We start from the raw sequence: 109154 nt of genomic DNA, 5'->3' as shown, positions 1-109154 counted from the left end.
GTGCGCTCCGTCACTGTCTGTTTCTGTCCATCTGGTGACAAGAATAAAAATGAGAAATTAAAACGAAAAACTGAAGCATTTTGTTTGAGATATTCTTATTTACAAATGTAAACCGGTACTCCCCCTAAGCGGATAATCTTTAGTTCTACGGAAGTGCTGCTGGGAACAAGACCAGAACTGAAGTCACCGTATAAGCAGGAAGAGCAATGATCTTCTGTATTAGCGTATGTACTGATATGTCCAACTATCTAATCATCCTGTATGCCTTGAATGTGCTTTAATGTTTGTCCATGGTTCAAGAATATCAAGTTCTTAACCCAAACTGTTTTAATGTTTAGTCATCAATGGTATAAATACTTGTAATTATCTGTGTTAATTTTTGTTTTATTTTGTGACTTATCGTTGCATTGGCAGCACTTACATTCTGTCAGTCGGTTCAGAGATCGGCTCCCTCTGTTTGGACCAATACACGGAAGGTGAGGGGTTTCCTGAAATCTGGGTACAAATATTAAAACGTTGCTCACGCATCGTGACGTCACAACAGCCTCATAAAATTGTTTGATTGATCTTTGTATAAAGATCAAGATGCTGAAACCATCTCCAGGTGGCCATGCTGAAGCCTTCTAAGTAAATTCAACGCTTCCATAAACCTACAACAACAGCCTCATAAGTCGAGACAATTGACATATTTTGGAGTGCAGTTCAGTTGTTTTTATTTCAGACCATCACAGCGAAAACAATGCACGTCAAACATTGCAAAGGTCTAGAAAACAATAGAAGCGACAAAGCGCAAACGTTTAGACTTGAGCTTGAGACCGAAATAAGCCATTAAGTTAAAAGAAAATTGGCACGGTAGTAACACCTTCAATCCGCTACTTCGAGTCTAATTCTGACCGCAATAAAGCAGAACAATAATAAGATAGCACAACTAGTGCATTGATCATGTCAACAATCAGAAACAATCAGACAGCACCTTGCAATGGAAGCACGCGGTGGCTCCCTCAACAATGTCCAAGCTAGAAACGGCGCGAATGAAACGCGGAACTGCTGGTATCCTGTCATAATCCCGTCTTGGTATTGCTTTAGGTACTTCACCTTCGTATGTGATTGAAGTTCTTCTTTTTAACTTTCGTTTGGAAACTTCCAACTTTGATCTCTTCATTACAAAGTTGCTTTCAGCTTGTCACAAAGGAAGCCTACTGGCTCGTTGATTGTTGGGTCACTGTAAGCACTGTCACAGCTTAGTTACAATGTTAAAAAGAAAAGCTGCAAAGAGAGATAATAATAGAACCGGATGACTAGGTTAGCTGTAACTTTAGCTCTCCATTAAACCCAAGTCACCGTTGACATGTATATTTCTATTGGCGAGGGCGGGAGATTGAGGTCATTTGATGAAGTTTGTCACTTTGAGCATGATGATGTTTATGGTTGTTAACATAATTATTCTTTCAAACGTTTGGATCAGAAGATTATGAATCCTCACTCGGAAGAGGTAGGACAAACTTCTATTTGAAGTCGGACTCGATTGAGTTCAACCGAAGAGTGACACAGCCTCAGCATTGGTGACCCTCACAACGGGGGGTCTGCTACTATTCGGTGAGTCCGATTCGGTGAGTCTGATTCGGTGAGTTCCTAACCTCTAACCCCTAACCCTAACCCCAAACCCCTAACCCTAAAACGGCAATGATAATTAGGCCACGGTACCCGATAATTTAAAAAAAAAATTGAAAAAATCCCCTGTTAAGGGATCGGACTCACCGAATCGGACTCACCGAATCAGACTCACCGAATCGGACTCACCGAAACGGGCCATTCCGCACAACGGGATGCGAAGCCACAAACTTGGCTGATACAACCAATACCTGGTCAACGTATTCTACCCATAATGCATCAATGCAAGATCACACGAGGGGAGTGAATTTGCACGTAGCCAATTCTTGACTTCAGTCACAGAAACTCAAAACGCTTTGGTCTCTCGCACTCCATGTCACCAACCAAGCAAATCTCAGAGGCCCCTTAGAGCAGGGGTTCTTAACCTTATTTGTTTCGTTTACCCCTTGCCGAATGAAAAAAGTAAAATTTACCTCCACCGTTTTGGTGGCCCCTTGTGATGCATCGTGTCCAGTCAATAATGCGAAGAAATACAAAACATCCTTTTTTGTCTGGATTTACCTTGGCAAATATCAAAAACAAATTGTTTATTTGCCGAAGACACGATTGTTCTTGACGGGGTCCTGTGAAAAATAATTACTCAAATGTCCTAAATAACTATGATAAAAGCACACAAGAATGTTTAAATTTTTTTCTTTTATTAATAACTGACACGCAATTTCAACAGTCAATCAGTGAGACTTTTGTGCTTGCTTTCCACGAACAATGTTGGAGTTTCTTGAAACAGCCGTTGAAAGAGCTACTCGCATGTCGTCTTTGGGAACTAAGCGAGATCGATGCTTTGTGTTAATAGTCAACAATGAAAAGAACCCTGCTTCACACAGATAAGTAGTTGGAAAAGGTATCATAACTTCAAATGCACGCTTAGTCAGCGTAGGAAACTCTTTGACTAATCACACCAAAACTTGGAAAAGTCGCCATTGCACGATAAGAATTTGGAACAAAGCGTTGTTGAACATTGAAGATCAATCAATTCATCTTTGCAAAGATCATCGTCAGCAATACTTTCTAACTTGGCTTCGAAGGGATGAGTTATCCAAAGAGCAGTAGGTTACTGTTAAAACTTTCACCTTCGAAGTACCGCCAAAGTTGTTTTTTAAGACGGCAAGGTGCTGGCATATTTCGACTTCGAGGTCAGAAATCTCGTTGCGACTTCTACTGACTTTCCAATCATCAAATGTTGGAAAATATGCGTGAATTCCTCATTCAACTCTTCTACTGCACAGATCTAATTTTGTCTGAAAGCCCTGAATTTTATCATGTACATCTATGTTATAGTCGTCATTTTATTTACGTTGAATATATGTAACTCGTGACCAGCGTCACTACATAATCACCGTTCAGCGTTTTCTGGTACAGACGTTGGAATTGATTACCACCGCACTGCGCGTGTAATCAATTGAGCGTTCTGTACCACGTTCCTCAGTTGATTGTTTTGGGTTTCTTTCTTACTATATATTGCGTTGATTTTATACACTGAATCAGTAAGTAACAAGAGGTAAATGGTTTTCTCACTTGGTTGGCTATCGCTACAATTATTATTGTTTATTTTATATTAAACGTCTGGAAATACAACAGACATTTAACTGGCGTCGTCGGCAGGATTTTTACAGAATTTCTACAGGATTTAGAAACATGGAGAAACTGATCGAAGTCCTGCAACAACAAATTGCTAACCAAGAACGCCAGACGAAGGAGCAAATTGCCAGACAAGAACAACGTCACCAGGAACGTCAAGAAGAACAAGAAAGGCGCCACCAAGAACAACTACGAGAAATACGAGCCCAAACTGCGAGATCACAGCCAACAACAATACAACAACAGGTATCTTTACCTAAGTTCGTAGCGTTCGATGCCACCACTGAACTGTGGGCAGACTATTGGAAGAGGTTTAACACCTTTGTAGCAGCACATTCAGTCGCACAAGACAAAATGCCGCAGGTTTTTCTCACCAATCAATCACCTACAATCTACAAAATGTTAACAAATTTGGCTGCGCAGGAAACAAACCCAAAGGAAGTCAACGATCTCACCATGACGGAAATTAGAAATTATATGGCTCAACAATTCGACCCAAAACGCTTCATCGTGAGGGAGCGATTCCGTTTCTGGAGCGAAATGAAGCGCAAGCCCGGTGAAACAGCTCAAGAACTAGCCATCCGCATACGTCAGGCAGCTGCCACCTGTGACTTCTCGTCCATTTCAAATCCATTGGACGAAGCTTTACGTACTCGTTTTATTTGTTCAATAGGTAACGAGGCGGTGCTTAAGGCGTTATTCAAAATCAGAGCTGATGAACTTACTTTCAAACGTGCGGTGGAGGTTGCATCAGAAACCGAAGAGGCAGCCAAGGTGGCCAAAGAAACTGTTTACGGCACTCCACCAGTACCAGTTGCGAAAGTAAGGACCATCAGCAAACCTCTAAAAACTAGGCAACTTACAGGTACTTTCTTTTCTTCTAAAAATAAAGAATGCTATCGCTGTGGTAATTCCAACCACAACGCCAATGACTGTAGGTTTAAGAAAGCCACTTGCCATTTCTGCAATATTACGGGACACTTACAGAGTGTTTGTCGAAAGAAAGCTAGACAGTTCAAACCTTCTAAGGTAAATTGTATCGAGGAAATTAACATGCTTTCTAGTTCTAGCAGAAAACCTCGAAATTCAAAGTTGGAAGTACCGATCTCCATTAATTCGGTAACCACACACTTAGAACTGGACACTGCTACAAATGGAAATTTCCTTTCCAACGACGTCTGGACTCGGGTAGGCGCACCTCAATTGCAAGCACCAGTGTCGCAGTTCCAATCTGCTACCAAGCATCTAGTACCAATCACGGGTTCTTTCACGGCCCAGGTAACTTGTCCTTCCACGGGAAAGTCAGATAATATTCCTTTTGTAGTCACGACAGTCAAAGGACTGAACTTGCTAGGTCGTGATGCAATTTCGTCTTTAGGAATTTCTATCGATAAATTCTTTCTGTCTAACTATTCTACTTCACAGAGTATCCAGTCATACGACAAGCCTGATAAGAGTCTGGAGAAAGCATGCTCCCTCTTATGTGACGAGTTCAAAGATGTTTTTAAGCCTGAACTCGGGTGCTTACGAGATTATGAACTAGACATAGATTTTAAGTCTGATGCTAAACCTGTTTTTCTCAAACCTAGGCCTGTACCTTTCGCGCTAAAGGAGGACTTAGCACAAGCCTATGATTCGGGCATTGCACGTGGTGTATGGACACCAGTTCAGTTTTGCGATTGGGGCACACCGGTTGTTCCAGTCCGTAAGCCTTCAAACTCTTCAGAAGCGAAGGCCAAGTTACGCATATGTGGCGATTATTCAGTCACGGCGAACCCTTCCCTGGAGACCCATCGTCACCCGTTACCCTTACCAGAAGACTTAATGCAAAAGTTGGGTGGTGGGTACGGTTTCAGCAAGATAGACTTGGCTGATGCCTACAATCAGATTCGACTTGGTCCTGACAGTCGAAAACGACTCGCATTAAGCACTCACCGTGGCGTACTTTTACAAAATGTTTTACCTTTTGGCATATCTTCTGCTCCAGGTTATTTTCAGAAGATCATGGACGACCTTACAGCCGACCTTCCAGGGGTTGCAGTCTACCTAGACGACATTCTTGTCAGTGGCACTACTGCTGAGGAGCATCTCCAGAATCTTAGACGGCTCCTCGATCGACTTCACTCAAAAGGCCTGAGGTGTAGGAAAGACAAGTGTAAGTTTGCACAACCTCAGGTAGAGTATCTCGGACACATTTTGTCCAGGCAGGGCATCTCCAAAGGTCCTAAGGTAAACGCCATACTGGAGATGTCTGCCCCCACTGACGTATCTTCTCTTCGTTCATTTTTAGGTTCCTTACAATTTTACTCGAAGTTTCTACCGTTGAACGCTTCTACTGTAGCAGAACCACTATACCATCTCACGAAAAAGGACATTCCTTGGAGATGGGGAAAACAAGAGGAAAACTCTTTTGTTCAGCTGAAGCATTATCTTTCTACTGATGAGGTTCTTACACATTTCAATGCGTCACTTCCGGTAGGTAACACTTTTCCTAGCATTTGCATATTGAGCTGGTTCAAACTTGAAAAAATGTCTGTCAAGTAAGCCAATACACCAAGAAATTTGTTGTCGCCAAAGTGCTTAACGGGGATTTGCGTTATCGAAAAAAAATCTCGATTTCACCATGTAGTTCGAAAACTCGAGACAAAACAAGACCCCGAACTTCGGTGTGATAAAGGAGAACAGCATAAATTTGAATCAAAATCGAGTGCAACACTACCAGTTTTTTGATAACTGAAAAAATGAAGTTTGCTTTAATTTATGATTCAGTAAATTTACCCCCTCGGTAGGTGAAATTTACCCCCAGGGGGTAAATTTACCCCCGGTTAAGAACCCCTGCCTTAGAGGTTGAGTGGGTAGCCACGTTTTAGTTTAATGTTCGTCACAATATGTCACCTGACATTGAAGACGTGTGCAAGTGTTACAACACCGGACAGGTGCATGACGCTTTGCCTGGGCAGACCATGATTGTTCTTGCTGTGGTCAAGGTGTTGTCCAATCATAAAGTGCCCGTATGACGTGATAGTGAGGCAACAATAGATGTGAGGTTTGAATGTGGAAAGTGAAGTAGTTCGTTTAATCTGTTTATTGTCAAATCGCGGTTATATTCGTTCAAACCAAACTGATCTGAGGATTGTTATCGGTGATGACTTCCAATCTACCCGGTTAGATGGAATGCTGCTACAGCAATAGAGGTATCCCAATATGGCCGCTATGTCTTGTAGAAGAATAAGCTTTTCCGTATTAACTTAAGTTTGTTCGATCGTATCAATGAACTGGCGTACATAGGTAGTTAGGGGGTTGGATCAGGAGGGAAGGGTTGTTGCATGTAATAAGTCGTCTTACTAATAGTTATCGTGGTTGCGTGAGTGTTTGCCGTTAAAAACAATCAAATGCTTCGCTGAAGGCTTTGTCGTTAGAATAATTTTGAAGTGCAGACATAGCCCCCAATGCTATTCTTCGCAAAACTTCGTGTTTGCAGCGGCAAAGAAGTTTCCTCCAAATCAAGATGACTAATTGATCCATGGTAGGAAACTCAGCGCCAGACTCAGGCAGACTAGAATCTCTTTTCAAGTTGTTGCAATAAAGTTTCAGCAGCTTTGTTAAGTTTATTGTGTAATTACAACGTAAATCTAAATTACTCTCTAAACTTTCTAAAACAGTGGTTCTCAGCCTTTTTGTCTTGGCGGCTCCTTTTTGGTGCATTCGAAGCGGTCGTGAACTCCTAAAAGTTAGGGTATATCACGTCTCCTAATGGAAACATATGTTTCAGTTTCAAAGAGACACACTTAAAAGAATGTGCTGAACTCGCGACGCACTTATGACGATTGATGACATTAAGTTATGTTATGAGCTATATGTTGGCACACAGGATTAAAAACCAGTAATCTATGCGCTGATAGCTGATTTAATGTTTTTCTATAAATTGAATTTACCCATTTTTCATTTGTAACCAATATTTCGTTGTAATCACAGTCATGGCAAAAGTGTGAGGGCTGATAAACTGCTGACGTTTTCATTTCTAAGTTAAGCATTGACCAACAATCCACTGTCTCAAAAGAATTAATACGAATTAAGTTGAACATACAAAGCTTTATAAAAAAAAGTAACTCTTTTATATGATTTTTTTTTCAGTTAGAGAGGGCGTCGCGACGCACAGATGAAGGATCACTGTGATAAGCAAATAAAGCACCATGTATTTTTAAATGTCGTAGTTTATCAATCGTGCTGCAAACTCGGAAACTTTCACACGGACCCCTTGGCAACCGCTGTTCTAAACCGATGAGAAATTGTAACATTGGGCTAATTAAAAACCGACATATCAACAAAACATGAAAATCAACTTCAACGAATAAAGAGCCGACATTGCCTGGTTCAGACCTTGCGAGGCTGCTTGTAGTTTTAGCTGGAAACAGAGTATCTCATTATAAGCTGAAGAGCCTGACGTCATGCATTTCATCCGGTGATAATGAAACAGCTTTACTGAAACATGAGAATAATAATGCTAACTCCATGTCCTGTGACTGACAAAAATTCTGTACGATAGCCTCCCTCTGTCATGAAGGAAAAGTCTCACAAGTTGCAACTTTAAAGCGTTTCCTTCAAGCTAGATTCACAAGCAATTCTTGCATCGCTCACCTGCAGCTATCTGCCTGATGTTTTGTTTATTGATTCGCTGGAGCTGCCAATTATCGACTTGTTTGCTTCATAGGTGTCGTGTGTCCATTTCCACGTCGCTCAATTATTGCGTCATAAAGGCAATGACTGTGCTGTGATAGCTTCATGAATATGACTTTCAAAGGCGGCGAAGAAAATGACAAAATAGCGAAATGATTGGTCGCTCGGTCCAGGCCGCCCAGTCAAGTGGTCGTCATGAGGTACTTGATTAAACAATTGAATTTGTTTGTGTCCTGAAACGAAGATGAAAGCGAATTATCAGCGGCAGGCTTGACAACACAAACTGTGACGTCAAAAAGCAAACAGCTGGCTTCCTGCGCACGCGAAGGGCCAGAGTTTCTATTCCGTTGAAGGGGTCATCCCCGAGAAGTTCAAAATCAATTCCAATGGCTATTATTCTCTTTGAATAGTAGTAGCAACCTCGATTTGTCTGTCACCATATAAGATTCCATCGATGTAATTGAAATCAAACAACTCCATAGAAAGAGCATGCAAGACAGGGGTGAAAATACTTTTAATTGGTGGGCGACATACAAGGTAACATCAGGGGTGAGGTAACATCAGGGGTGAGGTAACAACAGGGGCGAGGTAACAACAGGGGTGAGGTAACATCAGGGGTGAGGTAACAACAAGGGTGAGGTAACATCAGGAGTGAGGTAACATCAGGGGTGAGGTAACATCAGGGGTGAGGTAACAACAGGGGTGAGGTAACAACAGGGGTGAGGTAACAACAGGGGTGAGGTAACAACAGGGGTGAGGTAACAACAGGGGTGAGGTAACATCAGGGGTGAGGTAACATCAGGGGTGAGGTAACAACAGGGGTGAGGTAATAACAGGGGTGAGGTAACAACAGGGGTGAGGTAACAACAGGGGTGAGGTAACATCAGGGGTGAGGTAACATCAGGGGTGAGGTAACAACAGGGGTGAGGTAACAACAGGGGTGAGGTAACATCAGGGGTGAGGTAACAACACATTAAAAACCAAGGAGACAAATTGGCAACGACAATAGACTGCACTGCCATCGCCACCTCATAACAGCACTACAGCAGCTGACTATATCTGTGAAATAAAAGAATACAGTACACAAATACTCCTTTGCTGCAATGCACGACTCTACAACAACAGTCTCTACAGAACTAAACAAATAAATTGATTCCTCGCAAAACAAAGCAGGGATTGAATACGCAAGAAATGCCTCATGAACAAAGCGTCTTGCTCCCGAGCAAACGACAATCAGGTACGCCGTGACGCATGAATGACACGTCACCGATCAGCAACTTTTGTGTTCTGGGAGGTGTGCAAATTAATTAAAAGAAATCCAGAGTGAACAAACAAACATGATCACTGATGATGATCACTGATGATGATCACTACTGATGACTGGGGTATCTCAGCCATATTTGTTTATAACATACAAGTGGATGACATACTGAAAAGATCTGAGTGTAACAAATTGTTTTAAAATAAGCAAAAATTCCTTCATATATGATGTGGCATTTGCTGATCCCTGATGGTGTTGCTCTGCTGAATCAGAATATCAAAAGTACCCAAAGCGACAATGAAAGACTACAGAAGCTAGCGGAGGCGGTTAGACTTATAATTAATGTGACGAAAACAAAGTATTTGACTATTAATATTCCCACAGGACACTCATTACAAATCAATGGATTAAACAGACAACACATAATCAGTTTAAATATCTTGGAACACAAACTGGAAGACCTGGCTCAGACATTCAAGATCGACGATCGATCAGCAAGCAAATGCAGTGATAGCAAATTAGAAATTACACAATATATAGAACAGTAGCCTACTTTGTCATCACCTTTAAACTCAAACTATATCAAACATTTGCTTTTTTCGTTTTTTAGTTATGCCTGTGATTGTGAAACATTGAAATCAACATTAAAACTTCAAAATACCATTAACACATTCCATACGCAATCGTTAAGAAGAATTTTCAAAACTTCATGGACTGAGCACAATGATTTGAGCTCAAATTTGAGCACAAATAAAAACACGATAATTATTATATATTATTTGTTATATGGTGCTGTAGGAGAACCTCCCCTGCTGCTTCAGCAAGTCAGTTTCCCTGGTTGGTACAACATCCAACAAACTCAGTTTATAATGAAACTCTCGTATTTATCAAAACTGATCAAAAGCAAACGAAATCAAGGAAGACCAGCAGAAACATTCATGCGAAGGGTTCGATCCCTTACAAAGCACAAGCAGGAAGAACCGGCACAGTTGGCTGAAAATCGCCAATTATGGAAACTTTTAATTGACGCTTTGTTGCATCCAACTGATGTGACTCTGTAAATTTAAATCGCTTTGAATTGGAACAACTAGGGATGAATGTATCAACCTCAACAACAAAATCCACTTGACGATGGGAAGATCACTGAACACGTGGAGACTTCACTTCTTCCAAGTAGCTTTTCATTCATGGGCCCATTTTTAGGCCTGAATCTCGTGATAACAACAAATGTTTGCCTTCCACGAAAAGTTCCAGCTAATGATCTATAGTTACCGGAACCGGCTGTCATCATACGGTTACCATCTTCGATAGCTTTTTACTCTTCATTGAAATGAGAAAACAACCATAAGGCGGCGATAAAGATTAAGAAAACGTCCATCATTACTTTGCATGGAAGTCTCAAGTCAGCAACAACACAATATTTAACATTTTTATGATATCGAATGATGTTGCTCAGTTGAAAACGTTACCTCTCACCCAAATAGTCTCCAATGTTGAATTTCATATTACAGGTTAGTTTGTGTGTTGCTGCTTTGTGGTCTGCGAATCACTTCATACATTGATTCAACGTCTGCAAACTATAAATCAATGTAAAAAAGTTTGATTTTCTGACTAGGTGAGTGTGTGTATGCACCACCTCTACTGATGCTTCCTCTGTGTCGCAAAACAACTAATTAGTCGAGGACACTTCTTTCTAGAAGTTCATCCAAAACCAGCCGAAAGATCAACTGGAAAGTTCAACTCTTCCGGGATTTAATTTCCAGCCAATCTCCTGTCAGGTTTCTTTCCTAAGGGGGAATCACCTTCATCAGGTTCATGAAACTTTAATTCCATCAACACAGCGTCATAGGGATTGTGCAACGAAGCGTGACGTGTACGACAGGGATGGCATCTGGAAACACCCTTCAATGGTTGCCAAAGCAACTATGATGAAGGTTGTGTTTGTTTAATAATAATTGTGTTATAGTTATATATATTGTCGCTCTACAACAGCTAAGGTCTTTTAGCGACAGGGCTCATTTTTAATCTTATATTATAGCCTATTCACAGGCGCGGATCTAGGAGTTTTTTTCGGGGGGGGGCCAGAAAATTTGAAAATCAATTAAAAAGAAAGAAAAAGATAAAGCACATATGAACAATAATGATACTACGACATATAGCCTAGATATGATATAAAATAGACATTAAAACAACCATTTTCATCAATTGTGAATGTTTAAAAAATAAATGTTGCTTCAATAAAAATTGCTAAGCATGCAAAGTAAACTTGAAATCTGGTTTAAAACCCTGCATGGAGTATCCATGACCAATTGGATATATTTTATGTTTGCAGGCATATACGTAATTGATGGAAATTATAAAGAAGACTAAAAACTATAAAACAGGCATTCCAGTGGCGTGGCTAGAAATTTTGAAAGTTTTTTTTTTATGACGTCGGGCGGGCAAAGCCCGCCTGCGTGTTCGCCTAAGACGACACCCCGCAGCGGAGGTCTGGGGGGCCTCCCCCTGAAAATTTTGAAAATTTACTTTAAATTTTGTGCATTCTGAGAGCATTTTCAACAAAAATGTAGGTATGAATATTCCTATAAAATGGTGCTGTCCGGTGGCATAACAAAAGGATAAGATCATGTTTTCTTCGGCATTTTTCGGAAATAAAGCTAAGTCTCTATGTTTTCTTGTTGCTAATTCCTGGCTGAGATATTTGAATGTTTGGTATTGGCAAAACTCGCTCATTTAATGCAGTTTCATTTAAAGTTAAGTAAACTTTGTTTTAGAGACATAAAGAGACTGAAAGCATCATTCTCAATATCGTGACGTCACACGCGTGCCAAAGGGGGGGGGGGGTTGAAACCCTCAACCCCCCCCCTGGCTACGCCACTGAGCCATTCAGGGGTTTCAGATTGTTGCAACTGACGCCATTTGGTTCAGCGTTGGTTTCAGCTCCAACAAATGTTACTATTAAAATGTATTTGAAGTTGTATGAAATAAAATAACGGAGTCTGATCGATGGGTAATTTCAACCATAATAAAAAAAAACCTGTCCCCCCCGTGGTAAGTTAAGTCCGCCGTGGGACTAACATCAGCTGTTTAGAAGCATATCAAACCATTTGATGCGGAAACATACAATTTCAACAATTCCTCACAAAATTTCGGGGGGGGCCCCCCCCATAAATCCGCGCCTGCTTATTCAGAATGTCATCACATTATTACCCAACTTATTTTCACTGGATTACGCAAGAAAGAACACAATTGGTGTCGTTGTTAAAGTCTTCGATTTGACCCGATCTGGAATCGATCTAAGATCTACCAGCACCAGAGCCGAAGGCTATATCACTACTAGGCCATTGAGTTGGTTTGTGTTCGTTTTGTGAGCTGAGTTTTCTAATTGTTGCGAGGACAGCGAATTGTGCTGCCAGCCGGTGCGCTGTCAATCGAACACAAACGTTCGATGGCAATCAAATCTTCTGCTCGATGACCTTCCCAGATTGTGACGTTGAAGTGACGTGTATGCAATATGAGGTATTGATCCAGCGGTGGCGTGTACCTGCGAGCCATATTCACTCTTTGCCTGCGAGTGGATTGTTGACACACAAGCAGCCTTGCCGCGATAAGGAGCGAGCTGCCACGATCAGTCGACTCAGTTTGTGGTGACCAACAGGACGACGACGGCAGGATGGGGTTTCTGGCTGACGTCATAATGCTGATCGGACGACTGGCGAGGATTCTGTGCGAGACGATTGTGAGGTAAGCGTTTATGTTTTGTTTGGTTAACGTTAAACAAACGTCGCCATGATTGCACTTGTCAACAGCAGGCGCAGATGCAGCGATGACGTCAAAACAGCGCGACTTACAGCGGCAGCCGCCTTGCCTGCTACAACCTGTGGCTGTGGTTAGTTCAAGATCGTAAAGTGTGGTTCGCGAGGTTGAGTCGATGTTGGTCGAGCTGCGTCATTGAGCCAGCAACGAAAAGTTTCATTCTGTCGAGAAACTAAACATAAACAATAGTGAAGAGGATTATAGAATCGACGTCTGTTGTGAGTATATGAACAACTGCCACATTCGTTTGTTGTAGCTTTGTGGTCTTCTGCGATTGTACATTTGAATTAAATTTCTTGGGCGTTACCATTTTATTACAATATTTCACAAGTTCAGATCAGAATTAACCCAGGAAGTCAAAAACGTGTTTGAAGTAGCAGCTAAATGTATTCTTTCTGACAAGTGAGATTCGTTAACAACGAATCGCGTTAGCTTCAGTGTTATTTCGCGTTAGCTTCAGTGTTATTTCATCCGACGTTATATTTTTGTAAACACTGATAGAACCTTTGACTTTGTTTCTTAATGATTTTGGTGACGTGTTCCTCACAATCAACAGACGTTACCTCACAACTTTTGCTAAAGAGTTATCATGTCCAGATGACCAGGCCTCCTCTACTTAGCAGGCTAGTTGTGGCAGCAGCAAGATAACTGATATTCAGATGTCAGAAAAGCAATGCAAGACAAGTTTAAACAACCACTTTCATTCCAATATAATCTTGAATACAAGTAACTAATTTCTTACAGGGTTAGTAATTTCGTTATCATTTTTGCCATGGTCAAAGTGCAAGTTTTTTTGCTTTCTACTCAACATCTCGAAACAGTTGTCGCCCCTGATCATTTATAAGCAAATTATTCCCAAAAGAAAGTATGAACATTTTTCTGAAATTCTTCAAGACCTAACCTAATCTAACAAGCAACAGTAAAATTGCCAGAAGATCTTGAGTTTTTACAGCTTTTGTAAATATTTCGAGGCGATTTCAAAGACCAAACGCGAAGTCATCGGGCAGGGTCGGAGAAGATAGACAGGTGGTGAAGGTTACTCCACAGGTGGAGGACAGTTTGGTAGAATAAACTCTTTCACGCTTCATGGGAGCCTGGAGACTTAAGATTTTAACCTCGTAGACTTTTCGAGACCGAGCATCAGTTGCTTGTTTCTCGAGATTGCTTCTTGATTTCAAAGCATTCCAGTGTATCTGATCACGGATACCGGGATTTCAAAATGGTTTAATCAGGACGTTCTATCTGTCAATCTGTTCATGCCAACCTCCTGTTAGGTGGACGATCTTTTGTAGCAAAAACTTCAATTAAACTTGTCTCATAAAATCTCCATAGAAACTAAATGGAGCAGAAAGCTCTGTCACTCATGGTTTGCCTGCCAAGTGAAGCATAAATCAAGCGATGGTAATTTGTGGTTTGGAACAAATATCCCGCTTATGTTTTATACTTATTTAACGTCTTCAGACTTTGAATCAACGTAAAAATAGACAAATTTGCTGGTTAGGTAAAAATTGTTCACAGCATTATTTTGCAATGTGCTCCTCGTAGTTGGCCCTGGATCGAACCCACGTTTGTGCTCTTCGTATTCATCGTCAGCATGTCGAGTTGTCTTTCCGACATAGCAGATTATTCATCCACCTGGATTAGATGAACAGATTTCCATCAAAGTGAAGAGGCTGTTGGAGAAACCATGTTGTGTGACTTGAGAAGTATTATACAGAAGCTTGAACCTGGCAGCACTATCACAGCTTTTGCTTTGACCCAGGCAGCAAATTTATTGTTTTTTACATTGATTCAACGTTTGCTGTTGATTCAATATAAAAAACGGCTGATTTGCTGTATTGGGATAGAGCAATCGAGCCACAGTAAGTCTTGGTGAGTTAGCAAGCTGACGAACGTATTGTTCACTGAGGGTATCAGAGAATCAAGCAATGAGGCGAATAATTGACTAGTTAAACAAGTTCAGCGCTGTTAGAGCGTCGTCGCGCGATAAACAAGCAAACTACGGCAAAAGTTGGAATTCCTCAGGTATGCGTCGTGTTATTTACATTGGTTTTGTTGTATACCGCTCTCCTCGCTTTATGTCCGTTTGTTGCTTTTATCTTTCCTTGGCAGTTCATTTGTATCTCTCCGAGCAAAGTCATCAGTCAAACGCCTGGACAAAAAGCTTCTGCATCGATTGTGTCTGTAGGCGAGATCGCCTCGGTGTGACAGTGAATGGCGCCATGGTTGCCAGTTTGGATTTTTTAAAGCCAAATTTGAAAATTTAGGCTTTTTTTAAACCTCTTTGGATTTTTTTTGTGTAAAAAAAAATCCACATAAAATTTGGCTTTTTTAGGCTTTTTTTTTGTTTCATTCAAAAAATTCGTGAGTGTTATGTTAAGAAGAGATCCAACTATCACAAAAAGAGAAAAATTGCCTCGAAAACCTTAAAGTGTTAACTCAATAAACAGTGTAACATGTTGTGATGCAATGACGATGATTTTTCAAGGCTTAAATGCTTTGCACCCATCTAAAGTCCTTTCCCAAACTGCTCGAGTTTTTGATCAGTTGCCAATGAGATTTCTCCAAGGTATTTGCTGGAAAAATCCCAAAAGATACAGCTGATTTTTAGATTGGTGTCAAAACATATATATACAAATTCTGCAGAAACACATGGGTTTGCAAAATTGGCCACATATGCTTTGTCTTGTTTAACACTTCAGTTTGTTTTTATTTCTAACCATTAGAACGAAAAAAACAATTATAGGCCTATGCTAAACATAGCAGAGGTCTAGAAAAAGGTTAACCATGCCAATTTTCAATGCAGTTGTAGAACAGATTATTTCCACCGTCACTTTGACCAAAACAAAGAGGAGAAATAGAAAGCGGTTGCAAATGTTGGATTCATTGCTGAGAATAAAAACGCATTTGCATTCCTCAAAGCAATGCTGTAAACACTTCAAAGTAACACCAAGGATGCTATTTTTGTTTACATCAAAGAACATGTATCAAACTGACAAAGTTTCAGTAAAACGTAAACGAAGGTCTTTTGTGGCTGCTGCAAAAAGACGATGATCCCATTTAAATTCTTTGACTCGATGACTGCTATGTCTGTCTATTCGCTACAGACCCAGTCGCTTTTGGATATTGTTAAACTGTTATTTTTGTCTAAGTTTAGTTTCTTGTCGCGACTGAGTTTGTTTCATTTAAACTAGTTTATAGATAACTTTGTGATGTATTTTAGGAAATGATTACGCCTCAATGTACCACTACCAGCATAACACTTTTATTGCATTGTTTGCTCTTTTAAGGAAAAACATAGGCTTGTTAGAGTTTGTAGTATATTTGGCTTTTTTTGGCTTTTTTTTTAGGTAAGTTTGGCTTTTTCTATTTTGGCTATCTGGCAACCCTGAATGGCGCCGGTACTTCATTCATGCCACAAGTATTTGGAATGACAACGTCATATCAATGTAGAGTAGCTCAATATGAAGAGTTCGATAGGCTGCTTATGTTTTGTGAATTGAAAGTTCCTTTTTGTCTGATACTTTAAACTTTTTTTTCTGCAGTAGTAACGAAAACGTTATTATGGCACCAGAGGGAATTTGTTTTTTATACAACATTGTAACATTTTAGAACCTAACCACTTAATAAGGCGGTTTACAACGTTTAACATTTTATTGCCCTCTTAATCTTGAGCTCTTAAAGGGATTATTGAAGTGCTTGCTAGGCATTGTTACCAAACAAGGCAAGCTACTAGGTGCACTTTTCATTGAACCTCCTCGTGTGTGTCCCAGTTTAGTTCTGTGCTTTTCAATTACAAACTTTTAAACTGTTTTCTGTTGCCATTATTTGAAACTATTGTAAGCAAAATGGTACACGATTTTTGGATTTTAACAATATACTCTCCATATTCGTTCTGTTAGACCAGAGGTGACGAACCTGCGGCCCGTCAAAGAATTTTGTGCGGCCCGCAAAACAATTTGGCAATCGCTCATGCATTAAAGACAAAAGACATGTCAAAGCAGTTTTATGCCTTCACTGGTACACCTTTCCTTTGCATGATTCGCATGGGCTTTTGTTTGTTGTTTGAAAAAGAAATTTCATTAACTGATTTGTTGATTCGGAGCATAATGGTCGAAACATTTAGTCAACTTGAGCAAAAAGGACAGAGCCAAAAAAAGAAGAAATCATACTCGTATGAAAGCAAACGCTTCGAAAATTAAACTGTCTTCATTATCAATGAGTTAAACACGAGAAACACAGTGCAAGTACTGTTGCTCTATCTTTTTTGCTCAAGTTGATTTGATTTGATTTTTTACTGTTGTATGTTTCGATTCTGCGTAAGATAATTTCAACTGTGTGGGTTTTATTACTTTCATCTGCCGTTTGTTACTTTTTAGGAATAATATCTTGAGTCGCTTCTAAAAGATTTCATAGTAGGTTACAATTAAAAAGTTGTGTAGCCCGATAACTCATGTGCAATAGACAGAGTGGCCCGTGACCGCAAAAAGGTTCGTCACCCCTGTGTTAGACCAATATTTGGAACGCACTGCCACGTTGACAGGGAAGCAGATGAAACCTTTATGTTGTGACTTTCACTTACGTAGCTTTTCACGTAGATTAAGTGTTGACAAGACAAAACCCATTGATGCATTTGAAGAAACACTCCCTGCAATGAAAAGAAGTTTATTGCCAATTGCTTCATTTCAGTTGCAGGAACTGAATGGACCTTCTCAAACTTCAATACACGTCAAGCGACTTGCTTTTGGTTTGTGATGCAAGGTGGATGTTATTTGACTCTTCACATACAGCAGCAGCTCTTGCATTTTTGTTTAAGTCGTGTGCGTTGCGCACCTTGTCACTGCGCATCACCAGAGCGATAAATTGTTACAGACAAGGAAAAGTGACAAAAGAAATTGCATCAAATCTTCGACGCATGATTTTGTATTTAATCATCGTCGTCAATAAATCAATAACCAACCGACCGCGTTAATTAAAGCGACTTGACTGTTAAAGCTTCGAACAAATTGTCCAATCTTATTGTCATATGGATTTTATTGGTTGCGTGTCTTGGCCACGTCCCTACCCTACCGCGTCTCCTTAACGCGTCTGATAACGACGTCAGACAATGATGACGTCACAAATCCTTTCGCTGACGAAAGGCACCACTACCACTCTATTATCCTTCGCTATACGTTCTCGATGCCGAACGAAGGGTCTGGTTTCAGTTGATGCGGCGTGCCACAATCGCTGATCATTCAATCGCGCACAGTCGTCCCTGGAATGCGCCTCAGGCTGGAGTGCGCACAATGATGACGGCTTGATACATGACGTCAGCATCGAAGAACAAAGCTGTTACTTTCGACTTGGGGTGCCTGAGTTATGAAAGCTTCGATGATTGATCGCTTTCCGACGCTTCATCGCCTCGAGGGCAGCAACCCGATCCAAATGAAGGTTTCAATGAAATCCTTTGCGAACAATTTAAGTCTCATCAAGGTCTCAAAAATTTGAATTTTGTGAATCTTCGAGTTTATCTTGAAAGTTGTTCTGACTATTGAAAGAAATAATTTTGCTGAATTGTAATCACGTGATCTACAAAGCAGTTGAAGAAAATTGTTCAAACCTCTCAGAATGACGACAGAAGTGTCAGCACAACTCTGTGCATGCGTTGGAAAGCAACTTCATGCGAATCACGAACAACGTTGAATGCAAAAGTGTTCGCGATGTTGCATTCCAAGTTGCATTCCAAACCCGCCAAGTCGAGCAAGGAAACTATTGGAAGGATTTTGGGTTGTTGGCAATAATGTAGCAACCATGGAAAGATATGGGCGATGATATGAAAATGGCAGAAACAAAGTTGTACGACAACAAACGTAACCTGCTAGCTTGGAAAGATGCCACTTCCACAGCAATTGTCTCTGCTCATTGAAACAAAGTTGCTTCTTGTACGCGATGAAATGTAATCGAGTTCGTGTTATTGATAACTAATGGAATGGTTCAGCTTAAGCCGTAATGGAGCAGTTTGTACTTCGTTTGTATTAATGTTTTGATGATGTGACTGGTGATGTCACTGTTTCGTGTTGCGCCATAAAGTCTGAAGTCAACACTGATATATAATTTCTTGTCAGTAATTTAATGAACTTCTGATGTAGTTTGATGGATCATGTCTGAATACAGCAGAAGCGTGTGGGTAAAATTATCCTTAACACTTCAAGTCGGTTATTTCCCCTATGCAACACTGTGTCTTGTTTGACTTGTGTTTAGGACGCCTTGCACAGTCGCAAACACAAGCTCTGATGTCACAATCAGGGCCTCCAAGAGCCCTGCCGGGCCCCGGTGCAGATGTTGCTGCCGGGCCCCCCAGCGCGACATGTCGCGTGATATCTCACCAATTACAAGCAAAATTTGCGGTGCACGTTCAATGCCGTTCATACAAAGGATAAATTAGGTTAAAGTATTAGCACTCCATTATTTCACAAACAATGCACTATTGTAAATATAACTTTAAATTCACAGATACACACTAGTTATACACAAAGATAAAATACTGTAAAATGCTAAAACACCACATAGTGTAAATATAGCCTCAATAGTATTGTCAGATATGGAATTCTGCCCTAATTTAAGGAAAAGTTTATAGCTGTTGAAAACAAAAACTTGTATTTTGGAAATTTTTTTTAGTCTTGGGCAAAGATCAAAACCCTAACCTTTCCTAACTCTAACCCTTCCTAACTCTGGCAACACGTGATTGTAACCATGGCAACAAGTGGGTAAAATCAGCCATTTTGAAGATAAAAATTGCAATACTATCCGACATAGCATTGCATATGTGTGCATACAGCTTTACATTAACATACAATACCATTTCTGACCTTGAAATCTGCAGACTAGGGCAGCAAACTTAGGATGAATGCATTGCTATTGTTCATAACATTAAGAAATACCAACTTCATATAAGAAATACCAACTACATATATAAGAAATACCAACTTCAAAATATAAAAACATTTTATGCAAAATTGACCTTAACACGCAAATTTAAACATTTTATTGGCCCCTGAACGCAAAAAAAAAAGAAAATTTTGTTGTTTTAAAAAAGGGCATACCCATAAAGGGGCCCAATCAAAATACAAAACTAATATTCATATAAAAAACAATATTTTATGCAAAATCGACCTGAGCACGCAAATTTAAACATTTTGTCGAGCCCCCTAAACTCAAAAAATTGAAAATTCTGTAATTTTAAAAAAGGTCATAGCTTTGGGCTACCCATAAGGGGGCCCCATTCAACATACGGAACTAATATAAAAACAATATTTTATGCAAAATCGTTAAAATCAATCTTTTTATCGTGTGAATTTAGACATTTTGTCGGGCCCCCTCGAACTCACCGGGCCCCGGTGCAATGCACCGGTTGTCCCCCCCTCTTGTGGGCCCTGGTCACAATGCTAATGTAGTCTGTTGCAGACTACCCACCGGTATGTTTAGCTGTTGCTTAAGCGACAGCGCTTGCACCAGTTGTAAATCTAATTGAATTTGTTTTTTTGGTTTTCAGAAGAAGTTCGTATATTAATTTATTGTGACGTCAACAGATGGATCGTGCCCCCCAGTTACAAGTCTGTGGAGGGGGAGGTTTGTCTCATCACAGGATCCGGGAGCGGGTTGGGTCGACTGATGGCTCTCCAGTTTGCCAGGAGAGGAGCGAAACTTGTCTTATGGGATGTGGATGAAGAAGGTAGGATGCTCTTGCAGGCAGCAGTTACGCGCATTAAAACGTTATATATCACGTGACAATCTGTGCAGCCAATCAGCGCACTGGAGAACTCATTCGCGACATCGGGGGTTCTGCTTTTGTTGACCTTTGTGACGTCACAAGCAGCAAGGCAGTAAAAGAAGCAGCCACGAGAGCACGCCAACAAGTCGGTGACATCACAATCCTCATCAATAACGCAGGTGACGTAACACTTCATTGACATCACTATACACTGACGTTATTAAATTTGTCATGTGATGTCATAGAACGTCACTGACAAATTGAGAATCTTCTCAGCAGTGACAGTTTGCGACATTCGCTCAGGGATCGCATATTGCAAAGGAATCCTGGATCTGACCGAGCAACAGATCGAACGAACCTTCCAGGTCAACACGATGGCGCACTTCTGGACCGTTCGAGAGTTTCTCCCCAAAATGATGGAATGTGACCACGGACACTTGGTGACAATAGCGAGCGTGGCAGGTGGGCGACACCACGTGCAACTCTGAACACGAACTTGAATGAAGCTCGAAATATTTAATTTTATGAGCAAGTTAATTCTCAAATATTTAGATTAGATCATATTTTTCTTACTGTATGATTCTTCAGTATTTCTGTTACAATATTTTTTTATAGGCTTGGAAAAAGTTATAATGGCCGAAATCATTCGCTTATTGTTTTTTGCTTTTATAATGTTAAATGTAGTGGTGTTGCTTAGTTATGTCTGTTTATGGTTTAAAAAAGTTACCTCTCTACCTCAATTGTATTTCTAATAAGTTATCGAAAGGTGTTTCGTATGATTTTCATCATTTGTGTGGTTGGTCTTTGTAAGCAGTGTCCATGTACCCTACATCTACTTCAACTCTGTCAGGATTTACGAAAGTAATGGGAGGTGTGTAACTCATGGAAAGATGTTCAGTGGATTGCAGCCATGAATGCAATGAGTTGTTTGTGTGTCGCTTTCATTGTTAGCCAACAATGCTCTAAACTAAACTAAGCTGTCCTCTTTTCTTGCAGGACTTTTTGTGACTCCAGGCATCCCGAACTACAACTCGTCCAAGCATGCGGCCGTGGGCCTCCATCAATCTCTCTACTTCGACCTGCAAAACGCTGGAAAGCTCGGAGTGAAATCCACCCTGGTTTGTCCCTACATTGTCAACACCGGAATGTTCGAGTGGGTGTGATGACGTTTATTGTTATGACGTTTTCAAACGTTGATTTCCATAGTAACCAATCGTTCTTTTTCAACAGAGGGGTGGCTATCAAGTATCCCACCTTGCTCCCCTCCCTCAGGCCGGATGAGTGTGTGGATGGAATCATGCACGCGGTCCTCACCGATCGACCCTTTGTCGCCATCCCGCGGTCAATGTACTTCAGCTACAACATGATCACGTGGTTCCCCATGAGGGCGCAACAGGCCATCCACACCTTTACTGGGGCGGACAAGGCCATGACTAAATTCTGCCCCAATCGGCCTTATCAACGCAACGATGCGTGACATGCCGATGACATCACTTTCGATGACGAAATGTCGCGTCATCATGAAAGACACAGACAACTGGAATTTCTGGCAATTCCTCAAAGAGTATTATGACGTATGGTTGACGCGACTGTGATATCATAGAGCCTCAAAAGAAGCTCTCTTGCACCTTTAGTTGATGCTTGTTGGTATCCACAGATGACGCATCCACGTGCGCTTTTAGTCCAATCTTCGTGTTGTATCAGTTTCTTTTGCCTTGCCAACTTAGAGCGAATATTGCTTTCCATGTTTTGAAGTTGGAATGCGTGACCATGCTTGTTATATTTGACCCATCAAACATTCCGTGAATTTGTAGACGCGATTTTTAAATTAAATTAAAATTGTCGCAAGTGAATTCGATTTTTATAGAATGCTTTGAAACAACCGTGCACACTCCGCTGTGCACACACGCGAACTCATATTATGACGTAGGTTTGTGTAACTTCAGCGCTGGCGTCTTCATCGCTGGGGGATGGTATTCGTTCGCGACTCAACGAACATGGCAGAAGGACAAGGACATCACCCGCCACCTGTGGTCGAGTCTTGGAAGACGAAGTCGGATCTTCAGTGGTTTATAGCTTGCACAGTTCCACCTAGCGGCTTCTAGAGGACAAGATCAACCTATGAATTGTCTTTCATCCCCGATCGAAACATGTCGACCATTGATGTGTGCTTATTCTGCAACAGTTTGGTCTCGGTGTGATTGCGGTTGTCGGATGTGTCGTTATTAAGGTTTTAAAGAAACATTTTCAACCTCCAGTTAAAAGAAAACGAGCAGGTGGCCAACCAGCGAATCGCCCTTTTTACTTTGAGCTTAATATTTTTAGACCCTGGTTTATTTTAATAAAGTCTAATTTGAGGTAGTTTAGTAATCACTAATCAAAGTGCTTCTGCTCGAGTTCGAGTTTGTTTATAAGGGCTCGGGTTCCAAATAGCGACTGTCAGAACAGCGACTGTCAATAGAGCGACCACACGACAGCGATTCATTTAAAACAGCGACTGTCAATAGAGCGACTACACGACAGCGATTCATCAAAAACAGCGACTGCCACAACAGCGACCTCACTTCTTTTATTAAATCCAAGGCTTACGCGCACACGCACTCTTTCACCCCCTCCACACATACCTTCCATCCCCCACACCTCTCTACACACGTATGCACGCACAAATAGGCAAACACTGCGTAGTGAAAGATTGAAACCAAAAGGGAGTTTAAAACAACATTTTATTTGGACTATCCATAGAAGTCACATGATTTAAAAAGAAATAGGCTAGTCAAGCCAAACAACAGAAAGTCGTCAAGCCTTGCAATAAAATTCAGGGTCTAGAAAAAGATTGAAACCAAAAGGGACTTTAAAACAACCAAAAGTCTTGCAATAAAAATCAAGCCACGTTTATTTCTAAATTGTGAGCAAGGGCTCGAAGGAACTGCCGCAGATCATACTGGCCTCGATTTTGCTGTACAACAGTGATTCGTGTGTTCATTGTCACGTATCTTTTCATTCGCTGAGTCAGGTCTCTGCCTTGTAGTAGCTTTGTCGCTGAGTCAGGTCTTTGCCTTGTATTGTCAAGCTGGCGCCTTACAGAACCACCCAATTTGGCCTCCAAGTCAAAACCTGCTGACTGGCATGATATAAATCCAAAAACTTCTCGCTATAGCTAAATTGAAAACTAGTTGTGTTCAAATTTGGCGCCTACAATAAATAAAATTCAAAAATATGCCACATAGGTGCCAGATGGGGCATTTTTATGGCACTTAAAGTGTTAAGTCGCTATCATAACAGTCGCTGTTTTAATGCAGTCGGCATTTATACAATCGCTGTTTGGAACGTCGCTCACTTCATTACGTCGCTATTATGAAGTCGCCATTATGACAGTCGCTGTTTTGACAGTCGCTATCCGGCCTGGATGCCGTTTATAAGGTATCACCGCACTATCTCACGGTGTAAAGACCATGTACACGCCCCATTATTGGCGCATCTACTGCACTTGCTTGAAGTATTTTGAGATGATCTCGTTTCTTGACTTGAAGTCTTAGCCTTTAGATTGAAGAGATGCCACACACAATGGCGCGGGCAGGATTATTGTGAGGCTCACACGAGATTGCTTGTTTTGGTTAGTTTACAGACATTCTAAGAATTAGTTTACAAACATTTTGTTATCATGGGGTAATAATTTGAGCTTTGATGCTTATGACTTGCTTCTGAGGATGCCTTTTGTCATTGTGCACGAAACGTTTCTTAGCGACAAGAAGCATCACATTCGACTGACAAAGCCTTGATAGGTTATTCCTGGTAGTTTCGCCTACTTGTAGAGGCTCTTGACGCAGGGCCGGTTACCGAAATTGGCAAAATGAAGTTTTCCGATTGTTGAAGTGTTGTTGCCGAGGAGTTATTCCATTCATTAGTTCCCGCTGAATAAAAAGCAGTCCTTAGAATGCGTTGCTCAAGCGCACACCCCGAGAGTCGAACCAGCGCAGCTTGATGTTAAAACTTTTTCGTTTACGAAGTCGCGGGCTAACCAACTGAGTTATCGAAGCGGATAAATTGTGTTGTGTTTTAAATGAATTTGATGGCCTTGCCAAATCCGTGCTGTTTAGTATAAATGAAGAGATTTTATTTGTTCGGTTGATTATAATTTTTTATGGACTTCTCTTCCATGGACTTCTTCTTCTTCTATGGACAATATAGACTTCTATGGACTTCTCTTCTTGGACGACAATGGACTTCTCTTCTATTTTTGAGTGCGATTAGTTACGATGAGTGGACCTTTGCTCTTATTGAGTTTGCTGCAAACGATTCACAAACGTACCAGTACACTACACTGTACACAATTCCACAAACGTACCAGTACACTACACTGTACACAATTCCACAAACGTACCAGTACACTACACTGTACACAATTCCACAAACGTACCAGTACACTACACTGTACACAATTCTACAAACGTACTAGTACACTACACTGTGCACAATTCCACAAACGTACCAGTAGGCCTACACCACACTGTACACAATTCCACAAACGTACCAGTACACCACACTGTACACAATTCCACAAACGTACCAGTACACTACACTGTACACAATTCCACAAACGTACCAGTACACTACACTGTACACAATTTCACAAACGTACCAGTACACCACACTGTACACAATTCCACAAACGTACCAGTACACCACACTGTACACAATTTCACAAACGTACCAGTACACTACACTGTACACAATTCCACAAACGTACCAGTACACTACACTGTACACAATTTCACAAACGTACCAGTACACTACACTGTACACAATTCCACAGACGTACCAGTACACTACACTGTACACAATTTCACAAACGTACCAGTACACTACACTGTACACAATTCCACAAACGTACCAGTACACTACACTGTACACAATTTCACAAACGTACCAGTACACTACACTGTACACAATTTCACAAACGTACCAGTACACTACACTGTACACAATTCCACAAACGTACCAGTACACTACACTGTACACAATTCCACAAACGTACCAGTACACTACACTGTACATAATTTTACAAACGTACCAGTACACTACACTGTACACAATTCCACAAACGTACCAGTACACTACACTGTACACAATTCCACAAACGTACCAGTACACTACACTGTACACAATTCCACAAACGTACCAGTACACTACACTGTACACAATTTCACAAACGTACTAGTAGCCTACACTACACTGTACACAATTTCACAAACGTACCAGTACACCACACTGTACACAATTCCACAAACGTACCAGTACACTACACTGTACACAATTCTACAAACGTACCAGTACACTATACTGTACACAATTCCACAAACGTACCAGTACACTACACTGTACACAATTTCACAAACGTACCAGTACACTACACTGTACACAATTCCACAAACGTACCAGTACACTACACTGTACACAATTTTACAAACGTACCAGTACACTACACTGTACACAATTTCACAAACGTACCAGTACACTACACTGTACACTATCCCACAATTCATACACTTGACCATAATTCCAGCTACACTCGACTGTCGAGAAAAAAAAATATCTATCTATCTATATATATCTATATCTATATCAATCTAAATATATCTATATCCGCTCTGCCTACTGGCAGACCGGATATAAGAGTCAAAGTACCTGCGCCGAGGACGCGTGAAGGAGACGTGGGCGCCGCCCGGCGGCCAATTACTGCCGTGCCGGCTCTAGCGTCCACACGCGACGGGTCGCCGGCCCGTCGCAGGTCATCTTTCTGGGCTATGCAGAAAGAGCCTGTCTCCCTGGCCCGATCCGCCATTCTAAATTTGTGGACGGGTCATGTAACGTTTTCGATCCACACTCTCCCTCCACAAGTACCTCGACTCCCCAGCCTGGCCCCCGCGACCTAAGCTGGTGGACTTACCCCTCCGAGTGCATCGTCACCCTTAAATCACGCCGCTCCCCGCCGCCGCGGGGTGTGGCAGGCCGGTTTCTTAAAGTCTTCGACCTGGCTATGTTTGTTTGTGCTCTCTCGCCGTGTCAATCCTTTGTACCCGTGCGCTGTTGATGCGAATAAAACAGTTGAACACTTAGTGGTGCGATACTAATAAGCCCAGTTTCATGGGAGAAACACGTGTCTATCGCTGAATTATTCTTGCTACACTAGACTGCTGTGAAACAAACGTACCAGTAAGTGACGCTATAGAGTCGCTTGTACTCTGGTCACGCTTGAATGCGGACGACTTGTTGACAATAGAGCGACGACGCGACACTCACGGCGAGGTTTAGCCAGCCTGGTCGGCTATGCTACAGCGAAGTGTTTGCTGTTTTAGCCTTGAAAGCTAGTAGGTGGGGCCGAAAACAAATTGTCACCGATAAGGGTTCCTGGTCATCCGGCAGCGTTCAATCGCGCGCGTTTGTTGAAGGCGTTCCACTCGCCATCGGTAGATCATCAACTTATTTTAGATTGAAAGGTTTTGTCAAGTTCAAGTTAGTAGGAGTTGTAAAATTAGCTAGAAAGTCTGTCAGTTGGATCAGAAGCACAATGTTTTGACATGGACTCTTTCACATCGGAATGTGGAAATTCATCGATATCAACTCAAATGCGTCAAAAGTTCCTCGGCAATGAGAGATGAACTGATGGCCCAATATCGACAAGATCAATAACAAAATGTGAACATTGCCACATAAGTTTGAATTTTGAATGCCAGCGTTTCATGTTTGGTGGATTACTTGTTGTCTCGACTTGGCCCTTCCAATGAAGGGACTTTGCTAGTTTAATGAACTTATCGTATTGAAAGTATTCGGTTTGTTTGGAAATCCAACTTGGGAGAGCAAATGACAATTGTGACGGAGCTGACAGTGTTGCCAAATCAAAACTGGTGTTTTTGACAAAAGGCGTTGTTGAAAGATATATAGAAATGAGTGCAATTTATTGTTAAGGTTAGGTCCTTTAAGTTAGGTTCGATGTTTGGTGGTGTAATTTTTTTCATTTCTAATGCTTTAACAGCAACAGAAAACAAAGAATTACAAGCTCTTGGTTGTAAAATAAGTAAAAGAAAAGCATCAAACATGCTAAAATCTGTCATTGCTTTTCATCCAATTCAGCTTCAGGTTGAATAATGAAGAAGGTGAAGCTGGAATCATGCGGCAGTGAAAGGTGCTTTGTGCATCAAAATGGAATGATTGTTGAGACTGTGATGTCACATAGGGAGTTTTGTGGCTATGTTATGAACTTTTGTACAAAAGTAGTTTGTAACAATTGCAGACTTATTTAACGCGAAGTTGGTTTGCACACGGGAGTGAATAAGAGAGGAGTTTACAGGTAGACTATAGATACCTCAAATTGGCCTGTTTGAAAAAGACTTGGTTTGGTAAAATGAAATTTCTTGCAACTAAATATTTTCGTGCTTGGTTTGTGTCAAAACAAAATATTTTCGAATCTACCGTGGGCAAAACATTTTCAATACTGAATAATTCTTAAATTGTTTGGTATCTGATTGACAACGAAACAAAGATGTGTTTATTTCGAAACTAGAGCAAGACATAGATTTTTGCGTCGAAACGACACGAAATGTTTCGCTACTTCAAAAAACTAGTTTAGTTTAGAAGTTTCAAAATACTATGTTTCATGAGAATGTTTTGAGCTTCACCTTTCTCAGCTTGTGCTTCTACATAAGTAACATCAAACATTATCTGTTGGAGGTTTGTTTGAGCTGGCAACTCTGCAAAGATGGCAAACATTTGTGCGTTATGCTCATCAGCTCATGCCATGACAAACAACAAATCTTGTTCGTCATAAAAGAGGTTTTGTGGGTTGCTGGCACTGGTGTTTTCATGCAAGAAGTTGTCGAGGAAGCGGTGTCTCTGTTCATCGCCTGGCAGAAGTTCCTTACCGATTGCGAGAGTAGCGATAACATTTTCAAGTCTTGCTTTTCATCCAGTTTAGCGGAGCAGTGACAATGTGACGCCACAAAGGTTACGTTTTGTTGTGCATTACGTCATAATGGTTGTATAATCGCATTATCCGATGGCATTTTTGGGTCCATTATGATTATATTACTTGCAGATGCGCATGGCTACAGCGCCGCGGAGTGCTAATGTAGGTGGGTTCGAACCGAAATTCTTTTCTGAGAAGCTTAACTCGGAACAAAACAAAGATCAAGCGACTTTTCGTCGAAACTTTCATTCACACATTTTTGTTTGGAACCGCGCGAGGCGGACTCTGCTGCTGTTGTCCGAACCTTCAAAGGAAATCGGTTGTAACTTTAGTTGTGTGGGTGGACCCTGTGCTCTGTGGTGATTGTTGGCGCGTTTTGAAAAGGTTATTTTAAGGTTACGTAGCCGAAACGTTTTTTTTGCATTGGATTTTTATTGAAAAGAATGCTTCTAAAAGATGAAATGTTTACCAACATTTCGCGATTTCAATTTAGTAAAAAAATTTAAACTAATTTTCTTGAAAATTTTGTTTACAGTGGGGTTTCCCCTGTTGATTGTTTGTCATTTGAATATGACGTCACAGAAGTGGTTTGGGAACAGCGACCGTAGGTTGCAAAACCGGGAAGATGATGAAAAGAGAGGTCTGCTCATCTATGAGTGGATCCCATTTGTTTCGCTGTTCCTTCTGAGTTGCCATTATGCCGTATGTTGGTTTTGCACGTTAAAGAGATGTTGCGCTACGGAATCATTTCTTCAGTTGGCTTGAGTGGTTTCCTTCGTCCCTCTGCGGCATTGGCATGGTCACGTGATGGCTCGGTTATATTTAGACCTCACGGCATCAGCTCATCATAGACGCAGCGCCCTTTGCTTTGAGTCGGTCACCATATCATCTCGTTCTATCGTCGCACTGGCGTGGACCTCGCTATGCATAATGAGGATAGAGCGTTCGCTTACGCTTATGGCAAAACAATAACCACAATTATATCTTAACATATGACATTGTGACCGAATAAAGCCTTCATCAGCTGCTTTCCATGACGGGAATGTTTGTAATCTAGTTTCGATCTTCTGATGAATTCATTAAAAGAATTCTATTAGATGAAATCAGCTAATTGCTATGACATCATAATATGGCCCGACAGCCCAGGAGGCGTGTGCTGCCTCAGCATCCACCTTGTCAATGGGGCGTGAACATTTTGCTAATAGCGCCATCAAGTGTATCTGACTGTGAGCTTGGCTGTGACCGAAAGTGACGTTAAACAAAAACCGGCGACGTAAAGCTTCCGAAATTTGCTGCGACGATTGTTTCGCCGCGGAAAACTGAAAATTGTTGATTTTTAAATAATGCGTTTTTTTTTCTCGAAATCTTGATAAAACTTTGTTCCCAAGTTAGATCTCCTCATATTGTCATCATGACGTCATAGATGTCCGATGGTGTTTCAAATTTGGATGAAAGTTTGGATGTAAAGCCAACGAACATTTTATTTCTGTATTTCATTTCATTGGTTATTGCTTCTCTTATCACTTGCTATGTGATTGCAAGCCACAAAATCAAAGATGTGCACAGAATTATTTTTACTTTTAATTTGAACGCGAAATGACAATGCGGGACCTCCATTGTGATGTAATAAGAAGAGCCGGACTGCTGTCACCATCCACCAGATGTGGGAAGTTACCTCTTCCCCCCGCATGCCTGGATTGTTCATGGCAGAAGGTGATGCTTTGATATATCGCCGCTCATTCGCGAGAAGGAAAACCCAAAACTATAAGCTCCTGTTTTGTTGATGGACGAACTTCCAACTTGAATGAAGTGCGGGTCGATTGCTGGTTCTCGTTGTAAAGGGCTGTCATTACGTGGCAATGTCGATGCTAACTTTATTGTCACGTCATAAAACATCCCAGGAAGTTGTTGTGATGATGGTTAATGTGACGTACAATGACGTTGACACTTTTGCGATTTGTGGAGGTACTTTCACTTAAAGCAAGCACTTGAAGCGTGTCTCGTTCTATCTGAGTCTCTTCTGATCCGGTGTCTTGTTGAAGCTTTGGCGGTTGTCCTAGAATCACTTCTATAACTATCAGCTCGTGCTTTCCTATGGTTTCTGCAGAGGTTTGTGCTGAGTACGCTAATCACCAAACATGAATGAACTGGGAGCGCTCATCCCTCCTTAAATGCGAGTGCAATAATTACGTCGCCAAACATATTGACTGGTGGTAGGTTGATGTATCGCTCTCCCAGTTGGTGGATGGTGGGTGTATAGCTCCCTCGTTAAGCTGCATCATGTGTGCTTACGTCATAATCACACATATCCTGAGCATCGAACTGCCATGTTGAAGTTGAGGGTTGTCTGTTGTGTTGTTGGTAGTGCAATTGTTTAGGTAAAGTTTTTCGTCTGGGCTGGGCAAACCTTGTTCTTTATGGAAGCTGACACAGTGATCGAATCTGATGTCTTTTGAGCACCAACACTTAACTATCATTGAGTTGTTTCATGTTCCATTGACATTCGATTGCCACCTCGCCATTTGTCGTGTACTTGGGACGTCATAGTGGCGTAAACAATCGTTCATACGTTCGCACCACAAAAAGCTGCCGCGAAGCGACTTTATAACCCGGCGCTTAGTTTCCGTGCTGGCATTTCCATCGAGTTACTGAAGACCACGATTTATCCTGTGGCCGCTGTCTCATTGTCCGGGTCGTCGGTAGTAGTTCAATAGCAATCGAGTTTGGAACGACGTCGACTGTGAAGCAACAATGATGATCGGGTTCACTGAGCTTGATCCGTTATTGTGACGCTTGAAGGCATTAGATTGGACAATTGTGTTCATCAATATGTGTTCAACCAATAGAATTGCCACGTCCGTTTGATGCAATCAGACGTCGTTCCGATGTTTCACCACTTTGCAACTCTCAAGTGGAGTTCGTTCAATTTCTCAAATCTTTTAAATGGCGTCCTAAGGTGACGTCAGTAGAACCAGAATATTGACGGAACTCGTGACGTTTTGATGACGTATGTTGCAGGTTGTACAATTTGTAAATTTTTAAAGTAGTTACATTTTTATATATTTTTACGCCAGAAAGAGAGCACGATTAGCGAAAGAGATCGAGAGAAGTCATCCCAGGAAGGTAATGCGAAATTGTTTCAAGACAGGGGGAATCAAAGAGGTGGGTTTGAAGCAATTATGGCTCAATAAAACTTTCTATCGTAGATTAACAACTCACAAGGATGTTTCATCGCGTTGTGATCCGAATGTCAAGCCCAGTGTCAATAGATTCGAATCAAACCTTAGGGTGACATTTCGTGTTGAAATCCATTCCATCGAGCCAGTGTCGCGACTTGTTATTATCTATGTTCGCATATTCCGCGAACTTATTGTTTAAATGTCAGAGTGGATTACAACAGATGTCGGCCGATCAATCATGTTCTTCATGATGATCCATTACAATGCTATGCCATTCATAAACAATATATATATCTGCAGATATACCACAGACAAGGAAGCGATGCCGAGGCTGAAGCGATGCACTCCGCTTTTGTTTCTTTTGGTTGTGACGTCATCAGTAGCAGGACAGAGCAGCACGGCAGAAGGTAAGACCACGTAATCATGTCGGCCATACTTAGAGATGACTTTGGAATGGTTGGTCATTTACATGTGTGGGGAGGGGAGCCTTCAGGGACAGTTACAAATCATCTACATGTGTGGGGGAGGGGAGCCTTCAGAGACGGTTACAAATCATCTACATGTGTAGGGGAGGGGAGCCTTCAGGGACGGTTACAAATCATCTACATGTGTAGGGGAGGGGGCCTTCAGGGACGGTTACAAATCATCTGCATGTGAGGGAGAGGGATCTTTCAGGGGCGGTTACAACATCGAGTCTCGAAAACTTTGATCTCATTATCAGGAGCGTTGATGTATATGATGAAATAATTGATGGAAACAATGACGCCATTGATGTTGGTGTGGATTTGTGGGCCGATCCGTTTGGCGTTGATCCCGCTAAGATGACTGGGTACACAGCATTGGATGCCTTGCATGATTTGGTACAGCGTTGACCATGAACTACTTCCGTAACCATGGTAGTCAACGTTGGACTTCTGTAGTCAGTGATGAACACAATTCAGAAGTTTTGATGATTCGCAGGTTATGGCTTGCCAACTTAACGCATCTTCAGGTTTTTCAGACCGTGATTGTTTCACTTTGCGTTTCGTGATTAAGGATTTATTTTGAATGCAGCAATTTTCCATTCCTGGCTCAAATGTAAAGTCTAAATGACATCTGTTTCATCTAAACCAGTAGTTATGATTTATCGCGAAAGCGTTGGCGAAAGTTTATTGAAATCTCTTGCTGATACATTCGCGTGGGAGATTGATGACCTGAAACAAATGTATTTGTTTGTTCATAATGCAAAGTAATTACTTGAGCGGGAAGTGTTTGAATGATTGTGACGTCACAAATGCATGCGGAGTTATTTGCTCGTCATCATTGTCGCTGACGCGCGACAGCTGCTCTCTCCTCTGCCTCTCACTTTTTCAATTCCTCTCTCTTTCGCCTCCGAATCTTGAATATCAATTAATGTCCATGACGTAATAATCTATTATAAAGTTCTTCCTTTTTGGGAAATTTAGTCTATCTTTGCACAAAAGGTAGATTGTTCGCCTCGATAGCTCAGCAGTTGGTTAGCGCGTGACTTCGTGAACAAAGAAGCTTCAAGATCAAGCGGTACTGGTTCGATTCTCGCTCGGGGTGTGCGCTTGAACAACGCATTTTAAGGACTGCTCTCTATTCAGCGGAACCTAACGAATGGAATAATTCCCCTGGCAACAACAATCGGAAACTTCTCTCTGTCAATCTCGGTAACCGGCCCTGCGTCAAGAGCCTCTACAAGTATGCGAAACTACCAGGAATAACTAATCAAGGCTTTGTCAGTCCGAGGATACGCACTGCGTCCAAACCTTGCGACGCCTGGATGACCCAGGGGTCTTTGATCACCCACTTTAGGGATTGCCAAGGAGCTATAGTGAAGCGGTAGATTCCAAATGCATCTCACGAATCAATCGATCGGTGACGCCAGCCACCTCTTTGTTATCGTCGCGTTATCGCCGCGCCACCCAGTCATGTTCACGATATTGACTTTCATGATTGACAGTTGATGTTGGTGGAACGTTTGTGGATTTCCATGGGAAGTTGTGGATTCCTATTATTTGCCATCCCTTACAATATTCCCAACATTGCTTCTTTAAACGACTTCATATTTCTTGTTCTTGCATTTTTCTGTTCCTGATGGTTTAGATTAAACTGGCGGGAATGTAAGAAACGAAACTTCCATGACGTCATTGAGTGTCTCACTGGTTGCATGGCCAAGTGGGGAGGGTGCTGGTCCCACACATGCCGCTGTGTCTTTGCCAGGACACTTAAGGCATGCTTGAAAAATTGAAGATGGATACGAAGATTGGCTTCCTTGCCTTTCCGTTCACTTAATCTTAATCTTCAACTGCCGGGTGTAAGCCTGAATAGGACGAAAAATCACACATTGGCTTCCCCTCGAGATAGCGCCGAACACAGCAGCTGCAGCGATAAATTGCTTCACCAAATCTTCTTGTGCAAGGTCTCAATTTGACGAACTTCCAACAAACAATGAATGAAGTCGTTTTTCAACCAACATAATCTGCTCGACTTATTTTATTTATGATAGAGCTTCGGTAGAGAGTTTGTCTTGTTGAACCATAGGCATACGAAGCCGAGCAACGTGATCAAGTTTAACATCTTCAAGTTTATTACATTTACAAAAACACAAAACTACGCAACAAATTAAATGTCGAACGTTTTCGACATCACAAGATGTCCTCTTCAGGAATAACATACTTACAATTTAACTACATCTGAATAGAATACAATGGTTTACTAAATCTATGTAGAGGAAAAAACAAAAACTGCGCAGTACTTCAAACTAGCTCAAACTCAACGTATTTATGACATCATCATTCACTGGGAACACAATTTTATAACTATTTAAAGAAGTGACGTCACAAAAGTTTTGTCCTGTTTCGCTGCTGTGATTTCAGTAACCACTAAACAACATGCAATTCGTCAAGCTTGTCGATGATTATGACGTCACAATGCGTTTGTGATTGGAATGTAACAAATCGCGCTCGGATGTAGCAAAATATTCGCGTCGGAGTGCTTTACGATGCTTCATAGGGCCTCCTCAAGTTTGCCTTGTTGCATAGATTTGACGTTGCGGGGCGTTGAATAAATATGGCATTAAATTTACCATGAACGACAAATACAACTGGAGCCGTTACTGCTAAACTGCCCAGAACTGGGCGCGCGGAAGTATCTTAGATTAGTTTTATGAAAATGACGTTTGTGACGTCACAAGGTACAGAGACTCGCTCCCCGTCGCTGCATCATTCGTGATGATACCTTTCCATCGTTCCTGTCGTGTGCAAACAACTGAATATGGCGCCGTTGTAGGGACAGTAGCCCAGTGAGACTTCCACACCTTCTCCGGGTTCAAACATTTCCAATTAATTTTAAGATTTTTGCTTCCACAGAAAGTGAACAGACCTGTGCAGCTGTGTCCGGATGGTCGTATTCATCAAGCTCTTCATCATCCAGAGGATCATCAAGCTCTTCATCATCTGGAGGATCATCATCTTCGTCATCATCCGGAGGATCTTTCAGTTATTCGTCTTCTTCCATCAGCGGGATGTGCACCCAAGCCGAAGTTCCAGGAGAATGCATAAAAGCAAACGAGCTCTGTCAATGGTGCGCTCAAAAGGTAGGGAAGAAGATGGGGTGTGGTAGGGGACAATGGGGGAAGGAATTTATTGAACTAGCAACGTATTGAACAGAATTCCATGACGGGCTGTGCGATCATGCGACCACATCGTCGCGACTCGGTGCTCGTGGTGTTTCTGATAAACCAACGTCTTACATGGGCGAAAGTTGGAATTAGCTTTTCGTTATGTTCTTTCACTAAAAGAGCTTTATTTTTGTTTTCGAGTAACGAGCATTTCTGGAGCATAAATTGTCTACGCTACCGAGGTATATTTACATTGAAACGACGTTAAATTGCATTGCTGGACAAGAACTTGTTTGCAAGCCACAGTGTTGCTTCTCCGATGCAACCGGCTACAAATGTCGGATGTTCTGTTTGTTTTCGTAGCAGCGCCTACACTAGCCTGAGGCGGGCGCGGCGACGCAGCATCGGTCGTTGCTGCCGCATTAGTTGATACTTTATATATTTACCCTTTTTAAAATCAACTTTTACGCCACGAACCCTCAACAATAGCACGGTAGACAAACACTAGGTTTGCGATTTGTGCTTTTATGCTTTCGACGGCAACCGGAATGTTGTTGCGTCACTGCTAAGTTATTTGCAGATATTTTACATTTTTTCACCTGGAGACGCCCTTGTCACAGTTCAGTGGTTTTGCTGGTTGGTTTATTTTTACTCTTTTCATGACTGACATTATACAAGTTCAACGTTAGACGAGTTGCATGTTGCTTGTAACGTTCCTACTAGTGTGACGTAATAATGACATCAGGACAGAACAAGTAAACCATGTCCACCAACCATTGTTGCAGCATTTCAATTTGTCCAAAGGCAATGTTTGATTGATTGATTGAATCTTTATCCTCGGACTGGAACGCTTTTTGCAGAGTTTAATCCTGGCAGTTTCGCATACTTGTAGAGGCTTCAATCACTAACGCAGGGCCGGTCACCGAGATTGACAGAGTGAAGTTTCCGATCGTTGAAGTCTTGTTGCCGGTTAATTATTCCATCTATATTAGATGCCGCTGAATGGAGAACAGACCTGAACGTGCGTTGCTCAAGCGCACTCCCCGAGAGTCGAACCAGTGACTTTTGATCTTGAAGCTTCTTCGTTTCAGAAGTCACGGGCTAACCAACTGAGCTATCCGGGCGAATAAATCACGGACATGTTCTTTTGTTTTGAAAAATTAAACACCAACTTTGAACTTAACAGTTTGAAGTTTATTAAATTTTCTGTCTATTGAGTTGAATATTCCAGTTTCTTTTCACTCAGAAGAGCGTCCACATTCCGTAGACCCCCCTCGACCTGGGGCCACTCTTACTCTGATTGGTCGACCATGCTTAGGAACACCAATGACAGTGGTTGCATTCGCCCAAAGATGGAAGTAGATCTGATCACAACTTCGAGCCAACAGTAACACATCTGTGATTTTGGAAAAAGAAAATAATGCTCTTCGTTTGTGACAGTGTTCCAGTTGCATGTTGCGCGAGGCATGCATTGCATGATGCATTTGTAACAGCAGCAGCTATTCCAGTCTTTAAACTTACATCATGAAGAAGACACTTCTTTTAACCAACATACTTTCATCCACCAACTCTTCTTGAACACAGTTCCGCATTGTTACTGAACAACTGGGCAAGAGCTTGAAGTATTGTTGGAAACACAGAGGACACTTTGTAATTTGAATCACAATCGAAGGACGAGTACTGGAGAAAGTGGAAGAAGATACTGAGGAGCAATCGAGACGTGTTTTTTTAGGTGGAAGACAAAGTTGATAAAGCGGCCGTGAATACTGCACTGTTGTACGGTGCAGGTCTCAAAACTCGAAGCATCCAGAATGAAACATCACCTTCCAGCCATAATGAACACCTTATGGGAAGTTGGGACACCACTGGACACCTGATGGGAAGTTGGGACACCACTGGACAGTGGACACCTGATGGGAAGTTAGGACACCACTGAACACCTGATGGGAAGCTGGGACACCACTGTACGTCAAACTCTGGTAACGCACACAACGTCAAACTCTGGTCAAACGTCAAACAATGTCAAACGCACACAACGTCAAACGCACACAACGTCAAACTCTGGTAAGAAGATGCTATGTTTTAATGGAGTGAAACTATGGAATCAAGTACCAAAAGAAATAAAAGAAAAGTCTTACAATGTTTTTAAATTTAAATATAAATGTTTATTAAAGAATTTGTACAATGATCACTCCTGAAACGTATCATTCGCTTATTTCTCTACATAATGTTTTTTTTATGTTGCCCTGTGTTATTCCATTGTTAATGTATTGTTAATTCCATTGTTAATTTTTACAAATTAAAGTGCTGGTATTGTGCTATATATTATATACCGTATGTGTTAATGTTCTTAATTTTGGGTCTTTTGTTTAAATGTTTGGGTGGCAGCTGACTTTGGTGACCTTTTGGTCTTTCGCTGCCATCCTTGTTGTGCGAATTATTTGTGTTTATTGTGTTTTTGCTTTTTGTGTCTTTCTTTTTCGCCAACAAAACAAAAAATAAACTGAACTGAACTGTACACCTGATGGGAAGTTGGGACACCACTGGACACCTGATGGGAAGTTAGGACACCACTGGACACTTGATGGGAAGTTGGAACACAACTGGACACCTGATGGGTAGTTAGGACACCACTGAACACCATGTTCAAGTCTAACAATCATCTAGGTCGGATGCATGGTCGAGTGGTGAGAATCCAATTGCGCCGCTCGAAAGAGCACACGACAGGGCGTTTCAAGCGATATAGCGACCTGTGCCTGGTATTATTGTCTGCAATGACGTCATCGTTTTCACGTGGTTGGCTCCAAGGTCGACTTCCTACGTCATCGTTGCTTGCTGTTGTAGCGCAACCTATCGGTGGAATGAAACAAAATAGATCAGGCCGAGTTGTCCCCGCAAGTAGCTTGGGGGGCCTGGAAAGCCTTTCTCTAATTCCATTATCTTCAATCGGGCGATTAGCGGCGTCACAATCAGTTTGCCGTGAATGACAAGCGACTGACAAACACGTCATTGCTGTAAAGATGTGATTCGTGTTCATGTTCTTCAAAGCCGAACAAAACAATGGAGTGTGAAGTTAGGAGCAAAGTAGTTTCCCCATCCTCTAATCTTTGACCCGCTATCATATTTTTACAAACATAGCAATCTTGGAAATCTTCATGAAGTTCTAGTTGATTCACTGCTCAACCTGCTTCGGTTTGATTTGAATGTAACTTCTCTGATAGTTACTGTATTTCTAATCGTCGTTATAAAATATTTTAGTTGATGCAATCAGATACTTTCCTGACAAAGACAAAGTCCTGCACAGCTGTTGTAGTTTGAATGGTTTCACTCAAATGCAAAGCTCCGGTTACTTTGCAGTTACCTGCACAGCTCCGGTCGCGTTTGAGCGAAGCTTGTGCGCCATAAAATATGCCTTGTAGAAGCAAAACATGTTGAAACTGCTTGATTTGTTATTTTGTGCCGCACATTTGCAATAAACCAATGTTATATGTAGTTGGATAATTTTACAATCGACCCATTAAGTAAATTTTGAAAAAGCGGTTACATGATTCAAGTTATCTCATCAGCCGGTTAGCAAAAATACAAATATTCGGATAGTAGACTTATTGATATCCGAACTGTATAGTTGTGACGCGATAAAAGGTTATTAATGAGAAGCGGTGACTGATCAATGGTCGGGAAGAAACTTGGTTCTCGATGCAACATTTTGTGGTGGCGGGGTCAGCTGTCAGAGCCTTGTCTGGAGTTGCTCAGGTTCTATAAAAAAAATTGTGTTTCCTCAGGATTTCAGTGGGCAGCGTTGCAACATGGAATCCCTCCTGTTGGAGCAGGGATGTAACGACATCGAGGTCATCGAGTCCACCTTTTCCTCCGACGTCGCCAATGAAAAGAACAGGTTCAACCATCAAGTGGCCAGCGTGAGTTAACCTATGCATACGCTGTTTCAACGTTATCTAACGTCGCTTTTATGTGATAATTTGATGTCAATGTCACCGGGCATTGTTTTGTAACATGCCACCTTCCCCTGATTGCAAGATGGACGAACGCTCTGCCTCCTCATGACGTGATCAAAGATGACGATGAGATCACGTGACTTCATTACAAAACTTCATTCGCCGTCACCGCCCGAAACGTTTTTGCTCCTAATTTTTGCCAAAATAACCAGAGCATCTTTCATTCGGTTGCGTTGGCATTTGTTCAAATAGACGGCGCCTTGGTTGAGGTTTACGACCTCATAAAGCATGGGCCTCTGCGCTTTCCATTCAAATCGCGGAATTGTAAAATTTAAATTTCTATTAAAGTGAAAAATCCATCAGGCGGCGTTCATTGTGACGTCACAATATGTGTGCAATGCATAAGCTGCTGAATTTTCCAGAAAGATTTTTATCTGAATGTTTAGAATTTCATTTCAAATTTTTGATTTAAAATATTACTCGATTCTTATCACTTGAAATATAACTCTAAGGAATTCTGAAGGGACTTTCAAGTGTTCATAGGTCTGCGGGTCGGCCGGGAGTAGTTTGCAATAATCATTCTCCTCGCGAATGCACCCGTTCCTCTTCATGCTTTCATGCTTTCATGCTTGACTGACCATGCGTATCGATTGCAGGCGCGCATCCGGATTGGTGGATCCGTCAACATTCCCTTCCGTGTGAAGGAGCCAAAGATCTACCCAGTCGACCTCTATTACCTGATGGACGCCTCCAGCAGTATGAGGGATGACCTGCAGTCGGTACAAAAACTGGCCACAAGTCTTGGTAAGTAGGAACCAGACTCGTTAGTTCCGCCTTTGTAAAGTTTTCTTACTTTCTTGAAGTAGTTGTTCACCAACGTGATTGGTGTCTTGTTTCAAGTTTCCCCATCCCCTGCAAAGTAAGTTTGCCCCCACGCAACCTGCTTGCCCCCACGCAACCTACTTGCCCCCCACGCAACCTACTTTCCCCCACGCAACCTACTTGCCCCCCACGCAACCTACTTTTCCCCACGCAACCTACTTTCCCCCTCGCAACCTACTTTCCCCCACGCAACCTACTTGCCCCCACGCAACCTACTTGCCCCCACGCAACCTACTTGCCCCCCACGCAACCTACTTTCCCCTATGCAACCTACTTTCCCCCTCGCAACCTACTTTCCCCCACGCAACCTACTTGCCCCCTATACAACTTACTTGCCCCCACGCAACCTACTTGCCCCCTATACAACTTACTTGCCCCCACGCAACCTACTTGCCCCTACACAACCTACTTTCCCCCTCGCAACCTACTTGCCCCCCACGCAACCTACTTTCCCCTCCGTGAAATGACTTTGAACACCGAGTGCGGTCCGCGTTGGCCGCGATAACGCACCAGGATGCAAGCCGGGGGATTTCCGTTGTTCAAGTGACGGAAACTTATCGCCGTTTGTGACGTGTCGTTGCGGTGGTTGGTATCAATATATTTTGTTTTAACAGTGGAAACCTTGGAAGAGCTGACCAGTGGAGAGGAAGGGAGCGTTCAACTCGGGTTTGGGAAGTTTGTGGACAAAGTGCAGACCCCTATGACACAACTTACCCCATACCGGTGAGGTTACTATAGGTCAGCACAGGTCAAAGGTTAATGCATGAACCGTTTCACAGGCTAGAACTTGTAGTAAATCTGTAACTTTCTTGATGACGAAGGCGTGACGCAATAGCGCTCAAGGTTTGTGTTCTAGCACTTACATTTACGACCAGGGGCGCCGGAACGATTTTTGACTGGGGGGGCAAGATTATAAAAAAAGGGCACTTTTGTTTACTAAAAGGCCAATTTTTTTTTTCAAGTTTTAAGATAAGATATAGCGATAATGCTAATCTATCAGCTCACTACAGTATTGAGTAATGATCTACAAGCGTCCGGTATACAAAGAAGGGCATCATGCTATGTTATACTGATGTAACCTACTGTCAAGCTTTAAAGCAGCCGGCGGCCATGGCCGCTAAGTAGTGCTTGAATGACCGCCGGTGCTACCTCCTCAATCGGCCAAGTTTGGCCGCCGGTCTCTTCTAGCCAATTATTTGATTTCGCAATAGAATGATCGTGGATTAACTGTCGCAAATATGTAGTATCAAAGAGTGACGCAGCATTAGGTCAGCACGTCATAATCACCACTGTTGTATTGTGCGGGAGCATTTGCTGTTGTATGGAATATATCCATCTGCGATCACCAGCGCTGTAAGTCTTGTTTGAAATTCCCGGCGTTTATTTTAACAAAGTCTTAATCCGAAAAGTGTAAAATTACATTGGCTGGCAATATTGTCGTTTTTATGTCGATTCGATGTTGTCGGACATTGAATCGTTGTTAAAAAGGAGAACTAGGTTAGTTGACATCCGAGGGGAAAACATTTTTCGATCATATTTTGCAAAAATTATGCTACTTTTAGTAATGTCCTTCACATTATTAAAATACTTATTTTATTACCTTGCCGTCATCGTCAACACACGTCGAAAGTTGTTTTTCGTTCCAAAAAAGAATTCTAGGGAATGGCGAACTTCTTTAAAATCAGCCACATTGGAGACACTTGTGCGAGTGTCGTTGGATGGTCCCGCAGTAGCCTACTGGATGACAATCCCGATAAAGCAGTTATTGCGTGGTGCAACGATTCTATTGTCGGACCGTCGGACGTCGCCCAGGCCCAGACTTCAACAACGCTAAGTGATCATTTTAGCATTGTTGCAAGTTTAATTATATTTACTTGTGTTATCGTGATTTTTTTTTCTATTTTGGCCTCCAAGCACGCAAATTTGGCCGCCGAGAAAGAGTTCCCGGTAGGCCACGATGGCTGCCAAAAAAAAAAACGAGTAGGCCTATTAAGGCCTGTAGGCTGCTGTGTTGCAAAATTTTGTGCCGTAAATATTATTTTGAGGCAAAAATGAAAGATTATAATTAGGCTAAAAGCGAATAGCAGAAAATTGTTATATTGCAAAATGTGCAGTAGCTTACATGACTTCAAAAGGGCACCATTGCCCCCCCTGCCCCTCCATCTGCAGAAAAATTGAGGGCAGGGGGGGCATCCGCCCCCCCTGCCCCCCCGCTTCCGGCGCCCCTGTTTACGACCTGTTGAAACAGTTATTTGGAGATGTTCTTGGTGGGAATTGGGTTTGCACTTGTAACTTGTTTTATTCACAAATAAATGTCAAGAACTGGGCGCTACGGTAGTCATGACCATGGTAGGAAAGGTCCTTGAAGGTCATACGTTATTGTGATCGAATAATGGCAGGCGCCCAGGATTATGAGGTTGGTTCCGGTCTCTGCTTGTGATATGGTTGCAACCAGTTAAAATCGTTGTCTGGTGGGGCGCTGGTTCAATTCCAGGTGAAGTCACTTTGCTTTGGAAGCCGCGTCATTATGGGAACATACCTACACCTTATTCATCACAGGTTGCTACACCCCTACGAAGAGGACACAGAGTCACCTTACTTATTCAAGAACGTTGTTGGGTTGACAAGAGACAAAGAGAAGTTCAAGAGGCTGTTGCAGAATCAAACAGTGTCCGGTAACCTCGATCCGCCAGAGGGAGCGCTAGACGCCATGTTGCAAGTGGTTCAATGCAAGCAGCTGATTGGATGGCGCGATAACGCTCTGCGCTTGTTGCTAGTGGCAACGGAATCGGCCTACCATTACGCTGGAGACGGGTCAGGATACCTGGGCGGGATATCGAAGGCGAACGATGGAAAGTGCCATACCACCAAGAAGGGAATGTGAGTTTGTTGACTCTGCAATGTGGTGAAGTGCGCGCAAACCTGTGACGTCAGTTTTGGTTGATTGAAACTCAGTCCTCGGATCGAACAAGCTTCTTTGAGAGCTTATTCCAGGTAGTTTCGTATACTTGTAGAGGCTTTGAATAACTGACGCAGGCCCGGTCACCGAGATTGACAGAGTAAAGTTTCCGTTTGTTGAAATGTTGTTGTCTATGAAGTATTCCACCCATTAGGTGTCGCTGAATGGAAAGCATTCCTTGAAATGCGTTGCTCAAGCGCACACCCCGAGAGTCGAACCAGCGCTGTTTGATCTTGCAGTGTCTTGGTTGTTATTAAGTCAGTGGCTTAACCAATTGAGCCATCGGGACAGAAAAAGTTAAGGAGTGTTGCCAGTGAGCATAGTTTGTGTTTTTCATACGTTTATCAGCTTCTTGATGCGTGTAGGTGATTACAGACCACGCAGACTTATTTGATTATTTTTATGTTACGCCATCCGTTGCTATAGCTACACAGCCGCCGAGTCCCAAGATTACCCAAGCGTGAACCAAGTTGTGCGGGCAGTGGAGCGGAAGTCCATCACTCCCATCTTCGCCATCGGAAGCTCGTACAAAGAGCTGTACAAGGTGAGACCTAAACAATAAATGCTTAACACCCCAAAAAAGTGCTGAACAAGGTGTAAAAAGTGCTTAACAAGGTGTAAAAAGTGCTGAACAAGGTGTAAAAAGTGCTGAACAAGGTGTAAAAAGTGCTGAACAAGATGTAAAAAGTGCTGAACAAGGTGTAAAAAGTGATTATCAAGGTGTAAAAAGTGCTGAACAAGGTGTAAAAAGTGATTAACAAGGTGTCAAAAGTGCTTAACAAGAGCTGTACAAGATGAGACTTCTTAATGCCAACCATCTGGATATTTATGTTGTTTCAAAGTGGATGTGTTTTGCAACTGTTGCAGAGGAAAGGTGTAAATCGTCAAAGATAAAATTTTTGTAAATGTTGTCTTTGAAGTTGAAGTCAGATACGGAGTTTCCATGGGCAACAAATTGTGAGGTTTGAGCTGTTGCATTTACCTCGGCAGCTGAAAGTACGCACTGGTTTCAACTCTTTTTCTTTCCACAGCACATGTCGGAAAATGTGTTCCGGGGATCGACATGGGGGGTCTTGAAAAGCGACTCCAGCAACGTGGTCGACCTTGTCAAGCAGGCATACAAAGACATTAGTGGTGAGTACGAGTGGTTTCTATCAGAGAACTCGCTGCAAGTAGGCGGTGCTGAGTTGGGTTGATGGCTCGGTGCAACTTTGTTGGTTCAAATGATTTTCCTTTGTTTGCGTTGAACTTGATCTCATCGCAACAGATTGTGTCTTGCTGGCACCGACGACAGTTGTGGCACCGATGACAGTTGTGTCTTGCTGGCACCGATGACAGATTGTGTCTTGCTGGCACCGATGACAGTTGTGTCTTTCTGGCACCGATGACAGTTGTGTCTTGCTGGCACCGACGACAGTTGTGTCTTGCTGGCACCGACTATAGTTGTGTCTTGCTGGCACCGACGACAGTTGTGTCTTGGTGGCACCGACGACAGTTGTGTCTTGCTGGCACCGATGACAGTTGTGTCTTGGTGGCACCAATGACAGATTGTGTCTTGCTGGCACCAATGACAGATTGTGTCTTGGTGGCACCGATGACAGTTGTGTCTTGCTGGCACCGATGACAGTTGTGTCTTGGTGGCACCGATGGCAGATTTTGTCTTGCTGGCACCAACGACAGTTGTGTCTTGCTGGCACCGACGACAGTTGTGTCTTGGTGGCACCGACGACAGTTGTGTCTTGGTGGCACCGATGACAGTTGTGTCTTGGTGGCACCGATGACAGATTGTGTCTTGCTGGCACCGACGACAGTTGTGTCTTGCTGGCACCGATGACAGTTGTGTCTTGCTGGCACCATGGCAGTTGTGTCTTGCTGGCACCGATGACAGTTGTGTGTTACAGGGAAGCAAGAGTTGGTGACAACGAATCCCGACGAGGAAATCCTCTGTCCATGGTACACCGCGCTCAAGCCCGATGGCGAGGTCGCTAGAATGTCGTCACAGAGTGCGATTGTGGAAGGTTTAGAGTCTGGAAGCAAGGTGGGTTCGAACCCCAGTGAAGGCGGCAATCGTCTTGTCGGTCTACATCGGTGACAGGCCACCTCATACCAAGCGGTCACCACGTGCCGCGGTACCGAGTTGTGACAAGACAGTTGTTGACTTTGCGACAGGTCACTATGCTGTGGTTGCGATGGACAACGTCAGCATTTGCACGTTTCAATGAAGCTGCACGACCTCATCTCTCTATCATGACGTCATTGTGATGTTGCAGGTATTTTACAACGTGTCGCTTTCAGCCAATAGGAACGCGTGCAGTGGGAAGGACCTCTGCCACGTCGGTGACGTTATCATCAAGACACGTCAGTATGACGACAGACTGACGGTTAATACATCAGTAATAACACAATTTGGTTGTGAGAAAAATAGTGAGGTTAGTAGTCGTTGGGATGTGTTTGTTAGTGATGGAAAGAAAATAAACCTGTTGCGATGTTCTGTGTTGGAACCGCTTCACTGGCGCCAACAGTCAACACGTTCATACGCTCGTATAGTTTTCATCTGCATCAATACTATCGTCAGCACTGACCATCTCCTTGTACGTTCCCAGCCCAACAGCCCTTACTGCAGCGGCCACGGAACCTCTTCATGCGGGATATGCACCTGCGGTCCTAACTGGAGTGGCCCCATTTGTGACGTCCCCAATGCTGACGGCCCATTGGGTTGCTTTGGTGTTGGGTCCACCATCGCGTGCAGCGGTGAGCAAAGTTTTAATATACTTTTTGGCGATTTAACTTTTCAATAAGTTTCTGGGAAAGCTCCTCAGGTTATTTCGAAGCTTGGTTTTTTACAAAATCCAGGTTCAATATTTTCCCAACATTTATGACTTTGAAAAATTTGCATATTTCTATGTCCAGCTTTTTACTTCCTTAAGATTTTCACCCTAACAACCATCAAACTCCTTTTGATCCTACAGGAAGAGGGGTGTGCATCGATGGCTCGTGCCAGTGCGACCCTGGCTACCGGCACAACAAGGCGAAGATATATGGAGCCCAGTGCGAATGTGATGATTGCTACAAAGTGGCCGGCCTCATCTGCTCCGGAAACGGGATGTAGGTTGCAAGATGAAGAGTTTTAAAAAACAAAATCTTCTCAAAAGATCACTTCTAGGGGGGAACAAACTTATTGATTACTCCACAGTGTAGATTCTAACGATCTGTTTTAGCCTAATGCTGCGAGTTCGTTGTGGCAATATCGAATTACACGAGCTTTCGGAACACAGTTTCCTAGTCATGTGCTATGACGAATGGTGAAACTTATTGATGGTTGACGAAATCTTTTGGTTCGGACATCACGCGATGAGTTTGTGTCACGTTTTTGTGCTTCTTTCAAATCCGTTCAATTTGCAACATTGCACAAACTCAAGCTGTTTGAGTCGCTTGAAGCAGATGAACTGCCAGAAAAATATTTCACAAACCAGCAGAGCTTTTCTTCTGCCGATCATAAACCTCATCGATTGTATTTTCCCAACTGCAAAGAAGCAGCTACCGACGTCCACTCGCTAGTGGCGCCGCCTTTTTAATGCGTTTAGTTTCTCCACAGGCGGAAAATTGGAGGTCCCAACAACTGCTCCTGCGAGTGTAAGTGCGAGGAGGGGTGGTCTGGGGACGATTGTGGGTGTGCCAGCTCGACAATGGGGTGCCTGGGGCTCGGGGGCGCCGTGTGTTCGGGATATGGACAGTGCGTATGTGGAGCCTGTGTTTGTGACCTCACAAAGAAGTTCGGAGGACCAACCTGCAGCGATTGCACGCAGGTAAGATGACGTCTTACTTTGAGTTCAGTCATTCTTCTTCATCGTGTATCACACGGCTGTAGCCCAGAGCATCATGCAAGCTCTTGCTCTATCGTTCAACTCGACTAAATCCTGTGCAGAGTACCTTGCTTTTAGGTTAGGGCATTCGAGTAGACGTTGCATCGTTTGCTCCTGTCCACATTTACAACTAGTGCTTGCCAAGGAATACCCCTAGTGTCGCATCAACGTCTTACATCTGCCGTACCAGTTCTTAAGTGGTTGAGGCATCGCCAATACTTTCAGAGTTCACGCTTTCCGGTATTGAAATTCATTGCTGCTTGCTGTGATGCAATGGAACAGACACAATCACACTCCATAGCGTCCGCGGTGGCGCCATTAAAGCGATGTGCATAACCGTGATGAAGTTCGACAAATCGGATTCATATTTGTTTATCATCAAATGCTAACGAATAATTAGAATGTTCAAATACAAATGGATAGAAAATAGCATAGGGGAGAGTGTCCAACAGTGCCCCGCTTTTTGGAAAATTGAGGTTTAGACATCAAAAAAAAATTTTTTTTCAAATTTTTTTTTTCTATTATGAAAATTCTTCCTTTTCTTTAGTATTTCCACATAAAAAAAAGTTTAAAAGTTTTACACACTCTTCATAAGCAGGCGTTAAAAATCACCTGTCAAAGTGGGGCACTGTTGGATATGGTATCCAACAGTGCCCCGGGTAGGATCCAACAGTGCCCCTATCAAAGTAATTGGTGTCTTTAGTTGCAATGTTGAGCCACTCTTTTTGCAATGATTACCCTAGGTATGAAACTCATGTTTGTACCGGTATTGTTTTACATGATGGATGTCACTGAGCTGGTCAGGTCAAGACAAAACCTTTTAAAAGTGGTACATATGCTACACAATTATCACAGACACAAAATATAACAGCAACAATAATTATTATCATAACATGTAGGACACGCTATCTGCCCGTCGTGGTGACTGTGCTTGAACGAAAGAATGCGAATAGGTTCCAAGGAACCATGCGAACACACTGAGCTGTAGTTTATAGAACAGCCCAAGTTGATTTAATTAGAGCTGTAATTACCTTTTTAAAAGCTTTGGTGTTATGACCTAACTACCAATTGCAATGACAAGGAAGGTGTTTATTCAACAGTCAATCAGTGAAAGAACATGCAATGCAGGAGATTAAAGACATCATTGATTCGGCCACATGGAAGGTATGATTAACACAAGATACAGACACAACACACTTTAGTAGGCCTATAATGACATGTGGTTCACAAGAAATCGCTTGGTTTATGGAGCAAAATAACCAAATTTGACAGACAAAATTACTAAACAATAGGCCCACATATAGTTCAGGCACGAAGCTTCTTCCACAGCCGAAACGTAGGCTACCAAAAACTCAACAACACCTATAATATTGTTGATATAACATAAAATGTTGATAATCATTTTGGCACTGCATATTGATTAATAAAATCTCATGGCTTCCAACAGTGCTCCACCGGGGCACTGTAGGAGACCTCAGGGTGGGGCACTGTTGGAACCACGGGCCTACAAGATAAAATGGCGTCAGTTTTTTTACCGAGGCCTACGATCTGAAACGTTATTACTGAAACCTAGTCTAGTGACTGACAAAGCATGAAAAACTTGTGAAGCATCCCTGAAGCCACCGTAAAAACTGCAACAAAAAAAGTTATAAAGTTCTGAAAATTTACTTTTTACCCCCTAAAACAAACTTTCATTTCTGCCAACAACAAGCAATGACTTATTTCTGCCTAACTTAGTTTCAGCAGCTTCTACGGACCATGTGACCATGGTAATGTACGGTTGAGTGAATAATTTGTCACGGATTGCGAAAAACGATGGGAGGGGCACTGTAGGCACCCAGGGCACTGTTGGGCACTCTCCCCTACGTAACAAACGGATGAGCAAAACACATGCAAACATTTACTAAAAAACGAGTAGCAGATATGTGCAGAGATGTACGTATACGCCGCAAATTCTACGCCGCATACTTGCGGAGTAGACCTTTTGTTTGCGCTAACGCTTGCGGCCACATTTTTTTGGATAGTTTGCGCTTGAGGCTACGCCGTAAAGTTTTCGCGGTTTTTTAACGCATAGCGTCAACGCATACCTTTTAATGTATTTTTTTTCTCTACAACACGCCAATACCTTCCAGCGCTGCAGTTGAAAGAATGTTTTCAATGGGCAAAGACAAATTGGAACTAAAACACAGCAAAATGTCAGATGAGCACTTTCAGATGCTTGTGTTTCTTCGTGGAAATTCAAAATAAAACTTGTTTGTTTCGAGTGGTTTATACCGTGTGAATGTTTGGCACCAAGCAAACAAAATTAGTTTACGCAAGTGTATGCGCTGACGTAGACGCCGCCAACTTTTTTTACAAGTTGCCTTGACGCATACGGCGTATGTTTTTTCGAACGTTTGTGTTTACGCTGACGGCGTCAATATTTTTTGTATGCGCGTACATCACTGGATATGTGTCTCCCCCGGCATACAACTGCCTGTTTACTGGACTACCAGTACCAGGTCTTGGTAAATTCTTGTGTTTATTATTTGTTTTGGAACGTATTATCTTTTCCACCATTTTATATTTTTGTGCAATGTAAGTCTTTCAAATTTTATGTTAGATGAAGGCTTGGGGAAGTGTGGCCGGAACCGCTCACGCAAATTTGTTAAATGATGATAACTGACGCGGTTGCTGCTTTGTTTTGTTCGGTTGTGGGTCAAAAAAGTCATCTACCTACCCAAGTTGTGTATTGCTTTGTTCAAACCGCTTCCACCGCCTTTTTGTGGAAAAGCAAACAAAATTGTTCTCCAGTGCACTCTTTGTGATGAAAACATCTTTGCGGCTGTGACATGAAAGTGTGGTTGATCCAATAAGCTTGCTGCAGACTGGACATAGTTTGTTCACCCACCATATGATTTCCCTCCAGGACTGCCCGTCGTGCCTCATGTTTCAAGACTGCGTCCAGTGCATCATGCACAAGACTGGCCCTTACAACCAGACATGCGAGAAACACTGCCAACAGGATATTGAAGTCGTCGAAACTAACTCAATGAATCAAGGTCAGTTGTTACGTCACCATTGTGTAACGTCATTCTGTACAATGATGTCACTGCGATGCTGTCATGAGGACTTGTCATGAAACTCAGCTGGTAAATGACTTTGCTGGGTTGACTATAACTAGACTTGAAAATTCTACTGAATGATCAAGGATCAAACCAATGTACGGATTGTGCTCTCCGGGTAGTGATGCACCTGAGTCCGCTTCTAAACCGATTCCACTTTGGTTTCCAGACGACATCGACCCTGCGAGCGGGACTGTCCTCTGCGCGGCCATCGACACCAGCGACAATTGCAAGTTCTACTATACCTACCAGGCCCTGCCCACCGGGGTAGTTTACAAGGCCGAACTGGAGAAGAGTAAGGACACCTTGTTGTACATTTCCCATTCCTCCCAATCTTTTTTTGTACACCCCCATCCCTCCCAATATCTTGTTGTAGAAATTGATAAAGCAGAAACCGTCCTTGATGTGTTCAAGAGAATAGAAAAATCAACTTCTTCTTATTTTGAATCTTCGCAGTTTCGCCAACTTTATCAGGTTTTGAACCTTCAACAAAGAAATTTCTTCCAACTTCGCACAACCAAAATATCCACTGCATCTAAAACCATCCGATCTAGTTCGCACACAATGCACGCTCTCATGGTTTGTTAGCAATGACAACTACACATCTCGACTGCATCTTGGAAGTTGCGAGAGGCCTGACGCGATGATGAAGATCTATAATGAATTATCATTGAAAATCAAGAAATGATAATAATTAACTTTGATGTTCAGGATGCAAGCCAGCTTACTCCCTCCTCATCATATTGTGGTGCATCCTCCTTTTCCTCTTAATTGGACTCATTCTTCTGTGTTGCTGGAGATGTTGCGTCTACGTGATTGACAAAGAAGAAGAACGAAACTATAGACTTGGAGGCGCTCAGGGACTGGTTCCCCTCCTCCCTGCCATGGGAGCAAGTAAGTCCACTTTACCTGGAGGAGATGATTTTTGACTTGTTTCAAAACAATCACACACGGTGATAAAATTACTTAATGAGGATAGTTTTCAATGCGTCGTTTCCTTTCTTGCGTTATCTTTAGGCAGCGTGATCGAGTTCATCAAGGCGAAATATTTGGTGCGGAGAAGTGCCAAGGTGGCTGTCATCCCCGTTCGGAGATCTTTCTTCAATGGGAAGACATCGGTGTTGTGGAGGACATATGCGGGTAAGTGGATGAAATATCGTCTGCTGTTTTCAATAATGTCTAGTTGTTGGCCTATTAATTCTGTTCCTCCGTCGTTATGTTATTCTTCCGATGGGAATGATAATGATGGTGATCTTGCTCTCATGTCTTCCATATTCTCCAGGTTCGGCTGCTGATGATGAATATGAAGTGCTTAGTGTGGGAGAGGCTGGCACCACCATGCGGAAAAAACAACAGCAATCTGAAAAGTAAGTTATCACCCTTTCATCTGCATTGCGTCACTGTGACGTATGCATTGCGTCATAACTTCATACGGATGACAATAAACATTACCGTTGCCTGTTCACCAAAGTGCTCATCATCTTCAGACTCGTCGTCCACGGGAAGAACGGAGATTCAACAATTGAAGTTGTGGAGTACAATTCAGCAGCAGGAGGAGCCGCATCCGGAGGACAAGCACAGAGGGTAGGTGCAGGAGAGGATGGAAGGGGACGTGGAGGAGCAAACGGTTCAGGATACCAAGGAAGTTATTCCGGAAACGGGCAGAATACAGCATCTACTATGATGTTTGAGACAATAAACGAAACAAGTCCCTTGCTGGGAGGATACTACTGGGGGGATGGCCAAGTCACGTGAGTTGTTGTGAAGACATCAACGAAGCGTTTCAGTTGATCATCAGATGCTGCAGATACGACTGAATGCAGCGCTAGTTGTGTTGGTGCTCTCGCGATTCGCTTACGGTGTTTAACTTCAAACGCCGTTGAACCGTTGGGGCTTTGTTAAAGTTTTAAAATTGCAAATTTTGAGCAGACAATATGTTTTAAACACATTGATACCTCAAAGTATAAACCATAACTTTCGTGCATCCAGGTTTAAAGACGGGGAAGAGTTTGGCAACATAGAGATCCCTCTGAGTCACGACTTCGACGAGAAGGAGGCCACCTTCTGGGTGGAGCTGCACGGTCAAGAGAAGGGAGTCGCTCTTGGTTTGAAGAGGACCAAGGTGATCGTCATCAAAGATGAAGGTGATAATGGAACAAACATAACAAAATTTAGGATGAACTTACAACAAGGTTGCGGTCGATGACGTATGAGGAGGGAATTCCCTCGTCCATGAAATGTGAAGTCTCCAGCACTGCTACGTCATTAAGCCGATTGTTCATGTTGTAAGATTGCAATATTATCATTTTGCAATGTGATAAAAATGAAGATTTGTGAACAGAAGATCCGTTCTGTCCCTCACAATTTTTTGGCCTCAGTTTCCTTGAACAATGAATGACTCATTAGCTGCTTAAAGCAGGAACTATCTCTTCGGCTTTGAAAACTCAAAAGCAACATACCAGACAGAAAAATCTGTCATTTTTATATTAATTCTACGCTTGCAGGCATTGGATTAATGTAAAGATGACGGCTTTTTTTTTTGGTGGTTCGATTTTTAATTTTTATTAAGTGGCAAAAATAAATTAGAATCAAAACTAGTTTCATGGCGGTATTCTGTAAACTATGTCTTTGCAGTAACTTTGAAGCAAGGAACGATCTCAAAATCATTTGTTTCACTTTTGTGTTTTCTCTTGCTTATTTAAAAACAACATTCTTCTTCGATTAAAATGTATTTCATGTGATTGTGTAGAGCTCAAACTAAGTTTTAATTGAAAGTTTTATGTAATGGTTAATTTTGGTTATCCGCACAACATAGCAACCTCAGTAACTTTTACTCGATGGTTTGATTTTGCGACTTCCATGTCTTCTTGTGTGATCATCATTTCATGAATTTCGTGTTTGTTCTACAGATGCAGGAATCATAGGATTTCCTAAACCCAACTACGTCTTCAAGGAGAATGACGGTCTGGCTCTGGTACCGGTCCACCGGACAGTTGGCATGGACGGACCAGTCCAGGTGAGCTGGTTCACCCGGGACATCACCGCCATGAGTGGCCAGCACTACCGCGGAGGAAGAGGAGTACTGGAGTTTGCCGATGGAGAGGTTGGTCAACTTTGACTACTCACAATCTCTTCATGTCTTATTCCGCAGCAATGCAGGGCAGTTTGTTGCATCTCGTGACCGCAAACAACTCTGTGAACATTGGTCATTGCTTCAGCTCAACATGGTCGCCACATTCTAGATAGGAGGGTTACTTTCCCTTAGAGAGTGCGTGTGGTTCTTAAACGCTCTAGCGAGTAGCTGTTTGACTTGTTGGGTAAAAAGAAAGCTTGTACAATTTACAGCTTTTTTAACAAACAATCCAGTGATTATTATAACTCTTCCTCAGGTAACTCAACACATTGAAGTCTCCCTCATCCCCGACATCATTTATGATGAGAACGAAAAGGCGTTCAACATCATGCTGGAGGAGCCTAAAGGAGGAGCCACCCTCGATCTAAGTCACTGCATGGTCACCATGTTGAGTGATGAGGAGTGCTCTCTGGTGCAGTTTCCAAAGGATGGCTATCCCTTCATGGGTGAGTGAAGCTCGCATCAATACATGTCCCGATGCACAACCAGCTTTTGTTGTGAAGACAAAAATATGTTTCTGGCGACTTAATCGAAATCGCGTCTGATTCTTCTCTCAGAGAACTGTGGAGTCGCGGAAGTGGCGGTCCTGCGCACGCGGAACACAAAGGGAATGTCCACCGTGCGGTGGTACACAGAGGACGACACCGCCATCGCTGGGAAGGATTACGAAGCCGCGGAGGTATGTCGTCATACTTGTGGCGTCATGAAAGTTATGTCGTCACAAGTTGGTGATGACGCGCATGATACGATTCGATTATTCAATACGATATGTGGCGCGCTATGCTTCAGTGGTATTCTCCATCATACAGGGCGTGCTGACCTTCGCCGACGCTGGCACCGAGTGCTACATCCGGGTTACTATCATCGACAACGACGTCTATGACGCGTCTGGAAGGGCCTTCCGCATCATACTGGCCGATCCAAGTGAGGGAACGAAGCTCGCCCAGAACATCGCGACTATCTCCATCATCGAGGATGACGGTGAGACCGCCGAGGAACTGGCATGACGTCATAATAGGCCACCTTCACTTCTGCGTGGTGTTGGTGAAATAATCAGAATCTTTTGCAAGAAATTGAAATGTTTTATTTCACACTCTTCAACTTTTCTTGTTCACAGAACCTGGGCTCTTCGAGTTCTCAAAGACGAGCCTAGTCATGAGGTCAAAGGTTACTTTGGGTCGTCTTTCGGTTATTAGGTCGCTGGGGTCGGATGGGCACATCATTGTCCCATGGGTGATCAGAGCACAGAGCGGAAAAACTTTACCTCCAGGTACCATGCTATGACGTATGTTAACAATGACGTGGCTTCTAGACCAAGCTTGCCAACGCTGGGGACGTTCATCTTCATAATCAGTCTTGTTATTATTCGGCAGAGCTCTTCACCATGACTGGATCACTCGACTTCAGAAACGGCGAGATCAGCAAATATCTTGAGCTTGATCTCTCCGGGGTCAAATCGTCGGAAGCAATGAACTTTGTGGTGGTCCTGCAGGAGCCGAGCGGGGGAGCGAAGGTTGGCACCAAGCATCAGGCCAACGTGACTGTGTTCGCAGAAGAAGGTACTTACCAACGGAGTGGTGGGGTTTGTGGTTCATGATTAGGGTGCTTGGTACATCGGACTGTGTTAGCCTACTTACGAGTTCTTAGGATAACACCCTCATCCTTAGTAACATCATTCCCAGCCGATTTAATTCAACCCCTTCATTAACCCCCCGTTTCTTGGCCGCAGTACGCAATAGGGGATTCCCGGCTGGGACCAAGTTAGCGGCACTGAAGTCATTTCTTCCAACGCGATGTTTTTTCATGCTCAGATTGTATGCGTCATTGTCATTGATAGAATCTGATGACGTCAGAAAGGATTTGTATATCTATGTGCCTGATGTGATTCTTGACGACATTGTGACGTGTTAACTACTTGGATGTTGTTGGTTTCTTGTTACATCATCACTGGTGAAAACTAACGAAAGTTTCTTTGACAGATTTCGGTTCCGTCAGCTTCGCCCAGTCCCGATTTGACGTCACCGCAACCACTGGGATTGTGACGTTGCTTGTATCACGTAAAGGTGACGCAAGCAGCGCGGCATTTGTCGTATGTGAGACAAGTGACCAATCAGCGATCAGTGGGACTCACTACAGAGGTCACGTGACTTACTTACCTATCGTATTCATATTCGGTCCCGCAACTTCAACAAACAGGCTGCAATCATAATTTGCTTCATACAGCACAGCATGCTAGGTTCCTTTGACAGTATGATGCCTGTGCACAGCGCCCCAGACTTACAATTACACTGAAAAGTACCAACACATCATCTGTCATTCTATCATAGCAGTGAAGAAAAAGTTGCTTTTCGCGACATTCGCTGAGCTATAAGTATTTTTTGTTCTATTTAATGTGATCCGAAACGAAAATTCATTGTTGTGAAACTATACCCCGTCTCTGGGAAGACTATGTCGTTATACAACCGACATTGTTACGTCATTCCTGCAGGCGGGACCATCAGTGTGGTGTTTGATGCCGAAGACACAGTCAAAGAAGTTGGTATCCCTGTATACAACGACCCGAACTACAAAGGCCAGCTATATTTCGGCGTGACCCTAAAATCTCCTCCCGGAGGTCCCAAGGTGTCCTCCCCATCTGAGGCAGTGGTGGCAATCACCTGCGTCCCAACAGGTGAATTTAATCACGTGATCAAAGGGTTTTGCAAATTTGTGGTGGACTTGATGATAATGCAGAGGAAATAACCACATATTGTTCTCACAGCTCCGGTGATTCACGCAGGATTGGCTCCTCCTGGACACTGCACCGTAGAATTTATTAAACCCAAATACCTCTTAAGGAGGAGTGCCAAGGTGAGTGCAGTGCAGTTAGTGCTGATGGTTTTCGAGGTTCCGAAGTCGTTCTGTTCTTGTATTTATATTTTTTCTTTTGGATGCTTTCAACTTCATCACACTGAAGGGTAACGTGAACACTGAAGGGTAATGTGAACACTGAAGGGTAATGTGAACACTGAAGGGTAATGTAAACACTGAAGGGTAATGTAAACACTGAAGGGTAATGTAAATACTGAAGGGTAATGTGAACACTGAAGGGTAATGTGAACACTGAAGGGTAATGTAAACACTGAAGGGTAATGTAAACACTGAAGGGTAATGTAAACACTGAAGGGTAATGTAAATACTGAAGGGTAATGTGAACACTGAAGGGTAATGTAAACACTGAAGGGTAATGTAAACACTGAAGGGTAATGTAAACACTGAAGGGTAATGTGAACACTGAAGGGTAATGTGAACACTGAAGGGTAATGTAAACACTGAAGGGTGATGTAAACACTGAAGGGTAATGTGAACACTGAAGGGTAATGTAAACACTGAAGGGTGATGTAAACACTGAAGGGTAATGTAAACACTGAAGGGTAATGTAAACACTGAAGGGTAATGTGAACACTGAAGGGTAATGTGAACACTGAAGGGTAATGTAAACACTGAAGGGTAATGTGAACACTGAAGGGTAATGTAAACACTGAAGGGTAATGTAAACACTGAAGGGTAATGTAAACACTGAAGGGTGATGTTAACACATTATTTTTGAAACAACTTGTTTATTATTTTTGTTCTTCCAGATGACTTGCATCCCACTCCACCGCTCCTCCACTGACGGAACGCTCTTGGTGGAATGGAGAGCCATTGGACCCCCCATCACTAGCCACAAGGCGCAATCCTCCAACATGTGGAGCTCCTCGTCATCATCTTCATCAGATGAAGAAGAAGGATGGGGATCCGGAGTGGTGAGTGGGAAAATGATTCGTTCAGTTTTTCATCCATTCCTTCGAAGATCCTCATTAACAAAGGATTGTTCTCCAGGTGAGATTCGAGGATGGAGAGGAATCATCTTCCATCGAACTCTCCTTGAAGTCTCGGAATATTCTAGCCTCTCAAGTCAACCTCCAGGTGGAGCTCGTAAGAGCGGCCAAACAAGATGGAAGCGATGATGACGTCATGTTTGGCCTGAAAGAAACTGACGTAGTTATTCTCAATGACGTCGGTGAGATTTCAATGACATTTTCAATTCCACGACAAACATGTGCTTTCCATCTCACAAGCTGTGGTCGGTAGAATGGCCACTAGCATTGTGTGTGGAGTGGAGTAAGCTGACAACCATTGCTCACGTCACTGGTTCCTCAGCAGCAAGTGGTCGTAGTGGTCGATACACCGTCCAAAAGTTGTGTTTTTCGATTAAGTACTTTCACTAATCTATAATATCTATATTCTATAATAATAATAAGGAAGTATTTTCACTAATCACAAACCTTTGAGATACTTCGCAAGTTTACATCGTTCTTTACCATTCTCATCTTCAAAGCTGACAAATTATCCTCGTCCTGGTTCACAGTTGCTAGATGGTGGGATCACAACCTGCCTCTCCTCTTAATGTTGGATCAGCACCAGAGACATTGGGTCTTAGTGACAACCTCTTCTTTTAGATGCGGGGACGGTTGGCTTCTCTAAAGCGACCTTCTCGTTCAAGGAGGGGGAGGGAATGGTCGCCGTCCCAGTGCACAGACTGGGCGGGATGGACGGCAGCGTGTCCGCTAGGTGGCGTACTGTGGACGGTAGCGCTCTCCACGGGAAGGATTACGATGGAGGTCAAGGGGTCGTGACCTTTGCCCACAACCAGGTGAGTGGTGCTTTGAACAAATGGTCAACTTCAATGTTGTTGAAAACGTGCAAAATACTGACAGGATTTCCAATGGGCGTGCAACAGCACAAGTTGAATTCCGATCGATTGTTTATCTACATTCTACACCGAAGTGTACGAGAACGCACGTCTTTGGCAGCATAAAGGGCAGCAGCTAGGATCATTTATCTTTTACTTAGATCACTGAAAACATCCACATCAGGCTGAAGGATGGAGACTACACTGATGAGGAGGACAAGAAGTTTGTCGTAGAACTGGATAAGTTCAAAGGAGGAGCAAAATCGGGACTCCGTCGCGCCACCATCTTTATCATCGGCGATGAAGGTTTGAGACCATGAGATGTGGTGACGTTATAACACACGCTTCGATGACATCAACGATTTATTTTCTAAATTAATTGTTTGATGACGTTTGCTGGCTTCCTGTTCAGATCGAATATTCCTTCACAATTTCGTCTTTTTAAAGATGTCACGAGGCTGTTGTGTTTAATTTTTCGCTTCCACGTCTCTGATACGTGTCAACTCATCATTGGTGTTGGGAAATGTTTGCCAATGATGACCTCAACTGTGGTGCGGGAGTAACATCGATCTTCGCTGGGAAAGGTCTTTTGGATATCGCCCTTGCGCCTTTATCGGGGCTGGTCTGGCATTAACTTGATCTCACTTTGGTGATAATGACATCATCAGTGGAAGTGGTAAATATACGTCACAATGACACTTCCGTCTTGTACAGACCGAAGCGTGGTGCAGTTCAGCAAAGCCACCTACCCAATCATTGGCACGTCGTCCAATGCGAGGTTGGTTGTCCTCAGGACCGGTAGCTTCCAACGGAGGGTGGCGCTCTTGTGGCGGACTGAAGATGGGACTGCTAAGGCCGGCATCGATTTCCGCGCCTCGCAGGTACTGTGACGTAATTAGGCCGACGTCATTTGCTGTCATTATTCTATCATGACTTCATGCGTCGTGTGATGATGAAGTGTTGTACTTGCTATCCGATTCCGTGTCTTGTCATTGAAACCGCCAGTTGAAGGTTGAGGTGACGGTTACATCTGGGTGATTGTGCATCGCTCGATTCCTTGTTCTGCGTTCTGACGCTTCTTTGATGTTCAGAACTTGCTCGTGTTTGAGCCAGGAGAAACTAAGTCGTTCATCGATGTCCCGCTGAGCGGGAAGGCTACCGAGGCGAAAGTCTTTACTGTCCTCCTCCAGGCATCAAACGATCCCTCAGAGATTGTCTCCTCCGATGGAGGCACCGGCAAGGTCTCCCTCGGAAGCAACAGCTCAGCGACTGTCTCAATAATCGCCAGTCTAGGTGGGTATGTGAAGTAAGATAGATCCTGAATCAACTCCAGACATTGGGATGCTGCGGTTGGTCGGATGGAGAATGATATTTTCTTTTGCGATAAAGTTTCACAATAAAGTTTAAACATGTTGCATGCAGATGTGTCCTCATGGAGCGGGATGCAGGGAGATTTGCATCCGTTTTTTGTGAAATAACATTTTCCTTCCATCATTATCTTCATTTGCAGAGCCTGGCATCTTCGAGTTCAGCAAACCATCGTTCGTTTTCAAAGCATCCTCGGATGTTGGAACAATTCCTGTCATAAGATCAGGAGGAACCGATGGAGAAATCTCTATACCATGGAAGATCGAATCTCTGGACAAACCTTCACCGTTTGCAGGTGAGAGATATTCATGGTAGAGTACGAGACTTGGTTGTAGATGAAACGTTTGAAACTGCAACATTGTTGAACATGCCTGTGATCGGTGAATTGCCGTCACTTTAAATTCATCTTTAGGAGCGAAAGGATACCTTGTGTTCCGAGATGGTCAGATCACTTCTAATATTGAGATAGAGCTTGAAGGAGTCCCCACTGATGCTTTCGTGGTCGTGCTACTGCCCTCCAGCGATGGGGAGTTTGTCTTGGGAAAAGCCACTAGGACTTCCATAACCATCATTGGGGAAGTTGGTGAGTCATCACTGACGTCAGAACTAGTTTGAGCATCGCATCGGACGCGGGTTTAAACGGTTGCCAAGACCTTGACTTCGATTTCAGAAACCATCACCTAAAATCCAGAGCGAGTTCGTGAAACAAGCGAATGAATCGAGCGCATTAATTTGACAAAATGAAGTCTGTGATGAGTAGTGGTTTCGTTTGGCGTTTCACACTTGAAGCTCGTTGTCATAAGCTTTGGTGTGATGCCGGAGATGGATCAATCTTGGTCTGGCAGCTCATCTGTAGTCATGTCAAGCATGGGAGGTCTATGACCTTGCCTGCCTGACAGATTCCTCGGCGCTCCCAAACCCCACACACCGACATCGTGTCGACCCAGGCCGTTCATCGTTACTGGTCACTCGTGGGACGAGTAATGATAAACGAACGAAAGATAAATGACGACAGTACTTCTCGTTCGGATCATTATCTTGGAATTGTTGATGATTTAGCTTCGACGCTAACTTCTACTTTTATTGTGACGTCACAGAGGAAACGGTTGTAGAAATGGAATGCACAAGAACGACTTTGAAAGATGTTGAGATCGTGGAAGTTCGCGTGATTCGCGGAGGAAACTTAGAGGAGGCGACCTACGTTGGATGGAGGACAAGCGATGGGAGCGCTGTTAACGGGAAGAACTTCATCGGAGGAGCAGGTATCTTCCTGAAGAATGGTTATCAACTGAGGTGGAGAGCCACGTTATTAGCAATATATAGCTCCTCGGTTTCCGGTTGCATAACCGAGTGACGGGAGCCATGACACGTCGCTCGAAAGGGCGGCGGTTCGACAATGCTCAAAAGCATGCGGTTGCGTTTTTAGCAAGATACAATGGCAGGTGGACACTTGTCTGCTTGTCCACACCTAATTGTTCAACCATCGACTACATCCACTTAATCTGGCTTTAACCAGTGCGTAAGCCTGGATACGACAAATCAGCAATATGTCATTGCAATACATAATGGTGTTGTTGTGTTGCATCCTCCTCATGTGGTCATCTTCATCCAGGAAACCTCGTGTTTGATCCTCAACAAACGGAGCGAAAGATCCTCATTCCCGTGTTGGCGCCACCTACTGACTCTCCTGCCACTTTCTCCGTGCAATTGACTGACGTCAGAGGCGCGGGAAAGATCGGCGATGTTGCGAGAACGGAAGTGACGTTAGAGCCGGTCCCAAGTGAGTTGATGTTGATTTTCACGTGTTGGTTGCCATGAGAGCAATGACACATCATCCTCATGCGAGGATGTAATTTTCCTTGATTGAATGATTGTTTGGAATTGACGCTGTGCAATGTAGATGCCATTGTGGAGGCGTTTGTTGAAGCGATGTTTGCTTCCCGTCCGTTAGCCCCACTCTTTCTCCGTTGTTTTAATAATCACTTGTGTGACGTCATGCAGGAGATGTAGTGCCGGTCCATCACGGCGGTCTCCAGCAATCCGCGCCAGCAGGTAACCAAGATCATGAATCACGAGAATGCTATGACGCTTGTGATTACATGTGATCATTAATTGCTTGTCATATGATGATTCGCATCATGAATTATTTGCAAACACTCAGCGCCACTGCGTCGTGATGACGAAAGCATTGACGTAATAAAGACAACATGCATGAGCTATGACATCACACCAATATTGCGAACTTATTACGTTCATGCGACGTTGAATAACGTTAATAATGAGGTAGCACGGTAGCTAACCAGGACCATCCCATACGAGATATGGAGATCCTTAGGCGACCATCATGACATGGTGGTCGCTGCATCTTGGTACTGACGAGGTTGATACCCTCCTCGCTATATGGCGAGCTACTGATCACCTAAAATGCATGCGCGATGATGTAGACATCCAGCCAGCATGACGCTCCTCATCGGTGCATTCATCAGTGCATGGTGCTTAGCATAGCGGTGATTGTCAGATAATAATCAAGTAAACTGCGTAATAACGTGCAACAACATTAACTCTTCATTCGTTGATTTTAAATCGTTTTGTAATCATCAGTTATGACGTCATACCCTGAGCCGGCCTCATTTTGCGACGACATCTAGTGGGCTGCTGTAAAGTTTCAGACCTTGCTGACATTTTGTACCAATTTCTTCATTGTTCTGCACTTGTATTGTTTTTGTGAGAATGTATTCTTCATCGTAGATTCCAAATCCATCGAGCATTCCTGGTGTGATGTGATGTTAATTGCTTTCCTACTTTGTGTGTTGGACTATAGTGGCGCCGTGGTTCCATAAGGAACTAACTGCGTATTCTCAAACAAATCTCTCGCTTCTCCAGAGATTGTGGTGGAGTTCCTCAGGAAGCGCTACCTCTTCCGGCAATCTCAAGGATCTTCCCTCATTCCTGTGCGCCGCTCCCATGACAACGGGATGCTGGTTCTTCACTGGAGAACGCAACCTCTCTCCCAATCCGAAGGTCTAGATGACAATAACGTCATTCGCACGCAGCGTCGCAAGCGTTCCTCATCATCTTCATCGTCATCAAGTGGCTCAACAAACATGAGTGCCATTGCGTCAGAGGGCGCCATAGAGTGGGGATCAGGTAAACATTGAGATGATTGAAAGCAGCGTGATGTTGCGCCAGTGTTGGGGTGTCAGGTACTTCCAGATTTCGACCTCAAACGTTGGCTTCGTCATTTGAAAAAGTATTCTGTTATGTCGATGGCAAACGTGACTTCGAAGTCTGCAATGAAATCGTCATTTGTTAAAGTTTCATGATAAGGAGGGTGAAGGTTTGGTTTGGAAATGTTTTGTTACTCGCACAAACTCACTTCCACCTGTATCTCTCTTCAGGAACACTCGCCTTCGAGGATGGAGAACTTGAAGCAAATATCGAGATTGTTCTCTGTCGTCAGATGGCGCACCGTGAAACGAACTTTCGCATTGAGTTGGTGGATTCCTATGATCGCGTACACTTCGCCGTCCCAACTACCATGGTCACTGTCATCCGCGATAAAGGTATCGTGGACTTTGGTAGAACAGAACAACATAGATAACTGACAAGTCCGGTGGGCGGATGTTGATTTCTACCATCTTGACCGCCGGAAGCGTAATGAGAGCCTTTACTCTAACTGGGTGCTCCACTGTCTACCCCGACGTTTAAACAATGCACGTTTGTATGGTCACTGTGATGTCACTATGCGCATGTGTGAACAAATTGTTTAATTCTCTATTTGTTATTCTTTCTATAAAGATCCAGGCTTGCTTGGATTTGCGAGTCCTCAGTTCGATTTCATGTGCAGCGACTCCCATCTAGTGATCCCAGTCCACAGGAGTTCAGGAAGCGATGGAACGGTGGCAGTTCCTTGGTTTACCAGAGATTCATCCGCGGTCGGTAAGGATACGTCACTTCCTGTTCAAATACAATCTTCGTTTTTATTATTAGAAATTCATTTCGCTTCTTTGAGGTCGGAACGCTGAGATTTGCATTTCATTTTTCACCATCTTTCCCTCCCTTTGTTAATCATTGATCTTAAATTCGTTTTTTATGCTTTTTAGGAGGAGTCCACTATCTTCCAGGAGAAGGAAACTTAGTTTTCGGGGATGGTGAGACTTCTAAGAAGATCAGTCTTCCTATGCCGAAGCGGGTCCAGTACTTTGACGAAGATGAAGTCTCCTTCTTCCTTACTCTCGGCGATCCAACGGGAGGAGCATCTTTGAGCGTTTACGAGGCGATTGTTGTCCTCCGGAACGACATAGGTGAGGAAAAGACTTTAATTCTCTTCTGTACCTCTACAAGCGGCATCCTGCGCAAAGGATGATCCTTCCATGTGAACATTGCTGGGGTTGCTGACTGAACGATCTTTACTTTCAGTTCCCGCTCAAATCTCATTCAGTGAACCACGTGTCCAGTGTGCGCAGTCACGCGGAACGGTCGACATTCCCGTTCGTCGCTTGCAGGACACCAACGGTCACGTGACGTTGACGTGGCAGGTGCGCGGCGTGCCAGGGAAGGCGAAGTCGCGATACGAGGGAAAGAACGGAACGATCGTGTTCGGGGATGACGAAAGCGAGAAGGGTGAGCTATCTGGAATATGTTGATTGTGGAAACATTTTCCAGATTGAAAATCCCAGCCTGCAAATGTCCTTTTTCATTAATTCAACATCTACAGACTTTGAATCAATGCAAAAAGAATTGATTTTCTTGCTTAAAAACTTTGTTTAACGTTTGATCCTGGTAGTTTTGCACACTTGCGAGGTTTTGAACCGCTGACCCAGGCACAGTCACCAAGGTTGACAGCCTGAAGTGTTCAATGAATTGAGAGTCGTTGCCAGTATCCGCTGCAGTCAGCATTCACGTGTTTAAAAAGTTACAGTTCAGTTTCATGCAGTGGCGTATCCTGGTTGGTTGAGCAAGGGAAGCAATAAAACTCGTAGGGAATCAGAGCGCGCCGAAGGCACGTGTTTTCTAGGGGGTCCGGAGGCATGCCCCCCGGAAAATTTTTTGCAAAATTACACTCAAATAATGGATTATAGTGCTTTCTGGAAACACTTTTAGGGTAATATTTGTATAAAATTTATAAGCAGATAAACAGCTATTAATTTATTAAAGGTCTCTCTTACACACGAACGGGCAAAAAATGCGGCTAAAATTGGAAAACACCAAAAATTCAGCTACATCTACCTACTGCTGTAGTAGCTTAAGCCAGAATTCGTTTCAGTCAAGTATAGCCTAGACCTCACTTATCCTGTCTTATGCCAAAGTCTATTTAGCCAGGATAGCAGTGTAAAGCCAACATTTGGCTCAAACTTTTGCTTACTTTTGCTTTACCTGATATTATAATTTATAACCATAACAGCCCTTTGAATTTTTTCATTTTTAGCCCACCGGCGCAAGATCTAACAGAGCAGAGTTGCCAGACTATGATAAGGTCTAAAAACTAAAATAATACAAAAAAAGGCCAAAAACAAGGAAAATATTAGACAAAAAGGCCAAATAGATATATTTACCTGTTTCTATTAAAAATAATAAAATGTACATACTTTTAATGACTTGTAGCGGATTTCAATAAATTGTTGCAAAAATATTTCTGCAAGTATAGCCCGAAAAATAGCAAGTATAAAAGGACTGTAGTGGATGAGTTTTAATCCGCCACATTACGAGTATTAAACAAGTATAGAACATATATTGAACAATGGTGAACATGGTTTCATGTGGCAAGGTTACAATATTTGAAAAATATTGATTATTATGCATTTTGAAGAATTAATTTAAAAAAGCCTAATTTGTGGAATTTGGCCAATCTGGTAACCCTGCGACAGGGAAGCGATTGAAAAGTTGCTTCCGTGGATTAGTTAAAAAAAACGTAACTCGCGCAAACTTTGCTCTGCTTTTTTTCCTTAGTCTCTCACTTGTTTCTTAGTCTAGTAAAAACGAGAGCAAGGGAACCGATACGAATTTAGCTTCCGTAAGCTTCCAACTTTTTTTAAAATTAAAACCGAGCTGAAGTTATACGGGGACATGAGTTAGAAACCATTCTAATTTGTATTCAGGTAAAGAAATTACGAAATCGTTTTACTGAAAAACATAATTTTCTCTTTTTTCAATTTTGACAGGGGAAGCAATGCTTCCCTTGCTTCCATTGAGGATACGCCCCTGGTTTCATGTTCCGACTATCAAAGAATATTACTTGCCATAACATAGCAAAGGTGTCGTGCGAGGGGAAGCAACAGAACGTGAACATTTGAATGCAAGACGCAACTTGGCACTTGGCTGCGACTGTCCACTGACTACGGCATCTGTTTTTAGCAATTCAAATAAAACTTCCTCCACAAGTTCAACCAAGCGCAACCGATGCTTTTATCGTCACACTTGAACAACCATCATCCGGTCGTGCCACGTTAGGGGAACACCCGTCGTGCAACGTTTCCATCGACAACGACATCAGTGAGTAGCCCATCACAGCCTCGGTCGCCCTGATGTTTGCCTTATACCAACTATTCCTAAAGCTTTCAACCTTCATGGTTTCTCTCCGTTCCCGCTGCTGTAGCTGGTACTTTGGTGGTTGTAGCTTGTACTGGTACTTCATCGTGTGCTGTAGCTGGTACTTTGGTGGTTGTAGCTTGTACTGGTACTTCATCGTGTGCTGTAGCTGGTACTTTGGTGGTTGTAGCTTGTACTGGTACTTCATCGTGTGCTGTAGCTGGTACTTTGGTGGTTGTAGCTTGTACTGGTACTTCATCGTGTGCTGTAGCTGGTACATTGGTGGTTGTAGTTTGTACTGGTACTTCATCGTGTGCTGTAGCTGGTACTTTGGTGGTTGTAGCTTGTACTGGTACTTCATCGTGTGTTGTAGCTGGTACTTTGGTTTTAGTTCTAGATGCGGTTATGACAAAAACTCAGTTAAACGACAAGTCTTGATAAACAATCAAAAGAATGTCACTTGGTTGTGACATCACTTAATTATTTGCTCTTGGAAGACGACGCAATGCGTGGTAATGATGATAATGGTTGTTCCTGGAGAATAACTCAGCATGCATGATGATGCTGATGGGCGTGGATGCCATTGCAGCTCTGGATCGGATGACGACTTCTTTTGTTCTTCAGCTCCAGGAGTCTTTTCATTGGAAAAATCTTCGTACTCCTTCAAACAGAGTCAAGGAAGAGACAAAGTGAGAGTGATGAGGAACGAAGGATGCAGAGGCCAGGTGGCTCTTCCCTGGAGAGTGAGTTTATTTTTTTTACAAATTGTGAAATTATCGTTTTAGGCTTGTCACCATTTGTTGACTTTCATTAAAATTTAATTTCCTCCAAAGATCCTCCCGTCATCTGATGACACACTACCTTCACCCATGCATGATCTTTACGGTTCAGTGGAGTTCGAAGACGGACAAACGCATTCTGATGTCACAGTTCTATTCCCTCCCGACACAGAGGAAGATGTTGAAAAGTAATTTGTTGACTTCTTCGTTATTATCGTTTATTTGCATCAGACTTGTTTGTCTTTGAAATGACGCAGCAACTTGGCCTGTTCTAACTCTGCAGATGTTTCTCATTCTGGAACAAATCCTTTGTTCGATCCAATGAATTAATTTGCTTATGATGACGTAGATGTAACGTAATAGTTGATTCCACCAAGTTAGTGCCTTGTGCTGATGGGCGGACTCTTGCAAGCAGCGATGACTATGCCATCTATTTGCAGCTTACTCTTCATGTTGATGCCGCCAGATGGCAGAGCAGAGTTGGACGAGCCCTACAGGGCGTCGATATTGCTAAGCAACGACCTCAAATGCGAGATCAGCTTTACCAAGCCAATCTATGACGTCAGAGGCGACATCGACACGCTGCTGGTACCAGTGGTGCGTGACGGGCCGAAGGGGAGACCAGCTGCGGTGGATTACAAGACCATAGGTGACGTGTGGGATTCATAGAGGGAAGGCTGGATTTGTTGTTTCTCTGTTGAAATGCACTGTTGTTTTCACCACTGTTCAGACGACACAGCGGTGGATTGTTCGCACTACATTGGAGGGGAAGGAACGTTGGTGTTCGAAGCGGGTGAAAACAAGAAGGACATACTTGTGCCCATCATGAATGACGTCAGCGGGGGCCGCGTGGCCTTCACCATCGAGCTGAGTGGTGTGGCTGGCTCGGCCGAGATGGGGGCGAACGACAGAGCGACCGTCACCATCAACAACGTGGCAGGTAGAAGCCGAGTCGTCTGTTGTTGTTCATGTCATAATCACATTATTAGATATAATGTTTACGGCGTCCCCGCGACTGCTCTATTTCTTTGATCTCTGTTTCCATGCAAACTTTGTTCGCATGGTGATAATCACGAATGTTTATTGATTTATAAAGACCGTGGTTGCCTAGCAATGCTTTGTTCTGTTGGTAGCCACTTTAACAAGTCGAAATTCTGCCACTGAAATTGATTAGAAGGAAGCCCATTCGCCACATCGCCATTGTGACGTATGTCTGTTGTGGGCAGGAAAGCTTAAAGTCGTGCTTACCTGACGATTATGAAAGTAGAAAAATCGATTACAAACCATCCGGGAAGCAAGTTTTGAAAAGGTACCATTAAAAAATCCCCTTCGAACTTTGTTTGGTAATCACGAAAGAAGAAAGAGCAATGGCAGTGGTGGGAATCAAACCCACGTCAGTGCAACGACTGCCACCGCCCTAAGCCTCCGCGCCAAGCCAGCCAGTGACAAACCGATCAGTTAATTCAGCTATTATTAGCCTTTTCCTTTGTTGCTCAAAGGGGATTTTTTAATGGTACCTTTTAGAAAGTTGCATTCGGGAAGGTAGATGCAGATGTTGATGATTTGATCCTCCTCAGGTCATGGCCTCATTGAGATGGCCTCCAAGGAAATCACAGCACAACAAACATCCGGCCTAGCCACAATCATCGTCGTCAGGAAGATGGGTAGGAAGGGCGCTGTAGATGTCCCCTGGTTTGTGGAGAGAGTGTCCACTACCCCCTCCTCGACGACTGGCCCTGGTGCAATCCAAGGAGACAACTACGATAAATTGGAAGGCATGGTGAGTGGCGTTGCTAAGCGGGAGTGCTTTCGTACTAAACTAGATGTGACGTCAAAACTTTAGGTTGGCGAGAAATCCGAAAAAGTTACTTTTTTGTGAAACGCGTTGGCGAGAATTGTGACACGTGGTGGCGCTCTCAATCCCTAAGTCCTACGGTAGGCACTTTAACAAGCAGATTTCTAATAAACCACGAACCAATCAGAAGCTACGCTGTTCATGACGTGCCTACCAAGTCCTACTGTATTTTTTCCGAACCTGACACTTGGTGGCTTGTCCATGAGATCATATCAACGATCCCATTGTTGATCTCTCACCTCTGCATCCTCTGATCCACTGAAGATCCACATCTTTCCTCAGCTCACCTTCCAAGATGGAGAGGACGAGCAGGAACTGACAATCCCGCTGTCCGCAAAGCCGCAGGACGCTGACGTCACAATGATTGACGTCACACTGCTGACACCTACATCGGGAGGAGGCGCTCTGCTTGGTGACGTTACGACGACCAGGGTTGCTATTAACAACGATCTGGGTGAGTGGCTTCTGATTGACAGCATGCGGTCGGGTTACCATGGAGATCCATTTAACATAAAAGACAGGGTACTCATTGAATGACGTAGGTATGACCAGACTTGGACAACTACATAATTCTAGTTGTCTAATTCGATAAATTAGAGCGAAATGTTGGTAATTCTAATTCTAATCTAATTCGGTAAAAACTTGTTTGCTTTAATTGTAGTTCTTATCCAATCTCCAGTTTTGCTAAACATTTTAGTTTGTCCAACAGTAGTTTTGGCAAATGGAAGGATACTGAGCTCTTATCAACGTTGTACAAAGAAAATACAATAAAACGATCAAGATCAAAGTGTCATTCCATCCCTTGAGCACTAAAGTCATGAAAAATTCGCTTAATTCACAATTTACTGACCTTACAATGTATATTATGACGTAAGTGGTTTTGGCGCTGTGATGATGGAATGACACTTTGATCCCGAGTTGCCACATTGGCGTTTTTATCCAACAAAAAAAGATATGTGACAACTGCGTCCAACTAATTCTAATCTAGTTTAAATTCTACTCTAATTTGTGAAATCTTGGGTAACTCTAACTCTAATCCTAGTCTAATTTGTAAAAGCTTAAATTACTCTAATTATAATTATAATCTAATTTTGAAAGATTACAAAAATTCTACTTGTCCAAGTCTGGGTATGACATCGCCAGCTCTGACAAATTTGAAGTTCAGTTTGTGCCAAATTTGTGGATTAGATAAATCATTGTGTCTTGTACGCCACCAGGTGGTGGAGTGATCAACTTTGCGGACGACCGGTTGTCATGCTTCGGTACCGCCGGCGAGGTGCGCATACCGGTTGTGCGCAGTGGCGAGTGCTCTCATCCATGTCAAGTCACGTGGGAAGCTCATGACGACAGCGCCGTGCGCGGAAAGCACTATAGATCCGGGAAGGGCTCGCTCGCTTTCGTTCCCGACGAACAAAGGTGAGAGCGGCTGCAGCTTCATTGTTTTCTTTCTCGCGTTATTGTTTGATAGTCCCGCGTGTCGTAGTAAAGCAACATGCCCATCAACGAAACGTCTTCATCTAATGAAGTGATGATCTGAGATCTGTCGTCAGTTGAACCACAAAACTGATCAGATCGCCTGGTGGCGCGAAGAAGCAGATCTCCTCCAGGTTGAATAATGGAGGTCCAGAGCGTCATCCCTGCTTATTGTTCTCAAGCAATGATGTAGCCAAGTCGTATCCACATCTTCCTTGTAACGGCCGTTATAGGATGCCACTTAGGCTAGCAATATCATCACACAATCTCCTCATTTATTGATTGAATAAGATTAGGAACAGTTTTCTAAATGCTTGAATCCTCTATGCAGTGATGGTTATCCCTCGTTTTTGAGGATGATGGTCTTCGCAATAAAGTCTTGCGCAGACGCCTGTTCGTAGGTTTTTTTTGTTTGTCGTATCCAGGCTTACACCCGGTGGTTGAAGATTTAGATTAAGTGGACGGGAAGGCAAGGAAGCCAATCTTCGTGTCCACCTTAAGCGGTGTCGAACCGGCGCCCTTTCGATTGCCGTTTCAGTGTTCTCACCACTCCGCTATGCAGCCGACTTGTTGATTAGGTTGTTCGTAGGTTGATTAACGTGGACTTGATGGCGCACACTCAACAAGCACAAATAAACTTGACAAGACCATCGGCTTTATACAATGGCAAGGCAAGCCACGACGATTGGAGCTGGTGACATGCTGCAGCCTTCATCCGCCATCACAGCCGTTGAGCTTGATTGACTTTATCGGCCTGTTCCGCCGTTGGGGACTTGGGTACTTTGGAATATGTTTTGTCTGGCCTCTACCTTTCGACCAACCTGGCATGGGCGACGCTTCTTAACAGACTGAAGGCCGCCAGTCCTTTCAGGAGATTGAAGTTGATGTTGCTTTCTACTCTGGCTCCTGCTGCAGCGCCACTAGCAGCTCATTATTAGCTGGTTTTTAATTAACTTCCACCATCTTGTTGATGATGTCCTAGGTATTAGGTAAGACTTGTTGTGCAAGAAATATAGACGACAATCCACTAACGAACACAATCGTTGCTACCTGCGGTGACGGTTGTTCTCTTGCTGACGTCATGATCTTCTTGTGTTCCAGGAAGGATATTGTCATTCCGATTGTCAACGACCCCTCCGGTGACGTCATGTACTTCAGCGTCTCCCTGGGGAATCCCCGGGGTGGGGTCAAACTGGGTCCGACCAGCACAGCCCAGATAATGATTGACCACGTCCAAGGTGAGTGAAGACAATATAAGTTCCAGAATTTGTGGTGATGTCATTTTTTGGATTCGGAATGATGCAATCCAGCGTGATGACGTAATGCATGTTTATAGAGTTGATAATTTGATTCAGCATTCGTGGTCGTTAGGTTATTGTTTCTATTTGCCACCCGTCATTGCGTAACCATGGCAACGTTTGCAATGGGCGCGGGTGCCTGCCTCTGTGCTTGTTTGATTTTCATCTTTTCAACATTTGCTTGCATTGTTTCCGCGCATGGCTTGTCGTGACGTCAGAGATGCGAAGAGAGTTTCAGATCCAGCTGGATTCGTCCGCGCCAGTGCACGGTGAGAGATGGTTATAATTTTTAAACATTGTTTCCACGTTAACAATCAATCATTTTACATTTTTGGGTTTTCTGTTGATAATTAAAAGAACGTTATTTTACGTAGTTTGCTGTGGAGATTTAAACAAGCATGACGTTTGGATGGCATGTTTCACTGTATGACGTAGATTAGTCGTAGGAGGTGGCTGGTGAGATGCTACGGATCATGCTGAAGATGAATTGTGGAAATGATGTTGGAAGAACATTCGAGGAAAGGAGTTCCGTGTCCCTACCACCTGCTTGACAATGATTGTTCCTCATTCTCACCAGAAGTGTTCTCTCCTGCTGCGCCAAATTGTCTGACTTGGGGCGTTCTCGCAATTGCTTGTGCGACCAAGTTACTTTGCTTCTTATTCACGCAGTGCACGGTCGTGTTGGTTTCGCTGATCCTGCCACAAAAGTTGAACAAAGCGAGGGGAAGGTTGTACTTCTGGTGGAACGGAAGAATGGAAATAAAGGCCGCGTGGTGGTGCCGTGGAGTATTGAATCCACTTCGTTGAAATCTCCTTATCACGTGAGTTGAGCGGCCGTCAATTTCAAATCACTAGCAGTGTTGCCAGATGTTTTCTGAATATTAAATCGATTATTAAGAAATATTAATGGCATTAAGAAATATTAATGGCAATCCTGAGAAGAACGGAAAGGTCAATGGTGAGAGCAATGTGTGGGGTGAAAACGAGAAGGGAAAAAAGGACTGAAGAATTGTTGGATATGCTAGAGATGAGAGAGACCATAGACCAACTGGCAAGGGCAAATGGAGTAAGATGGTATGGACATGTGATAAGGAGGGAGGAAGGAAGTTTTCTTAGAAAGGCACTAGATCTAAAGGTGGATGGGAAGAGGAAACGCGGTCGTCCAAGAAGAACGTGGAAACAACAAGTGAAGGATGAATTTAAAAAAGTCGGACTGAAGGAGGAAGATGCAAGGGACAGGGTGAAATGGAGAAAAGGGATTAAAACAATTGCTGCGCGGAAACAATCGGCCACCCCCACTAGTGGGGAACAAACCGACGATGGATTATGATGATGATGATTAATAAGAAATATTAAATAAGAATATTAAGAAACCTAGCCCAACAGCAGCCGATCCTTTCATGTTAAAACTAGCCGAAAATGTGAAGGATTGAACGAGTAAGGCCAAAGACACTGCTTAACAATTCCACAAAGCGGGATATTTTTAATTATCGGATGATAGTAGATCATGTAACACCCAACAAAACCAAAAACGGACAACTTCCAAATGCTTAACTTTTGATGTTTTGTGTGTTTTCTCACTATCAAGCATCAGTTTAGCTCGGGAGCCATTGATCTCAAAGTTCGTAAGTCTTCGTTTGATTTTCTACAGGATTTGCATGGAGTGGAGGAGTTTAAAGATGGAGAGAACGAAAGCCACATTGAAATTGAAACCCCTCAACTTCCTCAAAATGAAGACCAGGAGGAGTTCAGGTTTGCGTATGAACTTCTTCACAAATGAATACTCGAGTCCTTCTTTGGTTTGTGCTCTTGTCCATCAACTCGCCGTAGCTTCCCCAACGAGGACTTGCGACAGTCAGCTGATGATTATGAACCATGTCTGTTGCGTCACACTTGATTGCACCTGTCAATAGGCAGTTGTCTGTGACGCTGATACGCTGGTTAATAATTATAGTGAGGTATGGAATCTGGTTGATGTTTTCATTAAATAGTTTCACGTGTTGTCCAATGTGCTGCTTCATGTTGTTTCAGGGTGGTTCTGGGAGACCCAACAGGCGGGGCTGTTCTTTCTGATGACGTCAACTGCTTGGTGTCGGTGGTCAATGACGTCATCCCAGGGCGAGTGTCCTTCCTGGAGAAAGAGATAAATGTGAAGCAATCTGAGGAAGAAGTAAACATCCCCGTGGAAAGAAAGATCAGGACTGCAGGCAGGAGGAGTTTATAGTTTTCTCAGCGACATCACTATTTGCGTGATAAGCATGTGCTCAATCAGACGCAAGGACTTTTAATTGTGGAAGCTGTCATTGTCAAAGTCATAATTTATGTGAAGTTACAAAGTTATTGCTCAGTCACCATAACTTGTCGTCAATCAATCAATTTCACTTTTTCAGGAAAAGTTCGTGTTCCTTGGAGGACAACAAGCAGCAACCCTCACTCCCCATTCAACAATATGTCCGGCATTGAAACGTTCGAAGTTGGGGAGGAGGTCTCTAACATCCGGATCAGGATTCCACAAGAGCCCCAGGAGAGTAAAATAGACCAATTCCAGTTCACCCTATCCAATCCTAAAACTCCAGAGGCCACCTTGGGAGACATTACTTCATGTGACGTCACAGTGAACAACGACAAGGGTTCGTGTGGCTATCTTGGATTGTTTCTACAAAACTACTTTCTTTGTGGGTTTCCAACCGTTTGTTAGCTGGTGTAAATAATATTCCAATCGAAGAAATGACATTTCCATTGGTTAACGTAATAACAGAATCGTCGGCAGCAGTGGCCGAGTGGTTAGCTCGTTGGACTCGCAGTCGAGAGCCTGCATGTTCGACTCCAGCCGCTTGCACTTGCTGTTGTTTCTCTGGGCAAGAAACTTTACGATAATTGTCTCTACCCAGTGATCGATTTCGAGTAATGGGTAGTACCAAATTTAAGTCATAAGTAGAGTAGACAACCGGAAACAGACATTGCAGTCGGCTGCAGCGTGGGTCAGGTGTACGTCGGAAGGCGTACACCGATGCATAGCGCTCAAGTCCGCTTTCCCGCAATGCAGGATAAAGATAATAAAACAAAACAAACAAAGAGTGACGTAAGTGTGGCTTTTTTAACGGGAATCAGCGGATGAATATCTGATACACTAACGACGCAATCGTATCATCTTCATCATCAGCTCCTGGTCTGATTACATTTGAGCAAAACAACGTGAGGACGCTACAGAGCAAAGAGCGCATCAGGTTGAAGGTGGTGCGCCGCCAGCGACGCGATGGACGAGTCATTGTTCCTTGGAAGGTGGTGCCAGAGAGCCCAGACTCTGTTTACATCGGAGTTGTAGGTTTGTCGCTCACCATAGATATATGTGGAGTTGTATGCGCTTGGTCCATGCTAATCATTGCCTATCAAACGGTTGACATTCGTCCGGTGATTGAGGACCATATTCGGATTCTAATAATACTGTAATCTGTTGTGAAATGCTGATTCCTCCAAGGATCGCTTTGGTTTGTTTAGTTCGTGCAATGCGATGCATCTGGCGGTGTTCGGTCGTCGGTTGTTGTGAGGCGCAGAAAGTTCCGAACTCTGCAGAGTTTGGAAAGCAGTTTGACGATTCTATCACTTGTTGTGTTCAACGTTGAATCAACGTCAGGTATTTGTTTATACTTCGACTTGTTTGAAGGTGAGACGGTCCTGGAGGATGGTGAAGATCAAGGCAGTGTGGACATTCCTCTCCCCCAAATCCCCCTCAGCAATGTTGGGGAGAACTTTACTGTCATTTTGGAACCGCCAGTGGGCGCTCCTGCTGTGCTGGCTGATGATGCAATGTGCAACGTAGCAGTGACGCATGACATTGGTAAGCAATGACGCAAGCAGGTCAACAATAAGAGGCCTGGTCAGCATCCCGGTGTTCATCCTACTTGTTGGTCGTCTTCCTCGCCTGCATCTGAAATGTCTTTATTGTGTTCCTGGGCAATCTACAAACATCTGACGATCTATCCTCCCGTCAGTGGTTCTGTTGTATATTGCAGGGGAAGGATTGGTCGAGCTTCGATCACGTGATCAGACATGCAATAGTGAGGATGGTCACGCATCAGTGACAGTTGTGCGGAAGTTAGGTCACGACTTTCCAGCAGATGTGCTTTGGTCCACTGAGGATGGTGATGCGATGTCCGGCCAGCATTACGAAGCTGGGGAAGGTAGGTTGATGCAGAGGACTTTGTTGATCATCTCGTTCGTTATATTGATGATCCTCTATCCCAGTTCCTTGCTCTGAAGAGATAATTCCGAGGATTCCAGTAATCGTTTACACATCTTATCGCTTATCAGTTGTTGACGTCTGCATGTTGTAACAAATATTTGAATCGAACCGAGATTATGACCAAGCGTTATGACGTCACGACAGGAAAGCTGAAGTTCAAACAAGGCGAGATGGAAAGAAATATTCGAATTCCATTGGTCAACGACCCAACTGGAGAAACTCGTCACTTTTACGTCAAACTTCATGACGTCAAAGGAAGAGACAAGCTTGGTGACGTCACAACGTGTAAAGTGAAAATATCCAGCGAAGCAAGTAAGTTGGCATTGACATGACGTCATGTATTGTTCATTCAAAACCTGTTCTTACAAAATAATCACTTGACGTCATATCACTCCTCGCTTTCCCAGTGCCCCCCAATGTTGTCTGCGACTTCGACGCCGACCTAGCCTCTCCGCAATCTATCAAAGCTACCTGGTTACCTCCGGTAGACGGCGCACCTGTGGACGGGTACCGAGTGACATACTGGAGCGGACCAGGGACCGTGAAAACCATGGCGGTCGATGGAAAGGTTGGTTTGTTGTTAGTTGATGATGGTTTGTTGTCTGGTCTGGGGTGGTGGCTCAACAATCAACATGCAACCTTCCACTTTCCAGGAGACGACTGCCGAGCTGGCCGACCTACTCCCGGGAACCCCCTACCAGGTCAACGTGCGGCCGTTCAACCAGGTCGGGGACGGCCCCTCTTCCGACACCATGGTAGTGGACACTCAACCAGGTACGTGACGTCACATGGTCTTCTGCAAACCTGGAACTCTTTCTTGTTCCGCCGAGTACGAGGTTGCTCGACTGAACGTCGGTCCGGCACCGCTCTAGAGCACGCGGCTATATCTTGCTACGATACTTAATGACTTGCCAACTAGTCAGATGGTCAGATGACTCGGTCAGATGACTCGATGACTCGGTCAGATGACTCGATGACTGCTCCTTCTTCCAGCTCCCTGTTGTGTCCGATTGCAAGTTTGTCGTGCTATATGTTATCACAAGATGATCAATTGAAATGATTATTGTCTTCAACAGAGTTGCGATTGTCCTACCACACCCCCATCCAAGCGCGCACCAGCGAGGGCGTGGCCTCATTCGCACTCAAGCGAAACATCAAGGACTTCACTGACGTCATAACCTGGCAGCTTGTCAAGGAAACGCGAAAGAAAACAACACGTGGTTCTACGTCATCAACAAGCAGCAGGTAAGTTACTACGTCATTGGAAGTAAGTTTGCGTTGAATGACGCCATCATCTGCGTCACCATAGTCATTGATCGCAATCCAGGTGGGACTACTGAGCAGATCAAATGTTTCTCTTGTTGAAAGCTCCTTTGGTTTGTTTTGTCAACTTAATCTGATCTTTGATAACTTGACTCTTCACAGCTCCTCGGCATCAAGCAGCGACCAATCTAGTGAGCAATCGCCGTTGGTGGTCAGCAGTGGGGTGCTGGAATTCTTCCCAGGGACTGACCAGATGACTGTACAGTACCCACTCAAGCAGAACATGCGGCATTCGTCGCAAGTTTACCGCTTTGTTGCCAAGCAACAGCCACCCAGTGAGGAAAAGGAGGAAAAGTCAGCACGTGAGCGCCACCTGGCGAACATCGAATTGAAGGTGATCAACGACACAGGCTACCCAAGCCGCGTACGGCGTCCACTAGCGACATCGTCGAGTCCATTTGAAGCGATTGTGTCATGGGAAACACCACCACCAGGTGGCCCCATAGACGGGTACCGGGTCATCGCTCGGGGAGGAGGTGAGCTGCTGACAAATTGACAAATTCACCTAAAATTTTCATGCTTTTGTTTATCGAAATGCAAAAGAAACGTTGTTTTGGAAATGATACAGCAACAACAGCGACAAACGAAAAGGTGTCTAAACCGCAACGGTTGAAGACTTCCTAGCAAAGATTTAATTCCAAGGTTTAAATGTCAATGAATATAATTAGGCTTGGCCACCAAACCTGATAGTTGAAACAAGTGGATGGATTTGTTGGAAGAATCAGTCGTCTCCTCGTTCCTAAAACAACTGGAGTGCCAATTGTTGAAGCAATGAGGGATGAATGAATCTTGCAACCATCACACACAAATATATTGAAGCAATCTCAAGTTGATGTGGTCACAGTATTCCTGAATGGCGCATGAACATTTTGTAAATAAACAAAACTGGCCATGGATCACCCCGCTATGACTTGTTCGGCTCATTTCACTTTAATCAAATTGTTCCGCCACGACTCCCCCTCCTATGACCGAACAATCACACAGTGACGACCTTTGTCATTGCAGACGAACCTGACGTAGTTGCTGACGTTGGTCCACACGATAGAAAAACTACACTAAAAGGATTACGTCCATCCACCAGCTATGACATCACAGTACAACCTTATAACGACGTCGGTGAGTCGCGATCGTCCCCGCCCGCCCACGTGACCACGCAGGAAGGTGAGTGGTTGACAACGGTTCATGCTGGAGTGTCGCGTGGCCAGCGTGGAATCGTATTTGTGATAACGCGGGATTCGAACCCACTTGCTTCAGCTTGACTCGTTCTTATGGTTACGTTTTCAATGCAGAGCTCAAGATCGAGTTCACGGAGAGATTCTACACATTCAAGTCCTCCGACAAAGTGGCTGTCATTCCCATCCGACGTCACTTCACGCGCGGTTACGCAACTCTCAATTGGAATGCGCGCTGGTCCAAGCATGGCAATGACGTCACTGAAGCGTATTCGTCGTCGTCTGATTCCGAACAAGAAGAAGCGGTAACTATGACGTGTGCTGCTACACGATGTCGTCATGCTTCATTGTTACATCAGATGTGCTTGCATCAACTCTAGTCATGTGATAATATGCAGACGCAAAGAAGAAGTTGGGCGTCCGGATCGGTGGCCTTCCCTGACGGAGTTGACACAGCGGAGGTCCGTATTCCTCTTCAGCAGGCCACTCCTCCAACTCCAAAGAAGAAATCCTTCTTTTGGCTCCAAGTGGTCGATCCGAGCAAGCATAAGAATCTCGCTGCGATGAGGATCAAGTTGGTCGACGACAGAGGTATCGTGGGTTCATCTTCTTTGACTTTGTGCCCGTATTGTGACGTTCAATGATTCGATCTCTTCAACAGAGCGGGGCGTGATTGGGTTTGTACGCCCTCTGGTGGCGCTGGCAGGCGGCAACGATGCTGCTGACGTCGCCCTCTTGCCTCTGATGCGTCACAATGGGGCTGACGACCACGTGACCATCGATTGGAGGTTGAAGTGCCTGGAAGAGGTCAATAACCTTGTGCTGTCGGACTCCCGCGCCGGATCTGTGACGTTTTGCGATGGTGAAGACGAATCCTCGGTCGCCATCTTCTTTGAGTCCAACTGGGTCGATTTGTTCCATTCTAATAAACCGCTAGATGTCAGTGTTGAACTGACCGAGGCCCACAGGGGAGCGGAAATATCAAGCGAGCGAAATTGCGTCATCAGATTGATTCCTGGTGAGAAGATGCGCCAGCTAACTGCAGTCGAATGCCGTAATTACAACCAGTGGATGTCGCATTGGCATGTCTCGAAAGAATGCTGCCCAAACTAATTTGCAACGAATCGAACCAACATAACATGCACGTCACTAAGCAACCACAGCAACCACCGAACTACAAATAACCAACACAACTGACACCTTGCTCACTGCACAACTCCTCAATAAAATTAATCCATTATTGAAATTAACAATTCTATTTCAGGTTACTATTTTCTAAACTAATTTAATGTGACTAACTGTGTATTCAGGCAGTGTCAAATTAACCTTTGACCTGTCTCTCTTTCTTGTGGTCACCCTTGACCGCTAACCTTCTTTTTTCTCTCCGTGCACGACAATGACGTCATGTGATGAATCTGTGAACGACCGCATGAAGCGTTTTCATTGGCTGTTGTCAGGAACACAATATGACGATTACAAGGTAAAGCTGCATGGTTGATATCATAACTGGCTGCTTGTTAATTGTTGAACATTTCTGTGTGTGACCGGATAATGTCACCGATGGTTGTTTTGTATTATCGTGATCATCGCACGACTACAACCTGGTTTGATTTGTTTGCTTATGATGTTACAACTTATCGCGACGTCACCGATATTTCTCTTCTTGCAGCGGATCGAGGGGTGGTCACTGTGTCAAGGAGTAGCCCAAGTGTTAGCTGGCCCCTACAACGCAACCGACTTGAGTTCAAGGTGGACAGGAGTGGGGAATGTTATGGACCTGTGTACTTACAATGGGATCTAATGGCGGAATCTGGACGAAGGGACGACCTGGCGAGGTACTTTCCCAACCTCGCCGGGGATTTGCATTTGGCAAACCGAGAAAAAGAAACTGTCCTAATTGTTCCAACTTTCGATAATGAACAAATTCCTTATTTGGAGGATGATGTACCACTCAGCCTTCAAGTTGTCATGGTTACCGATGGTGTGGGATTGAGTGAGAACTCGGAATTGTTGCCAATAAAACTGGCGGCCAACCGTGGCGTGGTGTCGGCCCAGCCCTGCATCCGGGATCTTGCTTGGCCTGTTCAGGACAGAAGAATCGAGTTTGTTGCCACGAGGGAAGATGGCGCAAACGGTCCTGCTTATCTTCAATGGGAGATTGTTAAGTCTCTTGAAGAAATCCCTGGAATTGGGAAACTACCTCCATCCTATAACGATACAATGACCAGATGCTTCCGAGGAGGACATGGCGACATCCGGTTTGCTCATGGAGAGACGACATCAAAGTTCTACATCCCAACATCTGATGAAAGTGAGCCTGGGCCGGCAGAAGACACAACATTTCCTGTTCGGATACTTCCGGTATCCTCCGGAGTGAGGATTAAAGATGGAAACGAGTTGTCTTTGTTTACTTTGAAGAAAAGTGATCCAGGAATTTTCGGGTTTCCTCGCCAATTTTTTGAGAAAGCATCTGTTGACACGGAAGCGGTGTCCATCCCCATCCTCCGCGAAGAAGGATCAGATGGAAGCGTTTCAGTGGAGTATTCCATTCAAGAGGATTCTGCTCGCTCTGGAGTTCACTACGCAGGAGAATCCGGGACTGTTCACTTCAAGCACAGAGAAGTTGAAAAGGAGATTGTGGTTCCTCTCATACCCGATGCTCAGTATCATCATCCAGTGACGTTTGTCATTGAACTTGTGCACACCACTGAAGGCGCTACAATACGGATGGAAGGCCATCATGTGGAAGTTAGTTTGCTTGGCAACTACGTTGAACCTCAAGGAACAATCACTTTCAACAATGATGAGGAAGAGGTCGAGGAGTGTTACAACGCAAACGAAACCTCGTTTGTTTCCATTCCTGTTAAACGGGTTGCCGGAACAGCAGGAGAAAAGAAAGTTCTTTGTTCTACGGTACGTGGCACTGCTCAAGATGGGATCCATTACAAATCTATCCATGAAGTTCTGACGTTCCATGATGGTGAAACAATGAAGGAAGTTCGCATCGAAATTCTACCGGAGAAATATCAAAGTCCTCTTCAGTTTCTCGTCAAACTCAGCAATCTGGACTCGACTGGGGAGGATTGTACTAAAACTATAAATTTAGCTCCAACGCATCAGGAACCTACTGGGAAGCTTATTACTCCAGCAGATGAAGCTCAACCAGACATTGAAGTTGATGCAATGCATCAGTCGTCAGTAGTTATTCCAGTGCAGAGACGTGGAGGAAGTCGAGGTGACATTTCAATAAAGTTTAAAACGAAGGATGGATCTGCTAAGGCTGGAAAGCACTACATGTCAACTTCTACTGCTCTCACTATGAAAGATGGTGAGATTGCTGGCGATGTGGAAATTCCCATTCTTTCTTCTTCTTATACGGAAACGTTATACTTCTTTGTCGAGTTTGGTGATTCAGAGGAAGAACTGGCAAAGTCAGATAAGAACGAAATAAAAATTTGTCTTCTTCCGACTGTAAAAGAACTGCCAGGATTAATTACGATTGATGAAAGAAGTGACCAGGAAGTTAAATCATCCTCTTGCGATGTTGTCAACATCCGATTGCGACGTCATTGCGGCACCGGCGGTGCAGTCGCGGTGTTTCTCAGAACTATCGATGGGTCCGCACAGCACGGTTTGAATTATCAGGAAGTGAATGAGATTGTGTCTTTCGAAGACGGAGAGGATAACACCAGCATACCTATTTCCATATTTCCTCATTTCCATCGGAGTTCTCTTCATTTTCATGTCAAGATCAGTGATCCCTCTGGAGGATCCCAACTCGGGGAGGTTACTTCAACAGAGATCACTTTGCTCCCAACTGATTCTGAACCATCCGGATATGCTTCGTTTCAGTTATCGGATGAACAAAGTCCCATAAAAGTAAATGCAGCTTTGGAAAAGATGGTTTGCATTCCTGTGACACGTTTAGAAGGTGTCGGTGGAGAAATTGAAGTCAACTATGAAACAAAGGAAGGAACAGCCCAAGATGGGAAGCATTTTGTTCCAACTGAAGGAACACTGAAGATGCGAGATCGCGAAGATAAAGCTGAAATTTGTGTTCCTCTTCTTCAAGGATTGTATCGGAAAGATTTAGACTTCGTTTTGAAATTGAGGGGTGGAGATCCGAACCCGAGTGCTGTCGACACAGTAAAAGTTATCCTCCTCTCAACAGACAACGAACCTCCTGGCATAATCTCGCTTCCAGAAAGTGAATTGGAAGTCAGTGCTAAAACATGCGACTGCTTGTATGTTCCAATCAGAAGACACGACGGAGCAGGAGGGAATGTTTCTGTGAAAATGAAATCCATGGATGGCAGTGCCATTGAAGGAGTTCACTATAAAAAGATTGACGGGAAAGTCACATTGAAAGATGGACAGGATAATGTTGAGGTTCCTATTGCAATTCTTCCTGAAAAGTACGAAGGTGACGTCAACTTTACTGTGGAGATCAGCGAACCTCAAGGAGGAGCAACAATCGGACACCAACATCTTCATGTAAAGTTGCTATCAACAGAAGATGAACCGCGGGGACGTTTGCTGGTTCCTGGAGGAAACAATTTGTTCTTCAATAGTGGAAAAGGTAAATCTGCTTCAATTTCTCTTCGAAGAGTGGATGGAAGTCGTGGGATTTTATCTGCAGATTATTACACTGTTGAATGCGCTGATCCACCCACAAATTACTATGTAGAAACAAGGGGAAAGATTGTTTTTAAAGATGGACAAGAGGAATCTGTGGTGGAAATCCCTCTCATCCAGAGTGACTACGTTAAGGATGTTGAATTCAAATTAGTCATAAAGCCATTGGAAGATCCTAGCGCAGATGAAATCGAGGTTAACGTTACATTGAACGCCACAAGATCTCCCATTGAGAAACGTATAACTCTTCCCAGCAACAACATCACCGTAACGACAACAGATGAAAGCTTTGTCATCATTCCATTGCATCGTTCACCTGATGACCTCTCTACTAAAGCTGTGGTTCCTTTTAGGACAAAACGAGGCACTGCTCAGCCCAAACGTCATTACATTCCTGTCGAAAACGAAATTGAGATTCCTGAAGGTGTAAAGCAAACCCAAGTTCGAATCCCACTCGTAAAAGCTTCTCATAAGGTTCCTTTGACTTTCTCGGTGGAATTCGATGATGATTGCAAATCTTCAGTATGTATTACTCTTCTTCCGACGTTGAACAATCCTCCCGGAAGAGTAGAGTTCAGCAATTCCACTTACACTTTTACACTTCCAAAAGAATCAACACAAAATGGCATTATTTCCATACCAGTGAGAAGAAGAAAAGGAACAGGTGGAAAAGTGGAAGTTGACTATTTTACCAGAGACAACTCTGCTATTTCAGGAAAACATTATCAAGAAGCAAGTGGCCAGTTGGTGTTTGAAGGTGGTGAGAATCGTAAGATGATTGACATCCTGCTGCTCCCAGGATCAAGTTTTGCGCAAGATGTTAGCTTTGTCTTGGAGTTGGGTGCCATCACCGGTGGTGCAGAAGTTGCGGATATTTACGAGACAGAGATAACTTTGGAGCCCCCTTTGGATGATAGTGATCCTGGAGTGCTTGGATTCGCATCAACAAAGACATACTTTACTTCATCAAAATTAAAGAGAACAAAAGCAAAGAATGTGAAAGTTGAGATCCCTATTCGGAGAACTCTGGGATGTGGCGGGGATGTTGCTGCAGACTTTTTCTTGAGAGACAACATGGCTGTGGCTGGGAAGCATTACGTAGACACGGACGGAGAGGTGAAATTTTTGGATAAAGAAGCGTTGAAAACAATAGAAATAGATCTTCTTCCTGGCAATCACTTTACTGATCCAGTGTCTTTCACTGCGGAACTCGGAGAAACAATTGGAGGAGCAGAGTTAGGAATCTATGAGACTGAAGTCATTCTCACTCCAAAAGAGCGTAATGTAAAAGGAAGAATTGATCACTCATTATCAAACGACTCCTCAGAAAGTTCTTCATCAGAAGATTTATCATTATCGTCATCGTCAGCATCGTCATCATCATCATCATCATTGTCTTCTTCAGCGGAAAGTGATTCTGATATTTCAATTGGAATAAAGGAAGATGTCAGAATGAAGGGTGAGTGCGTTTTGATTGTACATTTATTTAGTTTCCATAACAACATCTAATGTTTCTCCAGATGATAAACGCTATCCCGTAACGCTAACTTATGTCTCCATCCAGTGGTTGGCGATGGCTCTGCTGGACAAATCGGTTTTATGCGCGACCGCTATGACGTCACAAGAGGCGTGGATGAGGAAGCTGTGATTCCAATCAGTAGAACGGAAGGATTTTCGGGATCGGTGGATGTAGCATGGAGCACCAGGGAAAATACAGCGGAAGTTGACAAGGACTTTGTGGAAAGTTATGGGATTGCTTGTTTTGAAGATGGGAAGGAGGAAGTGTGTCTGAACATTTCCCTCCTGGATGCACGACCATGCGATGAAGAACAGAAAGAGAGGAGCTTCATTGTGGAACTTGGACAACCTGAAGGAGGAGCCACCATGGGAAGATACGAATCAAGTGTCTTTATCCTGCCCACTCATCAAGAATCGCTGCAACCAGGTAAGCAAGATTTCATCTTTAACTAACAGTTGTAAATTAAAATCTCATTGTTAATTGCTCTCATGGTCACTTTCCTGAGGTCACTTCTATGCACGTTCGAGGGATCACGTTCAATGTTTGCTGTGCCAATGTTTTTCAAACATTGTCTCGATGTGACCCAAGATATACTTTGTGTTCCTTTTCGGTGTTTGTGGCAAATGATCGGGAAGCATGTATATCCCTTAGCAACCGATGGTATGCTGCCGACTATGACGACAAAATCCTGATGGAAGGACTCTGACATCGCCAATTCAAGAAGGCATCCAGGGTTACCAGGTGGTGGGTCATTTTCGTATGTAGCATTTTGAAGTGGGTCGTCTTTGCTGGCGACAACTGGTTCGGCCTCCTAAGTTTATTGACATGCACCTAATGATGATGTCACTATGATGGGGAGGCCCATGATCGTCTTAGTGATGACGTAAACCGCTTGAACTTGCACCCATGAAGCGGCCACTTTGCACAAACTGCGCAGGGCTTGAACGCCTATTAAGGTATTTTACACAGTTTGTACTGCATCGATCAAATAGCCTGTGGGAAGTGATTCTTAATAGATTTTTGAGAAACCTCGCATTAGTTTCAAGCTAAGCAAAACATGGCCACAAGACCTTGTCATGGACCATGGTTTGAGAATCTTCATTAGCCACGACCATGACGAGTTTCTTTGGTGTTTCCGTTTTGCTCCATTGCTGCATAAGTTGTGCTGATGAATAACTTATCTTCTTATATTTTCAACAGAACGAAGATCATCGAGTCGCCGCATCTTCATCCTTTTCTTCTTTGGATAACTTTTATCTTCAACACTTATTTTCACTTTATTTCTTTAATCTTTTCTGATTTTTTTTGCAGATTATTTTAAATATTTCTATTTGATTGTCTCAGAAATTGCTTCTGTATTTTACATATGATCTGCAATGACGATATCGGTGTTGGTTGTGTGTATGATTGAAGTCACCACGGTCACTTGTTACACAACAAGCACAAACTAACAAACACACGAGCACATTGACAAGTGTGGACACGAACACGAAACAGAACGATCTCTTTGTTGCTTTTGTGTTTATCCCCACGTGTATCCCCATCCAAGAAAACACAGCAGCTGTTCAATTAATGTTGAGACTGGATGAGGCGATCTCTACCACGCGAGATTTCTGCCTCCCACATGGCTCCCTCATAGGAGAAATGTCTACGTCAGCTACGTCCAAGACAAATAGCGTGACGCAGAACTGACGTCGTCTTACGATATAGACGAAGCGCTGTCATCCATGTCAGATAATGACCGTCTGGCAAGATCCAATCAGAGGCTGCACAATTAGCAGAAGTGATGTTGTTCAGCGCCTACGTTAGAATGTACTTTGGTAACTTCACACTTATTGATATTTCAGCTCGTCTTGTGCCACCAAGAAATGTACGAACCGTTGTTAACGATGCGACATGCTTCTCAGTGGCCTGGGATCCGCAGGAGGCGCCAGTGCATGAGTACCTGGTGAGGCGACTACGTCCGTTAGGCAGAGATGATAACTTTCTAATAAGTGAATGCGAAATGGAAATGCCAACAAATCCTGCAACTTTGTGAAGGTTTAGGGGGTTAGCTTATTGAATGCCAGGGAAAATGTTGGAATGTTCAGGAGTTTTTGTCATAAAATGTATAGGTTCTTTCTCTGACGCCCCCAATTCAAGAAAGTAGCCAGTGTTGCCAGGTGGTGTTTTTTCCTATGTAACATTTTAAAGTGAGCTTAGTACGATCATGGCAGCCCTGCTTGACTTTATTACGCGATGATCACTGAGAACGTGAATAGCGATTCGATATTGTTCATTGGCTCTAGGCCTTGACGTCATGTATAAACAGGATTTACTTGTTGACCCGAATTGTTGTTATAACCCAGCGCTCTACAAACGGCTTGCTGCGTCACAATGGTGTGCCGCGAGACGACTTGAGGTGTGTTGCATGATAAATAATCTGTACATACTTTTTTAAAACGGAGCTGCAATTGGAAAGCAAAGCAGTCTTATCAATTGCTGATTGATCTGTTTTGAGATATCAGCAACGAATTGTGTCAAATGTGATATAAAGTTGCTCATGTTCTTTGTTGTTAAATTGAAACACGGAGTTGCGTTGCTTGAGCGCACACCCGAAGAGTCGATCCATCGTTGCTTGATCTTCTGGTTTCCTCTTTCGCAAAGTCAGGCGTGAGGCAGACGATGAAAAGTTTGATGCTAATCTTAATCACGTGACGCGGTTGCAGGTTTCTTACAAACGTGCCGGTTCCCATGGCGACCCGAAACGACATACAGTGCCCTCTAGCGAGCATTCTCTCACCATAGAGGGGCTGGTACCGGAGTCAGCCTACGCTGTGGTGGTGTCCGCTCTGGGGGAGAGTGGCCAGCAACTGTCCAGTGACGTCATCCCATGCAAGCTGCCAGGACAAAGTGAGTGTAGGGATGTTTCAATTGATCGCTGGGACAATTTGCGTTGTTTCAGTGACGCACTACGTGACGTCATTTAGTGTGGATCGTGTAGAGTTGCAACTGGCAACCGATTTGCTTCCAAAACGTCGCTAAAGCTGTTGGTTCACTTATTTATTCATTGACATCGCTATTTCTTGTTTGGTTTGTGTACGTTTCATTTGCGATTCATCTACGTTTGGTGATGTCACAATCACAAAACCAGTTTGTGGCAAATATTTCTTTTTTTTAACATAATCTTATATTTTCTTCAGTTCCTGGCCCTCCTAACAGGCTCGCCTTCCAAGTGCTCTCCCCCACGTCTCTGAACTGCTCCTGGGGTGAGCCTGCCATCACAAACGGCCTCATCACCGGGTATGAAGTTCTTTACAAGCCCACAGGTTAGTGGTTGCGGGTTTCATAAAATTATTAAAAACGCGGCTTAGATCGAGACTACCGTCCGAACATTTCCGCAGATGAACAGGTTGCTATGATGCAACCTCCCGTGGTGGTCCGCATCCCGAATGGACAGTTCCGATCTCTTCTTGTGGAGAACCTCCGGGAAAACACCGCATACGCCTACACAGTGCGTGCGCAGAATAAATCTGGGCTTGGTGCTCCAAGAGAGGCGACAATGAAGATCGAACACGTTGGCTCTCGGCCGCCATCAGGTGATGATTATTTGCTTCTATCTTCGTTGGTGAATTTGTGGTATTCCTCTTGGTGAAAAAACAAATCCTCTCCAGTCTCGATGAACTTCTTCGTATTGATACGTGTAGTGTTTTATTTTCGAAACTCTGAGAATGTGTCCCTTTTTAATGGCCGCATCCCGCTCCCATTTCAGCAATTTTTCTGGACGAAGAGAACATGAAGATTGTGCAAAAACAGATAGAACTAGAAGAAGCGCAACGTCAGGAGAGGATGAAGAGCCGATCCACATCTTCAACCTCAATGGAAAGTGATCCTGGCTCCTCCTCAACTAGGGTCAGTCCGATTTTTGTTTGAAACTTCACCATGGGGATTCGTTGTTTTGTTCCAATTCACGATGTTGCTTTTTCAAATTGAATTCTTTTGTACTTTGCGTGTAATCTTTCAACTTTGACCTCAGATTACAAACCGAACCCAACTAACCCCAAGCCAAGACACATCAGCAGCAGCAACAAAGACTCGCGTCACAAGGTTGGAATGTTATGTCAATGTGACGTCATAATGTGCGATTGTGACTTTAATAGAGTGGTGCATGTTGAACCGCCTCGTTGATCGTTTCTATGTTTGACCTTCTGTGATGTCATTGGCAGATACATCCACAGAGAGGGTAGGACCGAACCGGAAGTAGAGACCGTGGAGTACGATGGGAGGCTGACACAGGAGGAACTCAACAAGAAAAACGTGAGTAGTAAAAAGTCTTCATCGTCGCCTGTTCTGGATGGTGGGCACCGGCTAGTTGCCTTACAATGACGCGATGGGCGACGTGGCTATGAAAGTATCTGGGGATCTATGGCTGAGGAGGATTTCATGTCTCGTGTCAGTTCGCTGTTCGATTATAATTTTCCGCATTTCTATTGTCAGTGAATTGTGACTTTAATGTTGCAGAGCGGCCCCAAGCTTCAGGTATTATGACGATTGCAGACGATTAACAACTTTTGTTTGGTCTAACGCGCATGCGCTGTTGTTGCTATGCGACGGTTTTCGTCATGATGTTGATTTGTTGACGTAACGTTCGCGTCATCATCGCCTGTGGGTCAGGAGATGTTTGCATGTTTGGAACCGCGAATTGATCTGACGTGACATCAACTCAAACCAACCTGATGTCAAAAAAAATTAACGTTGTTTCAACACAAACCCATCGACGTGTCAATAAATCAGTGACGTGAATTTTGAACTATGTTGACGTCAGGGTCTCGTAAGCGCATGGCGTGAGGGGTGGCCATGGGGACTGGGGAGTCTTTGAAAGTATCGTTTTCATTACGTGTGTAATGTGCTCTGCTGTGAAAGATCCTCTGCTGTGCGATTTGAGGAAGACAATTAGTTGGCACAGCTGGAACGTGATGATACCCTGCTTTCCTTGCACAACATTGGTCTGCAACTTGTACGTTTTACTTTAACTTAAGATTTTGCCTTTCACGTTGCCAACCCATCGGTAGTTGCCTGGGTCGCCACCTCTATGCTGCTTGCTCATGAACTGACATTGCGGTGTTGCCAGATTCAAGTCATCTCGTACGACACGACTCAGTCGTCAGTTGAGGGTTCTCCTTCGACCGTGATGGTCGGATATGGACAAGCACCCGACGAATATAGCAACACAGACGTGCAGACGAACGTGTCCCAGGATACACAAGTGTTCACCGACGTCCAAGAATCACAAGATGGCGACACTGAGGTAGGTCGTGGTTACTTGTTGTCCTGTCCAGGTTGAAGGTTTGGGCTGGGAAGCCAAACTCGTTCATCTCCAGGCATGATATCTTGTTTTGTCAGCAACACAGCCGCATGCTTCTGAGCGGCGTCCTACCAATACTCTCACCACTCGGCCATGCATCCAACAATGACGTCATTTTAGGTCATCATGACGCATTGCCGTTATGAGCGCAGACATTAGTTTAGTGTTTGTCGTTTGCTCCCATCTGATGTTGGATGCATCTTCCAGATTACCACCATTACGAAGACCTACCGAACGACAACCACGGAGCGGAGGATGGAGACAAGCTCTGGCGCATCATCCGTGATGGTTCCTCCGAGCAATTCAAACCAGAACACCAAACGTTAGAACCAGATGGCAACCACTCACAGCTTGCCACGTCATCTCATGGCGCGACTATACATCTGACTTCCTGCGTTACATTGCCAATCCTGACGTCATCGTATTCGCAGGAGAGATTAGAATTGTTTCTAAGCGACCGCTGGGTGGCGATATGACGTCATAGAGTGAATGTTGAAGTATGGATTGTGACGTCAGAAGTGCGGGCGGCTCCAAAGCACAAAACTTTTTATTTCAGTTCCTAGATTTTGTTGCAATGCGAACAACGCGCGTGTTTCAATAAGTTTGTTTGTTTTATATCCTTCGTAACGATGAGATCATGTTTTATTCGTGACGTCATAGTAACTTTAACTAACTTCCCACTAATGCGCACGAATGCACTGAACGATGCTATAAATCGAAAATAATCTCAGAATATAATTACTATCCGGTTGATCGACTATCCGGATTAAGCAGCTATCCGGTTTGCTTCATGAATTCCGCTTTGTACATCGCTGCATGTGACGTCGCTCGATATATTAAACCAAACACGGATTGTTAGTCTTCGTTTCAAACAGGTCGGAATATCGATGGCTCTTTTGTGATTGGCAGAATTCTTTTTAATTGTCAACAAAAACCCTTCAATCAAGCCACGCAAACAGTTCAGATGCAATCTTTCCTTCAGCGACACTTAACGGATGGATATCTAGGTAGCAAGCCCTCAACGACAAAAGAAAAAAATTATGGTTATTTAGTCTCGGTGGCCTGCGATAGTCGCTCAAGTCTACAGCAGCGAATCGCAATTGTTCGACTGCCACTGTGCGGTTTGTTATCAACGTAAAGTTTCTTCTTCTGATGTTGTTTCATGAAACGAGAAATAAATTGCTAGACAGGTGACAGGCTACTTCCCAGCTTGGTGCTGTACAACCTCAAGTAATCGCAACTTAGTTGTTTTGATTTGTAATGATGCCTCAAAGCTACCAAACCCACTTCACTTGTCTTTCTGTTAAAGAAATATTTTCTGTTTAAATATAGATGATGATGAGCAGTTTAAACTTCTGCGAATGAAACAATGAAATTTTCAGCTGTGGCCTCGTTAGGAAAACTTTCAACGCAACAGCAGAAGGGATTTAAATTCCAAACAAAAAGTTTTCCATCTTTCAACCCAACTTCCTTCTGTGAATTCTTTATTTAGACGTAACTCGGTGTTGTTACGTCACGAGTTTGTTTTAGGCGAGTGCTTCATTATGACGATGTCAATTCCACTCCCGTGCCAGAGCGGTGTCCAACGTTTTTTCGTAAACAGTTGTTCGTAAAACAATTGTTTGTAAAATTAATTTTTTGTAACACAATTCTTCGTAAAGCATTTCTTCGTGGATGCTATTGACCGTAACACTAATTGTTCGTAAAACGGTTACAATAATTAGTTACAATAAACAGTTACAATAATTAAATAGGGTAGCGTATAGCCTATGCTAGAGATGTGACGTACTGTAGACGAGCAGACATAGTGTAGACTCCATGATTCAGAATGGCATTGCACTTCGTGCGTAGCGAAAAAGGAAAGCCAAAACTTTTGTATGGTGGCCAGCTTCATTACAAAGATTATAGTGCACTCAACGCACAAGGGCAAGAAACTACTTAGGCTATTGGAAATTTGAGGATTTTCAAAAGAAATGTCCTGGACGAGTAAGAACAGGGGCGCCGAAACGATTTTGGCTGGGGGGCAGGATTATGAAAAAGGGCACTTTTGTTGCTGAAAGGTCAATCTTTAAAAAGTTTTAAGATAAGATATAGCGATAATGCTCATCTATCAGCTCACTATTGAGTAATGATACAAGTGTCCGGTATACAATGAAGGACATCATGCTATGTTATAATGATGTAACCTACTGGGTTGCAGAATTTCGTGCCGTGAATATTATTTTGAGGCAAAAATAAAATTATAACTAGGTTAAAAGCGAATAGCAGAAATTGTTATATTGCAAAATGTGCAGTAGCTTACATGACCTTAAAAGGGCACCATTTCCCCCTTCCCCTCCATGATGCCCCCCTGTCCCCCCCCATCGCTTCCGGCGCCTCTGAGTAACAACTGAAAAATTGACCTATCACCTGTTTACGAACAATTCAGCTATACGAAGAAATGATGTACGAAGAATTGTTTTACGAAGAATTAATTTTTCGAACAACTGTTTACGAACAATTCACCTATAACCGCCAGAGCATGGTACGGCAGAGAAGCGAGCTCTTGATTCGAGCGAGGTGAGGGCGGTGAGTAAAGAGTTTGTTTTGCTCAGAAACCTGAAAGAAAACTTTATGAATATTTGTGGGGATGTCGACGCTTATTGTAGGATGTTTGTGCATTTCGTTTCGAACGAGCTCCAAAATAAAATTGCTGGAAGTTTGAAACAAGATAAGCCAGAACGTTTAATAAAAAATACTTCTAAGAAAAAAAACAAGATAATGAATCTTTCCTCAAGCGAAACGTTATTTTTGTTTAAAGCAGAGACAGGGTCTGATTTAGATTAAACGGGGTTCTTGGTTATTCCAATTTTGCGACCCCCAACCTCCATCCCAACAGCCACAGAGACGTGTAGGCTGCTCCGTGCAACCACTGGTGCTATGGTGATGGAGAAATGAGCAAACAAGTTTTGAAACTAACCACCTGAAGATAACCAAACTTTGTAATTTAATTGTCAACACTTTGTAAGATAGAACTGAAAGATAAGAAGTGTTAGTCAAACAAAATTATTATACTTTATTGTCGATGTTGTGTTGTTTAAAGAAATACTGAACTTACACATTTTACCAAGCATGGCCGGATTTAGCTGATGGGGGGCCCGGGGCACTTTTAAATCGGGGGGCCCACGTGCAAAAAAATTTTTGCGCCTACGGCGCAAAAACCCACTACGTCTACACTATAGCATTAATCCAGTACTACACAGCATTTTTCAGAAACTTCAAAGACTGAAAGAAAGAAAAAATAACACAAAATCACATTTTTCCACGTAAGGGGCCCTTCAAAAGTCGGAGGGCCCGAAGCACCTGCACCCTCTGCCCCCCTTAAATCCGGGCCTGTTACCAAGTGGTGTGCGTGATCTGCGCTAGCTGGATGACGATTCAATTGAGTGGCTAGTGGATACCTTCCCAAATGCCCTGACCGAGTCAATGCCTCTGCTCAATGATGATTTAAAGGCAGAGCCCCTTGGATTGGCAAAAGAAACAAACGTTCAAAAGAAGAAGAAGTGGATCTGAATTCATTTCTAAATATTTAAGTTTTGAAAAAGACCTCAGTCTTTTCTGAGCTGCTGGTAACCATTAAGCAAAGAAAAAGTGGTATGATTGATTCTATATTGGGAAGACCATATGAATTTTTTTTCTTGAATATAATTTGATAAAGATCCGAAGCCTTTTAGACAAAACGTTCTCTTCTCTAGCAGACTTAGACAACTAGAATGTTTTTAACTTCTTGAAATTAGATTAGATTAGAATTACAGCTTTTCTAGTTTTTACAAATTAGACTAGACTTAAAATTAGAGCTAGCTAAGATTTCGCAAACTACTGTAAGTTAGAATTAGTTTGACGCAGTGGTCGCATACCTTTTTCTATTTGGATAAAAACGCTAATATGGCAACTATAGATCAAAGCGTCATTCTCCCATCACTCCACCAAAACCATTTACGTCATAATACAGTAGACATTGTGAATTGTGATGTCAGTGAATTGATGAGTTAATCGAGTTTTTAATGACTTCGCTACTTAAGCGAAGGAATGACAGTAGGCTATGACACTTTGATCTTGATCGTTTTATTGCATTTTTTTTGCATGAGGTTTCCTTGCATTTGCTGAAAAACACTGTTGGAAAAACTAGAATTTTTAGCAATATTAGAGATTAGATTAAAACTAGAATTAGAGCATGCAAATTTTTACCAAGTTAGATTAGAATTAGAATTACTAACATTTTGCTCTATTTCATCGAATTAGACAACTAGAATTATCTAGTTGTCCAAGTCTGTTCTCTAGGCATATAGTTTTGTCTCATGTTGGCTACAACGCGAGAATTTGTCCAAAACTAAACTAGTAGAGAACAAGAAGTGTGTAAAAATAAAAGTTCGTTCAAAATTAGCAGAAAACGTTTTGAATGTTTTGCGTAAAGGCTATTACAGGTCAGTGATCGACGAAACACCACGACAAAATTACACAATAAAATAGTTCATCTATTCTAGAATAATAATGTAGCCTGCAGAGGAACTATGCATATTGGTTGTAGCAAGGATAATAAATGATTCCAATCGTTCAAATGCTACTGTTAAGGAGATACCAACCAATTGAGAAGATTCAATCCTTGTTATTTCAATCTATAATTTCCATCTTTAACAACAATAATGAGACATTCTGTATTCTCGGGATGATATTTCAGCTTGTGTTGACCCACTGCAGACTTGACGCATGTCACGTCGCTTTGCATCTATCCACCGTAATTTCGCAAATCGTTTGAGAAGCTTATCGTTTCATCTGCCATTCCCCGCTGGCCCGAGCGGCTACAACAATAAACTGATATTTAGTAAACTCTTCTGTTAGACGCGATATCATCGGGGAACTTTCCAGAATGCAGAAAACAAAACCTCATGGAACTTTAAGCCAGCAGCTGCGTTTGTGACGTCACCGACAAGTTTTGTACATATTTCGACATAATGCTTGCAACTGGTGGTGGCGAAACAAACAGGGTCAAAGGTTGGGGCGTGTCAGGAATGTTTGTTTCTAGCGCTTCCATTGTTTCAATGCCCTGATACAACTCACCAACAACAGAGGAGCCATCCACTGGCGGATGCTACCGGCCGCTATGTAGCGCTGTGGCGCGCATCCTTCTTATAAAAGCGACGCGAACGAGAATTGGCGACAGTCTGTTCGACTGAGCGAGAAATTGACGAAGTTCTTGTTCATAGCAGAATTGTCGATTGCATTACTTCATTGTTTTGGTTGATTATAATGCTGAATTGACTTCGATGAAACCAACTGTTAACTTTATTCGGGAACAATCGACGGACCTCGAGCCGCGTTGTGGACGACCTGTCGTGACGATAACCCTAGCTCCACGTTCAGTTCATCTGCAAATACAAGTTACCATGGCAACGAGCTGTAGGTGGTTCAAAACCAGTGAGATCACCATGACAACCGCATGCTGATCCAAGCAGGAATTGTTCAAAAGTCATTATTTAGTAACCACGGAAATGCTTGTGATGACACAAACCAGCAAGTCCGCCCCCATGCGACCGCAATGTTGAGTGTAGATGGTTTCCTGGTACGATTGTGACGTCACAAAAAGGTCAGAGCAATTAGTCAAAGGTTTGTGACGCGTTTAAAGGTGTTTGTGAAGTTTTAGAAATTTCCTGGAATGTTGCTGACGACCTGCGATTGAAGCGCTCGACAGATCGCTGCAGCGACCACAAGGACCGCACTCGACATGTCATGAGGAAAGCAGCGGCTGTGAAACGAAACCAGTCACTTGTTATGTTATAAGTTTAATTATTGTTCTAAACAGCTAAGGTGTTTCAGCGACAGGGCTCATTTCTAATTTTTATATCAGATTTACAATGTCACAAGATTATTACCGGACATATTCTCACTGCGTTATGCAGGAAATAATACAATCGGTACAAGTTTTCAAAGTGTTCGGTTTGGCCCGACCTGGAATCGATCTCAGATCTACCCGCACCAGAGCCGAAGGTGAAACCACTCAACCATTGTGCTGGTAAAATCAATCACTTGAAGAGTTGATTGGTGGTACAACACTTCAAAGTTGCGAGTAGAACGTTGCACATAGATCAAAGCTGCAAAAAAATTTTCTTCGTTAATTAAATTCTTCTGATCAGCCAAATTTACATTTTGTTTTTCTTCTGCTGTAAATAGTTCACCACGTTTAGGTTTATTTTATTCTGACAATAGCTCCTGAAGAGAGTTAGACGAAAACCTGCAGCTTCGAGCTATGTGCAACATTCTATTCGCAATTATAGTCACTGAAGTCGAGACGAATTAAAGTGATTTTGCTGCAGGCAGATATGACATATCACAGATATCCTGATAGGCATTTAAGCCGCTTATCAAGTCATCAGGTTGGATAACTTTATTCAAACTATGCAGCCACCTAAACAAAACAGGTCCAATATGTTTGGTGTAGCTCTCGGCAAGAAAATATATGACTACATCTGAAGAGAATAAAGATCAGTAACAATAAGTTTGAGTAAAATATAAAAGATATTACAATAATATCATATCTTGACTAGTTCAGTAGTTTTTTGTTCTGTGGAGTATTTTAACTGACAGATGTTATAGTTTGTCGCCGTAATTGTTTTCAATTGTTATTTTTGTAAATAGTAAATAATGTGATTCAAAAAACATTAAGATTATTTGATGATTGATTTATTGTTTGAACAACTTGTTTTGAAATATCACTGAATATCTAACAAAAAATAACACATTGCAGAAAATAGCAGAGTAATTATGAGTATTTATGTGAGAGATCGAGTCCTTTCGCCAACGTTTGGAATCGCATGCTCTTCCAGAAATCGTCACATGACATTTTGTGGCCAATCAGAAAGCGGTTATTCCACCAACACGTCTGGCGACGAAAGTTGGGAGACAGTTGCGGCGTCACAAACGGACCAGTGTTACGTCAGCAGCCAAGTGGAGCAAGCAACTTCCAAACTGAAGTTTGACTTGTACCAAGACTTCCCCAAGCACTCCACCCCCAACGAACCCCAGCAGGTGACCCTTGATTGTTTAACTTACTGCGACTTCAACAAAGATGTGGATACTGACGTCATTCAGACGTCATCACCTCCGTTATATTACGATCCACTCAACCTTCGGAGAGTCACAATAGAACCTCACAAGATTTTAGAAAACACTAAGAGAAGCCATGATACTATGGATCACGTGGAGGATGAGAACCCAGCAAATCTTCTTGGGCTTCATGCTATCCCGCTCGACATTGGAGTCTCCTTGGAATTGAGTGATTCTCATCATAAATCCGCTTTCACTCCTGTGGCTCCAAGCAAGAAACTCACTTCCAACGCAAACGGACTTCCAAAGACTTCAAGAGTTTTTACTCCTTTAAAAGGTCCTTCAGTGGCTGATTACGTCGCATCCTGTGAGCGGATGGAAAAAGTGAAAGTGGCAGGGGAATCCCCACTACTTGTACAAAGCAAATCTTGTTCCAGGGATCACAAACCTGGCAGCAGAAGAACCTTCACTACAACGAAAACCCAGCAAGATCCTTCTGTCGGTCATGACTCGTCAAGACACGCGATCGGTATTATGACGAAGGACATGGACTTGGCGCGGATTAAAATTGCGCACGATGCTGAGAATTATGAAAGAAACAGAATCGGTGCGAGTGCGTCTTCTCGCGCGGAGGAACTTGTTAACAGTGCAGTGCGATTACGTCATTTCTTGGATATCTCAAGCGCAAACGATCTCAAGAGGCTTCTTCAGGAACAATTGGATCCAAAGGATCCGGCAATGATCGCGGCGATGTCGATCGTCATCCCGGAAAGCGCCTCGGCACGGACGGAGTCGCACTGCGTCAGATGCCACAAGGTCAGTTGCTTGTTGTCAGTCAATAGCGTTCCCAGCCTCGTTGTTTGTGTACAGTCGTCAACATTTGTTTGAACACCGCAACTCAACGTTGATCAAACATCTGATAATGTGGCAATTTGGTAAAATATAGTTGTTGCAATGTAAGGTGCAAGTTATGAAACTAATCGCCTCAGGCTTCCGACACTCAGATTTGAGATATTTCTGTTTTGATTAAAGTTTTCCAAAAAGAATTGAAGCGCTTCCTTCGAAAACCATCGAGTGACAAATTGTCATTCCGCGGATTTATCACGTGACTGGTCTCAACCACAATGAAGCAAAATGCGAAATATTTTCCTCTTGTTCAGAATGGAAAGTTTTCAGATTATTTATTTGTTTATCAGAACTTCAATCCAAGCAAGAGGAGCCGATGCTTGATGCCACATCCGGAGTTCATGGTCTGCAAGATCCATCAGGATAAAGAGGGAGCGGATTTTGTTTGTCAGTGTTGCAAGACGGCGTTCCGACTTCATGAGATGACTTTCCACGAAAAATCCACCAATGCCACTTTCACTGGTAAGCAAACCTTTCCCATCCGCAAGATGGCACATGTAAGCTACTCCAATTGATCGTGCACACATGCGAGATACCTGATTGTCTGCTTCTGAGTTCAATTGCATGGAAGCCATTCCCGACCAAAAAGGAATCGTCAAAAGCCAACTTGCCCGAACAAATTGATCTCGTCGCATTAATCTTCTTTACCCGCGCAAAGCGAAAAGTTTTCAAGCAATAAAAGCATTGAAGTTTACATGTACAAAACAGACAAACATAATTATGTTATGCAATTGATTGAGTTTTGCTTTTAGCAGCATGATCGTTGCTTACTTCACTGTGTAGATTCTAACGATCTTTTTAAGCCTGATGCTGCGAGTTAGTTGTGGCAATATCGAATTACACGAGCTTTCGGAACACAGTTTCCTAGTCATGTGCTATGACGAATGGTGTTGAATTCAGTGAGTGGTTCTTTCATGTGGCTCTTTGGTTTAGCTTGAGGCTGCCGGCTGTTGAATTTCTGTGCTGTTAGGCGCTATTGTTGTGTTTCTGTGCTGTTAGGCCGAACCTTGCCGGCTGCAAAACTGCCAACTACGGAACGACGACATGTGTACCACCAAGAACTGTGTCTGCAAGATCACATGCAAAAAATGCAGAGAAAGCTATATAGGCAGCACGATCCGCCCACTCCACTCCCGCATCAAAGAACACCTTAGTTCAGATAAAAGTTCGGTCTTTGATCATCAACAACAGTGCCACGCCGACTTTGAATTTAAAATTATTGCCAGAGAAAATGACGCGGTACAATTACGTTTCAAAGAGGCCATATTCATCAGCAGGCAAAATCCAAAAATTAACAACCGTGCCGAAAGAGAAGAACTACGTCACCTAATCTACTAACAACTGATTCAACAAAATTTTACAACAATAGCGCCTAACAGCACAGAAACTCAACAGCCGGCAGCCTCAAGCTAAAACAAAGAGCCACCATGAAAGAACCACTCACTGAATTCAACACCATTCGTCATAGCACATGACTAGGGAACTGTGTTCCGAAAGCTCGTGTAATTCGATATTGCCACAACTAACTCGCAGCATCAGGCTTAAAAAGATCGTTAGAATCTACACAGTGAAATAATTATGTTATGTAAGCATTAACAATGAATCGACAATGTGGTTTTTGTTTAAGTCATAAAACTATCGTTATTTGGTCATTGAAGATCATTTGTGAGATAACAATCCATGCGTCATTTACAGGGCGTTGTTGCAGCGGCCAACACACCACTGACCCCTTCACCGTTGACCACAAGATAAGGGGAACCACCAAATCCTGCCACGAGGGCAAATGCCGCTTCCAGATCTACGTTTGAGTGACATTGTCTTCAAGAGTGCGAGGTACCGCTATCGCGCGGTGAAGACTCACAAAACTTCAAGGTCGGGATTTCTATATCAACGTCACTGTGATGACGTCATTGCCAAAGGTTCACTGTTAATCACGTGATTATAGCTATTTCTTCTGCGGTTATTCCCGGGTTCGTTCGTACAAGAGACTTGATGAGCATTTTAGATCAGACAAGTTGGTTTCTTTGAATAAAAAGCGAAAACTTCGAGAATTGAATCGAGATTCCGAAGTAAACAAACATCGATCGCTGTGGGCACATATCAACAATCTTCGAATGTTACTGACGGAAAACTTCCGCTGTCTTCCGCTCTATCCTTCCCAAGATCGACTGCCAGAATAGATGTTGATTCCCACATTGTCTTCATGGCGAGCGTTGTGACCCTTTGTCACACTGGGAGTCGAATGCTCGCTGTGCAACAGACACTGCTGACAGCTGCAGATGTCACGTCACATCGTATACTACACTGAAAACAAATTAAATACTCTACAAATCATGACATCACAAAGATTGTAAATCAAGTTTGGTTGATTTTTAATGACGTCTTGTTGCCTATTTGTGTTATTTTCTTCAGATGCTTCTATACCATCAGTCACATTCAATAAAAGCTCCAAGAGTGTTAGAGAAAACTCTAATTGACTTCTTTCGTGTTGTCGTTATATACAGGAGACCTATCAAATAACGAAGTGGGGATTAATTAAGTGTTTCGACCGCAAGCCTTGGCAACCTAAACTAATATAATTGTAAGACTTTGATCGTTTGTTGGAATCATAAACCTTCGACTGGGAAAGCTTCTTTGAGAGCTTAACCCTGGCGGTTTCGCATACTTGTAGAGGCTTTGAACCACTGACGCATGTTCGGTCACCGAGGTTAGCAGAGGGAGGTTTACATATACTGAAGTGTTGTTGTATGAAAATCCTTTTCTGTACTGTCCATGCGTAGATCTACTCCGTAACATATACCCCGATAAATTAAGGGGATAAAGAGGGTTTGTAGTCATTGAGGCGCTGATCGAACGAAAATGGGAGAGGCCGATCAGCGATACATGTCCAAGTCCTGAGCGGAAATTAAACTTCCAACTTGATGGGAATTTGAACGTCCTTGGCGAGTGGAAATCCCACTTCTGTTGAGATTCTACTGCGGTGTCCAGTTTGTCGCTCTCAACCACTCGGCTACGTATCAAGACAATGAAGCTGTTGTAAAATGTCTTATTCCGTTCAATGCAAATTGCAAAGGAGGGTAACTATCTGGATTTTTCCGAGTATCGGAGACGCATCCACAATGCTAATAACCTCCATGCGAGGAACCCACAACCAGGGTTTTGCCTTGCAAGTCATAAGCATCGCACTAATATTCCTTAAAGGCGAATATAGAAACATACATTTGAACGACCAATGCTTGAACTTGTTGCTTCTTTGTTAAAATTTAGGCACTTATCCAAATGAGCTATCCGGAGAAAAAACAACAAGAGCAGTTGAAACTAGAAGTGAGGAACAACTTTGAAAATCATTCAGCTTTTCAGAAAGGAATGGATCGTTTTCCTTCCAAACATGATTCACGAAGATTTGTTAGGGGCTCCATCAGGAACTGACACTTTGCGTACAGTAGCTTCAGCCAACGTCTATTCCTTATCAGAGCACTGTGCACCTGTTTGGTGTCTCAGTTCTCACTCCCACGACATCAACAGCGCCCTGTGCGATGTGACGGCCAAATCTCTTATTCTTGCAGACATGACTGACAGTTTTGATACAACTAACTCTCTGACACACAATAGTAGTAAGTAAATGTAAGATAGAAGCCTTGAATGTATTAACCCTCGGTATTAACCTGCCACAAGCACATTTGATTTTATACCACATTTGATTTTATATAGTTATGAATATGAATGGTCTTGTAAATGTATTAACCCAAAGTGGTGACGCAACAACCACATTTGATTTTATGTGAGAAAGGTAAATCGCAAAGTGCAAAGTCCGAATTACGTAAAGCGATATAATTGTGTAACCGGGTTCGCTTTTCTCAGGATAGGATACTGATAAAAAGGCATTATGAAATAATGAATTGAAAAATGAATCTTCCCTGGCAAAAACATAAGATGCAATCAACAGACATACGTCACTGCATCCAAGCATCAAAAAGTGGTAACGCTAAGTGGTGACGCTATATCAAATGTAGTGACGCTAAATGGTGACGGTTAACTCCGCACTAATTTTCTAAATTATAAAACAAAAATGTCTTATCACGAGCCTAAAAGAATGCATAGGCTACATAAGATTCACTTACATACCATACACAGAATTACATTGCTAAACCTGATTGTAACCATTTTTTTTGCAAACCTTCATTACATCATTTTTTTTTAAACGCTTTACCAGGGAAACAACCTACATTATGTTTGCGGTTATTTAACGTTACAGGATACCTTTGTGTCATCGCTTTTGTTTCATGATGCTTCGCATTGAATGTATTAATTGCGAAATCGTTTTAATTTCGTAGGCTTTTATAATTACCTTGCTTTAATTTCTTTCATTACAATTACACTACATACATTACATAAAGAGCTTGTAAATGATGTGATTTTAACTATTTTTTATCTTCGCTTCGAAGTACTGCCATAATTGTTATTACAATACAATGCCTAAACAGTACACCTAAAGCATACTTGAAGATCATAAAGGTTTATTAACGTTATTTGTATAATGTTTCTTGCTCAACCAACATAAAAATATCAATCTCACAAAATAACTAAAGTAGTGTTGTTGATTTAAATTATAGATCTTTTGGTTCTAGGCATATAGAACATCACGATTTGAAATACCAACGCAAAATATATCAAAATCATGAACACAGTTATATTGCCAACATTAACAGACGGAGCAGAAACATAGTCATTCACAAAACAACAAACAAGAAATCTGGCCGCGGCGCAAAGGAAAATGGAAAGAATAATATTAAACATAAATAGAAAAGACAAGATTAGAAATGAAGTCATCAGAAACAAAACTTGTATTAAAGATGTTATAGAACAACAACAAACCTAAAGTGGCAACCACAGAATGGACACGAAGATATGCAAGAAGAACTAGAGCGAGACCAAAAAGAAGATGGCGAGATGCCATAGAAGAAAAGATTGGTATCACCTGGATGAGAACAGCAAAAGACAGAATGGTGTGGAAGCATATGTGGAGGCCATCTGCCAGCAGTGGCATGACCGGTTGATGTTGATGATATATCAACGCATGTTTGTTCTTCTTCCCGTACAACACGTAGTGCGGGCCGATCGCGTTGAAGTTAGCAAACTGTCTGTATGCGTATGGACCTAAAAATTATAGATCGGTTAATATGTAGGATTTAATTAAGATGATTTCATAAAAGTTTTGTTAACTTTTTATCGGTTTGGTTGTAGCCATGTTTTTTCGTAAAGCTGTTTGCTTGCAGGAATAGAGTTTTCACTGTTGATTCTGATGGATAGGTCTATTGGTTCGATTCCAGAGCTTTCCAAATGCTGGGTTTTGTTCATGCTGAATGTGTTATTTTGGTAAATCAATGAGGTTTCACTATTTTTTGGCTTGTATGGGTTAGTTAATTTCGTTATACTTTAATTCTTTTATTCATTGGTTTGCTTTTAGTTTAACCTTTTGCGGTCCAAGAACTTCCCTGGGATGCAAAATAAAATTATGTAATATGGTCCAACACCATTCCTGGGATGATGTCTACATATCACTGCTCAACAAGGTCCAAATACGTCAGTGGGGTGCTTGTTTTGCGAAAAAAGATTTTTTATCGATTTTAGATTAGAGCAATTACATTCTAGAATGTTACGAGAAATGAGGTCACCATTTTTTTACCTCTCTTATTGCAACTACTTGAAGGGTTGTTTAGCAAAGCAAGGATAGCCGGTATCTCTTGACCGTGGTGGAACGAATAGTAATGGATGGAGAGCATGGCTTCCTAATGATGGAGATCTGCCTCACTGTCCTTTCAAGCCTCAAAGTGTTGGAGCAACTTTGCCATCAGCACCAGAGACAGAGTTAGAATTCTTCCAGAGCTTTATGACAGATGAATTGCTCATGCAAATGGTCACAGCAACTAATGCATATGCAACAATTCGTTTGAGAGGAAAAGTTTTCAGTATCTGTTCAGTTTGGTATAACTCGAAAGATGTGTCCTTGACAGAGCTGAAAGCTTATCTTGGAGTGGTATTGAAAATGGCCTTGACAGAAAAAAGTAATGTAAAAGACTACTTTAGTAGAGAGTGGACAGAATACTGCCCTTTTTTTCTTGATGTTTTCTCGCGAAAAAGATTTCTGCAGATTCATTGGATGTTGCATGTACGATCACTTCAGCCAACTGTGGGACCTGTTACTCGTGGCAGCAAAATCAGTAATGTTGTCGATTATGTACAGAAAAAATGCTTGGAAATTTATACACCAGGCCAAAATGTTGCCGTTGAGAGCACTGTTGGCTTCGTAGGAAGAATTTCTTTCAAAACATATAACCCAAAAAAGCCCACAAAATAGGGATTGCGCATTTACGTTCTATCGGATAGTGCAAATGGGTACATTTCCTCTTTTGAACCTTACCTTGGCACGCCAACCACTGATAGCTTGCCATTTCCTTGGATGCCTTTCACGACACGAATAGTGCTACATTTGGTAGACCAAATTCTCAACAAAGCTCAAGGAGCAGGGTATCATGTTTACAACGATCGACTCTACACAAGCTGCATTCTGGCTGCACAGCTACAAGAGCGACAGGTTCATCTCACAGGGACAATTTAAAAAAACAGAGTTGGATTGCCTGAAGAAATAAAGAGATTACGTCTGAGGAACGGTGACATAAAAATCTACAGGCATCAAGATGATATGATGAGTCTGGCTTGGCAGGACAGACGACTGATTCTCATGCTAAGTAGGCTACATCTCTGCATCACAGATGGGTAAAAGGTAGAGAAGAAGATGTGAAAAAGCCTGTAGTCATCAGTGATTACATCTCCAACATCGGTGCTGTTGATCGTTCAAATCATTATTGTTCTTCATATTCTTTCACCCGAAAAACTCTAAGCTGGTGGAGGAAGCTTTTCTTTTGGCTTGTAGAGGTGTGTGTTGTGAATTCGTATTTGCTCTTCAAAGAGGTGAATGGTCTTCCCAGAGCAAGACATCTGCAATTCAGGAAAAAACTGATTGTGCAGCTTGTTGGAGATATCCGACGCAATCCACACCGAGGAAGACCAAGTACCAGCGATGCAAGTGAACGACTGAACAAATGGCCACATTTCGTATCCAAACGGCCACGTGGACATAACAGAATCTGCATGGTTTGCTCAACCAAAGAAAGCAGAAAAACAACGCTATTTTTCTGTAAAACTTGCACAAGAAAACCTGGTCTCCACCCAGGAGAATGCTTCGAAAAGTATCACACGCTTGAAAATTACAAACCCTAAACATTTTGTTGAAAATTACTGTTTTGTGGTGTTTTTGTGTGCCCTTTATTGCACCGTTTGTTATTGGTACATTATAAAAAAACATTGCTACATGCATCTACTATATGTTTTTATGTAAATATGAGCGAGGCAATGTCAAGAGGATTCACATTTATCTTGTAAAGAGTGTATCAAGCATGCTTTATAACGAGAAAAAAACCTGTTTTTCTGCTAAACTGGGGCAAATTTGATGGACAAAAAGGAGTTTTTTTTATTTTTTTCTTAGAAAAGAGTTTAAATCTGCAATAGGCATACTGAAATCTATGGGAAAAAAGCAAAAAAAAAAATTGGACCTGTACGGACCAAAACCGGAAAAAAAAATTGGACCGCAAAAGGTTAATGTAAAGTAATTAGTCAAAGGGGTGCTTAGTCGCTTATTAGTTAGTTATATGTATTATAATCTATGACTGGTCCAAAAGCTTAATAAATAATGTATTTTTGCATCTCCATTTCGGTTAATCTTCGTTTCGGTTTATGTTGGTTTCGTTAAACCTTTATTTCTTTAGGTCTATGTTTCGCTAAAACAGTGGTTTCAGCTAAACCTTCATATAGTAACGTTTGAAAAATCTAACTAACCTGGAAATTAAAGTTGTTGGTATGATGTCACTTAAAGCTTATAAGAATAATAGCTTTTTCAAAACAACGTTACTCTAACATTGTTATTGTTTTTTTGTACGAATAAATTTTTATTTTAGATGATGCTAATTCCAGCTAAACAATCAACATTCTTTTTATGCATTAAGAACACCCAAATGAACAGCTATAGAACAAATTGTTGCAACATATACTTCTGCAATCTGACAACTAGAAAAAAAATCAACATCACAAATTGTTACCTTAACTTAAGACAAGCATGAAAAAATACAAAGCTCTAACAGAATGCGAGCACAAATTTTGCAACACGTAATGACACCTGATGATAAAAACACACAAACAAATCTTCGAACACAAATTTTAACGTTACAAATTATGCAAAAGAAACTTGTGATATTTTATTGTATTTTCTTAAGCTTGTAAAAATAAAATTCCAATTTGTTGAAAATATTTTTTAAGTTTGTAAAAGAAAATTTAAGTTTGTGGCTTAAAATAATTTTTCATGTGTATGTTTTCAGAGATAAACTTTCAGATTACAATTTGTTGAAACTACTTTTTTTATTTTCAGTTTGTAAGTTATGGAACTTAAAAGTTTGCAGCTGGTCAGTTAATTTTTGTTTTGATTTGTCAATCATACAACTTAAAAGTTTATAGTTTGTTAAAAAAAAATATTTTTAGTTGTTGGTTTTTACAAGGAAAGCTTTGTGATTTATTAAAATTATTTATTTTCATTTTTGCAAGTAACAGAACTAACATTTTCAATTTCTTAAAATAATTTTAGAGTAAAAACTTTCAGTTTACAGTTTGTTGAAATAATTCTTTTATTTCTTTCAAGGATAATACATCTGCTTATTTATTTATTTGTTTAATTTTTATATGTTACACAATTCAGTTTGTAATGTTTTAGCATAGAAAATCAAGATGAGGTATTTCCAGCAACTTAAAGCACGCTTATGATTTTATATATTTATGAATATGAATGGACTTGTAAATGTATTAATCCTAAGTGATGAAGCACATTTGATTTTATGTGAGAAAGGTAAATCGCAAAGTACAAAGTCCGAAGTAAGTGAAGCGACATAATTGTGTAACCGGGTTCGCTTCATAATTCTCACGATAGGATATTGATGAAAAGGCACCTTATTATGAAATAATTAAAAAATGCTCATAACATATATAAAGTATAAAAAGGGTGGAATGAATGTTTTTTTTTTATGTGATAGTTTGGAAAACATGGAGAAACAAATCTCACCAATCTATGCGCCACAACCGTATGAATATAAACCATTGTATGAGGCTGAACAAGGCTTAGCTAACGAATCAAAACTTAAACGTGCTTCAGCAAAAGTTGTTGACATCGCCAGTACTTTCAATGTGAAGCATGAAATTGAATTTAATCCTCACTTAAGACGAGCTTCATTATCTGTTTGCGTCGGAAGAAAAGCGTTTCATCCTGAACAACTTTGCAAAGTCGCGAAAAAGCTAATTGTGAAACAATCGTTTTTTGCTTTTCCCTCCACGAAAAATATCTTACCAATTTTATACTGGAGCAAAGAAGAAGATTTAAATTATTGTTCTCATAGTCAGCATATCCAGCGTGTGAAAGAGGAGCTCCTACCTCAACAAATTGATTTGAATTTTACCAATGGGAAAGTTTACGCGCCAGCTGCCTATCTCTCGTATATTATCGATGGGAAAGTGAATGTGAAGGTTTATCATGAAGCGTATCCCTTGCCAACTCCAGAAGATCAACACCAATTACAAGAAATCCTCAAATATTTAAAAGTCCTAAAGGATCAAACACCCAGCGCTTTTCGACCTCAAAAACGTATTAAATTAGATTCGATTCTGTGATTGTTTTGAACCATTTGTCAATAAAATATGATTGAAACTGTGCTGTCTTGTTTCTTTTGTCAGTCAGCACATAAGTTTTATTAAACAACAAGATTTCCAATAAAAATCACAGCAAAAATAAGTCGTAAAGCACATAGACACATACACAAATTATATTGATAATGGCAAAGTAGTGACAGCATCAGAACAGACGATACGTTTCACATAAAAATATGCCAATCCTTTTTTAGTTTGATGGTATGTGTAAATTTTGTTTCTACATTCTGACAATTAGAAAAAAAAATCAAAAAACCTAACGCAAACTACATCACTAATTGTTGCCTAAACTTAAGACAAGCATGAAAAAATACAAATTCTAGCAGAATGCGAGCACAAATTTTGCAACACGTAATGACACCTGATGATGAAAACACACAAACAAATCTCCAAACACAGATTTTAACGTTAGAAATTATGCAACAGAAACTTGTGATATTTTGTTGTAGTTTCTTAAGCTTGTAAAAATAAAATTGTAATTTGCTGAAAATATTTTTAGTTCGTAAAAGAAAATTTAAGTTTGTGACTTGAAATAATTTTTCATGTGCATGTTTTCAGAGCTAAACTTTCAGATTAAAATTTGTTGAAAACTATTTTTTTTTTTTTTTTTCAGTTTTTAAGTTATGGAACTTATCAGTTTGTTAAATATTTTAGTTGTTGGTTTTTGCAATGAAAACTTTGTGATTTGTTAAAATTATTGTTCAGTATGTAAACAAAAATTTAAGTTGTGATTTAAAATAATTTTTCGTGTGTATGCTATTAGAATATTTTTTTTTAGTTTACAATTTGTCAAAACTACTTTATTAGTTTGTACTGTAAAACAAAACTTAACTATTCTTTTTATTTAAAATAATTTTTCGTGTGTATTTTCTTTGAGCAAAACTTTCATCATGTTTCCTTATTTCACATTTATTAACTTTACAAAATTAAATGTGAATAATTATATATAATGTAAACTTGATATTTGATTTAACTTATAAATTAATTAAGATAATAATAACTCAAATTGATAGTTTTCTTGTACATAGTTTTGTTTGAAGCAAAAAATATTATGATAATGTTTAGTTTACAATAACTTATTACTACTTATTGCGAATTAATGTGAGTTACTCTTAGATTGATATTTTGTTTTCTTATTTCTAAAAAAATAATACATCGGCTTATCTATTTTTTATATGTTACACAATTCAGTTTGTAAAGTTTTTAGAGTAAAAAAAATCAAGATAAAGTATTCCAGCAACCATATCGGGGTGCTTGAACGCATAAGATGTGGCTACTCAAAGTGCACTTATAATTTGCAAACTCTTCAAACACTTTCGATGTGTCACATTAAACTTTTAAATGGCAACACCATGTACTTAAGGTTTCACCTCCATTCTGTTCTGAAGTTTTTATAATTGAGCTGTTGGTTCTCTGATCGATCCCATGCTTCCATTTGTAAGAAGTATTAGTTGTCTTGTTAATACTGGGGTCACAAGTGTTTTTTTTTCACATTTTCAACCCTCCTGTTAGTTTTGTTAAAAACAAGCATGGTTTACTTTGTAAATGCTAAAACTTTTATGCTGGTAGTTTTATCAAGCATATTAGGATATATTACAATTCATCTGGAAAGATAATGATTACCTAAAACTTGCTGTTTTAAAGTAACAACAAAATATTCTATCTGACTCTTCCTTGTTTCTTCTCCATCTAAATT

General features: G+C 42.5%; 2 protein-coding genes across 2 annotated transcripts; both read left to right on the top strand.

The window, feature by feature from the left end:
- The first annotated feature begins 8094 nt into the window (after positions 1–8094).
- Positions 8095–22638, top strand: LOC145774445 (retinol dehydrogenase 10-B-like). Its single transcript, XM_082585694.1, has 8 exons — positions 8095–8126; positions 10885–11121; positions 12846–12931; positions 20575–20717; positions 20786–20935; positions 21060–21218; positions 21753–21909; positions 21987–22638. The coding sequence occupies exons 2-8, from the start codon at positions 11095–11097 to the stop codon at positions 22231–22233; spliced, it is 969 nt and encodes a 322-aa protein (XP_082441820.1). The 5' UTR covers positions 8095–8126; positions 10885–11094; the 3' UTR covers positions 22234–22638.
- A 9576-nt stretch (positions 22639–32214) lies between these two features.
- LOC145774794 (uncharacterized) lies at positions 32215–90526 on the top strand. Its single transcript, XM_082586105.1, is given in 82 exon segments — positions 32215–32305; positions 35273–35499; positions 39306–39440; positions 40133–40280; positions 40973–41081; positions 42918–43238; positions 43744–43861; positions 44349–44451; positions 45219–45355; positions 45588–45746; positions 45921–46068; positions 46287–46435; positions 46935–47123; positions 50089–50221; positions 50454–50579; positions 50996–51178; positions 51302–51424; positions 51567–51651; positions 51772–52035; positions 52274–52428; positions 53194–53387; positions 53674–53863; positions 53975–54096; positions 54227–54398; positions 54535–54687; positions 54791–54976; positions 55397–55555; positions 55906–56088; positions 56179–56267; positions 57038–57202; positions 57279–57459; positions 57899–58092; positions 58293–58437; positions 58846–59012; positions 59223–59424; positions 59642–59794; positions 59912–60082; positions 60597–60761; positions 61112–61279; positions 61501–61551; positions 62383–62646; positions 62898–63062; positions 63298–63438; positions 63603–63803; positions 63919–64122; positions 65854–65991; positions 66652–66770; positions 66861–66994; positions 67247–67455; positions 67537–67746; positions 68384–68586; positions 68944–69115; positions 69879–70077; positions 71236–71372; positions 71651–71701; positions 72102–72253; positions 73084–73184; positions 73464–73639; positions 73823–74062; positions 74596–74757; positions 75097–75270; positions 75446–75613; positions 75820–75987; positions 76083–76243; positions 76329–76449; positions 76752–76920; positions 77101–77474; positions 78004–78159; positions 78288–78472; positions 78569–78761; positions 78832–79188; positions 79840–84264; positions 84370–84750; positions 86172–86272; positions 87033–87216; positions 87507–87632; positions 87708–87902; positions 88076–88215; positions 88340–88410; positions 88530–88620; positions 89435–89611; positions 89876–90526. Coding segments are annotated over 82 exon segments (17922 nt in total). The 5' UTR covers positions 32215–32220; the 3' UTR covers positions 89996–90526.
- The last annotated feature ends 18628 nt before the right edge of the window (positions 90527–109154 follow it).

Source organism: Aplidium turbinatum, chromosome 7 (genome assembly GCF_918807975.1).
Source record: "Aplidium turbinatum chromosome 7, kaAplTurb1.1, whole genome shotgun sequence".
Classification (NCBI taxonomy): Eukaryota; Metazoa; Chordata; class Ascidiacea; order Aplousobranchia; family Polyclinidae; genus Aplidium; species Aplidium turbinatum.
The sequence above is the reverse complement of the archived record's forward strand: the minus strand, read 5'-3'. Positions and strand labels throughout refer to the sequence as shown.

Coding starts and splice junctions, on each gene's coding strand:
- LOC145774445 (XM_082585694.1), top strand. CDS start 11,095: ATGGTTGCCAAAGCAACTATGATGAAG. Junction 11,122..12,845: donor CCAAAGCAACTATGATGAAG/GTTGTGTTTGTT, acceptor GGTGACCAACAG/GACGACGACGGCAGGATGGG. Junction 20,718..20,785: donor ATGGGATGTGGATGAAGAAG/GTAGGATGCTCT, acceptor CAATCTGTGCAG/CCAATCAGCGCACTGGAGAA.